At 37.8% G+C, this 144179-nt stretch overlaps 1 protein-coding gene and 2 long non-coding RNA genes across 3 annotated transcripts; all 3 read left to right on the forward strand.

The window, feature by feature from the left end:
- The first annotated feature begins 38414 nt into the window (after positions 1 to 38414).
- Positions 38415 to 99389, forward strand: LOC118492125. The gene is made up of 6 exons (XM_035989917.1): positions 38415 to 38760; positions 38874 to 39100; positions 41537 to 42001; positions 48193 to 48618; positions 60768 to 61157; positions 99288 to 99389. Exons 1-6 carry the CDS (start codon positions 38415 to 38417, stop codon positions 99387 to 99389), a joined length of 1956 nt encoding a protein of 651 aa, XP_035845810.1.
- An 18182-nt stretch (positions 99390 to 117571) lies between these two features.
- On the forward strand, positions 117572 to 120474 carry LOC110926712. The gene is made up of 2 exons (XR_002585361.2): positions 117572 to 117744; positions 118873 to 120474. It is a non-coding gene; the product is annotated as an uncharacterized LOC110926712 (long non-coding RNA).
- Positions 120475 to 129718: 9244 nt separating this feature from the next.
- On the forward strand, positions 129719 to 131016 carry LOC110926713. The gene is made up of 3 exons (XR_002585362.2): positions 129719 to 129762; positions 130313 to 130369; positions 130821 to 131016. It is a non-coding gene; the product is annotated as an uncharacterized LOC110926713 (long non-coding RNA).
- The last annotated feature ends 13163 nt before the right edge of the window (positions 131017 to 144179 follow it).

Genomic DNA, 144179 nt, shown 5'->3' on the forward strand with positions numbered 1-144179 from the left:
CGAGAAGCCAAAATAAAAGGATACTGGTAAGAAACAGAGTGTCAGTTATAACAAGTGTCCACCTCCGATCTGGGAAGGTTTTCTACCAGAAAACCAAATGAGGAACAAGTCAAAAAGGCAGTCAATATAAAACTAAAATCCAAAACGACTGATGATTTACCAGAAAACATTGACGTCACGTTCACATCGTCTGACACTGATCATGAGTCTGAGTTAATAAAGAAAGTGGTCGATCAGGTGTTGGATAAAGATGAGGAGTCAGAGTCAAAGTCCGAATCAGAGAGTTCGAGTTCGTCGGTCGACAGTTCAAAACCATCAGTCAAAAGGGTTTACAATAAAGAATTTCTGTTATCAAAATCTAATTTGAATGATGAACCAATCAAAGTGGCATATATGTTGTTTGATTCAGACAAATTATATTCTGATGAGGAATTTCCAATAAGTAGTGTTAAAACTGAAATGGTCAACAAGGTTTTCAAATTAACAGAAATTAATATTTCTGAAATAAAAGATATAAATCTTACCGAAAAACCTAAAAAAATACACTTCAAGAGTTCAACAAAGATTGAACAAGAAAAAGGGTTACAGTTCTGGTTCTGGTTTTCAAAAGAAATCAAACCATAACAGTAATTTCAAAAAGAAAGGTTTAGGCTTTATTCCACCAGAAAATCATAAAAAAGAGAAAATTTCTAAAACAAAAACAACATTTGTTTCAGGAATAAGTTCTGAGAAAGAAGCAAAGAGCTCATTCTGGAAGAAATCAAACAAAGACTTCCATGTGAAAAAGCAAGAAGGAATGAAGAATGAAGCTGCTAGGAAGAAAGAAACAAGAACCTGTTACAGATGTCAAGAAGTTGGTCACATCGCCTGGAATTGTCCAATGGCTACCAACACAAAACAGGAAGTTGTTTCTAAACTCAAAGAAAAGATTGTTGATAAAACCGAACCACCAACTGAAAAATTTAAATTGTTTAAAAACTCAACATATGAAGTTGGTGAATGTTCAAAAAGGTTTTACAAAAGAAGGGTAAATCTTATCAACCAAACACGGGTTGCTAAGAAATCAGATGTTAAATCTGGCAATGAATCTAACTCGTCAAAGTCAGATGAGCCACAAGTTGAGGTTAAAAATGATAATTCAGTACCACCAATGGATGATGTTAATTTTCCATCATTGAGAATGTTGTTGCATAAATTTCTGTTAACTTTGTCTTGTATCGAGTCATGTGTCTAGATAGGATAAACCAGGGCTCAGCAGGTCGGAAAACAGGTTATGGATGTTAATGGGTAATTTCGCACGAAATTACAGGTTGGTAATTTCAGACGAAATTACATGTTGATTTCGCATGAAATTGTAATTTCATGTGAATGTAATTTCGCTTGGGGAATTCCGTGCGAAATTAGCTGCCCTATAAATACCCAACCTGCTGATTCATTTGTAACGGTCTTGATTTCAGAGCCGAGGTGCTGCCAGTTTGTCAAACGACCAGGATTACTTTGAAATCATTAATAAAAGGATAATTAAGGAGAATCAAGCTGTTTCACGTCGATATCACTGATTCCGCCTTTGATATTGAGGCATGACTCTTCTGATTGACTCATTAGGGTCACACGACGATCCAACAAGTGGTATCAGAGCTCAGGAAGAAAAGTTTATACCAATTCAGCTTGTTTTCATCACTTCTACTCATTCTTTTCACAATTAAACAAGATTTAACGGACAAAATGGATTGAATTTCACATATATCACGTAAAACACTGTTTTAAAGAATCCTTGAAAGAATTGGGCCAAAATCGATAAAAAATCGGATCAATTTGACAAAATGGTGGCCGAAATGATGATGTCATCATAATTTCGCACGAAATAGTTAGCAGGAATTTCGCACGAAATTAACTTTGAGTGTTTTATTTCGTACGAAATCACGGTATTTCGCACGAAATCAACATCTTATTTGGTATTTCGTACGAAATTAAGTTGGTGAACATAATTTCGCACGAAATCATAATTTCGCACGAAATCAGACATAATTTCGCACGAAATCAGAACTAATTTCGTGTGAAGGATATTTCGTTTGAAGTGTATTTTGTATTAAAGTCATTTCGCGTGAAAGATAATTTCGCGTGAACTGAGTTCGTTTGAAACTGTTGTTAAAAATCAAAAATTTTCTAAGTATTTGTTGATTGTTTCAGATACTTAAAGATGGATGAGTTTATGAATCCGTTCAGTGACATGTTTGCTTTCACGGGAAACACCGAAGATGATACATCAAACAACACAAATGAAAACGTTTCAAATCCGAGTGCAAAGAAAACTCTTTCTGATGCTTTGAGTGTGGAAAGTGCTTATGGGACGTACAACAAACCTCCTAAACTGATGGCAATTGAAGAATATAATAGATGGGCTACAAGGTTTGAAGAGTGGCTAAAAGTGTTTGCGTATCCAAGCTGGAAGAGCATGAAGAATGGTTTCAATATAGGAAGATCGGATTATGAAAATATAGAAGGCACTGAAGATGTAGATAGTTTTGTTGCTGAACAAAAGTGCATTGCATTGCTTCATCAGTCTGTGAGAGATGACATAATATCGTTAATTGAGTACACAAATGCAAAAGATCTATGGGAGAAATTGAGAGTGAAATGTGTGGGTAGTGCTAAGATAGTCAAAAACAAAAAGATGTTGTTAAGAAAAGAGTTTGATTTGTTTTGATATTTGAAAAACGAATCTGTTTCTAAGACGATTGAAAGATTCAGGCATTTGAAGATGGAGCTGGCAAGACACGGAATCATATATACTCAAGAAGAATTAGTTGACAAACTGTTTGACTCGCTGTCGGATGAGAAACACTGGCAATACTTTGCTTTGATGCTGAAGAACACAATCAGGTCGGAGGATCTGACGGTTAATCTGTTAATTGAAAGACTGGAGAGTCATGAGCTGGTGATCAAGAAATCCTACAAAGTCAATCATTCCTCATATCAGCAGAATGTTGAGCCGTATTACCGAGGAAGTATGATCCCGAAGAATGTGTCACACCCCGACCACGTAGAACATACAAAACGTGGCGGAAACGCCGGGGAGTGTTGTAACAGAATCAATTGTTTCAAATCCATGGCAATTGAAGTTTCGTTTTATTAATCAAACATGAAAGTTTACATTGTTTTAAACAAGAACCAAAGAATACATAACATAATTTAACTAGTTCTCGTCTCGTTTTAAGTCACTAAGGCACAGGTCCGCCTAAGTATGTCTTGATAAGTCCTATGCATCATCTCCTGAAAACACATGTGAAAATAGGTACGTCAGCATAAAAATGCCTGTGAGATACATTGGTTTTGTGAAAACGGAATTCATGACTTATGTTTGAGAAAATGTTTAGTCATGAACCTTGTAATTTGCTTTGTCTTGTAAATCATTTGAAAAACGGTAAGATCAGATGATATGTATAAATAAGAGAACACTGTATGGTTAAATGGATAACCATATAAAATGAGTTTGTATAAGATAAGTCGTTTGTAAATCAATGTCTCGTGAAAAGTGTGTTATTTGTATAAAATGTTATATGTCTCAAATTGAAATGATTCAAATAACGCTACGATATGTAATACCATACAAACACTTATATATAGGAAGTACCAGCGGAGTACCCACCATGCTTGTATCATATTACACACGCCTCGTTACTTAGATCACTTGCTCAAACCAAACCATCAAGATGAAATTTTTAACAATGGTAGAAATGCTTATGTATAGTCAAATGTAAATCATGTCAACAGATACAACTGGTTCACACGGTTCAATGGTTACAAACGGTTCATATAATCAAAGGGTTAAGACGGTTCACATAGTCAAATGGTTACAACGGTTCGAAATGTAGTATAATGTGTTCATATGCTGGATGAGCATATGCAACAGAAATGCAATGTAAAACAATGTACTAAGTATGCACACAATGGGCGTACGTAGCATGAAATGTATTGTAAAGTGATGTACTAAGTATGCACACAATGGGCGTACTTAGCATGAGATGTATTGTAAAGTGATGTACTAAGTATGCGCACAATGGGCATACGTAGCATGAGATGTATTGTAAAGTGATGTACTAAGTATGCACACAATGGGCGTACGTAGCATGAGATGTATTGTAAAGTGATGTACTAAGTATGCACACAATGGGCGTACGTAGCATGAGATGTATTGTAAAGTGATGTACTAAGTATGCACACAACGGGCGTACGTAGCATGAGATGTATTGAAAAGTACTGTACTAAGTATGCACACAACGGGCGTATGTAGCATGAGATGTATTGTAAAGTAATGTACTAAGTATGCACACAACGAGCATACGTAGCATATAATGTTTTGAAATCATGTACTATAAATGTACTAATGAACATAGCAAGTGTATGATATGAAAACGGGAAAGCATGAAAGTACAAGTAGGCACATGTGTTTCACCCCAAAACAGTTTGGAAAACAGTAAAAGAGGGGTTCAATGTACTCACCTGATATTGCTTTGAAGTTCTTGTGTAATAATCACACAATGCTAGAGATCACGGAATATCAAACGGCACGAAGGGTCCCCGAAAGCTAATCTCGATCCAGGAGCTCAGGTATGAAGCAAAGGCCTCAACTTAGAGCTTTAGATCAGATTTTGTGGGTTTTTAACCAAAAGGGGGGGGGGGTATTTATAGGAAAAGCAAGACCGTTAGGATCGTTTCTTGAATATCGTGCCACGATCTCATGCGTACACTTGTCAAGATGTTGTGGTGGCTTATAATGACCTTAACTCTACAGATTGTGAAAGGGCATTGCCCTTTGGAGTGTTTGAAAGGCCAACTTCAGCCAAAAAAACAATTTTCTGCATCTGCAGGGGCCACGCGGCCCGCGTTAGGATGCAGATAAAACTCAGGCGGGCCGCCTGGGCATGTCTGATCTGCACAAACTTTCAGAAATGGCAGTTTTGGTCCCTGTTGCATATTTAAGCCATTTCCGACACTTCTAAGGCCCGTAAAGCCAACTTTAAGGCCCTAAAATGATGTCTAAACATTGTGGACATGAAACATGCTCAAAAATATGCCGGATGTTGGTTCGTTTGGTCGTACGATCGCGATGTTCGGTTAATTACGACGGAATGCGCATAAGCGCGAAAAACGATCCAAATGACGCGACGAGTGGATTTTTCTTATGCCAAACACTAAAATAAATTATTTTTCTGCTTACATAAATTTTTGGATGTCCGGATGTATTCAGAACGTAAGCTATGCGCGAAAGTGCAAACTTGTGCACTTTTTGACACTTTTAGCCCCTGAATGATCCAGAAGTTTGTTTTAGCATACCAAAACACCTCAAAGCCTATTTCTAAGCTATGGAGAGGATATTTATGGTATGTTTAACTTATGGACATGTTCCAGAATGTTCGTTACAGTTCAAATTGGCATACTTTCGCAGTTTGTCAAGTTTAGTCCCTGTAAGCGAATTAACTTGTTTTTGCCATACCAAAGTCTTCAAAACTTATTTCTAAGTTATGTAAAGGTTATTTAAGGTATGTTAAGTATATGTTGATGTTCCGGAGTATTTGTCGCATTAAACTGAGTACGTTTACGCACCAGTTTGCGTATAATTCTCAAGAAAGTGATGTAGAGTTTGAAATTGAACAAGAATTGATATGTGCAAAAGATACACATATTTATACAAGATCCCAAGTATGATGTAATGCCCATAAATTTAAAATCATTTTTATAGAAATAAAAAGAATAATAGTAATTATTTATTAAGGAAACCCTAAATGAGACACCCAAGTAAATTGGCATGAACCCTAAAAATTTTTAGAACAATCGGAATCAGGATCAGGGCCCCTAAAACTCAGGGGGGGCAAAACCCTAGTTACGATTATCTAAATAACTTGCTGGCCGTTTTGAATTTTACAATTTTATCAACTCAGCTAAGCTACTTAGACACGAAGCTACCTATAGAAAATAGGTGACCACTCGCGTAGCGCGACACGTATAGGGGTTATCCCTCGCGCTACGCGACAGGGACAAATTTCGCCTAACATAAATTACCAATAGCGTAGCGCGACGCCTACAAGTGATACCCCTCGCGCTACGCGACGGAGTCAAAATTCGGGTATAAATAGAGGAGTCTGGGACTTGATTTCTGGCACAAAATCGACGGGAAAACTCACAATATACACAGAGTTATAGTCGTTTTACTTCAATTAACACACACTATTATCGAGGTGCTGCCGCAATCAGGGTAATTACTCGATCGCTATTACGATTCATTGTCCGGAATCAATATATCCCAAAGAATATCTAAGTGCTACCCATATTTGGGTTATGTTTCATCTATCATCGGTAATCCGATGACTGAGCCGAAGCAGTGTACTTTATCGTTGTCGATGATTCGATATACGAGCCGAAGTACTGTACTTTATCGTTTGTCATTTTGATAAATGAGCCGAAGTATTGCACTTGGACATTCATTGTCCAAATTGATCTCGGGGAATTATCGTAATCGTTGTATTGATCACTAACTCTGTTTTGTGTGCTTTATGGTGAAATTAGGTTAAAAGATTAATCAATAGTCGAAACTCTATCCATATAAATCTAAAATATTAGCATAAGGTAGCTTCACTTTGGAATTATTAAGGTACGGATCCTTACCCCACTCTTTATTGCTTCATATTCAAATTGTTATAAAACTACTAAATTACTATATCTGTTAAAAACTCCTCATGTCTTTGATTATCGATTCATTTGACAGACCGTTCGATTCCTATCCTAATCATTTGATTTAGCTTTCATGTCATGCGATAGTATTATGTTATACTCATTATCGCATGTTCCAATATATGTTCCGTTTTGTTATGAAAATAAGTTTTATAAGTTATGTGAATAAGACCATTTGTACTCTGATACCCTGAGTATCGCTTCTCGTGGAGTGTCCCACGAGCATGTTGTTGTGGCATCAACATCATGTGCTCCATCCGTGACGGAGAGATCAGTTCACGGCGTCTCTTAAGTACAAGTGTGGTACATAAGGCTATTAGGAGGCGTATGGATCGATCCTAGGATTTAAGTATAAGGAGGTGGATAACGGGTATGCCAATTCGCCATCTCATGTGATAAATAGGCAGGAGTAGCTACCTGTGTATTGTCACGTTTTAAGTTTGCTCATGGGTACATCCGTAAGATGTGATTCTGAAATTTTGTTCTTGCATCGTATCATTTTCGCCTAAAGTTCCATCCTGATAAGATTTCATATGAAGCATTTATTTGTTATTTGAGCCTATAATTCCGTACTGAGCATTCGGCTCATTTCGTAAACTTTTTGTACATACAGGTCCACAAGTTACTTTGGGAGGGGAAAAGAGAGAAGAATAAAGCATAGGAATAAATCTGAAGATATTAGTTAATTAAGACAACTGTCTCCGCTTGTATAATAATCTTAATTTTTATGGTCGTGTGGTTGTATCCTTAACAAATAAATAAATGGAATTATGACTTTTGTTTATGTTACCGTTATTGTGACATGTCAGCCCTTCTGTGTTGGGGTGTTACAGCTATGGTATCAGAGCAAAGGCTCTTTCCTGTAGAGAACTTGAAGATAGTAATTAAGGCCTGTGAGGAATGGGTAGATATCTATAATAGGATTCAATTTGATCTCTTATTTGATTTAACTCCTATGTCTATTCTTATAGATGCCTCCTCGTCGTCCGCCACGTAGGAATACTCGTACTAACCATGAACGTAACAACACTTCTTCAAATGAGACTCCAGTTGATCCAAACATAATTAATGCTATCAACCAGGCTGTTGCTGGGTTGCTTCCAACCCTGGTTGCTCAAACAGCTGAGGCCGTTATTCAACAAACTCGTCATCCAGAACGCACTAACACTAATCCAATCTCTGGTGGTGAAACTCGTGAGAATACCACTAACAATATTACTTATAGTATAGACATATGGATTAGTAAATTCCAAAAACAAAAGCCGAAATCCTTTAGTCACGCTACTAATCCAGTCGAAGCAAGAAACTGGATAGCTCACATTGAAAAGATCTTCGGAGTTCTTGGAGTTCCGGAGCAATACAAAGTTAGACTGGCTACCTACAAATTTGAAGATGACGCACAAACTTGGTGGGAAGGATATAAGCAAGTCAAAGGAGGGGATGATTTTGACGCTAATCTTTCATGGGTCGACTTTCGTAATATCTTTTACGACAAGTATTTTTCGACCGCTGATAAAGAAGCTTATATCAGGGAGTATGCAGTAATTCGACAGGGGAGTGATGAACCAGCTTCTGAGTTCATTACTCGATTTTCAAGGTTGGCTAGTATTGTAGGAGATGTTGCAGGATCAGCAGAAGTCCAGGCAGAAAAATGCAAGTGGGCAGTTAATGATCGAATTCGGAAACCGATCATGTACATGAAATTTAAGGATGTCACCGAAGTTGCTGATGCAATCAAAACTTTTGAGTTCGAAAGGAAAGAATTTTTATCCCGAACTGGGGATAATAAGAAGAGAAATAGGGAAGGCCAATTTAAGCAAGAAATCGGCCAGTCATCCACTACGCCACAGCATCAAGATCGTAAAGTGCAAGGAAATCAAAACTTTGGAAATCAAGCACGTCAATGGCAACCTAGACTTCAAAACCCGAGGCCTGCTCAAAACCAGATTCAGTTGTATGCAGAACCTATTAGAACTCAACCACTGAATCAGATTACATATCCATTATGTAATACTTGTGGTAAGAGACATCAGGGCGTATGTCACCGAAGTACAGGAGCATGCTTTAGATGTGGCCAAACTGGACACATGATCAAGGAATGTCCTAAGAAGGATACTAAGAAGAATCATCAACCCAATGTTGGAGGAAGAGTTTTCGCACTTTCTGCTACTGACGCTGCTAATGTTCCAGGTACTGTATCTGGAACCCTTCAGATTGGTAAACGTAGTATCTATGTGTTATTCGATACAGGAGCGACTCATTCTTTAGTATCCCACTCGTTTACTAAGTATCTTCCGATAAGACCAACTCTCTTAGATCATACTTTAACCATTTCCACTCCCATAGGAACTTCATCCGTAATCACTTACGTATATAAAGATTGTCCGATCCGTATTGAATCTATTGTGTGTAAGGCAGACCTATTTCCAATACACATGTGTGACTTTGATGTTATTCTAGGAATAGATTGGTTGTCTAGACATCGTGTAACTATAGATTGTCATTCTCGCCGAGTTATTTTCGGTAATCTTCATCATCCTGATATTATATATCAGGGAACTCAAGCTCATAAATCTCTTAAAATTATCTCTGCGCTTAAGGCTCGAAAATCCATATCAAACGGCTGTGCTGGATTCCTAGCATCGATTAAGGATATTTCTGCTAGTATTAAGAGTATCGATAGCCACTCCGTTGTCCATGAATATCCTGATGTATTTCCGGATGAACTTCCGGGATTACCACCCGACCGTCAGTTAGAATTCACCATCGACTTGATCCCTGGTGCCGAACCTATTTCTAAAGCTCCATACCGTATGGCCCCGATGGAACTGAAGGAGTTGAAGGAACAATTGCAAGAATTGTTAGATTTAGGATTTATAAGACCCAGTGTTTCACCTTGGGGTGCTCCGGTCTTATTTGTAAAGAAGAAAGACGGTAGTATGCGTTTATGTATTGACTACCGAGAGCTGAACAAGATTACTATTCGTAATCAGTATCCTCTGCCTCGCATTGATGATCTCTTTGATCAACTTCAGGGGGCTCAGTTCTTCTCAAAAATCGACCTGAGGTCTGGGTACCATCAACTAAAGGTCAAGAATGATGATGTTCCCAAGACCGCTTTTCGTACTCGATATGGTCATTACGAATTTTTGGTTATGCCCTTTGGGCTAACTAATGCACCCGCAGTCTTTATGGATTTGATGAATCGCGTATTTCACCAATTCCTAGACAAATTCGTTATTGTCTTTATCGATGACATTCTGGTATATTCTAAGAGTCGCGAAGAGCATGAAGCACATCTACATATAGTACTTGGAATCTTGCGGCATGAGAAGTTGTACGCGAAGTTTTCCAAATGTGACTTTTGGCTTAGCCAAGTGTCATTTCTAGGTCATGTCATATCAGCGGAGGGAATTATGGTAGACCCAACAAAGGTTGAAGCTATTACAAAATGGCCAAGACCCACTTCTGTTACCGAAATACGAAGTTTCTTGGGTCTTGCTGGCTATTACCGAAGATTTGTTGAAAAATTTTCGGTAATTGCTTTACCACTCACAAAACTCCTAAGAAAAGGGGTGAAGTAATCCTGGAATGAGGAACAAGAGAAAAGCTTTGAAGAATTAAAGAAACGACTCGTATCTTCTCCGATACTCGCTCTCCCTTCTGGATCAGGAGGTTACCAAGTCTACAGTGATGCCTCAAAGAAAGGATTAGGTTGTGTGCTAATGCAACATGGGAAGGTTATCGCTTATGCCTCCCGTCAGTTGAAGCCTTATGAAGTTAACTATCCTACACATGATTTAGAACTGGCCGCAGTCGTCTTTGCACTTAAGATTTGGCGACACTATCTGTATGGTGAAAGATGTGATATCTTTACCGACCACAAGAGCCTCAAGTATATATTTACGCAGAAAGAGCTAAATATGAGGCAAAGAAGGTGGTTAGAACTTTTAAAAGATTATGACGCAAATATTCAATACCATCCAGGCAAAGCCAATGTTGTAGCTGACGCATTAAGCCGAAAGAATTTCGGGACTATATCTTGCCTACAAATTCAACCTCATATTAGGAGGGATCTTGAAAGGATGAACATTTGGCTCCAGTTTAGTAAATCTGATAGATATCTAGCTAGAATGCAGATTGAACCCGACCTCATATCGCGGATCAAAGATGCACAAAAGCAAGATGGAGAACTTTGGGCAATTGTGCAAAATCTCGAGGTGGGTAAGCAATCTGAATTTAGTATAGACCATCAGGGGGTGATTTGGTGTGGCAAAAGACTTTGTGTACCCGATGACTCCACCCTTCGTGAGTCATTGTTAGCCGAAGCTCACAGCTCACCATTTTCAATTCACCCAGGATCTACCAAGATGTATAGAGATTTAAGACAGAACTTCTGGTGGAATGGCATGAAGGAAGACGTTGCTCGATACGTAAGTAAATGCCTCACTTGCCAACAAGTGAAAATTGAACACAAACGAGCAAGCGGTCTGTTGCAGCCATTGGATATTCCCATCTGGAAGTGGGATGAAATCACAATGGATTTTGTTACTGGCTTACCTAAGACATTCAAGAAGAATGATGCTGTATGGGTTGTTGTCGATAGATTATCAAAGTCAGCACATTTTCTACCAATTCAGCAAGGATTTTCGGTTAATAAGTTATCCGAAATATTTCTTCAAGAAATTATTCGACTCCATGGCACACCATCTTCCATTGTTTCCGATAGAGACCCACGTTTTACCTCACGATTTTGGAAAGGCTTTCAGGCAGCTTGGGGGACACGACTAAAGTTTAGTACGGCTTTCCATCCACAAACAGATGGGCAGTCAGAACGTACGATTCAGACCTTGGAAGACATGCTCCGAGCATGTGCACTTGAATGGTCTGGAAACTGGGATGAATATCTATGTCTTGTTGAGTTCGCTTACAACAACAGTTGGCAAGCAAGTATTGGCATGGCACCCTTTGAGCTTTTGTACGGTCGGAAATGTCGTGCACCCATATGCTGGGATGAAGTCGGAGAAAAGATTATTGAAGGGCCAGAATTAGTTCAGATTACAAATGAAAAAGTCATTATAGCCCGAGAAAAATTGAAAGAAGCTCAGAGTAGACAAAAGAGCTATGCCGATCAAGATAGACGACCCCTCGAATTTAAAATTGGTGACCACGTATTCTTAAAGGTATCACCTTGGCGTAGCATTCGTAGATTTGGAATTAAAGGAAAACTTAGTCCCCGTTTCATCGGTCCGTTTGAAATCCTTGAAAGAATTGGAGAAGTATCATATCGACTGGCTTTACCGCCCCAACTCTCTCACGTTCATAACGTTTTTCATATATCCTCTTTAAGAGGATATAATTATCATCCACTCCATGTCATTAGTTATCCGTTACTTTCAATTCACGAAGATTTGTCCTACGAAGAGGAACCAGAAGCCATCTTAGATCGACAAGAAAGGGTTTTACGTAGGAAAGTAATCCCGTTCGTTAAAATCCTTTGGAAAAATCACTCTGAACGCGAAGCAACATGGGAATCCGAAGAATCAATTCGTTCTCTATACCCTAATCTATTCTCGCAATAGAATTTTAGTCGAGTAACGGTAAATCTTGCTATTTGATATATGTTCATTTGTTTCTGTTTACGGTCATTTATGCTTTACCTTATGAGAAGATATTTTAGCTATAACTAAGTATATCTATGTAGGAAATTTCAGTACTAATAGTCACTCTAAGTATCTGAAAATCTCTATTAAACTTTTCATACGGTAAGATATCTTAGTAAGAAGGACCATTAAGGCACATATATAAGGTAATTGACAAGTTTAGTCATAACCTTAGCTATGAATTTCAAATACCCATGTGTAGTTAGAAAATTCGGGTTATATAAGTTAGTAACTCTGCTAGGAAAGTTTTGTTTCTGTTACTTATACGATAGGTTATATTCTTATTTGCAAAATTTCGAGGACGAAATTTCTTTTAAGGGGGTAATAGTTGTAATGCCCATAAATTTAAAATCATTTTTATAGAAATAAAAAGAATAATAGTAATTATTTATTAAGGAAACCCTAAATGAGACACCCAAGTAAATTGGCATGAACCCTAAAAATTTTTAGAACAATCGGAATCAGGATCAGGGCCCCTAAAACTCAGGGGGGGCAAAACCCTAGTTACGATTATCTAAATAACTTGCTGGCCGTTTTGAATTTTACAATTTTATCAACTCAGCTAAGCTACTTAGACACGAAGCTACCTATAGAAAATAGGTGACCACTCGCGTAGCGCGACACGTATAGGGGTTATCCCTCGCGCTACGCGACAGGGACAAATTTCGCCTAACATAAATTACCAATAGCGTAGCGCGACGCCTACAAGTGATACCCCTCGCGCTACGCGACGGAGTCAAAATTCGGGTATAAATAGAGGAGTCTGGGACTTGATTTCTGGCACAAAATCGACGGGAAAACTCACAATATACACAGAGTTATAGTCGTTTTACTTCAATTAACACACACTATTATCGAGGTGCTGCCGCAATCAGGGTAATTACTCGATCGCTATTACGATTCATTGTCCGGAATCAATATATCCCAAAGAATATCTAAGTGCTACCCATATTTGGGTTATGTTTCATCTATCATCGGTAATCCGATGACTGAGCCGAAGCAGTGTACTTTATCGTTGTCGATGATTCGATATACGAGCCGAAGTACTGTACTTTATCGTTTGTCATTTTGATAAATGAGCCGAAGTATTGCACTTGGACATTCATTGTCCAAATTGATCTCGGGGAATTATCGTAATCGTTGTATTGATCACTAACTCTGTTTTGTGTGCTTTATGGTGAAATTAGGTTAAAAGATTAATCAATAGTCGAAACTCTATCCATATAAATCTAAAATATTAGCATAAGGTAGCTTCACTTTGGAATTATTAAGGTACGGATCCTTACCCCACTCTTTATTGCTTCATATTCAAATTGTTATAAAACTACTAAATTACTATATCTGTTAAAAACTCCTCATGTCTTTGATTATCGATTCATTTGACAGACCGTTCGATTCCTATCCTAATCATTTGATTTAGCTTTCATGTCATGCGATAGTATTATGTTATACTCATTATCGCATGTTCCAATATATGTTCCGTTTTGTTATGAAAATAAGTTTTATAAGTTATGTGAATAAGACCATTTGTACTCTGATACCCTGAGTATCGCTTCTCGTGGAGTGTCCCACGAGCATGTTGTTGTGGCATCAACATCATGTGCTCCATCCGTGACGGAGAGATCAGTTCACGGCGTCTCTTAAGTACAAGTGTGGTACATAAGGCTATTAGGAGGCGTATGGATCGATCCTAGGATTTAAGTATAAGGAGGTGGATAACGGGTATGCCAATTCGCCATCTCATGTGATAAATAGGCAGGAGTAGCTACCTGTGTATTGTCACGTTTTAAGTTTGCTCATGGGTACATCCGTAAGATGTGATTCTGAAATTTTGTTCTTGCATCGTATCATTTTCGCCTAAAGTTCCATCCTGATAAGATTTCATATGAAGCATTTATTTGTTATTTGAGCCTATAATTCCGTACTGAGCATTCGGCTCATTTCGTAAACTTTTTGTACATACAGGTCCACAAGTTACTTTGGGAGGGGAAAAGAGAGAAGAATAAAGCATAGGAATAAATCTGAAGATATTAGTTAATTAAGACAACTGTCTCCGCTTGTATAATAATCTTAATTTTTATGGTCGTGTGGTTGTATCCTTAACAAATAAATAAATGGAATTATGACTTTTGTTTATGTTACCGTTATTGTGACATGTCAGCCCTTCTGGGTTGGGGTGTTACATATGAAATACAATATTTCATCGGCTTGGTATTTGTTTGATGGTCGCGGTGACACAGGTGTCACAGTCTCCCCTACTTTAGGAAATTTTGTCCCGAAATTTATTCGTAGGAGTCTATTAGTGTGTAACACCCCCAAAATTCCACCTAATGGAAACCCCGCGAGGCGTGTTACGCATCAGAGTTCGAGCCACCAATCACATTGAACCAATAATAAATATTTAAATAAGTCTTGACATTAATTACTAAAATAAGATGTCAACATGTTATCAATTCTCAAAAGTTGTGTAGCGGAAGCATGTAATCGTTTCATAATAATAATCAAAATCAATGCATTGTTTATTAATGAATCCAAGAGTCTCGATCCATGACCACTCCAGCACTCCCAGATAGCAAGTCCATGTTCCAAACGCTAATGACCTACAAGCATGCAAACAAGTGTGTCAGACTACGCTGGTGAGTTCAAGGTTTCGTTAACGTGTTGTGTTACCAGATATATGTTAATGCGATTCCATGATGCGTTACGATGTTGCTCATGTTAGATACCCTAGGGAGTGTGCCCATGTGTATCCGGGGAGTGGGTACCCCTTGCTTGCTATGTTGCCATCGTTAGATACCCTAGGGAGTGTGCCCATATGTATCCGAGGAGTGTGCCTCTAACAACCATAGCCCTATCCAGATAATTACTTCACGCCCGTCCTTACGGCCCGGTGTGAGGTTTCCCACCTAATAGCGATATCAACTAATTACCCCCATTGCCCTCCAGACAATAACCAAAACCGATTAAGTTGTTTACCCAAAGTTTCCCCTTCCAAAAGTTTACCAGTTGTCCCAAACCACCGGGACGCATGCTTGAGAAAATGCAATGAACTCACCTGGGATTGCTCGGTATGAAACACGAAAAGATTCAATTAAGCTACAATGTGATCAACCACGTCCTAGCAGGTTTATCATACAGGTCAGGTTGGGTTCAAGTAAAGCACGTACGATTACACAGAGTTAACACGTTACGAACACGTATAGATCATGGCAACACTTAACAGTCAAACAATACATGTAACTTGTACGAAATATGATAAGCCCAATTATGTCCGGCCCAACATGTTGTGCGATCCAACATCCCGGCCCAATTATCATAACCAATCAATAATACAACTCGGCCCAAAAACAATTAAACCAACAGCTTGTGCGGTCCGGTTACCCTTGTGCGATCCAATAATGTGTAAGGCCCAGCAGTGCACAAGGCCCAAATGGCTTGTGCGACTGCCACCCAGTTGTGCGATCAGCTCCGGGTTGTGCAATCCGCACTGGGCTGTGCCCCGATACTTGTACAATTCAACCCAATACCCGGCCCAAGCAACTACTAGCCCAAAGACTTGTGCGCTCCAAACTAACTTGTGCGGCTAGGATTTGTGTGATCAGATTGGTTTGGATCGTGCGACTCACACCACACCCGGCCCAAATATCTTGTGTTACCCAGCCCAATTGTATACGACCCTATCATTTGTGCGATGCAACTAAATCAGCCCAGCATGTATACTCGGCCCAACATGACCTCTTGTGCGACTGAAGACATCTTGTGCGACCAAGATGTCTTGTGTGACTAGTTTTATTATCCGGTTATTATGGAAATCGGTTACACAACTATTATCTTGAAATCAATTACCAAGTTTCCTTTTATTTGACCAATCAACAAGATAACAATTTTATGCATACTTAATGTTCGATCAAATCAATTAATATGGACTCTAAATATCATAACAATCATCATCATGAGTTTATAGTTTTACATGCTCTTACCCATTAATTCATATAATCATTCATCCCTATATTCTCATAACAATATCCTAGTGAATAACATAACAGATTACCCTGTGAACATTATTAATACTTAGCACCATGTAAATTGAGAATATGGATTAATCGTTTGAATAATTTCTAAGTCACGTGAACCGGTTTAAGATCGCCAAAATCATCGAACCATCATAACCTAAAGACTCTATCGTCGCACAATTCACCAATAAGTTTACACATATGCCAGACAATCAAATAATCAACAAAATACAGCCGCATATGATCAAAACACTTGCATCAAAACATATATACATACCCTAAATCATCAATCAACGACATGATCAATCATAACAAAGAAAAACTCGATTAAGAGGGTGATTACTAACCAAAGAGCCGAGTAGATTAGCCTTGCACGAGGTGGGTGACTTCGGGTAAGGGCTGCCGTTCCGTTCCAAGGGAAACCGAGAGAGAGAGGTGATTAGGGTTGATATGTGTTTTGTGGTTTTACCAATTATGAGAGTCAAAACCCACCTAATGGGTATGTGTATTCACAAAAGGGGAAGTGGGCCGAACCCTCAATGGGCTGCCCCATGATCCGAGCATAAACAATACGGCCCAAACGGGCTTGTGTGGCTGAACGGGTATTGTGCGGTTCGGGTTGGGCTCGATTAACATACGCACACATATTACATTGCACATAGTCATAACAATCGTACATTCAATAATCATAAAGGTTCACATAAGCACGTAACGTTACAGAAAGTAGGTTCAAATTACGAGTTGTCACAGTATCCCCAACTAAAAAGAAATTTCGTCTCGAAATTTGGTACGCACTCACTGAGGAAGCTAGGTAAGTTAAAGCTGCTGGATAAGTTAAAGCTGGGTAAGTTATATCGTTTGCTGGTTTTCCTGGGGTGTCACATCCTCCCCAACTTGAAAGAAATTTCGTCCCGAAATTCACCAGTGAGATCAAGAGTTGGTTCAATACCTTGAACAATTGAGAACATTGGAGTTTTAACATATCCTTCCGTTCCTCTGTGAACTTCAGTCCACGTATTAGAGTTTAACAAGCCCTCATGACTGTCATATGACTTATGCTAGCGAACCTGGACTTCTTAGCCCATGTTTTCGATAGATTCCCCGATATATACAACTGATCCGATGACCTCAAATTCCGGTAAGGGTATCACCAGGGTTTCATCGTGCAACCACTGTCTTAAACCTAAGGCATACATACCATTACGATAGTTATCCCGTTTCATCAATTAGCCTGAGTTTGTGAGCCAAGTCACCGTTTGTTCCAGTGATCCGAATGTCTCACGCGTCGCAAAGTAAGTTGGCCATGTTTTCTATAGCATACCGCACCCCCCCCAGGGTGGTGCTTTCGATTATGACACGTTTGCCTACAATAAACTCCCAGTGTTTCCTAAGCTAATCGGCTTTCCTAGCGCTCATGCGCTGCCATCAAACAATTTCCGATCTAAGCAATGTTCGAGAGTTTTATGCTCAAGTCCTGGACCGGCGATTACGTTGTCCACTACAAGGAGATTAGAGTTACTGTCCAGGTTATGCCTCAGCATGGGCTGTATGCATACTATCATGGTGCAGCTGCATTGGAGCTTCTCCCCAAGATAAGTGTCCTTCCCAAACGTTTACTAAAGTCAGTTATGCACATACTTACAACATGCCTTCGTGTGCTCAGATGGTCCGTCACTTTGTTCGATTGTCCTACAGTAATAAGTAATGTTCATGTCAAGACGTGAGTCAAAGATGCGCGCCATGTCCGCCTTAAATTAGGTATAGTCCAATAGGTAATAGGAGTTGGCACCTCATGCCTATAATCCGTCTCTTCCAGAGAAATGTTCACAAGCTGAGAAGGCTCATCAGTTCCCTTGACTGCAAGGAGGTGTGCTTGTCACATCCAGTGATCAACGATTGTTTCTGTTTGTGTTTCCATTTCGAGTTGTAAATAGACTAGTAGCAGCATTCATAGCAGTCTGCTCCCTTCTTCCACATAGATGTTGCCAGTTTCTTATACTTCGCCTTGACTTCTTCCAAAGTCAAAAGTCGTACCTATACATTGTTGGACGGGTTTTCATGCCCAATCATCAGTACAAGATTTACATGTCCAAACGTCTTTCTTTAAAATCCAGTTGAATAGAATTTTCGAAGCCGGTGTGTTTTGCTAACCACAACTTCCCTACCGTTGCTGTGAAATGAGATTTATAGTCGTCCTATGAGCTAATGAATATCGTGCGTTTCACCAAGGTTGCTCTTCCATGCCCCGCATGGACTCAACTTGAAAATTCTCTCCCGTTAGTTCCCTAGTTTGTACAGAACGAGTTGGGTCAGGTGGGTTGGAGTCAATGGCGAGCTGCAAAGTCCATACACGTTCAGGTTCGACAGTCGTAATCCACCCAGAAGTTTCATCCAACGATGCCATTTACTGATTTAGCTCTTTCGAAACCAGAGTACACGGAAGGCCCTTGTGATCGGTTTAAGTAGCGCATTTGGTACCGTCCAAGTAATACCTCCGTGTAACTCCAAAGACCACGGTTTCCACCACTAGTTGTGTGTCATGCAGTTCTTCTTAAGTCATTACTCTCTCGTGTTGCGTCGACGTGTAACTGGGACTCTTACTAAATTAGGATTCGAAAGCTGAAGAGACGTCCTCACGCTCTGTCTTTCATGAACACGGCACCCCGCTGTGCTAAAGGGATCTAAGCTATGCGACTTTCGAAATTCCTGTGATAAATCAAGCGGAACCAAGAAATTGTTGTATCCTCGAAGGACCTTTAGTGTCGATCAGTTTCCAAAGAAAACGGGTCTTAGCGAGTTTCACATGCATTCCCACTATGTTGATTACATTACCCAAAGGTACATCAAGACGTCGCGTGATGTGGTTCCTCCATTAGGACCTCCCAAATAGGATAAAAAGTTGTCCATCTTGTTGCTTTCCCCCCCCCCCTGAAAAGGGTTCAAAATGTCACCCAATAGCACGGTCGGTTCACAGGATCTATGAGGCTGCTGGTGTGATGATCGCTCTAAAGGTCTTGGAGTGCAAGGTTGTATGGCCGAATTGCGTCTGGTAAGCTTCTTTAAGAACTTTCTCCCCTTGGGTTTCCATCTGATAATAATGCGCTCGTAAGTTAATCTTCGAATGAAAGCTCGTCTCTTGTAACTGTTTGATCAGTTTTCGATACATGGTTGCGGCAAACGATTCTCAACTGTCGTCTCGATGGGTGCTCGATAATTGGTACGTACACACAAAAAGGCTTATCTTCACGGATACAAATGGGGCTTTCCAAAGTGAGAATTAGGTCCAACAAACTCTTGTGCAACAATTCTCGTAGTAGATTATACCGTTCTTGCAACCCTCCTGGTGTAAGACGGTAAGAGTATGAGTATTCAGAGCTCTCTCTAATCATGAGATCACTGAGTTTCTGACTAATAGTTGTGGTAGTAGACCTGAAAGCTCCTCCAATTGCACTTTGAGATGAGTCACAACAATCGGTGGGTCCCCGATCCTATCTTACTTAGTCTGATCATCAGATATAGTTGCTAATACAATGAGGTCCTCCTTCCATAGGCGCTTTCGAGGCTGTCAGTACTGACATGATGCTAATCTTTTCACCGCTCTGGTACTTTAGAGCATGTAGTGACACTAAATTTCTTCTCACAGGGTACGTCCGGCCGATATGTCCTAATAACCCACCAACACTAACTATTGCGTCGTAACTACCAAGGATAGTAGCGGTAACACCGGTGTCGAATGTCTGTCTTCCGCAATATGGAGTTTGCATCCCAACTAACATATGCGGTTTCCGCTGACCTGCCATCAGCCGGTTTCCTAACAGGTTTGGTTTCAAAAAACGTCTGGGTTAAACGGAATCGAGCCGAAGCGATTTGCTATCCATCCAAACTACCATGTTGTTATTGTCCTGTCATCGCCCACGTCAATCCCGAATATCCTTTCGCGAGCACCACTGCTGGTGTTATTGTTACAATCACACGGATTTCTACCATATTGTCATCGCTCCCTTGGTTGTTGTCGTCTTGAATTATCATCTGCCATTACATGCCGCAGGCACCTTCATTTCCATACTGTAAGCTACTGTTACAAGTACCTTGATGTCACGATAGTTGTTGCTTCTAATGTTGTTGCTTGAAACAGGACTCTACGATCCTTCACCAACGGTGTCCATCTCCTCATATTTCGTGCTAAGTTCCAGGGTGCTACTCGTTGTGTTGGAAGTTACACAGTCCACATCCTGGTCGATTGTCATCGCTTACGTTTCGATTGTTTCATAAAAGTCGGCTCCCATAAGTTGCTGACTAGAATTAAGGATTCGTTTGGAGTCAAATCGTTGTTATTCATTGTCAATAATTGGATTCGTTCAAATGCTGAAGTCGGTTGGGTACTAAACTTACCTTTATACCCATCGTTCTTACAGGTTGACTGGGTAACACACGGTAGGTTTCCAGAGTGTTGCAGGTGTGACCGCCCTTCAGGGTCTGAGATGTGAGTATATTGAGTTCCAACAACAAAGAGGAGTGAGGGGGAAAGAAAAAGGGGTATAAACCAATCATGGACGCCGCAACATCCACTCAGGGACGTTCGTACAAGCACCTAGCATCCTACTTAGTTCGCTAGGCGTTCAAAGGGACGTTCAAGTAATACTCGATAACATTGCGATTCAAAAGGATTCAGAGGGAGGTGAGAAAGTCACATTGAGTAGGAGACGATCACTGTTATGACTCCTATTAGTTTGTTACGTTTCACACTGATCAATTAACAGAGCGGAACCCCTCCTTCACTTGTTAAGCCTCACTGGGACTCGCATGCACCCCACATTATTATTATGTGTGCAACCCACAATAATATTATGATTTGCATGCTCATCTCAGCTCCTCCTAACTCATGTCGAATGGTTCCCCCAACTCGAATAGTAAACAAAGAGCATCACATAACATAAGTCGCGTATGTTTAGGGAATTACCACCCTATCAGTCATATAACATGTGCTAGGGATACGTAAGTTCTTACTATCGTGTTTAACGTGCACCAGCATGCAATATCATATGTAAGTGTCCACTAGTTACGTAGTACAATGAGTATACGAAAGACGAACCTTGCAATCTGGAGCTGAGTGTCATGATCGATTTTCGAAGGTGTTCGGTTATAGTCTGGTTTTACAAAAACGTTTTAAAACCTAGTTCACTATAACCAGTGGCTCTGATACCAACTGTAACACCCCCAAAATTCCACCTAATGGAAACCCCGCGAGGCGTGTTACGCATCAGAGTTCGAGCCACCAATCACATTGAACCAATAATAAATATTTAAATAAGTCTTGACATTAATTACTAAAATAAGATGTCAACATGTTATCAATTCTCAAAAGTTGTGTAGCGGAAGCATGTAATCGTTTCATAATAATAATCAAAATCAATGCATTGTTTATTAATGAATCCAAGAGTCTCGATCCATGACCACTCCAGCACTCCCAGATAGCAAGTCCATGTTCCAAACGCTAATGACCTACAAGCATGCAAACAAGTGTGTCAGACTACGCTGGTGAGTTCAAGGTTTCGTTAACGTGTTGTGTTACCAGATATATGTTAATGCGATTCCATGATGCGTTACGATGTTGCTCATGTTAGATACCCTAGGGAGTGTGCTCGTGTGTATCCGGGGAGTGGGTACCCCTTGCTTGCTATGTTGCCATCGTTAGATACCCTAGGGAGTGTGCCCATATGTATCCGAGGAGTGTGCCTCTAACAACCATAGCCCTATCCAGATAATTAGTTCACGCCCATCCTTACGGCCCGGTGTGAGGTTTCCCACCTAATAGCGCTATCAACTAATTACCCCCATTGCCCTCCAGACAATAACCAAAACCGATTAAGTTGTTTACCCAAAGTTTCCCCTTCCAAAAGTTTACCAGTTGTCCCAAACCACCGGGACGCATGCTTGAGAAAATGCAATGAACTCACCTGGGGTTGCTCGGTATGATACACGAAAAGATTCAATTAAGCTACAATGTGATCAACCACGTCCTAGCAGGTTTATCATACAGGTCAGGTTGGGTTCAAGTAAAGCACGTACGATTACACAGAGTTAACACGTTACGAACACGTATAGATCATGGCAACACTTAACAATCAAACAATACATGTAACTTGTACGAAATATGATAAGCCCAATTATGTCCGGCCCAACATGTTGTGCGATCCAACATCCCGGCCCAATTATCATAACCAATCAATAATACAACTCGGCCCAAAAACAATTAAACCAACAGCTTGTGCGGTCCGGTTACCCTTGTGCGATCCAATAATGTGTAAGGCCCAGCAGTGCACAAGGCCCAAATGGCTTGTGCGACTGCCACCCAGTTGTGCGATCAGCTCCGGGTTGTGCAATCCGCACTGGGCTGTGCCCCGATACTTGTACAATTCAACCCAATACCCGGCCCAAGCAACTACTAGCCCAAAGACTTGTGCGCTCCAAACTAACTTGTGCGGCTAGGATTTGTGTGATCAGATTGGTTTGGATCGTGCGACTCACACCACACCCGGCCCAAATATCTTGTGTTACCCAGCCCAATTGTATACGACCCTATCATTTGTGCGATGCAACTAAATCAGCCCAGCATGTATACTCGGCCCAACATGACCTCTTGTGCGACTGAAGACATCTTGTGCGACCAAGATGTCTTGTGTGACTAGTTTTATTATCCGGTTATTATGGAAATCGGTTACACAACTATTATCTTGAAATCAATTACCAAGTTTCCTTTTATTTGACCAATCAACAAGATAACAGTTTTATGCATACTTAATGTTCGATCAAATCAATTAATATGGACTCTAAATATCATAACAATCATCATCATGAGTTTATAGTTTTACATGCTCTTACCCATTAATTCATATAATCATTCATCCCTATATTCTCATAACAATATCCTAGTGAATAACATAACAGATTACCCTGTGAACATTATTAATACTTAGCACCATGTAAATTGAGAATATGGATTAATCGTTTGAATAATTTCTAAGTCACGTGAACCGGTTTAAGATCGCCAAAATCATCGAACCATCATAACCTAAAGACTCTATCATCTCACAATTCACCAATAAGTTTACACATATGCCAGACAATCAAATAATCAACAAAATACAGCCGCATATGATCAAAACACTTGCATCAAAACATATATACATACCCTAAATCATCAATCAACGACATGATCAATCATAACAAAGAAAAACTCGATTAAGAGGGTGATTACTAACCAAAGAGCCGAGTATCATCGAACCATCATAACCTAAAGACTCTATCATCGCACAATTCACCAATAAGTTTACACATATGCCAGACAATCAAATAATCAACAAAATACAGCCGCATATGATCAAAACACTTGCATCAAAACATATATACATACCCTAAATCATCAATCAACGACATGATCAATCATAACAAAGAAAAACTCGATTAAGAGGGTGATTACTAACCAAAGAGCCGAGTAGATTAGCCTTGCACGAGGTGGGTGACTTCGGGTAAGGGCTGCCGTTCCGTTCCAAGGGAAACCGAGAGAGAGAGGTGATTAGGGTTGATATGTGTTTTGTGGTTTTACCAATTATGAGAGTCAAAACCCACCTAATGGGTATGTGTATTCACAAAAGGGGAAGTGGGCCGAACCCTCAATGGGCTGCCCCATGATCCGAGCATAAACAATACGGCCCAAACGGGCTTGTGCGGCTGAACGGGTATTGTGCGGTTCGGGTTGGGCTCGATTAACATACGCACACATATTACATTGCACATAGTCATAACAATCGTACATTCAATAATCATAAAGGTTCACATAAGCACGTAACGTTACAGAAAGTAGGTTCAAATTACGAGTTGTCACATAGTGACTTTGCCAAATACCCACCAGCGATATGCAAGGCAATATCCTGTCATTTCCTTGACGGTCATTCTTCAAAAACGAAAATGAACAGACGGAGTCATTTTCCTCAACGAGTATTCTTCAGAAATGGAAATGACGGAATAAGCAACAGATGTTCATTTCCTCAACGGACAAATCTTCAGAAGCAAAAAATGAACAGACGGAGTCATTTTCAATGGTTACTTCATCAGAAATGGAAATGAAGGATTACACAATGGATATTCATTTCCCCAACGGATAAATCGTCAGAAACGAAAATGAACTAACAGAGTCATTTTCAACGGTTGCTTCATCAGAGTTGGAAATGAAGGATTACACAAAGGATATTCATTTCCCCAACGGATAAATCGTCAGAAACGAAAATGAACTAACGGAGTCATTTTCAACGGTTGCTTCATCAGAGTTGGAAATGAAGGATTACACAACAGATATTCATTTCCCCAACGGATAAATTGTCAGAAATGAAAATGAACTAACGGAGTCATTTTCAACGGTTGCTTCATCAGAGCTAGAAATGAAGGATTACACAACGGATATTCATTTCCCCAACGGATAAATCGTCAGAAACGAAAATGAACTAACGGAGTCATTTTCAACGGTTGCTTCATCAGAGTTGGAAATGAAGGATTACACAACGGATATTCATTTCCCCAACGGATAAATCGTCAGAAACAAAAATGAACTAACGGAGTCATTTTCAACGGTTGCTTCATCAGAGTTGGAAATGAATAGGGTTAACTCTAGACACATTACAGAACTTGCTATGATTTCTGTGCACAAAATTACATAATTATGTATGCATCCATAATTACGTAATCCCTTGCACAGTCCGCACAGTTTGTTTTGTAATGTTTTGGGGAAGGATATCAAACTTGTGATGAGGGTGACTAGACTTCCATCGGGTCCTTTTAATTAGATTGACAGGGGATCTTCTTAGTTAGGCCACCAAGGAGTCCTTTCAGCTATATCGTCACATGATATACCTAACCAAATTTTTGTATGAATCTGTTTAACTAGACCACTCAAGGGGTCTAATTATGAAGTAGTACTTTATAATCCAAGGGACTTAACTGTAACGTAGAAGTCCATTAAGGATTTTAGGTAATACCTTTGGGTATCCTACGATGAATCTCTTGTACAAGGATGTAGGATTCTACGAGGATTTGGATAACATAATTTGGATCACACAACAACACATAAGGGAACACATAAGCACAAAGTCACATAATTGTTTAACTTGATTATAATTTATTATTAACTTGTTATCGATTAAATATGGATATGGAAACCAGTCGACGGGCTTCAATGTCCACTGGGATCTATCTGAGAAGATAGGAAGATCTCCCAAAATTCGATTTTTGATTACAAGGAATCACCACATTCGAATTAAGGTATACAACAATTAAGGACTTACGGGAAATCCTTAGGTACCCTATTAAGGATTTATAGTGGTACTTTGGGTATTCATCACGTGTTGTAACTTGCGCCTTGTACTTCGTTTTCCTTAGAAGAAACAGGTACTTAGGAATTTCGTGGAAGACGCAAGAGATCATAGAATGGGAGAATTTTGGGGGTAGTTTGTTCTTCAAGGAATACGGTTCCTTGATTGTCGGTATTGTAAGGGATAGGTTGTTTATACATGCAACCACAGAAATACATTGCAATGTAAATAAAAGATTTATTTATAAACAACGATAACAACTGTTTCTTGGACCTTGACAACAAAAGAAAATAATACATAAGACGTGATTATTCCTAAATGATGTTGTCTTCTAGTCAGTCAGATGCTCATCCCTGTGCTGGATTTGCATTACCAAGCTTTGGGCAATTTCTTCGGAAATGACCCATCTCGCCACAGTTGAAACAAGATCCTGGTAGAAAACGACCGTGAGCAGGATTGTTGCCAGCTTGGTTTGGCGCAGCTGCAGCTGGACAGACTCTTGCTGTATGGCCTATAAGCCCACAAGTTTGGCATTTGCGGCACTGTACATTGGCGTGATGATGGAGGCTACATTGGTTGCACAAGGGTGCAGTTCCATTGTATGGTTTTCTAGCAGGGGGTTGAGCTGGTTGGTTGGGGACGGCTTGACCATTGTGAGCGACCACGACGAAGTTCTGAGAAGCCTTTCGCTTCTTTGACTTCTTAGGGATTCAGTCTGTTCATCCATGGTCTTTGATTCCTCGATTGGGTTCGATTCCCCGACCGGTTTCTTGTCACCTTTTCGGAAAAGTTTACCTTTCCTGATCTTCGATTCAGTCAAGGTTGCAGATAGCTCAATGGCCTGTCTAACTGTAGTAGGGTTGCTACCAGTCACAATGTCTTGTACTGAGTCATGGAGGCCATCAATGTACTTTTCGATTGCCTTATCCAAAGGTGTAACCATATCCGGGCATAACAAACTTAACTCCTCATAACGATCCGTGTAGGCTCGATGCTCACCGCTAACTTGCTTAAGATCGTCGAACTCCGTTTCCAAGGCCCTGATCTCGTGACGAGGACAGAATTCCTTCATCATCAGAGCTCGAAGCTCTTGCCATGTTTGAGCCAGTGCCAAATTGGCACCCCTATCTCTCATCACACCATTCCACCATGTCAAAGCTCGTTTCTCAAAGACGCTAGATGCGAATTCTACCTTTCGCTCGTTTGGACATTGAACATGTCTGAAGGTGCTCTCTAAACTCTCGAACCATTGCAGAAGTGCAGTCGCTCCTTGAGACCCAGAAAACTTTGATGGCTTAGCCGAGTTGAACGTCTTGAAGTTGCAGGGGGCATTATTGTTGTTGTTGGCTTGGTTCCATTGAGCAAAGAGGTTTAGGAATTGAGCAGCCATTTGCTGCGCAATGATCTCTGCCAGTTCGGCAGTCGCTATCTGGTTTTCGCGTCGAGGAGGCATTCTAAAAGAGAAACAAGAAAGAAAACAAATAAAATGGCATTGGGTAAGAATAGGATGTTACAATTACCGACCATAATCATGGTTGATGGTCATTTGTTTGAACCACGAAGCAAACAAACAACACCAAGGCTGAATCAAAGCAAATAGATCCTCATAGTGTATCGCGAAGATATGCTCGCCTATAAGTGGACACTCACCCCAAGAGTTCCCAGGTAAGAATGACTGGTCCGATTATGTGGATTTGTACGAACACTCTAGCCTTAGACAGAAAACCCAGAGTACAGGCATTCACTCTTCCAGTTTGCACGTGTTCACACTAATTAGGACCCAAAACTTTGACGAGAGTTTTGAAAATTCAAAGGGGTTCAAAACCTTATAACAGAGGGTTCAAAACCTAGTAATCAATCATCCTAGAACAGATGATTAGTTTTCAAAGCGGTTTTGAAATTTATGTTCTTGTTGTGGTCGTCGCCTAAGGATAGGTGACGGTATTGTTTTATGACTAAACGCAAGTAAACTCGCGTTAGGTTCCTAGGATGGTTATAGACTAGGTCAAAGCATTACTAATAACCTAATTCCCTATAACCATTGGCTCTGATACCAACTTTTCTGTCACACCCCGACCACGTAGAACATACAAAACATGGCGGAAACGTCGGGGAGTGTTGTAACAAAATCAATTGTTTCAAATCCATGGCAATTGAAGTTTCGTTTTATTAATCAAACATGAAAGTTTACATTGTTTTAAACAAGAACCAAAGAGTACATAACATAATTTAACTAGTTCTTGTCTCATTTTAAGTCACTAAGGCACAGGTCCGCCTAAGTATGTCTTGATAAGTCCTATGCATCATCTCCTGAAAACACATGTGAAAATAGGTACGTCAGCATAAAAATGTCTGTGAGATACATTGGTTTTGTGAAAACGGAATTCATGACTTATGTTTGAGAAAATGTTTAGTCATGAACCTTGTAATTTGCTTTGTCTTGTAAATCATTTGAAAAACGGTAAGATCAGATGATATGTATAAATAAGAGAACATTGTATGGTTAAATGGATAACCATATAAATGTAGTATAATGTGTTCATATGCTGGATGAGCATATGCAACAGAAATGCAATGTAAAACAATGTACTAAGTATGCACACAATGGGCGTACGTAGCATGAAATGTATTGTAAAGTGATGTACTAAGTATGCACACAATGGGCGTACTTAGCATGAGATGTATTGTAAAGTGATGTACTAAGTATGCGCACAATGGGCATACGTAGCATGAGATGTATTGTAAAGTGATGTACTAAGTATGCACACAATGGGCGTACGTAGCATGAGATGTATTGTAAAGTGATGTACTAAGTATGCACACAACGGGCGTACGTAGCATGAGATGTATTGTAAAGTAATGTACTAAGTATGCACACAACGGGCGTACGTAGCATGAGATGTATTGTAAAGTAATGTACTAAGTATGCACACAACGGGCATACGTAGCATATAATGTTTTGAAATCATGTACTTTAAATGTACTAATGAACATAGCAAGTATATGATATGAAAACAGGAAAGCATGAAAGTACAAGTAGGCACATGTGTTTCACCCCAAAACAGTTTGGAAAACAGTAAAAGAGGGGTTCAATGTACTCACCTGAGATTGCTTTGAAGTTCTTGTGTAATAATCACACAATGCTAGAGATCACGGAATATCAAACGGCACGAAGGGTCCCCGAAAGCTAATCTCGATCCAGGAGCTCAGGTATGAAGCAAAGGCCTCAACTTAGAGCTTTAGATCAGATTTTGTGGGTTTTTAACCAAAAGGGGGGGTATTTATAGGAAAAGCAAGACCGTTAGGATCGTTTCTTGAATATCGTGCCACGATCTCATGCGTACACTTGTCAAGATGTTGTGGTGGCTTATAATGACCTTAACTCTACAGATTGTGAAAGGGCATTGCCCTTTGGAGTGTTTGAAAGGCCAACTTCAGCCAAAAAAACAAGTTTCTGCATCTGCAGGGGCCACGCGGCCCGCGTTAGGATGCAGACAAAACTCAGGCAGGCCGCCTGGGCATGTCTGATCTGCATAAACTTTCAGAAATGGCAGTTTTGGTCCCTGTTGCATATTTAAGCCATTTCCGACACTTCTAAGGCCCGTAAAGCCAACTTTAAGGCCCTAAAATGACGACTAAACATTGTGGACATGAAACATGCTCAAAAATATGCCGGATGTTGGTTCGTTTGGTCGTACGATCGCGATGTTCGGTTAATTACGACGGAATGCGCATAAGCGCGAAAAACGATCCAAATGACGCGACGAATGGATTTTTCTTATGCCAAACACTAAAATAAATTATTTTTGTGCTTACATAAATTTTTGGATGTCCGGATGTATTCAGAACGTAAGCTATGCGCGAAAGTGCAAACTTGTGCACTTTTTGACACTTTTAGCCCTGAATGATCCAGAAGTTTGTTTTAGCATACCAAAACACCTCAAAGCCTATTTCTAAGCTATGGAGAGGATCTTTATGGTATGTTTAACTTATGGACATGTTCCAGAATGTTCGTTACAGTTCAAATTGGCATACTTTCGCAGTTTGTCAAGTTTAGTCCCTGTAAGCGAATTAACTTGTTTTTGCCATACCAAAGTCTTCAAAACTTATTTCTAAGTTATGTAAAGGTTATTTAAGGTATGTTAAGTATATGTTGATGTTCCGGAGTATTTGTCGCATTAAACTGAGTACGTTTACGCACCAGTTTGCGTATAATTCTCCAGAAAGCGATGTAGAGTTTGAAATTGAACAAGAATTGATATGTGCAAAAGATACACATATTTATACAAGATCCCAAGTATGAAATACAATATTTCATCAGCTTGGTATTTGTTTGATGGTCGCGGTGACACAGGTGTCACAGAATGTGTCTCCTAAGACAGCTTTCTCAGCTGAAAATTCTAACACATCAAATCAAGAGAGTTCATGCAGTGGTTTTCATAGTGATTCATCGTCAACAACTCCAAGCCAGTCAGCTTCGAAGAATTTGTTCCAATGCAAAATCACTGTTGATCTTAAAAATGCTCAAAACTTTAGTGAAGAATCTGCCAAACAACAAATGGTGTTTTTAGCATCTGTTTTAGAATCTTACGAGAGTCTTGTTGGAGGTAAAATCGGAAACACTAACCTCACCAAGGAGGACTATGACCAGATCGACCCAGAAGAAATGGAGTTGATAGATATCAGGTGGTGTATGGCTAGTGCGGTCCGACGAGCACAAAGGTTCATGGAGATTACAGGCAGACATTCTATTGGTGGATCTTCCACAAAACTTGGTTTTGATAAATCAAAGGTCACGTGCTACAGATGTAGGAACGTTTTGCGACCCGAATGAGTCGATCAGAGGCGTTTTCGTCAATTACAGGTGCGGAAAACAAGTAATCAACGTAGGAATAGCTTGCAATTCACTTTAAACTCTTTCTGTATTAATTTGACAGCAATTACATTCAGTTCTCGATCCGGCAGCACTTCGGTACGAGATTCAACACACGTTACAAATGAGATTGCTCATAGGCTATATATAGTGTTCTGGGATCGCTTATTGGACATGCCCAATAAGCGGTCCAGACATGTGACACTCGAGCGGTCCATAAAGACTACATTCGAGCGGTCCAGTATAGTTGCTATTCGAGCGATCCAGCACACTAACCGTTCGAGCGGGCCAACCTTAATTGGACTCTATGAGCGATCCAACTATCTAAAACCTATACAATTTCACTATTTTTCATATTTCGTGCCCAAATCTAACAAACTAAATCTATGACTCGATACAAGACGGAATCAGCAGATGTAGTGCACCAACAGACTCCCCCTCAGATGTTGATGGAGTCGACTATCGAGTCACAACAATGCTGTGTCTTCACATCTTCAGTCTTGATCAGTATTTGGGCTTCTCTCTCTCTATCTTCTTCTCTTTCTCTTTTATCATCAAAAGACTCCCTCACTATGAAGTTTGACATCTTTTGAGTTTATCAAGTCCAACATGTGCTCCCCCTCAAATATTGACTTTTCCTGCATAAAACTCTACCACAAACATAAGATTTATGATAAACGTTTAAGCATAAGATCATAACTTTTTACAAACCAATCAATCAATCAGATACTGATGAACCACTTGGAATTTTGACATTTTTCTTTATCAAAACAAACACAAACACCCAAACCAATTGTTCATCATGTTTAGCACTTCGAATTTTGAAAATCAGCCATTCAACACCAGTTGTCGAAAATCTTTTTGACTTTTCAAAACTTTATGCTAAAACACATTAAAAATCTTTTTGAATTTTTCTGAAAGAAAATAAAAATGCAAAAATAAACTATTTACAGACAATATTTTTGTGAGTTTGTGCAAGAGGATCATATCAGTATATGAGACAAATCACCAACACCGTTAAGCTTTAAACATTTTTAGTTCTAAACAATTTACCTAGATTGTCGGTATGTTTGTCCACTTAAATTTTCACACAGACTTCAATTGATTCGAGATACGATATTAATGTTTTAGAGACTTAAACTTAATTGTGTATCACTCCACTTGAATAGACTCCTGTATCCAGATCCCAAATATTCAGTCTTACAGGTGAGTATACCACAGATGATATCTGTAAAGGGGTTATGTGCGAGGGCCGTGAGAACTCAGGTCGATACTTCCGTATACGCAGAGAGATGACGGCTTCGACTTTTGGTGGGTCCCCTTTAGAGGATCTTTTGATTACAATAGCAGCGACTATCAATTTTATTGTTTCATCAGCTTGCTGAGGGCGATGCTATATTTCAAGCATTTTGCGAAAAGTATTATCCGGGGACTAGGTCAGTACTTCCATATAGCAGAAGTCCCGGGATAATACCCCAGATATCACTGAGTATAAAGACCTAGTATCTCAGAATACGGGACCTTTCAAACAAGATTTCGGGGGTTACCCATATATCCAAGAATAGTTACCCACAAATCAAGCAAGTTTGATTTAGGTTTATATCTCGTTTCAATTTACTAAATGTGCGAAAATCTACTGACACATCCGCAGTAAGATTGTTTATCACATTTTGACTTTCCAATTCTTTAGCATGTTGTGATAGTCCACTGATGTACTATCATTTCTTCTTTTTCGCAACAAAAACTCATTTTTTTAGCTTTATCATGTTTTTGTCTTTTTCAAATTTTCTGATGTTTTTGGATTTTCTAAAAATTCTTACTCCCCCTAAAATTCAAATACATCTAATGAAAATTGAAAACAAACTGTACAGAACATGACAACTGATATCGAATCACCTCAATTCGCCATTCACTAGGCATAAACAATCAGAACTCCCCCTATCAACAAACTATTTTCCCATTTAGATTTCAAAACACTTAAGTTTGTTTTAATCAAAATGGTTTTTCCGGAAAATAAGTTTGATTGATTTTACCAATTGTAGGTTACCATTTGTAGGTTTAACAACAAGTATTCGAGGGTGTGGTTCATCATCTTGTCTATCGACCAATGTAGGAAAATACAAGTACAACTTAATGTCCTTGATTTACCATTTTCAGTTCAGAAACCTCTATACCAATTGTAAAAAAATACACAAACAAACCTCTTTACCGTTTGTATGATTGACGTTACCGAATAAAACTTTAAGAAAGATGCCGATTCATGCTCCACGCTTACCAACCTGGGAGCTCCGGCAAGTCCTGAGACTTACTGTTCATAATATGTACCATCCCAGTCACAAACCAGGGATGGTTCAATTTTTTCTTTCTCTGTTTTCTTCTCATAAAACTCCTTAACCCCTTTGACTTTTCGATCAATCATTTTGCCAAAGATGTGTTTTACCTTGGGGTTAAAGACCTTCTCAGCATCAAATTCCTGTTCATCATGATAAAATTGATTAGAAATCTCAACTTTACCAATCTTCTTCTTGTAATTTTCAGCCCGAAGTAATGGAAACTCTTCATCATTAACAATCGGAACTGAGTTATTAACTTTTTCATCAGCTTCACATTTTGAAACAATTTGTGGCTCAACTGACTTTATGGAATCAGTTTCATCGCCAGAAGATAGCTCCTCTGATTTCAACCTATCAGAATCATCGCTAGAGCTTTCACCACCCTTCTTCACAACCCATTTTTGTTTATCAGATTTTACATTCTTTTTGTAAAACTTGTTAGAACTCTCACCAATTTCAAAAATAGAATCTTTAAACAATTTAGTTCTATCCAGTGGTGGTGATTCGAACGTAAACACCTTTTCTGAGATTTTGCGAAAAAACTCCCTGTTTTGATTGTATCGCCTGAGAACAATCTTTGGCGATATGTCCAACGTTGTTGCACTTGAAACAGGTTCTCGAGTCCTTCTTTTGTTCAGCTACCTTCTTCAACTCAGCTTGTTTCTTTTTCAGAAATTCACTGTTTGTTTCCCCCCAGAAACTTGTCTTTTCTTCTTCATCGGTTGATGTACCTGAAACAAATGACATTTTTGATTTAAAATCACGAACATATTTTTCATTTTTCTGTTTTTCTGTAGGAGTAAAACCTAATCCTTTCTTTTTGAAATTACCGTTATGGTTTGATCTCTTTTGAAAATCTGAACCAGAACCGTAATTCTTTTTCTTGTTTAATCTCTGTTGAACTCTTGAGGTGTAAGGTTTAGGTTTATCAATAAGACATAAGCCTTTTATTTCAGAAATGTTAATTTCTGCGAGTATCAAAACCTTTTTAATCAGTTCAGTTTTGACACCTCTTATTGGAAATTCTTCATCAGAATATAATTTGTCAGAATCATTCAAAGTATAAGCAACTTTAAACAATCCATCATCCAAATTAGATTTTGACAATAGAAATTTTCTATCATAAACTAATTTGTCCTGTTTTTCTGTTTGACACTGTGTGCTTGACCCAGACTTTGACTCTTCAATATCATCACTCTCTAACACATGATCCACGACTTTCTTCATCAATTGAGACTGTTGATCAGTGTCAGATGATGTAAACACAACATCAATACTTTCTGGAAGATTGACCGACGACTCAGACTCCCACTGTAAATTTGTGGCCTTTTTGACTCTTTCATCGTTTGGATATCTTGGCAAATATCCATTTTCCAGCGGGGGTGGACATTTGTTATAACTGACACTTTTCTTCTTACTAGATGACGTTACAGTGTCTTTCATCTTGTCATTCTTCTTCTTATCATTCTTCTTCTTTTCAACAAGTTTTTCATCATCACTAGCTTCAACTGCTTTTTCTTCAGTTATCTCATCTTCTTCCCAGACCTTCATGCTTTCAACTGTAGGATAAATCCTGTCAATCACATAGGAAGTACATGAGTAACTTTTTAATAAACGATTAACTCTCTCCGTTTCGATTCGTTGCAGCTCAAGCTTTTGTTCTAAAGCAGCACACTTTTCAATGTAATTGTTTACAACTTTTTGTTTTGTCATAAACGCTCCCTGAAGTGTCTTCATAGCAACTGCTTGTTCTTCACTCGTTTGATTGTACTGATTCATTGTCTTGTTCAGCACATCATAAGACTCCTTCAGACTATTTAAGTTGTAAATCAACGTGCTGTTTTGCTTTTTCACAATCTCACAGTTTTCACACTTTACAGAAACCTCTTTTGCATCAACACCTTCTTCAACCTTGAACTTAGGCACTTCTTTCACAGTTTGCCTTTTCACCACCGGCACTTCTTCATCATCACTACTCACCGGCGTCTTGATCTTCTTCTTTTTCTTCTTGACTTTCTCGTCTTCGCTATCACTCTCAGCCACCAACTTCATATCTTCTCTGTATTTCCTAGCCTAATATTCCGTATCATCATCACTATCATCTACAATCTTTGCTGTAAATGCAGTGTAAGCTGTGGTTTGATCAGGAATATAATCATCCCAAGTGAAGTTTGCAAAGCTAAAACCCTCTGCTAGCTTTTCATCTTCTTGATCAATCAAACAAGCTTTTCCATTTTCTGGAATGTAATTATCCCAGTTAAACGACTGCTTTTGATTTGGATTAACCACACATGCTCTCTTTCCGGTATCTTCAATCACATCTCTTCCATGTGCAGTCTGAGCTTGATGTTTTTGTTGTTGGGATGATTAACCAACTTGGTGATAGATGGCTTTGCGATAGTAATCGTTGTTGTTGTTGAACGGATTTTGAGCTCCACTTGCTTCTCGGTTTGTGTACTCCCTCTTGAAATGTCCTTTTTCCCTGCATCGAAAACAAGTGACTTTAGATTTGTCAAAACCTAAAGTAGAAACATTTGCATCAGCTCTCCGTAAAACACTAGCCAGACACCACTTTATATCCATCAGCTCCATCTCTTCAGCATCTATCTGGTCGTAATCTTCTTTGGTTAACATTGGATTGCCGATACGACCTGCAACAAAACAAGTATAAGATTCCAAAACCATTCCTAATAAAGACATTTGGTTTTTGGCAATTTCTTCAGAATAATCTTGATCATTCTCAAGATTCAATACAATGTTGCACTGTAATCTTTTCCCATTTTTAGTTGTTGAGATGTTTGGATCAAATGATGGAAATGAAGTAAAGCTGGTTTTGCTGCTTGATCCAGATGATGGACTTTCAGATGAACTTCTGGCACTCATACCAGTCACAATCTTTGGAGATAGATTTGATGATTTCTCATTTACCCCAGCTTTATAATATAACCCGATGTCTTGTTCACCATCGAAATCTTTCATTCTAATCACTTTCTGTTGTTCCATTTCTTGAGCTTCGATCTTTTCGATGAACTTACTAAGCGTCAGATTGCTAAAACCTTTCTTGTTTCTGAGCATCATCAGGTATGTGCCCCAACTCTCATAAGGCAATGCATCAGCAAGTTTTTCAATCAACTCCTCATTACTCTTTTCAATACTCAATCTTTTCATATTAGCAAGCAGATTACAATATCGTTCAATAATCTCTCTCGTACTCTCATTTTTCAACCCTCGGAATAAATCGAACTCTTTCTTCAGAAGTGATTTCTTGCTTTTGACCATCTCCTCACTTCCTCTAAACTTTGAACGTAACGCTTTCCAAATCGAGTACGACGTTCCATTATGCTGTAGAAGAACCATGATATCTTCTTTGACTGCCTGTTGAAGAAGACTAAGCATCATTTTTCATCTTTGTACTTTTTCCGAGCATCAGCAGTAAGATCTTTGATCGGAACGGGTTCTTCATCATCATTCAATGGTCGAACATACTTTGTTTCTACACATTCCCAAGCGTCAAGATAATTTGCTTGCACCCAATTTTCAAACCGACCTTCCCAACCCTTATATTCTTCGATGTTCATTAGTTTGGGAGGTTTTTGCATCGTCCCTGTTTCGTTTTCTAACATTGTGGTTTGAATAGCGGTGATTGGAGTACTTGGAGTAGCGAATGCATTATAAAAATCCTCGTCCATTTTCAAATTTTTTACAAAAATTCAACAATCAGCTTTAAAAGCGAACTGGGGATGTTAGCTGGACACAAAAGCGGACTAAATGTTCAAACTGTCACAAGAGCGGCCCAAAAGAATCAGATGAGCGGACCGGATGGGTCCAAATAAGCGGTCCAAACTTGTATGTAAAAGCGATCCGAACGAGTGATTCACAATAATGGACACTAGAGCGGTCCAAGTAATTTCCGTTCGAGCGGTTCACAACAATGTCCGTTTGAGCGGTTCACCTAAGGTCACAAGAGCGGTTCAAACAGGTTTCCTTCGAGCGGACTGACACTGATTTTGAAGCGATCCAGGTAGAATGTCCGAATAAGCGGGCTCAATCAATGTCCGTATGAGCGGTCCAAACGCTGTTCGTTCGAGCGGACTGACTTCGATTCCATTTCTGACCCACTTAAACTTCGAATTTCGACACCAAACTTTCAAGGGTTTGTCTCTATGTAGTTGCGCACAATCCCTGAGATTTTGAGCTAATTCTGACCGTTGGAAGTGTTTGAATCTGAAAAAGAAGGCGTAGAAGATAGAAATAATGAAGAAACTCAGCTATTCTCTGTAGAACTCCTCCTCCTGAAGCTCTGATACCAATTGTAGGAACGTTTTGCGACCCGAATGAGTCGATCAGAGGCGTTTTCGTCAATTACAGGTGCGGAAAACAAGTAATCAACGTAGGAATAGCTTGCAATTCACTTTAAACTCTTTCTGTATTAATTTGACAGCAATTACATTCAGTTCTCGATCCGGCAGCACTTCGGTACGAGATTCAACACACGTTACAAATGAGATCACTCATAGGCTATATATAGTGTTCTGGATCGCTTATTGGACATGCCCAATAAGCGGTCCAGACATGTGACACTCGAGCGGTCCATAAAGACTACATTCGAGCGGTCCAGTATAGTTGCTATTCGAGCGATCCAGCCCACTAACCGTTCGAGCGGGCCAGCCTTAATTGGACTCTATGAGCGATCCAACTATCTAAAACCTATACAATTTCACTATTTTTCGTATTTCGTGCCCAGATCTAACAAACTAAATCTATGACTCGATACAAGACGGAATCAGCAGATGTAGTGCACCAACAACAGATGTAAACAAAAGGGACATTTCAAATTTGAATGTCGAAACGCTCCTGCTGATGATACTGCAAATCCATTTCGTGAAGATTACTACAAAAGAGCAATTTATCATCAGAACAAATCTGAACCTCCCAGAATGAATCAGCTTAAAGATGCTTACAAAGAAAAATCAAGAGCTCTTGTTGTTATTCATGATGACGAAGGTTTCGACTGGAGTGAAGTGCTACCAGAAGAGGATGCAGTGGGCTATGCGTTTGTGACAAAAATTGTTCCTTTCAAAGACAATAGAACAGAAGAAGAAAAATTCGTCAACAGAAGGATGAAAGCCCAAAACAGGATGAGCAGAATCGATCATACATTCAAAGAAGCTAAGAAGGCGAAGAGATGGGATGCTGATAGAGAATGTTACCTTGATCCCAAAGGAAACATTGTTGTTGATCCAGATTCAATTAGTGTTGAAGCTTTCATTCAGTAAATTGCTGAAGAAGAAGAAGAAGCCAGACAGAGAGAGTGGTGGGGAGGAGGATAAGCTGATGAAAAAGAAAAAGAAAGGGAGAAAGAGCCGCAATTAAAGAAAGTTGATGACGGGATTATTGACACGTCACAGGAGTTTACTGCTAAAAATTTGAAGAAGATGGCTAACAAAGTACTTGCTGCAAAAGAGCTAGAGGTAGTTTCTGGTTCTGGAACTGAGTCTAAAAGCAAGGTCAGTCAGAATGATCAAATCAATGAGTCAGGTAAGAAAGCTAAAACTGAGAGCAACTGCAAAAATTGCATGAAAGACTACAAGGTTTGTAGTACACTTGCTTACCTCAGCGGTAAAAAGACCAAAGAACTGACAAAAAGAGTCAGAGACGTTGAAGATCAGATTTTGAATCGTGATAAAATGTTAGAAGCTTCAAATGAAAGATCAAAAGAATTAACTGAGAAAATCGAAAAAGATAAAAATGACGTAGAAAAATTAGGAAAGAAAACGAAAAGTTAATTCATGAGAATCGTCAACTTTCAGAAAATTTTGAGAAGCTAAAACGAACGGTAAAAGATTCTGATGAGAGAAATGGTAAGACAAACAAAGAAAATGTGCAATTGTCAGAAGTTCTTAGAGTAAAAGAAGAGAAAATTAACCAACAATTGGATGAGATTGCTAAGTTGAAGCTTCAGTTTCAAGAAGCAAAAATTGAAAACGAATGCATTCAATTGAAATTGAACAGTTACAACTCCACAAGTTTTGTTCTTCAACATATCGTCCCTAAACCAATTGGGAAGAACAAAGCAGGCGAAGATGTATACTCAGATGGAATTGGGGTTGGGTATCATCAGGTTCCACCACCAGTTTTAAACAATTTTTCAAAGAAAAAATCAGGGTTGGTTAATGATGAAGAAGAAAATGAAGTGAAGCTTCCAGACACAATTGATGTCACATTCACTTCATCTTCCGTTGAAGATAGTGTCCAATCTGAAATTGTTAAAAGCATGGCTGAGAATGTTTTGAAAACTGAAAGTGACACTACTGAGGATGATGAATGTTTTTTGGACAAATACATTCCGAAATCAAAATCCAAAAACAACTTAAGTGAAGAACCTAATCTTGTAAAGTACAAGATGGCAGGATCTGACAAGTTGTATTCGGATCGTGATTTTCCTTTAGAGAATGTGAATGTCGGAAAATTGAGAAATGTGTTCAAACTGATTGAGATTGATGTGTCGGAAATCAAAGGTGTGAAACATTCAGAGAGACAATTGAACTTTGAAAAAGATAAATCTTACTATAAAAAACCTATTGTTCTACCGCGTTTTTCTAACAAGAACCAAAACAGATGGTCGGGTGGTTATCAGGGTGGTGAGAATTATCAAAGAAAGAACTTTCAAAACAAAAAGTTCAGTGAGAAAAAGGTTTTTTGAGAAGTTCAAGTTCAAGTTCACTTTCTGACGAAGAGTCTAATTTTTTTTTCAAAATCAAATGAAGAGTTCTTCTAGAAGAAGGTCTCACAACCTCAAACTGAAGGCACAAGTCGGGTAGTTGATACTCGAACATGTTTCAAATGCAATCTAGTTGGACACATTGCACGAAAGTGTACCAACTTAAAGCCTAAGTCTGAAGTTGTTGAGAGTCAGAAAAAGAAAGTTGATGCAAAAGGTAAAGCTTCAATGGTTGTTGAGAAGATAGTTTTGAAAAGTGAAAACATTAAAATCAAAACTGAACCTGTAAAGAATGTGGTAACTAAAAATGACAAGTTTTACACACGGGTTGCATCATCTCAACAAACATGGAAGCCAAAAGTTGTTGAAAAGAAAACAAGTTCTCCAAAACCAAAGGTTTCAGAGTCGGAAAAACAATCATCTTCTACTACACCGGTAAAGATGAATGTTCCTTTGGATTACTATGAGAAACTTGAAAAACAAATGCTCATTTCTAAAAAGAAAAATGTTCAAAAGAAAGACCAACCATCTGGTCAACCTCCTAAAGATGAGTTTTTCTTATACAAAGAGGTTGAGGTTGGATCTGAAGAAAGCTTAAAGATGAATGACAAGAATTTTCCACCATTGTTCTCCAAAAGAACTGTCCTCAATGTCCAGCTACCTGAGTCAAAAAAGGCTTGGGTGGCATCAAAATCTAACTAAGTGTTTTCGACATGTGCAGGAGCTTCCAAGATCCGTTTCGCGATGGATTATGGATAGTGGAGCTTCTCGGCACATGACAGGGAAGAAAACCCTGCTGTACGATGTTCGAGGGTTTAATGGAGGATATGTGGGTTTTGCAGGAAATCAAGGTGGTCGAATAGTTGGTGAAGGAACTCTATCTAATGGAATTGTCACATTTGAAAGAGTGAATTACATTGCCGAGCTTGAGAATAATCTTCTGAGTATTTCTCAGATCTGTGATAGAATGTATACAACACACTTCACAGACAAAGAATGTTTGATCTTGAAACCAGGATTTGTTGTTCCCGAAGAGTGGGTTATCATGAGAGCACCTCGAGTCAATGATCTGTACGTGTTGGATATGAGCGTAGCTACTACTATCACGGGTCAGGCTCATTGCTTCATGTCAAAAGCAACAGAAAAGGAGTCATGGTTATGGCATCAAAAGATGGGCCATATTCATCTACGAAAAATGAATCACCTGGTACACAATGACTTGGTAAACGGTGTTCATTTGAAAGGTTTTCATCTGGAAGGGGACTGCATTAGCTGCATCAAAGGCAAGCAGAAGAAGAAATCACATCCTCAAAAGAAAGTCAATTCAGTGTCAAGACCGTTAGAGAGACTTCATATGGATCTTTTTGGTCCAGTGAACGTCAAAAGCATAACTGGTGATCTCTACTGTCTTGTAGTAACTGATGATTACTCCAGATTTTCGTGGGTATCATTTCTGAAGACAAAAGATGAGACGTTTGAAAGCTTGATGGTGTTGTTCAGAAAATTGAAAACTTGTACCATGCTCGTATCAGTAGAATCAGAAGTGATAATGGTACAGAGTTCAAGAACAACTGAATGGAAGATTATTGTGATGAGAGAGGTATATTGCAAGAATTTAGTGCTCCTTACACTCCGCAGCAAAATGGAGTAGCCGAACGAAAGAACAGGATGCTAATTGAAACGGCCAGGACGATGCTTACTGATTCAAAGCTACCAATCAACTTTTGGGCAGAAGCAGTGTCAGCCGCTTGCTATACTCTCAACAGGGTTCTCACAGTGAAGAAATTCAACAAGACATGTTTCGAGCTGATTAACAACCGTAAACCGAACCTGAAGTATCTAGAACCGTTTGGGTCTCCCTGCACGGTTATAGAACCTCGTGGTAAATTTGGTCCAAAGAGCGTTGAAGGAATTTTCGTGGGATATGCAAGTCCAATGAAACGAGTCTTTGTTCCAAGCTATAAGAAGATCATCAAAGCATATAATGTTGATTGTCAAGGTTATAATATGCTACCTCATTATCTTGGTGATGGATGGCGTTATGATTATGATACCTTGTGGAAGTCATTTGATGAGGAAGAAGATTCAGATTTCTTTGACGAGTTGGATATTCTGAGAGAGTATGAGTCATCACAAGAAAGGTTTCCAGCTGAGTATTATAGAAGTCAACGGCAAACTTCAAATGATAATGAAGCCGGTCCTAGCAATGCTGGTGAACATGATGATACTCAACAATCTTCAGAACATGCTTCTGAAAATCAGACGGCAGTTAATGATAATCAAGAATATGATAATAGGCCAGTATTCGATCGTGGTGATTCAGATTCTGAGGGGGAGCAGATCCAGATTTCAAGTCAAAGAATTCCAGTCAGTGAACAAGGTGCAAATCAAAATGTAACAAATTTGGAAGGCGAGGTAGATGTTCCAGGCAAGGTGATGCCAAGAACTCTTTCATACCATCTAGAGGAGTTGATTATTGGAGAATTAAAATCAGGCATTCTCACTAGACGACAAATTGACCAAGGCCTTACTTGTTTTTATTCTACAGTAGCTCCTTTACAAACTGAGTTTTCACTTAGTTGTTTTATTTCGCTGATTGAACCGCGAACATACAAAGAGGCGCTAACTGAAGATTCTTGGGTCAATGCTATGCAAGAAGAGTTGAGTCAATTCAAGAAGTTGGGAGTGTGGAAGTTAGTAGACTTGCCTGATGGTCACAGGAAGATCAACACCAAGTGGGTGTTTAAGTGTAAAAGAGACAATCGAGGGGTTATTATTCGTAACAAAGCTCGACTCGTAGTCCAGGGCTTTAGTCAGCAGAAGGGTATATATTTCACCGAAGTATATGTGTTTGTTGCTAGACTTGAAGCGATTAGAATCTTCCTAGCATTTGCATCGTGGAAAGGATTTAAAGTTTTTCAATTAGATGTGAAATCGGCTTTTCTCTATGGGAAGGTAAAAGAGGAGGTATATGTCAGACAGCCACCGGGCTTCACCGACCCAATCCACAAAGACAAGGTCTATTTACTGGATAAGGCGCTGTATGGTTTACACCAGGCCCCAAGAGCTTGGTATGAGACATTGTATCAACACCTGCTTGCCAACAGCTTCATCCGTGGAAAAGTGGATGTCACTCTCTTCACCAAAGAGGTCGACGGACATCTTCTGATAGTTCAGATATACATAGATGATATCATATTTGGGTCAACAAATGAAGATTTGTGCAAAGAGTTTGAAAAAGTTATGAAGCAAAAGTTTGAAATGTCATCGATGGGTGAGATGAAATTCTTCTTGGGACTTCAAGTTGATCAACTGCCTAAGGGAATATTCATACATTAGACGAAGTACGTTCATGATATCATAGAGAAATTTGGGATGTCAGGATCTACTCCAGCTTCCACCCCGTTAGCGACAAATCATGGGATAAACCCTAATCTCACCGGAGAGAAGGTAGATGAAACGATGTATCGTTCCATGATCGGATCGTTGATGTATTTGACAGCTTCAAGACCCGATATCATGTATCCTACCTGCCTCGCAGTAAGATTTCAATCTAACCCGAGAGCGTTGCATATGGTGATTATGAAACGGATATTACGCTACCTGAAAGGAACTCCATCATTGGGGTTGTGGTATCCAAAAGAAGGCGACTTCACGCTCGAAGGGTATTCCGATCCTGATTTCGGATGATGCAAAGTTAATGCTAAATCAATAACAGCGGGATGTCAGTTTTTAGGACCACGATTGGTCACCTGGCAATGTAAGAAGCAAACCTTTTGCAGCTTTGTCCACATGTGAAGCGGAGTATGTATCTGCTAGCAGTTGCTGCTCTCAGATCTTGTGGATCCAGCAACAGATGCGCGACTACGGTTTGCAATTTCTTAACACCCCTATCTTTGTTGATAATGAGGCAGTGATAAATATCACAAAAAATCCTGTTCATCACGCAAAAACTAAACACATCGAGATTCGTCATCACTTCATTCGCGATTGTTTCGAGAAGAAGGTGATACGAATTGAGAAAATCCACTCTGACAATCAAAAAGCTGATTTACATACCAAAGCGTTTGATAAAAATCGGTTTAAATACCTGTTAAAACTAAACGGTATGAAGCTTTTATCGGTGTTGGGTGGGATTATTGGCGTTGATGAAGGTACCACTGTAGATGATGTTGAAAAGCAATCTGCAATGGTTTGTCGATTTTTTACTTGTTTTGGTATTTAGGGGGAGTAGGTAGGTTATAATTCTAGAAAATACAAAAACAATAAAAAATTCAAAAATCTAAAAACATGAAATATGTTAAAATCCAAAAACAATAGAAAACTGAAAAAAAGCTTGTGTAAAAAGGGAAAATGATAGTACATCAGTTAGACAGTTACAGTATGCTAAAGAAATGTAAAGTTTTAAAGCTTTAAGCAATCTCGCTGATGATGTGCCGATAGGTTGTTACACACTTAGTAGGTTTGTTCGGGATATAAACCTAAAATCATCACTTGCATATTTCGTGGGGAACATCTCTCGGATATAGGTAATCCCTGAAATCTTGTTTGAAAGACGCTATTTCTGACATACTAGGTCTTTGTACGTGATGATATCTGGGGTGTTATACCAGGATTTCTGATTTTGCGGGAGCAATAGCCTAGTCCTCGTATAATGCTTTGCATTAGCTTTAATTTTAAAGCTCACCCTCAGCATAAAAAATGATGAAACATTGCAAAATGCTAATCATGTGCTGTTGAAATAAAAGATTCCCAAAGGGAACCCACCTAAAGTCGAACCATCATCTCTCTGCACGAACGGAAGTTCTGACCTGAGCTCTCATGGTTTCACATTCACCCTATTACAGATATCATTAGTGTGCATTCACCTGTAAAACTGAATATAATGATCTGGATATGGGAGTATATTCTGAGATGGTACACACGGGTAAGCTAAGTCTCTAAAACACTTAATTCATATCCTGAACAGATTGAAATTTGTGTGAGAATTTAAATCGGATCAGTATATCGACAATCTAAGCGAATTGTTTAATTCTTAGTATGTTATCAAGCTTAACGGTGCTAGTAACTTGTCGATAACTGACATGATTCCCTAACACATTCACCAAAAGTATGTTTGTAAATAGTTTTCATTTACTGCATTTTATTTTTGTTAAAATACCAAAACTCAAAAAGATTTTATAGCTTTCTAGTTTAGAATCTTTATTGAAAATCCAAAAAGATTTTTCATTTCTACTTTATTTTTTCGACAAACCAAAGTGGAAAGCTGATCTTCAGATTCGCAGTTTGAGGCAGATGCAGGAAGATTCTAGCTGGAAGATGAGTTTGGAGCTAATCATGATAAAACCTGAAAGTTGAAAAGTCAAAACAAGTTCATTAATTTGAAACTTGTAATTTTTCAGAAAAATGTTGAACAAAAATCAGTTTTGTTTTTGTCTCAGGTCAACCATGGTCATTAATGTTGGTGCATACGTCTGTCGACTTCGTCTTGTATCGAGTCTTGCATTGCTCAGTGCACGAAGTTCAAGAAATCATACAAGAATGTAATTCCGCTTGTAGAGTACACATGTAATTCCGCATGGAATTACCAAGTAATTCCGTTTGAACCTATTCGAAAGGTCTTTCAGTGACCGAGTTCAGTGACCAAGGCTAGGCAACAACTCATTAGTCGAAAAAGACACAGCTAGTCTTGGGATCAAGGCTTCTGTTTGTAACTGTAATTCCGTGTGAAGTGGTAATTCTGCTTGAGTGATGTTCAAGCGGAATTAGTGAGTCTATAAATAGGAGTGATTTCGTGTCATTTGGAACGAAATTACTTTGAGGTTTTCTGACGGCGAAGCTCTGTCGAAGTGTCTTCAGATCTATATTTGCTCAAAAATCAATAGAAAGACAGTTATAAGTGAATATCGTGCTGAATTTCATGCATTATGTCTGTTTCTGCATTTCATAGTGTATAGAACACCTCTGATCGACTCATTTCGGGTCCGACAACAATCCTACAAGTGGTATCAGAGCACAGGAGGAGGAGTTCTGGCATTTTCAGCTTGATTTCACCTTGTTTTCTTACTTCTACACCTTCTTTTATAAATTGAACAAGTTTTAACGGTCAAAATGATCTGAATTTCACACATCATAATCGTAATCATGTTTTAACAAATCCTTGAGAAAATTGGACCTTAATTCAATCTAAAACTGCTAAAAATGGTAATTCTGTTTCAAAAATGCTGACATCATCTTAATTCCGTTTGGAATTATACCTTAATTCCGTTTGAAATTTCAGTCAGACACTAATTTCGTTTGAAAGTGCTACTTAATTCCGCACAGAATTAAAGTGTGAAATTAATTTCACTTAATAGATCAACTAATTCCGCACGGAATTAGTAATTCCGTTTGAAACTGCTTTCACTTCAAACGAAATTAGGTATTTTCATTTGAATAGTCTAATTTCGTTTGAAAATCTTAATCCCGTTTGAAGTTTGTTTGTGCAGGTAATCTCGTTTGAACAGGTTAATCTAGCTTGAAAGTTATTTCCGGTTGAAATAATTTCGTTTGAAGCATTAATTTCGTTTGAAAGTGTTTTGTCTTGATAAACGTGTTATCGAATCATGAGTGAAGAATTTTACAACGCATTTGCCACATCCCCGACTACTCCGGCTTCCATTGCTCAAAACATGAACTTGGAAATGAGACTGGAACTATGCAAAAACCCCCAAAGTTAATGAGCATTGAGGAGTATTACGGATGGAAAGATCGATTTGAAAACTGGGTTCAAGCCAACCATTTGAGATCTTGGGAATGTATTTTGAAGAAGTATGTACTACCACGTACTGAACTGCAAGTTGAAAAAACGATCTCTGAATTCAATGACAATGAACGAGACATGTACAAAGCTGAAAAAATGATGATTAGTCTACTTCAGCAAGCCGTTAAAGAAGACATCTTTGTATTGCTTCAACATGACAAAACTTCAAAATCAATTTGGGATGCTCTTAAAATCAAATTTGAGTGAAGTGAGAAGATGATTAAGAGTAAAAAGGCACTGCTTAAGAAAGAATTTGATCTTTTCACAAGTTTACCAGGGGAAGATACAAAGAAATTAATTGAAAGATATTGCCACTTAGTGTGATCTATGTCAATGTTAAGCATAACCAAAGATCGAGAGGAATGGGTCGATAAACTAGCTGATGCTTTACCTCAGAAAGAGTGGGGTACATTTTTGATGATCTTAAAGAACACCGGAGAATATGTTGGTTTGACAATTTCCCAGTTCATCGAGAAGATTGAGGGTCAAGATCTTGAACTGCAAAAGATTGCGAGGATGAATAATCCGAGTGGTCAACAAGATGTGAAAATGTATTATAAAGGCAGTGTTCAAGAGGTTGAAATGAGCCCAAAAATCCAAATGTTGTTCAAAGTCCAAACAACAACAGTGGATTTTCTTCATATCCGAGTGTTAATCCAAAGAGTTCAACTTCAAGTTTTCATTCTCAAAGCTCAAAAAGTGGAAATGGTTGTGTGATACAGTGCAACATTGCTTTGAATCTTCCAGATGGTCAAAGTTTTTCTGAAGAAATTGCAAAAGATCACATGGCATTACTTGCTACTGTGCTACAATCCTATGAAGGTTTGGTTGCAGGGAGGATCGGAAATCCTATGCTGACGAAAGAGGATTACGATCAGATAGATGCTGAAGAAATGGAGCTCATGGACATCAAATGGTGTCTAGCTAGTGTCCTGAGAAGAGCTGAAAAATTCAAAATGATTACAGGAAGAAATGATTTTTTGGATGCACATGTTTCAACTTTGGGTTTTGACAAATCTAAAGTTACTTGTTTTCGATGCAGGGAGAAAGGTCATTTCAAGAGGGAATGCAAAAATCAAGAAGCAAGTGAAGCAAAGAATCCATTCGGAAAAGATGATTACTATCGGAAAGCCATATATCAACAAGTTGGTCAACAACAACAACAAGAACCACAAGTGGCTCATGGTAGAAAAGTAATAGAGCATTCTTCAAAGAGAGCATTTTAGTGAATCAAGAAAATTTCAGCTGGGATAAATACATTTCATCCGACAACAAAGCATGCCTAATCAATCAAGATGACGAAAGGTTACCAGAAGGTTTTAGCTGGGATATGTTTGTGGATGAGAATGGGGAGTTTAAAGCTTTCATTGCTAAAATTGTAAAAGAACCAGATTTGTTTACAGAGTGGATGAAAGTGGTTGGTGTCAATGTGAAGAATCAAGAAGAAGAGTCTGTTTCATCAGATGACAGTTCACAAAGTTCAGATGAAAGTTCAGAAAGTGCAACTGTTTTTGATCAAACGCCATCTGATTCTGGTTCTTCAGATGATAGTTCTGAAAAGACAATAGGTTTTGATTAATCACCAACTGATGACAGTGGTGATGATGAGGAAGAAAGACATATTAATGTTGCAAAAACTCATCTATCTTCTAAAAGTTTTCAATTTTATTTTGTAGATCGCTTGGAGAAGCTGAAGGAGAGACGAGCAGCTAAAGAACAAAAGCAAAAGAAGTGTGAAAACGTTGACCAAAAAGAAGAAACTGTTCAGAATGAAGAGGTTAAAATTGTTGAAACTAAGAAGGTGATTGAAGCTAAGAAGATCATTGAAGAAGAAAAAATTGTGAAAGACATCAAGCCTTGCTTAAAGTGTCTAGAATCTTGTAAGGAATGTGCAGCAAAAGATGAAAAGTTGGCTGAGTTTGAGAAGATAAAAGAGCAATTACTATTCAATCTCAATTATGTGAAAGAATCATATGATGTGCTAAATAGAACAGTAACTAGTCTTCAAAAGACAAATTCTGAAAGAGAAGATGCATTGACCATGATGAATGTTGCGATGATGTCGAAGCAAAAGGCCATAAATCATTACATTGAGGAATGTGCTAAGCTAAAGCATGTCACACCCCGACCACGTAGAACATACAAAACGTGGCGGAAATGTCGGGGAGTGTTGTAACAGAATCAGTTGTTTCAAATCCATGGTAAACGAAGTTTCGTTTTTATTAATCAAACATGAAAGTTTACATTGTCTTAAACAAGAACCAAAGAATACATAACATAAATTAACTAGTTCTTGTCTCGTTTTAAGTCACTAAGGCACAGGTCCGCCTAAGTATGTCTTGATAAGTCCTATGCATCATCTCCTGAAAACACATGTGAAAATAGGTACGTCAGCATAAAAATGCCTGTGAGATACATTGGTTTTGTGAAAACGAAATTCATGACTTATGTTTGAGAAAATGTTTAGTCATGAACCTTGTAATTTGCTTTGTCTTGTAAATCATTTGAAAAACGGTAAGATCAGATGATATGTATAAATAAGAGAACAATGCATGGTTCACTGAATAACCATGTAAAAATGAGTTTGTATAAGATATGTTGTTTTGTAATTCAGTGTCTTGTGAAAAGCGTGTTATTTGTATAAAATGTTCTATGTATCAAATTGAAATGATTTAAATAACGCTACGATATGTAATACCATACAAACACTTATATATAGGAAGTACCAGCGGCGTATCCACCATGCTTGTATCATATTGCACACGCCTCGTTACTTAAATCACTTACTCAAACCAAACCATCAAGATGAAATGTTTAACAACGATAGAAATGTTTATGTATAGTCAAATGTCTATTGTCAACTGTAAGTCATGTCAACGGATACAACTGGTTTACACGGTTCAATGGTTACAAACGGTTCATATAATCGAAGGGTTAAGACGGTTCACATAGTCAAATGGTTACAACGGTTCAAAATGTAGTATAATGTGTTCATATGCTGGATGAGCATATGCAACAGAAATGCAATGTGAAACAACGTACTACGTATGCACACAATGGGCGTACGTAGCATGAAATGTATTGTAGAGTACAACGGTTCAAAATGTAGTATAATGTGTTCATATGCTGGATGAGCATATGCAACAAAAATGCAATGTGTAACAATGTACTACGTATGCACACAATGGGCGTACGTAGCATGAAATGTATTGTAGAGTATAACGGTTCAAAATGTAGTATAATGTGTTCATATGTTGGATGAGCATATGCAACAGAAATGCAATGTGAAACAATGTACTCCGTATGCACACAATGGGCGTACGTAGCATGAAATGTATTGTAAAGCAATGTACTAAGTACGCACACAATGGGCATACATAGCATGAAATGTAGTGAAATCATGTACTAATATGTACTAACGAACGTAGCAGGTATATGATGTGAAAACATGGAAAACATGAAAGTAACAGGTAGGCACATGTGTTTCACCCCAAAACAGTTTGGAAAACAGTAAAAGAGGGGTTCAATGTACTCACCTGAGATTGCTTTGAATTCCTTGTATAATAACCAGATAATGCTAGAGATCACGGAATATCAAACGGCACCTAATAGGTAGCTATATTAATATACCGGACCAAAATCGGAAGGATCGGATAGTATGCGGGTTTGTAAACCAAACGAGTGTGGAGACTCGTGTAATATGGTTTTAACAAGCCTACATACTAAAATGAAACCTAACCTAAGTGCTTGCGACCCATTACGACCCATTTAGGTAGCTTATGCTACCTTACGCGTCGTTCGCGTAGAACGCGTCTGGAACGCCTAACATCGTGACCATAAGGTATAACCTCGTAAGGTTATAGCTATGGTCACCTAATGTGTTTGGTCGGATCCTAATGATCGACCAAATGGGTCGGGTTCGAAAGTATAGGCGATGGTTTAGATCGCTTACCTTACGACCCTATATAAGCACTAAACTAAAAGTGACGAGCTAAGCATGTTAGAACATGCGTAACTAAGTTTAGAAAACAGGTTTGGCATCAAAACAAACGGCTTTGATGCTCACGAGTAGTTTGGTTACAAAATATGCAAGAATGCACATTTTGGCCGAAACTACGACTCGTCACTGAGCCTAGATAACGTGGTAATCAGTAGGTATAGTCACTATGGACTATAACCATCGTGATCACGCTCACGTTATGAAGTTCCATGAACTTCGTGTTGACCATAGGCTGGTCAATGCAGAAAGTCAACAAAACGTTGACTTTCGGACTCGAAAAGCGAATAAAAGAACGAAAGAATACTTACGGAGGGTCCCCGAATGCTAATCTAGATCAAAATGGCTCAGGTATGAAACAAAGGTTCCAACTTAGAGCTCTTGATCAGATTGTGTGGGTTTTTGCAACAATGGGGGGTGGGTATTTATAGTATTTCCCGAACCGTTAGGATCGTTTCTTGAAAAACGTGATTGTATCTTGCGCGTACACTTGTCGAAAGGTTGTGGTTGCTGAAAATACCCCTTAGTGAACTGAAAGGGCAAGCCAAAATCATGTGGTTGTGGGTAAACCAGCTGAAATTTGCTGACTAGATGTTCTTATCTGTTCTGCATGTCCCACGCGGCCCGCGTGAAGGTGCAGGCCAGACTTACGCGGGCCGCCTGACCCCGTCTGATCTGCACCACTTGCAGAATTTACAGATTTGGTCCCTGTTGCGTGTTTAAGCTATTTCCGACACTTCTAAGGCCCGTAAAGCCAACTTTAAGGCCCTAAAATGATGCCTAAACATTTTGGACATGAAACATGCTCAAAAATGTTCCGAATGTTGGTTCGTTTGGCCGTACGATCGCGATGTTCGCTTAATTACGACGGAATGCGCATAAGCGCGAAAAACGATCCAAATTGCGCGACGAATGGATTTTTCTCATGCCATACACTAAGGCATAATATAAGGATGTTTACATAAATTTTTGGATGTCCGGATGTATTCAGAACGTAAGTTATGCATGAAAGTGCGAACTTATGCACTTTTTGACACTTTTAGTCCCTGAATGATCCAAAAGTTTGTTTTAACACACCAAGCACCTCAAAGCCTATTTCTAAGCTATGTAAAGGATATTTATGGTATGTTTAACTTATGGACATGTTCTGGAATGTCTGTTACAGTTCAAATTGGCATACTTTCGCAGTTTGTCAAGTTTAGTCCCTGTAAGCGAATTAACTTGTTTTTGCCATACCAAAGCCTTCAAAACTTATTTCTAAGTTATGTAAAGGTTATTTAAGGTAAGTTGAGTATATGTTGATGTTCCGGAGTATTTGTCGCATTAAACTGAGTACGTTTACACACCAGTTTGCGTGTAATTCTCTAGAAAGCGATGTAAAGTTTGAAATTGAACAAGAATTGATATGTACAAAAGATACACATATTTATACAAGATCCCAAGTATGAAATAAAATATTTCATCGGCTTGGTATTTGTTTGAGGGTCGCGGTGACACAGGTGTCGCAGTCTCCCCTACTTTAGGAAATTTCGTCCCGAAATTTATTCGTAGGAGTCTATTTGTGACTTTGCCAAATAACCACCAGCGATATGCAAGGCAATATCCTGTCATTTCCTTGACGGTTCATTCTTCAGAAACGAAAATGAACAGACGGAGTCATTTTCAATGGTTGCTTCATCAAAAATGGAAATGAAGGATTACACAACGGATATTGATTTCCTCAACGGATAAATCTTCAGAAACGAAAATGAACTAACGGAATCATTTTCAACGGTTGCTTCATCAGAGTTGGGAATGAAGGATTACACAACGGATATTCATTTCCCTAACGGATAAATCATCAGAAACGAAAATGAACTAACGGAGTCATTTTCAACGGTTGCTTCATCAGAGTTGGAAATGAAGGATTACACAACGGATATTCATTTCCCCAACGGATAAATCATCAGAAACGAAAATGAACTAACGGAGTCATTTTCAACGGTTGCATCATCAGAGTTGGAAATGAAGGATTACACAACGGATATTCATTTCCTCAACGGGTAAATCTTCAGAAACGAAAATGAACTAACGGAGTCATTTTCAACGGTTGCTTCCTCAGAGTTGGAAATGAATAGGGTTAACTCTAGACACATGACAGAACTTGCTGTGATTTCTGTGCACTAAATTCCGTAATTATGTATGCATCCATAATTACGTAATCCCTTGCACAGTCCGCACAGTTTGTTTTGTAATGTTTTGGGGAAGGATATCAAACTTGTGATGAGGGTGACTAGACTTCCATCGGTTCCTTTTAATTAGATCGACATGGGATCTTCTTAGTCAGGCTACCAAGGAGTCCTTTCAGCTATATCATCACATGATATCCCTAGCCAGTTTTTTTTTTTTTTTTGGATCAATCTGTTTATCTAGACCACTCAAGGGGTCTAATTATGAAGTAGTACTTTTTAATCCAAGAGACTTAACTATAACATAGAAGTCCATTGAGGATTTTAAGTAATACCTTTGGGTATCCTACTATGAATCTCTTGTACAAGGATATGTAAGATTCTTATGAAGATTTGGATAACATAATTTGGATCACACAACAACACATAAGGGAACGCATAAGCACATAATTGTTTAATCTTGATTATAATTTTTTATTAACTTGTTATTGATTGAACACGGATATGGAAACCAGTCGACGGGTCTCAATGTTCACTGGAATCTATCTGAGAAGATAGGAAGATCTCCCAAAATTTGATTTTTGATTACAAGGAATCATCACATTCGAATTAAGGTATACAACAATTAAGGACTTACGGGAAATCCTTAGGTACCCTATTAAGGATTTATAGTGGTACCTTGGGTATTCGTCTCATGTTGTAACTTGCGCTTTGTACTTCGTTTCCTTAGAATAAACGGGTTCTTAGGAATTTTGTGGAAGACGCATGAGGTCATAGAATGGAAAAATTTTGGGGGTAGTTTGTTCTTCAAGGAATACGGTTACTTGATTGTCGGTATTGTAAGGGATATGTCGTTTATACATGCAACCACAGAAATACATTGCGATGTAAATAAAAGATTTATTTATAAACAACGATAACAACTGTTTCTTGGACCTTGACAACAAAAGAAAATAATACATAAGACGTGATTATTTCTAAACGATGTTGTCTTCTAGTCAGTCAGATGCTTTTCCCTGTGCTGGATTTGCATTAGCAAGCCTTGGGCAATTTCTTCGGAAATGACCCATCTCGCCACAGTTGAAACAAGAGCCTGGTAGAAAACGACCGTGAGAAGGATTGTTGCCAGCTTGGTTTGGCGCAGCTGTAGCTGGACAGACTCTTGCTGTGTGGCCTATAAGTCCACAAGTTTGGCATTTGCGACACTGTACATTGGCGTGATGATGGAGGCTACATTGGTTGCACAAGGGTGCAGTTCCATTGTATGGTTTTCTAGCAGGGGGTTGAGCTGGTTGGTTGGGGACGGCTTGACCATTGTGAGCGACCACGGCGAAGTTCTGAGAAGCCTTTCGCTTCTTTGACTTTTTAGAGGATTCAGTCTGTTCATCCATGGTCTTTGATTCCCCGATTGGGTTCGATTCCCCGACCGGTTTCTTGTCACCATTTCGGAAAAGTATACCTTTCCTGATCTTTGATTCAGTCAAGGTTACAGATAGCTCAATGGCCTGACTGACTGTAGTAGGGTTGCTACCAGTCACAATGTCTTGTATTGAGTCAGGGAGGCCATCAATGTACTTTTCGATTGCCTTATCAAAGGTGTAACCATATCCGGGCATAACAAACTTAACTCCTCATAACGGTCCATGTAGGCTCGATGCTCACCGCTAACCTGCTTAAGATCGTCGAACTCCGTTTCCAAGGCCCTGATCTCGTGACGAGGACAGAATACCTTCATCATCAGAGCTCGAAGCTCTTGCCATGTTTGAGCCAGTGCCACATCGGCACCCCTATCTCTCATCACACCATTCCACCATGTCAAAGCTCGTTTCTCAAAGACGCTAGATGCGAATTCTACCTTTCGCTCGTTTGGACATTGGACATGTCTGAAGGTGTTCTCTAAACTCTCGAACCATTGCAGAAGTGCAGTCGCTCCTTGAGACCCAGAAAACTTTGATGGCTTAGCCGAGTTGAATGTCTTGAAGTTGCAGGGGGCATTATGGTTGTTGTTGGCTTGGTTCCATTGAGCAAAGAGGTTTGGGAATTGAGCAGCCATTTGCTGCGCAATGATCTCTGCCAGTTCTGCAGTCGCTATCTGGTTTTCGCGTCGAGGAGGCATTCTAAATGAGAGACAATAAAGAAAACAAATGAAACGGCATTGGGTAAGAATAGGATGTTAAAATTACCGGCCATAATCATGGTTGATGGTCATTTGTTTGAATCCACGAAGCAAACAAACAACACCAATGCTGAGTCAAAGCAAATAGATCCTCATAGTGTATCGCGAAGACATGCTCGCCTATAAGTGGACACTCACCCCAAGAGTTCCCCGGTAAGAGTGACTGGTCCGATTATGTGGATTTGTACGAACACTCTAACCTTAGACAGAAATCCCAGGGTACAGGCATTCACTCTTCCAATTCGCACGTGTTCACACTATTTAGGACCCAAAACCTTGACGAGATTTTGAAAACCCAAAGGGGTTCAAAACCTTATAACAGAGGGTTCAAAACATAGTAATCAATCATCCTAGAACAGATGATTAGTTTTCAAAGTGGTTTTGAAATTTATGTTCTTGTTGTGGTCGTCGCCTAAGGATAGGTGATGGTATTGTTTTATGACTAAACGCAAGTAAACTCGCGTTAGGGTCCTAGGAAGGTTATAGACTAGGTCAAAGCATTACTAATAACCTAATTCCCTATAACCATTGGCTCTAATACCATCTTTTCTGTCACACCGCGACCACGTAGAACATACAAAACGTGGCGGAAATGTCGGGGAGTGTTGTAACAGAATCAATTGTTTCAAATCCATGGTAAACGAAGTTTCGTTTTATTAATCAAACATGAAAGTTTACATTGTCTTAAACAAGAACCAAAGAATACATAACATAAATTAACTAGTTCTTGTCTCGTTTTAAGTCACTAAGGCACAGGTCCGCCTAAGTATGTCTTGATAAGTCCTATGCATCATCTCCTGAAAACACATGTGAAAATAGGTACGTCAGCATAAAAAAATGCCTGTGAGATACATTGGTTTTGTGAAAACGGAATTCATGACTTATGTTTGAGAAAATGTTTAGTCATGAACCTTGTAATTTGCTTTGTCTTGTAAATCATTTGAAAAACGGTAAGATCAGATGATATGTATAAATAAGAGAACAATGCATGGTTAACTAAATAACCATGTAAAAATGAGTTTGTATAAGATATGTTGTTTTGTAATTCAGTGTCTTGTGAAAAGCGTGTTATTTGTATAAAATGTTCTATGTATCAAATTGAAATGATTTAAATAACGCTACGATATGTAATACCATAAAAACACTTATATATAGGAAGTACCAGCGGCGTATCCACCATGCTTGTATCATATTACACACGCCTCGTTACTTAAATCACTTACTCAAACCAAACCATCAAGATGAAATGTTTAACAATGGTAGAAATGTTTATGTATAGTCAAATGTCTATTGTCAACTGTAAGTCATGTCAACGGATACAACTGGTTTACACGGTTCAATGGTTACAAACGGTTCATATAATCGAAGGGTTAAGACGGTTCACATAGTCAAATGGTTACAACGGTTCAAAATGTAGTATAATGTGTTCATATGCTGGATGAGCATATGCAACAGAAATGCAATGTGAAACAATGTACTACGTATGCACACAATGGGCGTACGTAGCATGAAATGTATTGTAGAGTACAACGGTTCAAAATGTAGTATAATGTGTTCATATGCTGGATGAGCATATGCAACAGAAATGCAATGTGTAACAATGTACTACGTATGCACACAATGGGCATACGTAGCATGAAATGTATTGTAGAGTACAACGGTTCAAAATGTAGTATAATGTGTTCATATGTTGGATGAGCATATGCAACAGAAATGCAATGTGAAACAATGTACTACGTATGCACACAATGGGCGTACGTAGCATGAAATGTATTGTAAAACAATGTACTAAGTACGCACACAATGGGCATACATAGCATGAAATGTAGTGAAATCATGTACTAATATGTACTAACGAACGTAGCAGGTATATGATGTGAAAACATGGAAAACATGAAAGTAACAGGTAGGCACATGTGTTTCACCCCAAAACAGTTTGGAAAACAGTAAAAGAGGGGTTCAATGTACTCACCTGAGATTGCTTTGAATTCCTTGTATAATAACCAGATAATGCTAGAGATCACGGAATATCAAACGGCACCTAATAGGTAGCTATATTAATATACCGGACCAAAATCGGAAGGATCGGATAGTATGCGGGTTTGTAAACCAAACGAGTGTGGAGACTCGTGTAATATGGTTTTAACAAGCCTACATACTAAAATGAAACCTAACCTAAGTGCTTGCGACCCATTACGACCCGTTTAGGTAGCTTATGCTACCTTACGCGTCGTTCGCGTAGAACGCGTCTGGAACGCCTAACATCGTAACCATAAGGTATAACCTCGGAAGGTTATAGCTATGGTCACCTAATGTGTTTGGTCGGATCCTAATGATCGACCAAATGGGTCGGGTTCGAAAGTATAAGCGATGGTTTAGATCGCTTACCTTACGACCCTATATAAGCACTAAACTAAAAGTGACGAGCTAAGCATGTTAGAACATGCTTAACTAAGTTTAGAAAACAGGTTTGGCATCAAAACAAACTGCTTTGATGCTCACGAGTAGTTTGGTTACAAAATATGCAAGAATGCACATTTTGGCCTAAACTACCATCGTGATCACGCTCACGTTATGAAGTTCCATGAACTTCGTGTAGCGGCTGACCATCTCTCCTGATTGGAGCATGGAGACATCAAGGACATGTGTTTGGATTCCATAAATGACAACTTCCCACACGAGTCGTTGATGAGCGTTAAGGTATGCGATGAGTCGCCATGGTTCGCCGACTTTGCGAACTATCTTGCTTGCGGGATTCTAATTAAAGGATTGACTCACCAACAAAAGAGAAAAATCTTTGCGGACAACAAGCACTACATTTGGGACGACCCTTTCTTGTTTAGGGTTGGTGCTGATCAGGTGATTAGGAGATGCATTTCGGGAAAGGAGGCGACTGACATTCTGCACCACTGTCATGAGGGACCTACCAGAGGTCACCATGGAGCCAATTTCACCACTAAGAAGGTGCTTGATTCAGAGTTTTATTGGCTGACAATATTTCGTGATGCACAGAAGAGGGTCAGAGCATGCGATGCCTGCCAGAGGGCATCAAACATATCGGCACACGATGAAATGCCTCAAAATTGGATACAAGTTTGTGAAGTCTTTATATCTGGGGGATAGACTTCATGGGACCATTTCCCCCCTCATCAGGAAACAAATATATCCTTGTCACTGTTGATTATATATCAAAGTGGGCCGAAGCACATGCTTTGCCCACCAATGATGCCAGGGTAGTCGTGAGCTTTTTGAAGAGTTTGTTTGCCCGGTTTGGTGCACCGAAGGCGCTTATCAGTGACAGAGGGACCCACTTTTGCAACACTCAGCTTGAGAGAGCTTTGTCTCGTTATGGTGTGCATCACCGTTTATCCACGCCCTATCATCCCCAAACAAGCGGGCAAGTGGAGGTCACGAACCGAGGGTTGAAAAAAACCTTGAGCGGTCAGTAGGTGCAAACCGCAAGGATTGGTCAGACAAACTAGATGAAGCACTGTGGGCTTTCCGTACGGCATACAAGACGCCTATTGGGACTATTCTCTTTAGGCTTGTTTACGAAAAGGCATACCATTTACCTGTGGAGTTGGAGCACAAGGCGATGTGGGCTCTAAAAACTGCAAATCTGGACCTAAAAACCGGAGGCGAAGCCAGGTTCCTTCAGATTCATGAATTAGAAGAGCTACGACAACACGCCTATGAAAACTCCGCGTTGTACAAAGAGCACACCAAGAGATTGCATGATAAACGCTTGAAGGACCATAAACAATTCCAAGCGTGAGATCTTGTTTTACTCTACAACTCGAGGTTGCATCTATTTCCAGGAAAGTTGCATTCGCGTTGGACGGGTCCGTACACGGTAAAAGGAGGTATTTCCATATGGGACCGTCGCGATTGAGAACGCGGACGACGTAATTTTCAAGGTAAATGGTCATCGCTTAAAGCTTTACGTTGCTGGGTCGATCGAGTCGGCGGTGGAGGTTATCGAACTCCACGCCCCGCATACACCATAAGTGTGGGGAGGAGAGTCTACGTTACTAACTCGATGATCAAAAATGTAGCAAGAGAGTCTTTGGCGCCTTAGGGGTAAAATAGTCCGTATTTGTATCTTTGCCGTTTTTTCGTATTTTTGGTGTGTTTGGTAGATTTCGTAGTCGTGTACAGTTTTTAATCATGCCGAACGAAGGATCTATGTTAGAAAAATGTTAAAACAGTTTGCGGAGTGCATAAATGGCGGAAAACGGTCGAAAAAATTGTTGAAAATGGTTTCTTCAGCAAAAGACTAATCTGCAGAAGTGGCACGGTCGTGCCACGGGTCGCACGCCCGTGCCACTACAAGCCGGCACCTCGAGTCGCACCCCCAATGCATTGCCGAGATCAGCATGCCAGGGTCGGTCAACATTGGTGACGCACGACCGTGCGTCTGGCCACACGACCGTGCGACTGGTCACACGACCGTGCGACTAGCCAAGGGTAGTTTTGTCATTTGCACTATATATAGCCCTTGTCTGCACCCATTCTCACATTCACGAACCCTAATCGCACCAGCAGTTCCTAACCGACTTCTCCCCCAAAATCACACTACTTTTTGCACGGTTTCTCAGATCCTTCGTGCACGGTATGTTTTTCTCTTTGATTTTCAGTTTCATCCTTGTTCTAGGGTTAGATTTGTCTAATTTCTTCAAGGCTTTTTAGGGTTCCCTTCATAAACACAATTGAAACGCTTACCCTTGTAAGATTCATGTGTTCCGTGAACAACAAGTCGATTTTCTAACTCCCGTTTGCCAGAAATTCGTTGATTTTCAGAATATTTTTGCTGATCTGAATCGGGGGTAGAAATTCTGCAGAAAACCGCGTCGCACGATCGTTCCAAGGTCGCACGGTCTGTGCAGTTGCGGCCGTTCACGAATTTTGCTGTGATCTCGGTCTCGCACGGTCATTCTAGGTTGACACGGTCCGTGCATTTCTGGCATGTTCCCATCACAGACACTGGTCTCGGAGACGCACGACCGTGCGTCTGGTCGCACGCTCGTGCAATTTGCCCAGATCAGTTGGACAGAAGCTTCATAACTGTGTGATTAGGCTGTTTTTTTTTTGGAATTTTTCCTGCTCCTCTTGTTCTAACAATAATCCTCATACAGATGGACCATCCTTTTCTCCAATTCAACGAAAACAACACACAGGAAAATCTTTGCATTCCAAAACTCAATGCGCTATGGCAAAGACGGAACCAATTTGGCATCCCTAGAAGATTGGATTGGGATGTGATGACGGAGTTGAACCAACGCGACCGGCTTGAGAATATGTTAACAATTCCCTTTTCGCATTTAGTCATCATTGACCGGCCGATTTATCTGGAGCTCACGCTAGAGTTCTTCGCTACCTACTCATATGACAAGCCCAAAGCGAGTAGGAATCCAGACTTCCGCCACAAGAAAAGAATCAATTTCAGGTTGGGAGGTAGGTGGCACACCTGGACCGTAGGGAGGTTGGGTTGAAGACTCGGTATTTACACTGACGAAGACATGAACTCCGAGTTCCTCACTAATCAATCCACCTTCCCTAGCGAAGATGAACGAGGTGAGTTTTGGGCGCGGGTTGTAGTTGGCCCAGTTCATGATACACGGGTAGCCAAAGCTTCGAGATTGCGAGACCCTTTATTAGAGTTATGCACCACATCTTTAGCCACACTATTGCTGGGCGCATGGACAGTTTGGGAAACTGTCCCACACCGGATGTTATATTTCTATATACGCTCGCGGAGGGGGTTCACATCAACCTCGCCGCGCGGATGGCTGAATACTTTGTGTATAGTTCGGGCAGAACAGCTAGCAGTCAGATCCATGGTGGTCAATACGTGACCCAAATCGCCTACAACATGGGTATTATGACTGACGAAGTAGTTGAGGGTCTTACTTTGGTTGCTGAAGGCACTTTATGTGGATATCCGTTCTTTAAAGGCCATGGGGATTATCGCGGAAACCGACAATGGAGATAGGTTGAAAGGGTTGGATAACGAGGTCTGGGACCCGTTACCACTCGAGCCAGCGGATGACGATGAGGTTATGCATGATGAGGACAAGGAGGAGCATCAGCAGCCACCACACACACCACCACATCAGGAGCCAGAGCCCCAGCAGTTCCAGCATTGGCCTCCTGGCATCCCGTCATATCCTGAGTTCTATGGCCAGTTCCAGCAGATGCAGATTAGCCAAGAGCAGCAGTGTGTCAATATAGAGCAGTTAAGGGCTAATCAAGAGCAGCAGCTGAGGGCCAACCAGGAGGCGATGCGGGCAAATCAGGATTTCATGCGCCAAGAGGTGCATGCTGGGTTTTCTTACATATTTGGGGGTCTTCAGAACGCATACCCCAACTACTTTGGCGAGCCCCCACAGTTCCCATTCAGGAACCCTAGTTGTAGCAAGTACCAGAGGGGAAACGAGCTTGAGTAGGGTTGACTTGGAGTTGGGTAGCAGCAAGGTTTGCAACGGCTTTGTTTTGGATAGCAAAGCGACATATGTTAATCAAATGTCCCAACCGTCCACAGTAGGTACATTTGGAGCAGGGTATGAAGTTTAAATGATGACAGTTGCATCGCTTGCACCATGGGGCAGCTCCCAAGTACGGCTTCCTAGCTGGTGGCGCCGCTACCTGGCTAGGTCCCGCTTGATCGGGTGTAACTGCTGCGGGTTTCTTTGAAGCCTTATGCTTTCTTGATTTTGGTGCAGGCCTGACTTTTGCTTCCTTTGGTGACTCTTGAGTGGCTCCATTTTTGAGACGAGACATGGCAATGCCTAGATCCACAGACTTCAGAATTACTTCGCCTATTTGCTGGGCAAATTTGGCTGTTTGCTTGGACATTTGACCATTGTTGAGATGAAGAGACATTCTAGAAGGAAATGAAAGATATAGGAAGAAACAAATGAAATGTTATCAGATAAACAAAACAGAAAGGCAATGCATACGAATTGCGATCATTTGTTTGTTAGCTAAGGAAAACAAATGAGATGGTGACAAATCAAAGCAAACGGGTCATAATAATGTATCGCTGAAGACATGCTTGCCTATAAGTGAACACTCCCCCCAAGAGTTCCCAGGTAAGAGTGACTGGTCCGATATTGCGGATTTGTACGAACACTCTAGCCTTAGACAGTATTGTTTTATAACTAAACGCAAGTAAACTCGCGTTAGGGTCCTAGGAAGGTTATAGACTAGGTCAAAGAATTACTAATAACCTAATTCCCTATAACCATGAGCTTTGATACCAACTTTTCTGTCACACCTCGACCACGTAAAACAACAAAACGTGGCGGAATCGTCGGGGAGTGTTGTAACAGAATCATTGTTTCATAACACATGGAAAATTGAAATTTTGTTTTATTGATTAACTGAGTTACAATGTCTTAACAAATAAAGAAGTATAACAAAATTAACTAGTCTTGCATCTTTTATTGTCACTAAGGCCCAAGTTCGCCTATGTGTATCTTGATCAATCCTATGCATCATTTCCTGAAACACATGTGAAAATAGGTACGTCAGCATAAAAATGCCGGCAAGTACATAGGTTTTATTGATTTAGGATTCATGACTTATAAGTTTAGAAAAAGTTGTATAACCAAAATCAGTCATGATCCTTGTAAAATGTTTTATTTTATAAATCGTTTGAAAAGCGATGATAGATATGTATAGTTAAAAGAATGATTGTAAGGTTAAATGAATGACCAAGTAAAATGATTTTTTATAAAACAAACTGTTTTGTAAAACAATGTCTTGTGAAAAATATGTTATTTGCGTAAAATGTATAAGTCCAAATTGAATGATTTAAATAACGCTACGACATGTAATGTAATACAAGCACTTATATATAGGAAGTACCAGCGGCGTATCCACCATGCTTGTACCACATTACACACGCCTCGTTACTTAAATCACTTACCCAAACCAAACCCCAATGTAAATTGCCCATGTCTAAACCATTTGTCAAATGTCTTTGTGAAAACCATGTCAAAATGTTCATGAATGTATATGTCAATATCAAAAATGCCCATGTCAAATGTCAATAATGTAATGTGTAAACAAAATGTCATGTATAGCAAGTGAAATATGTATCAACTAAACCATAGGTAAAAATGCACAAAACAATGTATTGAAGTAAAACGTGGTTTAAATCAATGTTATGTTTTGTGGAAACGCATGCTATACTGAATACAAACATTTATGCGGTATTGTGAAAATTCCATACATTCAAGCCTTGAGACAGACGGATAACCCTAAGTAAAGGTTACCAAAAGAAATGTTTTCGGATTCAGTCATTCCTTTCATCCAAACAAACCTAGGATGTCAGGAACGGGATTTGTCAAGTCCTATGGTACCATTACTTACTACCGAGCGGCATGATCAATGTTAATGAATGTATATTGTCCCATTTAAACAAACCAAATGTCATACCAAAATGTAAGCATGTGATGTGATGTGAATGTACTAAGTATGAACTAAATGAACATACATAGCATGTGATGTAAAACAAATGTACTAAGTATGATGAACATACATAGCATGAAAAGGTAATGTAAAACAATGTACTAAGTATGCGCTAAACGAACATACGTAGCATAAAATGTCATGTAAAATGATGTACTAAGTATGCACATAATGGACATACATAGCAAAAACATAATGAAATCATGTACTAATAGTGTACTAATGAACATAGCAAGTATATGATATGAAAACATGGAAAGCATGAAAGTAACAAGTAGGCACATGTGTTTCACCCAAAAATGTTTGAAAAACAGTAAAAGACGGTCTATGTACTCACTTGAGGGTGCTTAGAATGTCACACCCCAACCACGTAGAACATAAAAAATGTGGCGGAAACGTCGGGGAGTGTTGTAACAGAATCAATTGTTTCAAATCCATGGTAATTGAAGTTTCGTTTTATTAATCAAACATGAATGTTTACATTATTTAAACAAGAACCAAAGAATACATAACATAAATTAACTAGTTCTTGTCTCGTTTTAAGTCACTAAGGCACAGGTCCGCCTAAGTATGTCTTGATAAGTCCTATGCATCATCTCCTGAAAACACATGTGAAAATAGGTACGTCAGCATAAAAATGCCTGTGAGATACATTGGTTTTGTGAAAACGGAATTCATGACTTATGTTTGAGAAACTGTTTAGTCATGAACCTTGTAATTTGCTTTGTCTTGTAAATCATTTGAAAAACGATAAGATCAGATGATATGTATAAATAAGAGAACACTGTATGGTTAAACGGATAACCATGTAAAATGAGTTTGTATAAGATAAGTCGTTTGTAAAAAAATGTCTCGTGAAAAGTGTGTTATTTGTATAAAATGTCATATGTCTCAAATTGAAATGATTCAAATAACACTACGATATGTAATACCATACAAACACTTATATATAGGAAGTACCAGCGGCGTATCCACCATGCTTGTATCATATTACACACGCCTCGTTACTTAGATCACTTACTCAAACCAAACCATCAAGGTGTAATGTTTAACAATTGTAGAAAATATTTATGCATAGTCAAATGTCTATTGTCAACTGTAAATCATGTCAACAAATACAACTGGTTTACACGGTTCAATGGTTAAAAACGGTTCATATAATCGAAGGGTTAAGACGGTTCACATAGTCAAATGGTTACAACGGTTCAAAATGTAGTATAATGTGTTCATATGCTGGATGAGCATATGCAACAGAAATGCAATGTAAAGCAATGTACTAAGTACGCACACAATGGGTATACATAGCATGTAACGTAATGTAAAAACATGTACTAAGTACGCACACAATGGGTATACATAGCATGAAATGTAATGTAAAACAATGTACTAAGTACGCACACAATGGGCATACATAGCCTGAAACACCATGAAATCATGTACTATATATGTACTATCGAACATAGCAAGTATATGATATGAAAACCGGAAAGCATGAAAGTAACAAGTAGGCACATGCGTTTCACCCCAAAACAGTTTGGATAACAGTAAAAGAGGGGTTCAATGTACTCACCTGAGATTGCTTTGAAATCCTTGTATAACAACCAAAAATGCTAGAGATCACGGAATATCAAACGGCACCTAATAGGTAGCTATATTAATATACCGGACCTAAATCGGAAGGATCAGATAGTATGCGGGTTCGTAAACCAAACGAGTATGGAGACTCGTGTAATATGGTTTAACCAAGCCTACATACTAAAATGAAACATAACCTAAGTGCTTTACGGCCCATTACGACCCGTTTAGGTAGCTTATGCTACCTTAACGCGTAGAACGCGTTTGGAACGCCTAACATCGTGACCACAAGGTGTAACCTCGGAAGGTTACAGCTATGGTCACCTAATGTGTTTGGTCGGACCCTAATGATCAACCAAATGGGTCGGGTTCGAAAGTATAAGCGATGGTTTAGATCGCTTACCTTACGACCCTATATAAGCACTATACTAAAAGTGACGAGCTAAGCATGTTAGAACATGCTTAACTAAGTTTAGAAAACAGGTTTGGCATCAAAACAAACGGCTTTGATGCTCACGAGTAGTTTGGTTACAAATACGCAAGAATGCGCATTTTGGCCGAAACTACGACTCGTCATTGAGCCTAGATAACGTGGTAATCAGTAGGTATAGTCGCCATGGACTATAACCATCGTGATCACGCTCACGTTATGAAGTTCCAATGAACTTCGTGTTGACCATAGGCTGGTCAATGCAGAAAGTCAACAAAACGTTGACTTTCGGACTCGAAAAGCGAACACTTACGAAGGGTCCCGGAATGCTAATCTAGATCAAAATGGCTCAGGTATGAAACAAAGGTTCCAACATAGAGCGTTTGATCAGATTTTTGTGGGTTTTCACCAAGGGGGGGTATTTATAGGAAAAGTAAAGCCGTTAGGATCGTTTCTTGAATATCGTGCCACGATCTTATGCGTACACTTGTCACAAAGTTGTGGTGCCTTATCTTGACCCTTAGCTCCTGAGATTGTGAAAGGGCATTGCCCTTTGGTGTGTTTGAAAGGCCAAGTTTGCAAGAAAGACAAACTCAGGCAGGCCGCCTGGGCATGCCTGATCTGCACATACTTTCAGAAATGGCAGTTTTGTTCCCTGTTGCATGTTTAAGCCATTTCCGACACTTCTAAGGCCCATAAAGCCAACTTTAAGGCCCTAAAATGATGCCTAAACATTGTGGACATGAAACATGCTCAAAAATATGTCGGATGTTGGTTCGTTTGGCCGTACGATCGCGATGTTCGGTTAATTACGACGGAATGCGCATAAGGGCGAAAAATGATCCAAATTGCGCGACGAAGGGATTTTTCTTATGCCAAACACTAAGGCATAATATAAGGATGCTTACATAAATTTTTGGATGTCCGGATGTATCCAGAACGTAAGTTATGCGCGAAAGTGCAAACTTGTGCACTTTTTGATACTTTTAGCCCCTGAATGATCCAAAAGTTTGTTTTAGCATACCAAACCCCTCAAAGACTATTTCTAAGCTATGTAAAGGATATTTATGGTATGTTTAACTTATGGACATGTTCCGGAATGTCCGTTACATTTCAAATTGGCATACTTTCGCAGTTTGTCAAGTTTAGTCCCTGTAAGCGAATTAACTTGTTTTTGCCATACCAAGGCCTTCAAAACTTATTTCTAAGTTATGTAAAGGTTATTTAAGGTATGTTAAGTATATGTTGATGTTCCGGAGTATTTGTCGCATTTAAACTGAGTACGTTTACGCACCAGTTTGCGTCTAATTCTCCAGAAAGCGATATAAAGTTTGAAATTGAACAAGAATTGATATGTGCAAAAGATACACATATTTATACAAGATACCAAGTATGAAATACAATATTTCATCGGCTTGGTATTTGTTTGATGGTCGTGGTGACACAGGTGTCACAGTCTCCCCTACTTTAGGAAATTTCGTCCCGAAATTTATTCGTAGGAGTCTATTTGTGACTCTGCCAAATAACCATCAGCGATATGCAAGGCAATACCCTGTCATTTTCTTAACGGTCAAATCTTCAGAAACGAAAAATGAACAGACGGAGTCATTTTCAATGGTTGCTTCATCAGAAATGGAAATGAAGGATTACACAACGGATATTCATTTCCTCAACAGATAAATCTTCAGAAACGAGAATGAACAGACGGAGTCATTTTCAACGGTTGCTTCCTCAGAGTTGGAAATGAAGGATTACACAACGGATGTTCATTTCCTCAACGGATAAATCTTCAGAAAACGAAAATGAACAGACGGAGTCATTTTCAACTGTTGCTTCCTCAGAGTTGGAAATGAAGGATTACACAACGGATATTCATTTCCTCAAGGGATAAATATTCAGAAACGAAAATGAACTAACGGAGTCATCTTTAACGGTTGCTTCCTCAGAGTTGGAAATGAAGGATTACACAACGGATGTGCATTTCCTCAACGGATAAATCTTCAGAAACGAAAATGAACTAACACAGTCATCTTCAACGGTTGCTTCCTCAGAGTTGGAAATGAAGGATTACACAACGGATATTCATTTCCTCAACGGATAAATCTTCAGAAACGAAAATGAACTAACGGAGTCATCTTCAACGGTTGCTTCCTCAGAGTTGGAAATGAAGGATTACACAACGGATATTCATTTCCTCAACGGATAACTCTTCAGAAACGAAAATGAACTAACTGAGTCATTTTCAACGGTTGCTTCTTTAGAGTTGGAAATGAATAGGGTTAACTCTAGACACATGACAGAACTTGCTGTGATTTCTGCGCACTAAATTCCATAATTATGTATGCATCCATAATTACGTAATCCCTTGCATAGTCCGCACAGTTTGTTTTGTAATGTTTTGGGGAAAGATATCAAACTTGTGATGAGGGTGACTAGACTTCCATCGGGTCCTTTTAATTAGATCGACAAGGGATCTTCTTAGTTAGGCCACCAAGGAGTCCTTTCAGCTATATCATCACATGATATCCCTAGCCAGATTTTTGGATTAATCTGTTTAACTAGACCACTCATGGGTCTAATTATGAAGTAGTACTTTCTAATCCAAGGAACTTAACTGTAACTTAGAAGTCCATTGAGGATTTTAAGTAATACCTTTGGGTATCCTACTATGAATCTCTTGTACAAGGATATGTAAGATTCTACGAAGATTTGGATAACATAATTTGGATCACACAAAAACATAAAAGGGAACACATAAGCACATAGTCACATAATTGATCAACTTGACCTTTAATTTGTAATTAACTTGTCATCGATTGAATACGGATATGGAAACCAGTCGACGGGCTTCAATGTCCACTGGGATCTATCCGAGAAGATAGGAAGATCTCCCAAAATTTGATTTTTTTATTACAAGGAATCACCACATTCGAATTAAGGCATACAACATGTCACGGCCGCCGACCCGGTTTGACCCGTTTCAGGAGCCGCGGGACAGAAATCCCGTGATATTTATTTAATTGAGTTTAACAGCGGAAGTTTATCATCAGGATCGTTGTAAAGCTAAAAACTTTTCCCGATTATTTTATTTCACAATTCGGGATAAAATCCCGGTAATTTACAATAACATGATTTTACTGATAAATCTTTATTTTTAGAAAACATATTTCTCTATTTTATAATGAGCCACTTTCTTAAGCTTGAAATGCTCCCCAGCACTTTTCCTGAATTACAATAGATCACCTGAAATAGGTTTGAAAAAGGTTTTGTCAGCGGGAAATACTGAGTGAATCATTCAGTTTACTAAAACGACTCGTTTGTTATAATTTACAGTATTAAGAGTTTTTACATATGTTTCTGATATCTACCAACTACCCACAGTATTTGTCACTCGACCGGATCTGTGACTGTGGTCATATCACCATTGGCTGCCCCAATGAATGACGTATATCACTTAATTTTAGGTTCGCCCACCTAATGTGATTAAAACAGTAGTAATGTGCACAATACCCCACATACTGGCTGTAATTTGGTGATTACATAAACTTAATCACTGTAATTATAATTCTGAAAATAATTTGGAGTATTGTAAAACATTTGATAAAAAGAGAATGACTCACATTGCAGATTTAACACGGACAGAATATGGTTTAGCCTTGTTAACCTAATTTAAATAATAATGCACACAAAACCGGGTTAGTGATCAATACAGCATTTAGGATAACTCACGAGATCAAATTCTCACAACGAACGACAAAGTGCAATACTTAAACATCCATCGATTTAACGACGAACAACAAAGTATAACCCTATGTGGGCGGCACTTAAACATCCATTGGATATATTGATCAGTCGGAAAATGAATCGTAATAGCGATCGAGTTATTACCCTGTTTTGCGGCAGCAATTCGATATTAGTGTGTGTTTTGGGACTGTTTCTGCTTATAACTCGACGTCTACAAAGAATTCTTACGTCGTTTTCAACACAGAAAGCAATTGCCAACGTCTGCTATTTATAGTGATTTTTGGACAGGCTTACGGACCGTATGGCTTTTCCCCTTACGGTTCGTAAGGGGTGCAGTCTAATTACATAGGCTAGCTGGGTACGGGACTAGCTTGCATGACTCATTTTTAAAATCAATTTCAATCTGTACAACGCAAATTTGGTGATAATCATCACTAGGGTTTACCCCCCCTTGTATTTTAGGGGCCCTGATCCTAATTCCAATTGTTCTGAAAATTTTAGGGTTAGTGCAGAATTACTTGGGAGTCTCAAATAGGGTTTTCTTATCGCCTAATTATCATCCTAATTATGGATTTTAATGAGAGTTATTACATCCTCCCCACCTTAAGAAAATCTCGTCCTCGAGATTCACTGAAATAGATGAGGGTATTTCCGCTTCATTTCTGACTCCAGTTCCCAAGTATATTCTGGTCCCCTCTTTGAATTCCATTTGACTTTTACCAGTACTAGTCGCTTGTGTTTGAGAAACTTGACCTTCCGGTCTTCTATTTGTAAGGGTTTCTCTATGAATTTCAGCTTTTCATTTACCTCCACATCTTGAAGAGGTACTACCAGGGATTCGTCTGATAGACATTTCTTGAGATTGGATACATGAAATACATCATGTACTCCAGCTAGTTCTTCTAGTAGTTGTAAGCGATAAGCTACTGGTCCTATTCGTTGGATCACTGGGAATGGTCCAACATATCTTGGATCAGTTTTCTTTTCTTGCCGAATCGTACTACTCCTTTCCAAGGAGATACTTTCAAAAGTACATTATCTCATATCTGGAATTCTAGTGGCTTGCGGCGATTATCTGCATAGCTTTTCTGACGATCTCTGGCTGTTTTCAATCTTTCCTTGATTTGAGTTATCTTGTCTGTGGTTTCTTGTACGATTTCTGGACCTGATAATTGGCTTTCTCCTATTTCTGCCCAACATACGGGAGTTCTACACTTGCGTCCATACAGTGCTTCGAATGGAGCGGCTTCGATGCTTGAGTGATAACTATTGTTATAGGAGAATTCGATTAATGGTAAATGGTTATCCCAATTACCACCAAAGTCAATTACACATGCTCGGAGCATGTCTTCTAGAGTTTGGATCGTCCTTTCACTTTGCCCGTCTGTTTGTGGATGATATGCAGTGCTTAGATTAAGTCGGGTTCCCATTGCTTCTTGGAAGCTTGTCCAGAAACGGGAAGTGAAACGACTATCTCTATCTGATACAATGGAGAGTGGGACTCCATGTAAGGATACTACTTCATCCACATACAACTTGGCTAACCTTTCCATGCTAAAGGTTTCTTTCATAGGTAGAAAATGAGCAGATTTGGTTAATCGATCCACAATTACCCAAATAGCATCATTACCTTTTCTGGTCTTGGGTAACTTAGTAACATAGTCCATTGTTAGGAGTTCCCATTTCCATACAGGCATTTTCAACTGTTGTAGTAATCCTGAAGGTTTCTGATGTTCGGCTTTAACTTGTGAACAAGTTAGACATTTAGATACGTATTCGGCTATATCCTTTTTCATTCCTATCCACCAGAAATTCTTTCTTAAATCTTAGTACATCTTATTATTTCCTGGGTGTACGGTATACCTAGATTTATGAGCTTCCTCTAAAATCTTTGATCTTAAATTTCCTTGTTTAGGTACCCAAATTCTGCTTTTGTGGAATTTCCAAATTCCATCATTTCCTTGTTCTAATTCTTTTAGGTAACCTTTCATTCTTTCGGCATCGTCCTTGATTGCCGTTTCCTGAATTTCCTTTAATTGTTCCATTAAATCTACTTGTAGATTTATTCTAAGAGCACGGACTCGCCTTTGCTTCTCATGATCCTTACGACTTAAGGCATCTGCGACTACGTTTGCCTTTCCTTCGTGATATTGAATATCACAGTCGTAATCACTCAGGATTTCCATCCATCTTCTTTGCCTCATATTTAACTCTTTTTGCCCAAATATATACCTTAAACTTTTATGATCTGTATAAACAGTAAACTTACTTCCATACAGATAATGTCTCCATATCTTAAGGGCAAAAACTATAGCTCCTAATTCTAAATCATGAGTCGTATAGTTTTCCTCGTGCTTCTTCAGTTGTCTGGAAGCATACCCAATTACCTTCTTGCGTTGCATTAACACACATCCGAATCCTAATTTTGAAGCATCACAATATACTTCAAAATCTTCTGTTCCTTCTGGTAAGGCTAAAATTGGAGCATTGGTTAATTTTTGCTTCAAGATTCTAAAGGTTTCTTCTTGTTTAGGTCCCCATTCAAACTTAATGGCTTTACAGGTTAGCTTAGTTAATGGTACAGCTATCTTGGAAAAATCCTTAATAAACCGTCTATAATATCCGGCTAAACCTATAAAACTTCTAATTTCCATTGCGGTTTGCGGAACCTTCCAATTGGTAATTGCTTCTATCTTAGCAGGATCTACGTGAATACCTTCATGATTCACCATGTGTCCTAAGAATTGCACTTCTTGTAGCCAAAATTCACACTTCAAAAATTTGGCATACAATTTTTCTTTTCTTAACAAAGTTAAGAGTGCATGCAAGTACTGACAATGTTCGTCCTGACTTTTTGAATAAATAAGTATATCGTCTATGAAAACAATTACAAATTTATCCAAATATGGTTTACAGATTCTGTTCATCATGTCCATGAATGTTGCGGGTGCATTAGTTAACCCAAAGGGCATGACTGTAAACTCATAGTGTCCATACCTAGTTCTAAAAGCAGTTTTAGGTATGTCTTCTTCTTGAACCTTTAATTGATGATATCCGGAGCGCAAGTCTATCTTAGAAAAGTACCTAGCGCCTTGTAATTGATCGAAAAGATCATCAATCCTAGGTAATGGGTATCGATTCTTAATTGTAACCTTATTTAGCTCTCTATAATCGATACACATTCTCATTGATCCATCTTTCTTTTTCACAAATAACACTGGTGCACCCCAAGGGGATGAACTAGGTTGTATAAATCCTTTGCTTAGTAATTCATCTAATTGCTTCTTCAATTCTAGCATTTCAGTAGGAGCTAATCGATAGGGTGCCTTGGCTATCGGTGTAGTTCCTGGAATTAGATGAATCCTAAATTCTACCTCCCTATCTGGTGGTAACCCAGGTAAATCTTCTGGAAATATATCTGGGTATTCTGAGACTACAAGAATTTCCTTAAGTTCTTTACCTTTAGTACTAATGATTACTGAAATCATATATACTATTCCTTGTTTTCGTTCATAATTAGCAACTTTCATTACTGATATGAACATCAGTGGCTTTCGAGGTTTATCTCCTGTAATCATGATTACTTCTCCAGTAGGTGCTTGAATTTCTATAGAGTTTTTAGCACAAATGATTTGAGCATGGTTGGCTATTAACCAATCCATTTCTAACACAACATCAAATTCAGCTAATTTCATAGGTAATAGGTTTGCATCAAATTTATGACCTGAAAGTTCTATTTCTACTTTTTGCAAAACCTGATTGATTTTTACTGAATTCCCATCTGCGGTTTCGACTGTAAAAATCTGCCTAACGGTAGTTAAGGGTAACTTAAGAGCTTGGCAGAATGAAGTATTTATAAAACTTTGGTTTGCACCAGAGTCAAACAATACTTTTGCATAAACGTCGTGAACTAAAAACGTACCGGCTTTCACATCCGGGATGAGCTTTGCTTCTTGAGTGGTTAGCTGGAATGCTCTGGCATTCTTCTTAGTAGCTCCTTCGGTCGCCTTGGTTTTGTTGTCCACTGGTTTGACTAACTTAGGACATTCTGTTTTAAAATGTCCGGCTTCTCCACAATTGTAACAAATTATGGATTTCTTTCTGCAGTTTTCTTCACGATGTCCTATCGTTTTGCAAAAATTGCAAATTTTATTACATTTTCCAAAATGTTTCTTTTTGCAAATTTTGCAGAATGGCAAAGTTGAAGATTGCCCTGCTCCTCTTTTCTTGAAACTACTATTACCCACCCTAAATCCTTGGGTAATTTTCTGAGCTAGTTCCTTCTTCCTGTCTTCATCTCTTGTGCGTATCAATTCATCAGTCAGAGTATTAGCTAATTCTACAGCATCGTCAATAGTGCGAGGTGTCGCAGCCTTAACGATATTGCGAATTTCGCTAATTAATCTCCAAATATAGCGAGAAATGAGTACCGGTTCTGGCGAAGCCAGTGTTGGTACCACTCTTGCATATTCAAAGAATGTCGAAGTATAACTACGACAATCTACTCCTATCATCTGATGATTTAGGAACTTATTTGCCATTTGTTCCTTTTCATACTCAGGACAGAATTTTCTTTCTACAAGATTCTTAAATTCTTCCCAAGTCATAGCATAAGCCCTATTTCTTCCTTTAGCTTGTAACACAGTGTTCCACCATTCGAGTGCTCCTTCTTTAAATAGATTTGATGCGTACATGGCCTGATCATCTTTGGCACACTTACTGATTGCAATTACTGCTTCGGTTTTCTCTAACCAACGCAGTGATGCAGTTGCCCCTTCATTGCCTGCAAATTCAGTGGGTTTACAAGCAAGGAATTCTTTGAAAGTGCAACCAGGTGTTGCAGCCTTCAGTTTCTTAGGGAGCGGCGTGTGCTGGGATTCGTTATCATGATTAACATGATTATTGCCCCCATTTATACCATTACTGAAGTTATCTTCAGAAGTACGTTTACTAGGAACGATATGTTGTGGTTCGATTGGACTTTTTACAGCAGCAACGAATGCTGGAATAGCATTGGCTATCCCTTGAGCAACAATATTTTCAATATCTTGTCTAGTCATATATTGATCCCCTGGATGTTGCTCCGACTGATTAACCTCATTTACCGGTTCATTACCAATATTTGCCATCTGATAATATATATATAATTTTTATTAGTATTTGATAAATAGCAATTATACACAAACAATCAGACAATTTACAATACACGTATAGTCAAAACTATCGATTTCTCGATTTCATTTTATATCGGTTATAGTATGCATCAATACACACCAATATTTTACAAAGTTTTATTTGTAGTTATGTTACGGACTGATTTCACTATTTCTTTTACTATTACACAACTATGGTTTTACCACCCTCCCATCTCTCGCCCCTTGTCGTCCTAAAAACGAAATTCCCTTTCATCATAATTCCAGGCAATTTGTCCCCCTATCTCCCTGATTCTATTTCCTGCATCCATCAATTCTTCACCGTAATGGCGAAGTTCAGCCATATTTTCGTTACTCATTGGTGGATTAGGTAGGGGTTCTGGATCGAATTGTGGAAGAAAGGAATAAGGGTCGTTGACAATATTTTGAAATTGCCAATCATTTGTCCACCATTCGTCCATTTCTACAGGTTGGGAGTGGACTATTGGTTCTGGGATTGCTGGTTCAAAATTCATAGGGAGTGGATTTTCACTAGGATAGGTAAAAACATTAGTATTGACAGGCTGAATAGTCTCACAGCTTGCCAATAGGAAATCTATTTCCTCCTGAAAAGTTATTCCCTGGTTTTGGTTGGAGCTCTCTCCAATTTCTATCTGAGTTGGTCTAGAACCTTGTCCTACTTCCATTTCTATATCTTTAGAATATTCCTCAAACTGTTTTTCCATTTGCCTAGAATCTTTCTTGACTTCAGTTTCCATCTCTTGCTGTTTAGTACTTTCTTTGATTACAATTTCTTTTCCTTTTTCTAAAGGGTTGTTTATTTTAGGAAGTTTCGTGGCTGGCTTTTTCCTACGGATACGACTACCCCATACATAATTCTTTCTTTTCTTTCGTTTTGTCTTTGTCAAAGGTGGAGCATTGAATTCTACAGGTTGTTCCACATCAGCAAAGTATCCAGTGAAATCTTTGGAAACTTCTACATTCACCGGGTAAAGATCGAGGTTCTGAAAGGCTTCAGATATCTCATTCATGCTAGATCGAGGTTCTGAAAGGCTTCAGATATCTCATTCATGTTGTGTAGCATATATGCAAAATGCACAAAAATATTAAGTTAAAACTTTGGAACAAAGTTTAACAAATAAACATTGAAGTTTTATTGCGCACTATTTGTACAAAATAGCAGGAAAAAACACACTTGGATTTATTTATTTATTTACTGGGAAGTACTATTACTAGACTTAGGGTTTTTAAAGATCTGCATGTTCTGCTACTGTGGCTAACATATATAAATTTGCCCATTTCTCATCTAGCTTGTCTTCCCAAGGTGATTTATTGATTAATTCCTGGGTTTCCCTTTTAATCCTCTTTTCTCGGATTTGCTCTTTACTTTTCTTAATAATCATACTCCTTTTTCTAGGAGAAAGCGGTTTTTCATATTGTGCTTTTCGCACAAATATTCCTTCTTCAGGAATTGTAGGGAGTTTTGAAGATGAACTTCCCTCTTCATAGACTGACCTATCTAATTTAAGATAGATATCTTGCAGCTTTTGCTTATCCATACTGTAACTAACACATAGTCAGTTTAATATAACACATAATCACATAAATAGTAATCAGGAAAAATTAAGTATCTCTAAATACTTAATTAGCTTAACTCAGTGGCTCTGATACCACCGCATTTCTGTCACGGCCCCCGACCCGGTTTGACCCGTTTTAGGAGCCGCGGGACAGAAATCCCGTGATATTTATTTAATTGAGTTTAACAGCGGAAGTTTATCATCAGGATCGTTGTAAAGCTAAAAACTTTTCCCGATTATTTTATTTCTCAATTCGGGATAAAATCCCGGTAATTTACAATAACATGATTTTGCTGATAAATCTTTATTTTTAGAAAACATATTTCTCTATTTTATAATGAGCCACTTTCTTAAGCTTGAAATGCTCCCCAGCACTTTTCCTGAATTACAATAGATCACCTGAAACATGTTTGAAAAAGGTTTTGTCAGCGGGAAATACTGAGTGAATCATTCAGTTTACTAAAACGACTCGTTTGTTATAATTTACAGTATTAAGAGTTTTTACATATGTTTCTGATATCTACCAACTACCCACAGTATTTGTCACTCGACCGGATCTGTGACTGTGGTCATATCACCATTGGCTGCCCCAATGAATGACGTATATCACTTAATTTTAGGTTCGCCCACCTAATGTGATTAAAACAGTAGTAATGTGCACAATACCCCACATACTGGCTGTAATTTGGTGATTACATAAACTTAATCACTGTAATTATAATTCTGAAAATAATTTGGAGTATTGTAAAACATTTGATAAAAAGAGAATGACTCACATTGCAGATTTAACACGGACAGAATATGGTTTAGCCTTGTTAACCTAATTTAAATAATAATGCACACAAAACCGGGTTAGTGATCAATACAGCATTTAGGATAACTCACGAGATCAAATTCTCACAACGAACGACAAAGTGCAATACTTAAACATCCATCGATTTAACGACGAACGACAAAGTATAACCCTATGTGGGCGGCACTTAAACATCCATTGGATATATTGATCAGTCGGAAAATGAATCGTAATAGCGATCGAGTTATTACCCTGTTTTGCGGCAGCAATTCGATATTAGTGTGTGTTTTGGGACTGTTTCTGCTTATAACTCGACGTCTACAAAGAATTCTTACGTCGTTTTCAACACAGAAAGCAGTTGCCAATGTCTGCTATTTATAGTGATTTTTGGACAGGCTTACGGACCGTATGGCTTTTCCCCTTACGGTTCGTAAGGGGTGCAGTCTAATTACATAGGCTAGCTGGGTACGGGACTAGCTTGCATGACTCATTTTTAAAATCAATTTCAATCTGTACAATGCAAATTTGGTGATAATCATCACTAGGGTTTACCCCCCTTGCATTTTAGGGGCCCTGATCCTAATTCCAATTGTTCTGAAAATTTTAGGGTTAGTGCAGAATTACTTGGGAGTCTCAATTAGGGTTTTCTTATCGCCTAATTATCATCCTAATTATGGATTTTAATGAGAGTTATTACATCCTCCCCACCTTAAGAAAATCTCGTCCTCGAGATTCACTGAAATAGATGAGGGTATTTCCGCTTCATTTCTGACTCCAGTTCCCAAGTATATTCTGGTCCCCTCTTTGAATTCCATTTGACTTTTACCAGTACTAGTCGCTTGTGTTTGAGAAACTTGACCTTCCGGTCTTCTATTTGTAAGGGTTTCTCTATGAATTTCAGCTTTTCATTTACCTCCACATCTTGAAGAGGTACTACCAGGGATTCGTCTGATAGACATTTCTTGAGATTGGATACATGAAATACATCATGTACTCCAGCTAGTTCTTCTGGTAGTTGTAAGCGATAAGCTACTGGTCCTATTCGTTGGATCACTGGGAATGGTCCAACATATCTTGGATCAGTTTTCTTTTCTTGCCGAATCGTACTACTCCTTTCCAAGGAGATACTTTCAAAAGTACTTTATCTCCTATCTGGAATTCTAGTGGCTTGCGGCGATTATCTGCATAGCTTTTCTGACGATCTCTGGCTGTTTTCAATCTTTCCTTGATTTGAGTTATCTTGTCTGTGGTTTCTTGTACGATTTCTGGACCTGATAATTGACTTTCTCCTATTTCTGCCCAACATACGGGAGTTCTGCACTTGCGTCCATACAGTGCTTCGAATGGAGCGGCTTCGATGCTTGAGTGATAACTATTGTTATAGGAGAATTCGATTAATGGTAAATGGTTATCCCAATTACCACCAAAGTCAATTACACATGCTCGGAGCATGTCTTCTAGAGTTTGGATCGTCCTTTCACTTTGCCCGTCTGTTTGTGGATGATATGCAGTGCTTAGATTAAGTCGGGTTCCCATTGCTTCTTGGAAGCTTGTCCAGAAACGGGAAGTGAAACGACTATCTCTATCTGATACAATGGAGAGTGGGACTCCATGTAAGGATACTACTTCATCCACATACAACTTGGCTAACCTTTCCATGCTAAAGGTTTCTTTCATAGGTAGAAAATGAGCAGATTTGGTTAATCGATCCACAATTACCCAAATAGCATCATTACCTTTTCTGGTCTTGGGTAACTTAGTAACATAGTCCATTGTTAGGAGTTCCCATTTCCATACAGGCATTTCCAACTGTTGTAGTAATCCTGAAGGTTTCTGATGTTCGGCTTTAACTTGTGAACAAGTTAGACATTTAGATACGTATTCGGCTATATCCTTTTTCATTCCTATCCACCAGAAATTCTTTCTTAAATCTTGGTACATCTTATTATTTCCTGGGTGTACGGTATACCTAGATTTATGAGCTTCCTCTAAAATCTTTGATCTTAAATTTCCTTGTTTAGGTACCCAAATTCTGCTTTTGTGGAATTTCCAAATTCCATCATTTCCTTGTTCCAATTCTTTTAGGTAACCTTTCATTCTTTCGGCATCGTCCTTGATTGCCGTTTCCTGAATTTCCTTTAATTGTTCCATTAAATCTACTTGTAGATTTATTCTAAGAGCACGGACTCGCCTTTGCTTCTCATGATCCTTACGACTTAAGGCATCTGCGACTACGTTTGCCTTTCCTTCGTGATATTGAATATCACAGTCGTAATCACTCAGGATTTCCATCCATCTTCTTTGCCTCATATTTAACTCTTTTTGCCCAAATATATACCTTAAACTTTTATGATCTGTATAAACAGTAAACTTACTTCCATACAGATAATGTCTCCATATCTTAAGGGCAAAAACTATAGCTCCTAATTCTAAATCATGAGTCGTATAGTTTTCCTCGTGCTTCTTCAATTGTCTGGAAGCATACCCAATTACCTTCTTGCGTTGCATTAACACACATCCGAATCCTAATTTTGAAGCATCACAATATACTTCAAAATCTTCTGTTCCTTCTGGTAAGGCTAAAATTGGAGCATTGGTTAATTTTTGCTTCAAGATTCTAAAGGTTTCTTCTTGTTTAGGTCCCCATTCAAACTTAATGGCTTTACAGGTTAGCTTAGTTAATGGTACAGCTATCTTGGAAAAATCCTTAATAAACCGTCTATAATATCCGGCTAAACCTATAAAAATTCTAATTTCCATTGCGGTTTGCGGAACCTTCCAATTGGTAATTGCTTCTATCTTAGCAGGATCTACGTGAATACCTTCATGATTCACCATGTGTCCTAAGAATTGCACTTCTTGTAGCCAAAATTCACACTTCAAAAATTTGGCATACAATTTTTCTTTTCTTAACAAAGTTAAGAGTGCATGCAAGTACTGACAATGTTCGTCCTGACTTTTTGAATAAATAAGTATATCGTCTATGAAAACAATTACAAATTTATCCAAATATGGTTTACAGATTCTGTTCATCATGTCCATGAATGTTGCGGGTGCATTAGTTAACCCAAAGGGCATGACTGTAAACTCATAGTGTCCATACCTAGTTCTAAAAGCAGTTTTAGGTATGTCTTCTTCTTGAACCTTTAATTGATGATATCCGGAGCGCAAGTCTATCTTAGAAAAGTACCTAGCGCCTTGTAATTGATCGAAAAGATCATCAATCCTAGGTAATGGGTATCGATTCTTAATTGTAACCTTATTTAGCTCTCTATAATCGATACACATTCTCATTGATCCATCTTTCTTTTTCACAAATAACACTGGTGCACCCCAAGGGGATGAACTAGGTTGTATAAATCCTTTGCTTAGTAATTCATCTAATTGCTTCTTCAATTCTAGCATTTCAGTAGGAGCTAATCGATAGGGTGCCTTGGCTATCGGTGTAGTTCCTGGAATTAGATGAATCCTAAATTCTACCTCCCTATCTGGTGGTAACCCAGGTAAATCTTCTGGAAATATATCTGGGTATTCTGAGACTACAAGAATTTCCTTAAGTTCTTTACCTTTAGTACTAATGATTACTGAAATCATATATACTATTCCTTGTTTTCGTTCATAATTAGCAACTTTCATTACTGATATGAACTTCAGTGGCTTTCGAGGTTTATCTCCTGTAATCATGATTACTTCTCCAGTAGGTGCTTGAATTTCTATAGAGTTTTTAGCACAAATGATTTGAGCATGGTTGGCTATTAACCAATCCATTCCTAACACAACATCAAATTCAGCTAATTTCATAGGTAATAGGTTTGCATCAAATTTATGACCTGAAAGTTCTATTTCTACTTTTTGCAAAACCTGATTGATTTTTACTGAATTCCCATCTGCGGTTTCGACTGTAAAAATCTGCCTAACGGTAGTTAAGGGTAACTTAAGAGCTTGGCAGAATGAAGTATTTATAAAACTTTGGTTTGCACCAGAGTCAAACAATACTTTTGCATAAACGTCGTGAACTAAAAACGTACGGGCTATCACATCCGGGATGAGCTTTGCTTCTTGAGTGGTTAGCTGGAATGCTCTGGCATTCTTCTTAGTAGCTCCTTCGGTCGCCTTGGTTTTGTTGTCCACTGGTTTGACTAACTTAGGAGATTCTGTTTTAAAATGTCCGGCTTCTCCACAATTGTAACAAATTATGGATTTCTTTCTGCAGTTTTCTTCACGATGTCCTATCGTTTTGCAAAAATTGCAAATTTTATTACATTTTCCAAAATGTTTCTTTTTGCAAATTTTGCAGAATGGCAAAGTTGAAGATTGCCCTGCTCCTCTTTTCTTGAAACTACTATTACCCACCCTAAATCCTTGGGTAATTTTCTGAGCTAGTTCCTTCTTCCTGTCTTCATCTCTTGTGCGTATCAATTCATCAGTCAGAGTGTTAGCTAATTCTACAGCATCGTCAATAGTGCGAGGTGTCGTGGCCTTAACGATATTGCGAATTTCGCTAATTAATCCCCAAATATAGCGAGAAATGAGTACCGGTTCTGGCGAAGCCAGTGTTGGTACCACTCTTGCATATTCAAAGAATGTCGAAGTATAACTACGACAATCTACTCCTATCATCTGATGATTTAGGAACTTATTTGCCATTTGTTCCTTTTCATACTCAGGACAGAATTTTCTTTCTACAAGATTCTTAAATTCTTCCCAAGTCATAGCATAAGCCCTATTTCTTCCTTTAGCTTGTAACACAGTGTTCCACCATTCGAGTGCTCCTTCTTTAAATAGATTTGATGCGTACATGGCCTGATCATCTTTGGCACACTTACTGATTGCAATTACTGCTTCGGTTTTCTCTAACCAACGCAGTGATGCAGTTGCCCCTTCATTGCCTGCAAATTCAGTGGGTTTACAAGCAAGGAATTCTTTGAAAGTGCAACCAGGTGTTGCAGCCTTCAGTTTCTTAGGGAGCGGCGTGTGCTGGGATTCGTTATCATGATTAACATGATTATTGCCCCCATTTATACCATTACTGAAGTTATCTTCAGAAGTACGTTTACTAGGAACGATATGTTGTGGTTCGATTGGACTTTTTACAGCAGCAACGAATGCTGGAATAGCATTGGCTATCCCTTGAGCAACAATATTTTCAATATCTTGTCTAGTCATATATTGATCCCCTGGATGTTGCTCCGACTGATTAACCTCATTTACCGGTTCATTACCAATATTTGCCATCTGATAATATATATATAATTTTTATTAGTATTTGATAAATAGCAATTATACACAAACAATCAGACAATTTACAATACACGTATAGTCAAAACTATCGATTTCTCGATTTCATTTTATATCGGTTATAGTATGCATCAATACACACCAATATTTTACAAAGTTTTATTTGTAGTTATGTTACGGACTGATTTCACTATTTCTTTTACTATTACACAACTATGGTTTTACCACCCTCCCATCTCTCGCCCCTTGTCGTCCTAAAAACGAAATTCCCTTTCATCATAATTCCAGGCAATTTGTCCCCCTATCTCCCTGATTCTATTTCCTGCATCCATCAATTCTTCACCGTAATGGCGAAGTTCAGCCATATTTTCGTTACTCATTGGTGGATTAGGTAGGGGTTCTGGATCGAATTGTGGAAGAAAGGAATAAGGGTCGTTGACAATATTTTGAAATTGCCAATCATTTGTCCACCATTCATCCATTTCTACAGGTTGGGAGTGGACTATTGGTTCTGGGATTGCTGGTTCAAAATTCATAGGGAGTGGATTTTCACTAGGATAGGTAAAAACATTAGTATTGACAGGCTGAATAGTCTCACAGCTTGCCAATAGGAAATCTATTTCCTCCTGAAAAGTTATTCCCTGGTTTTGGTTGGAGCTCTCTCCAATTTCTATCTGAGTTGGTCTAGAACCTTGTCCTACTTCCATTTCTATATCTTTAGAATATTCCTCAAACTGTTTTTCCATTTGCCTAGAATCTTTCTTGACTTCAGTTTCCATCTCTTGCTGTTTAGTACTTTCTTTGATTACAATTTCTTTTCCTTTTTCTAAAAGGTTGTTTATTTTAGGAAGTTTCGTGGCTGGCTTTTTCCTACGGATACGACTACCCCATACATAATTCTTTCTTTTCTTTCGTTTTGGCTTTGTCAAAGGTGGAGCATTGAATTCTACAGGTTGTTCCACATCAGCAAAGTATCCAGTGAAATCTTTGGAAACTTCTACATTCACCGGGTAAAGATCGAGGTTCTGAAAGGCTTCAGATATCTCATTCATGCTAGATCGAGGTTCTGAAAGGCTTCAGATATCTCATTCATGCTGTGTAGCATATATGCAAAATGCACAAAAATACTAAGTTAAAACTTTGGAACAAAGTTTAACAAATAAATATTGAAGTTTTATTGCGCACTATTTGTACAAAATAGCAGGAAAGAACACACTTGGATTTATTTATTTATTTACTGGGAAGTACTATTACTAGACTTAGGGTTTTTAAAGATCTGAATGTTCTGCTACTGTGGCTAACATATATAAATTTGCCCATTTCTCATCTAGCTTGTCTTCCCAAGGTGATTTATTGATTAATTCCTGGGTTTCCCTTTTAATCCTCTTTTCTCGGATTTGCTCTTTACTTTTCTTAATAATCATACTCCTTTTTCTAGGAGAAAGCGGTTTTTCATATTGTGCTTTTCGCACAAATATTCCTTCTTCAGGAATTGTAGGGAGTTTTGAAGATGAACTTCCCTCTTCATAGACTGACCTATCTAATTTAAGATAGATATCTTGCAGCTTTTGCTTACCCATACTGTAACTAACACATAGTCAGTTTAATATAACACATAATCACATAAATAGTAATCAGGAAAAATTAAGTATCTCTAAATACTTAATTAGCTTAACTCAGTGGCTCTGATACCACCTCATTTCTGTCACGGCCCCCGACCCGGTTTGACCCGTTTCAGGAGCCGCGGGACAGAAATCCCGTGATATTTAATTAATTGAGTTTAACAGCGGAAGTTTATCATCAGGATCGTTGTAAAGCTAAAAACTTTTCCCGATTATTTTATTTCTCAATTCGGGATAAAATCCCGGTAATTTACAATAACATGATTTTGCTGATAAATCTTTACTTTTAGAAAACATATTTCTCTATTTTATAATGAGCCACTTTCTTAAGCTTGAAATGCTCCCCAGCACTTTTCCTGAATTACAATAGATCACCTGAAACATGTTTGAAAAAGGTTTTGTCAGCGGGAAATACTGAGTGAATCATTCAGTTTACTAAAACGACTCGTTTGTTATAATTTACAGTATTAAGAGTTTTTACATATGTTTCTGATATCTACCAACTACCCACAGTATTTGTCACTCGACCGGATCTGTGACTGTGGTCATATCACCATTGGCTGCCCCAATGAATGACGTATATCACTTAATTTTAGGTTCTCCCACCTAATGTGATTAAAACAGTAGTAATGTGCACAATACCCCACATACTGGCTGTAATTTGGTGATTACATAAACTTAATCACTGTAATTATAATTCTGAAAATAATTTGGAGTATTGTAAAACATTTGATAAAAAGAGAATGACTCACATTGCAGATTTAACACAGACAGAATATGGTTTAGCCTTGTTAACCTAATTTAAATAATAATGCACACAAAACCGGGTTAGTGATCAATACAGCATTTACGATAACTCACGAGATCAAATTCTCACAACGAACGACAAAGTGCAATACTTAAACATCCATCGATTTAACGACGAACGACAAAGTATAACCCTATGTGGGAGGCACTTAAACATCCATTAGATATATTGATCAGTCGGAAAATGAATCGTAATAGCGATCGAGTTATTACCCTGTTTTGCGGCAGCAATTCGATATTAGTGTGTGTTTTGGGACTGTTTCTGCTTATAACTCGACGTCTACAAAGAATTCTTACGTCGTTTTCAACACAGAAAGCGATTGCCAATGTCTGCTATTTATAGTGACTTTTGGACAGGCTTACGGACCGTATGGCTTTTCCCCTTACGGTCCGTAAGGGGTGCAGTCTAATTACATAGGCTAGTTGGGTACGAGACTAGCTTACATGACTCATTTTTAAAATCAAATTCAATCTGTACAACGCAAATTTGGTGATAATCATCACTAGGGTTTACCCCCCCCCCCTGCATTTTAGGGGCCCTGATCCTAATTCCAATTGTTCTGAAAATTTTAGGGTTAGTGCAGAATTACTTGGGTGTCTCAATTAGGGTTTTCTTATCGCCTAATTATCATCCTAATTATGGATTTTAATGAGAGTTATTACACAACAATTAAGGACTTACGGGAAATCCTTAGGTACCCTATTAAGGATTTATAGTGGTACTTTGGGTATTCATCACGTGTTGCAACTTGCGCCTTGTACTTCGTTTTTCTTAGAAGAAACTGGTACTTTGGAATTTTGTGGAAGACGCAAGAGGTCATAGAATGGGAGAATTTTGGGGGTAGTTTGTTCTTCAAGGAATACGGTTCTTTGATTGTCGGTATTGTAAGGGATATGTCGTTTATACATGCAACCACAGAAATACATTGCAATGTAAATAAAAGATTTATTTATAAACAACGATAACAACTGTTTCTTGGATCTTGACAACAAAAGAAAATAATACATAAGACGTGATTATTTCTAAACGATGTTGTCTTCTAGTCAGTCAGATGCTCATCCCTGTGTTGGATTTGCATTAGCAAGCTTTGGGCAATTTCTTCGGAAATGACCCATCTCGCCACAGTTGAAACAAGAGCCTGGTAGAAAACGACCTTGAGCAGGATTGTTGCCAGCTTGGTTTGGCGCAGCTGCAGTTGGGCAGACTCTTGCTGTGTGGCCTATAAGTCCACAAGTTTGGCATTTGCGGCACTTCACATTGGCGTGATGATGGAGGCCACATTGGTTGCACAAAGGTGCAGTTCCATTGTATGGTTTTCTAGCAGGGGGTTGAGCTGGTTGGTTGGGGACGGCTTGACCATTGTGAGCGACCACGGCGAAGTTCTGAGAAGCCTTTCGCTTCTTTGACTTCTTAGGAGCTTTAGTCTGTTCATCCATGGTCTTTGATTCCTCGATTGGGTTCGATTCCCCGACCGGTTTCTTGTCACCTTTTCGGAAAAGTTTACCTTTCCTGATCTTTGATTCAGTCAAGGTTGCAGATAGCTCAATGGCCTGTCTAACTGTAGTAGGGTTGCTACCAGTCACAATGTCTTGTATTGAGGCAGGGAGGCCATCAATGTACTTTTCGATTGCCTTATCCAAAGGTGTAACCATATCCGGGCATAACAAACTTAACTCCTCATAACGGTCCGTGTATGCTCGATGCTCACTGCTAACTTGCATAAGATCGTCGAACTCCGTTTCCAAAGCCCTGATCGCGTGACGAGGACAGAATTCCTTCATCATCAGAGCTCGAAGCTCTTGCCATGTTTGAGCCAGTGCCACATCGGCACCCCTATCTCTCATCACACCATTCCACCATGTCAAAGCTCGTTTTTCAAAGACGCTAGATGCGAATTCTACCTTTCGCTCGTTTGTACATCGAACATGTCTGAAGGTGTTCTCTAAACTCTCGAACCATTGCATAAGTGCAGTCGCTCCTTGAGACCCAGAAAACTTTGATGGCTTAGCTGAGTTGAACGTCTTGAAGTTGCAGGGGGGCATGATTGTTGTTGTTAGCTTGGTTCCATTGAGCAAAGAGGTTTGGGAATTGAGCAGCCATTTGCTGCGCAATGATCTCTGCCAGTTCGGCAGTTGCTATCTGGTTTTCGCGTCGAGGAGGCATTCTAAAAGAGAAACAAGAAAGAAAGCAAATGAAATGGCATTGGGTAAGAATAGGATGTTACAATTACCGACCATAGTCATGGTTGATGGTCATTTGTTTGAACCACGAAGCAAACAAACAACACCAAGGCTGAATCAAAGCAAATAGATCCTCATAGTGTATCGCGAAGACATGCTCGCCTATAAGTGGACACTCACCCCAAGAGTTCCCAGGTAAGAGTGACTGGTCCGATTATGTGGATTTGTACGAACACTCTAGCCTTTGACAGAAAACCCAGGGTACAGGCGTTCACTCTTCCAGCTTGCACGTGTTCACACTATTTCGGACCCAAAACTTTGACGAGAGTTTTGAAAGTTCAAAGGGGTTCAAAACCTTATAACAGATGGATCAAAACCTAGTAATCAATCATCCTAGAACGGATGATTAGTTTTCAAAGCGGTTTTGAAATTTATGTTCTTGTTGTGGTCGTCGCCTAAGGATAGGTGACGGCATTGTTTTATGACTAAACGCAAGTAAACTCGCGTTAGGGTCCTAGGAAGGTTATAGACTAGGTCAAAGCATTACTAATAACCTAATTCCCTATAACCATTGGCTCTGATACCAACTTTTCTGTCACACCCCGACCACGTAGAACATACAAAACGTGGCGGAAACGTCGGGGAGTGTTGTAACAGAATCAATTGTTTCAAATCCATGGTAATTGAAGTTTCGTTTTATTAATCAAACATGAATGTTTACATTGTTTAAACAAGAACCAAAGAATACATAACATAAATTAACTAGTTCTTGTCTCGTTTTAAGTCACTAAGGCACGGGTCCGCCTAAGTATGTCTTGATAAGTCCTATGCATCATCTCCTGAAAACACATGTGAAAATAGGTACGTCAGCATAAAAATGCCTGTGAGATACATTGGTTTTGTGAAAACGGAATTCATGACTTATGTTTGAGAAAATGTTTAGTCATGAACCTTGTAATTTGCTTTGTCTTGTAAATCATTTGAAAAACGATAAGATCAGATGATATGTATAAATAAGAGAACACTGTATGGTTAAACGGATAACCATGTAAAATGAGTTTGTATAAGATAAGTCGTTTGTAAAACAATGTCTCGTGAAAAGTGTGTTATTTGTATAAAATGTCATATGTCTCAAATTGAAATGATTCAAATAACGCTACGATATGTAATACCATACAAACACTTATATATAGGAAGTACCAGCGGCGTATCCACCATGCTTGTATCATATTACACACGCCTCGTTACTTAGATCACTTACTCAAACCAAACCATCAAGGTGTAATGTTTAACAATTGTAGAAAATGTTTATGTATAGTCAAATGTCTATTGTCAACTGTAAATCATGTCAAGGGATACAACTGGTTTAAACGGTTCAATGGTTACAAACGGTTCATATAATCGAAGGGTTAAGACGGTTCACATAGTCAAATGGTTACAACGGTTCAAAATGTAGTATAATGTGTTCATATGCTGGATGAGCATATGCAACAGAAATGCAATGTAAAGCAATGTAGTAAGTACGCACATAATGGGTATACATAGCATGTAACGTAATGTAAAAACATGTACTAAGTACGCACACAATGGGCATACATAGCATGAAATGTAATGTAAAACAATGTACTAAGTACGCACACAATGGGCATACATAGCATGAAACACCATGAAATCATGTACTATATATGTACTATCGAACATAGCAAGTATATGATGTGAAAACCGGAAAGCATGAAAGTAACAAGTAGGCACATGCGTTTCACCCCAAAACAGTTTGGATAACAGTAAAAGAGGGGTTCAATGTACTCACCTGAGATTGCTTTGAAATCCTTGTATAACAACAAAAAATGCTAGAGATCACGGAATATCAAACGGCACCTAATAGGTAGCTATATTAATATACCGAACCTAAATCGGATGGATCAGATAGTATGCGGGTTCGTAAACCAAACGAGTATGGAGACTCGTGTAATATGGTTTAACCAAGCCTACATACTAAAATGAAACCTAACCTAAGTGCTTTACGGCCCATTACGACCCGTTTAGGTAGCTTATGCTACCTTAACGCGTCGTTCGCGTAGAACGCGTTTGGAACGCCTAACATCGTGACCACAAGGTATAACCTCGGAAGGTTACAGCTACGGTCACCTAATGTGTTTGGTCGGACCCTAATGATCGACCAAATGGGTCGGGTTCGAAAGTATAAGCGATGGTTTAGATCGCTTACCTTACGACCCTATATAAGCACTATACTAAAAGTGACGAGCTAAGCATGTTAGAACATGCTTAACTAAGTTTAGAAAACAGGTTTGGCATCAAAACAAACGGCTTTGATGCTCCAGAGTAGTTTGGTTACAAAATACGCAAGAATGCGCATTTTGGCCGAAACTACGACTCGTCACTGAGCCTAGATAACGTGGTAATCAGTAGGTATAGTCGCCATGGACTATAACCATCGTGATCACGCTCACGTTATGAAGTTCCAATGAACTTCGTGTTGACCATAGGCTGGTCAATGCAGAAAGTCAACAAAACGTTGACTTTCGGACTCGAAAAGCGAATAAAAGAACGAAAGAACACTTACGAAGGGTCCCCGAATGCTAATCTAGATCAAAATGGCTCAGGTATGAAACAAAGGTTCCAACTTAGAGCTTTTGATCAGATTTTTGTGGGTTTTCACCAAAAGGGGGGGGGTATTTATAGGAAAAGTAAAGCCGTTAGGATCGTTTCTTGAATATCGTGCCACGATCTTATACGTACACTTGTCACAAAGTTGTGGTGCCTTATCTTGACCCTTAGCTCCTGAGATTGTGAAAGGGCATTGCCCTTTGGTGTGTTTGAAAGGCCAAGTTTGCAAGAAAGACAAACTTTCTGTTACTGAAGGGGCCATGCGGCCCGCATCAGGATATGCACAAACTCAGGCGGGCCGCCTGGGCATGCCTGATCTGCACATACTTTCAGAAATAGCAGTTTTGGTCCCTGTTGCATGTTTAAGCCATTTCCGACACTTCTAAGGCCCATAAAGCCAACTTTAAGGCCTTAAAATGATGCCTAAACATTGTGGACATGAAACATGCTCAAAAATATGTCGGATGTTGGTTTGTTTGGCCGTACGATCGCGATGTTCGGTTAATTACGACGAAATGCGCATAAGCGCGAAAAATGATCCAAATTGCGCGACGAAGGGATTTTTCTTATGCCAAACACTAAGGCATAATATAAGGATGCTTACATAAATTTTTGGATGTCCGGATGTATGCAGAACGTAAGTTATACGCGAAAGTGGAAACTTGTGCACTTTTTGATACTTTTAGCCCCTGAATGATCCAAAAGTTTGTTTTAGCATACCAAACCCCTCAAAGCCTATTTCTAAGTATGTAAAGGATATTTATGGTATGTTTAACTTATGGACATGTTCCGGAATGTTCGTTACAGTTCAAATTGGTATACTTTCGCAGTTTGTCAAGTTTAGTCCGTGTAAGCGAATTAACTTGTTTTTGCCATACCAAGGCCTTCAAAACTTATTTCTAAGTTATGTAAAGGTTATTTAAGGTATGTTAAGTATATGTTGATGTTCCGGAGTATTTGTCGCATTTAAACTGAGTACGTTTACGCACCAGTTTCCGTATAATTCTCCAGAAAGCGATATAAAGTTTGAAATTGAACAAGAATTGATATGTGCAAAAGATACACATATTTATACAAGATCCCAAGTATGAAATACAATATTTCATCGGCTTGGTATTAGTCTGATGGTCTTGGTGACACAGGTGTCACATAGAAGTCTTGAATAACAACCAAGCAAAGCTAGAGGGATCACGGAATCAAACGGCACCCTATATAGATAACTACATAAATAACCAGACTAAATCGGGAGATCGGATAGTATGAGGTTTCGTAAACCAAATGAGTATTGGAACTCATATGTTATGGTTTAACAAAGCCTACATACTAAAATGAAACCTAACCTAAGTGCTTACAACCCATTACGACCCGTTTAGGTAGCTTATGCTACTTTAACGCGTCGTTCGCGTAAAGCGCGTTCGGACCGCTTAACTAGTCCTATGACAAGTATTATATGCCTTAACATGTCTAATATTGTTGCTAATCAGTTTAGATGTCAAAAATTAAGTTACATATGCTTAAAATGAATTTATGCGTAAAAAGGGTATTTTGGTAATTTTCCTAAGGCATATAACCTACCTATCATATAACTACTTAAACGACGTGACCATAAGGTATAACCTCGGAAGGTTATTCCCTATACAACTATGGTCACCTAATGTGTTCGGTCGGATCCCAATGATCGACCAAATGGGTCGGGTTCGTAAGCATTAAGCGATTGTTTAGATCGCTTATCTTTACGACCCTAGATAAGCACAATTCTAAGTGTGACGAGCTAAACATGCTAGAACATGTTTAGTTAACTTAGAAAACAGGTTTGGTATCAAAACAAACGGTTTTGATACCCTAGAGTAGTTTGGTTACAAATACGCGAGAAAACACATTGGCCGACACTATGACTCGTCACTGAGCCTAGATAACGTGGAAATCAGTAGGTATAGTCACTAGGGACTATAACCATCGTGATTACGCTCACGTTATGAAGTTCAAACGAACTTCGCGTTGACCATAAACTAGTCAATGCAGAAAGTCAAACGCAGTTTGACTTTAACGCTAAAACGCATAAAAAGAACGAAGGAATACTTACAAAGGGTCCCCGCAAGATTGATTTTCCAAGTGTTCTCCGGTATAAGGTGATGAAACACCCCAACTTAGAGAAATCTCAGAAATCAGGTGGGTTTTGCAAGTGAATGGGATGGGGTATTTATAGTTTTCGGAGAGCCGTTATGATCGTCTGTCGATATCCGAGCTTTGATCTCAACCTTACACTTGTGCCCCCTGTTTTGTGATACCTTGGGCACTCAAAACTAGGCCATAGGAACTTCAAAAACCACTTGGGACCATGGGGAACAGCTGGAAATGGCTGGAAAACACTTCTGCTGATTTGGGAGGTCCTTACGAACCGTATGGATAAGTGCTTACGGTCCGTAAGCCTTGTGCAGACCAGCAAAGTTTGATTTTTGGCAGAACAGACCCCTGCAGCCCCAAACTTGATTTTTAATGCATTTTTGACACGTTTAAGCCCCGTTAACCCCATTTCAAAGCTCTAAAATGTAGTTAAAGTATAGGGAACTTAAAATATGCTCAAAAATATGCAGAATGTCGGTTCCTTTGGTCGTACGGTTGCGTTGTTCGGTTAATTACGACGGAAGTCGTAACGGACACAAAAACGATCCAAATTACGCGACGAATGGATTTTTATCAAGCCAATCACTAAATCATAATATTTTAATGATTTCAGAAATTTTTAGATGTCCGGATGTATTCAGAATGTAAGTTACGCGCGAAAATGCAAACTTATGCACTTTTTGACGCTTTTAGTCCCTGAATGACCAAAAAGTTTATTTTAGCACACTGAGCACCTCAAAGCCTATTTCTAAGCTATGTAAAGGATATTTAGGGTATGTTTAACTTATGGTCAAGTTCTGGAATGTCCGTTACAGTACAAATTGACTTAATTTCGCAGTTTGTCAGATTTAGTCCCTGTAAGCGAATAAAGTTGATTTCGGCACACCAAACCTTCCAAAACTTATTTCTAAGTTATGTAAAGGTTATTTAAGGTATGTTAAGCCTATGTCGCTATTCCGGAGTGTTTTTTGCATTAAAGTTGATATATTTACGCATCAGTGCGCGTATAACCTTCTAGAAAGCGATTTAAAGCACGAAATCGAACAAGAGTTGATATGTGCAAACGATACACATATTTTTACAAATCCCAAGTATGAAATACAATATTTCATTGGTTTGGTATTTGTTTTGATGGTTGAGGTGACACATGTGTCACAGTCTCCCCTACTTCAGGAAATTTCGTCCCGAAATTTATTTAGAGGAAACTTGTGAGAGCTTGAAATATGAAGTTGAAAAGATCGAACAACACTGGTTAGAGTCCTGAACTTCTAGTAACTTTAAATAACATCATGCTTGAAATGTGAGAGGGACACTTATATACAAGTATATAAAGTGTTATTGGTGCGTCCACCGTACCTCTATTACATTGTTCATTGTTACGGTTGCCACTATTGGTTCTTACACATAATAAGTCTTACCGTGGTTTCCGTGCACTGAACTTTGTAATTATGTATGCATCCATAATTACGTAATTCCTTGCATAGTCACGTAGTGCATCTTGTAATGTGTAGGGGAAGAAAATAATGAACGAACTTGTGATGATTGTGACTAGAGCACCATAGGGTCCTTTTAGTTGAGTCAATAAATGATCTCTAGACCGTCAAGGAGTCTTTTCAGCTTTTATCATCACATGTCATTCTTAACCAGATTCTGAGTCAATCTTTTGACTGGACCACTCAAAGGGTCTCTTTGAATCATGGAATGGTACTATATAATCCAAGGGTCTTGACTATCACGTAGAAGCCCAATAAGGATTTAAGGTAGTACCTTTTTGAATATCCTACTATGAATCACTCATATGAAGATATGAAAGATTCTACGAGGATTTGGATAACGAATATCCAGAGTATACAAAAACACAAAAATGCATAAAAGAAAACACAAAATGCATAAACACATAATCACATAATTGTTTAACTTGATTTTAGATTTGTTATCATTTTGTTAATTTGTTCTGCTAACTGCACACATTTAAAGCACACTAGGAATCCATTCCGTGGATTTCATTTGGTACTTTAAACATTATCAAGAATCTAACTATGAAGATAGAAAGATTTTAAAGAGAAAGTTCGATTTCGATTATAAAGAATCGAAATGTTCGAATTATGGTACAAGGAATCCAATTAAGAACTCTGATTTGAATGATAATCATCCACTAGGGTCTAATTGTGAAGATAAAAAGATTCCATATGGATTTTAGAAGTTGAAGGTGTTTTGAAACCTTGCACTGGATGTGCTTAAGTCAAAACATGAAGTAAAATTGCTTATGAAGTTGAGATGCTAGATATGCCAAGGCGACATGTGAAGCGGAATTTGAAGGTTAAGTCAATGTATGAAGAAAATATTTTGAAAACTATGCATGGGGTTCTAAAATGTGTTCAATGTTTTTTTTAAACCTTATATATAATACTTTTGAAATCATAAAGTAGGTGTATTAGCTAGGTATATTTATAAAAATGTTTTTAAAATCATGTGGGATGAGTTTTGAAATTATGTATAAGGTTTTTGAAAACATGTATGATGCTTTTGAAATCATGCACTTGATATAAGTAATTATACTGTATTAATAACATTTTGAAATCATGAAGGTTGTTTTTGAAAACATAGACAATGTTTTTGAAATCATGGAGGTTGTTTTTGAAAATATAGACAATGCTTTTGAAATCATGCATTTGATATGTTAAGTAAATATACTATATTAAAATTGTTTTCGAACTATATATAAAATGTTTTTGAAATCATGAAGATTGTTTTTGAAAACTTATGTTATGCATGTTGAAAAATCAGAACGTAATGGGTATGAGATTTGAAAATATCATCAGTTATCTAATTAAGGATTCAAAGGCACAGATGCGCAAAAAGCACGATTACTCATAATTTCGTTTTATTTCTTGTACTTCGTCTCCTAGAATGGAACGAGTACTTAAAATTTTCGAGAAAATAATGAGCGATCACTTGAAAGGGAGAATCACAAGAGTAGTTTGTAAAGAGCATAGCTCCTTGATGTAGGTATCATATGGAAATGCCATACACGCATATAACTACATTTGTATATCAGAATTGCGAACAACGAATTTTATGAACAAAACAGATTGTTTCACAATATAAGAAAACAAAAGAAATAAAGGCATAAGACAGCAACATCCTTTGCTCGGCCAAATGCTCATCCAAGGGTTGGATTTGCATTGACAATCTTTGGGCATTTGTTCCTGAAATGGCTCATTTCACCACAGTTGTAGCAAGTACCAGAGGGGAAAAGAGCTTGAGTAGGGTTGACTTGGAGTTGGGTAGCAGCAAGGTTTGCAACGGCTTTGTTTTGGATAGCAAAGCGGCATATGTTAATCAAATGTCCCAACCGTCCACAGTAAGTACATTTGGAGCAGGGTATGAAGTTTAAATGATGACGGTTGCATCGCTTGCACCATGGGGCAGCTCCCAAGTACGGCTTCCTAGCTGGTGGCGCCGCTACCTGGCTAGGTCCCGCTTGATCGGGTGTAACTGCTGCGGGTTTCTTTGAAGCCTTACGCTTTCTTGATTTTGGTGCAGGCCTGACTTTTGCTTCCTTCAGTGACTCTTGAGTGCCTCCATTTTTGAGACGAGACATGGCAATGCCTAGATCCATAGACTTCAGAATCACTTCGCCTATTTGCTGGGCAAATTTGGCTGTTTGCTCGGACATTTGACCGTTGTTGAGATGAAGAGACATTCTAGAAGGAAATGAAAGATATAGGAAGAAACAAATGAAATGTTATCGGATAAACAAAACAGAAAGGCAATGCATACGAATTGCGATCATTTGTTTGTTACCTAAGGCAAACAAATGAGATGGTGACAAATCAAAGCAAACGGGTCATAATAATGTATCGCTGAAGACATGTTTCCCTATAAGTGAACACTCCCCCCAAGAGTTCCCAGGTAAGAGTGACTGGTCCGATACTGCGGATTTGTACGAACACACTAGCCTTAGATAGAAAACTCAGAGTACAGGCATTCACCCTTCCAGTTTGCATGTGTTCACATTATAAGACCCAAACTTTGACGAGATTTGAAAACTTAGAGGGTTCAAAACCTAGTAATCAATCATCCTAGAACAGATGATTAGTTTTCAAATCGGTTTTGAAATTTATGTTCTTGTTGTGGTTGTCGCCTAAGGATAGGTGACGGTATTGTTTTATAACTAAACGCAAGTAAACTCGCGTTAGGGTCCTAGGAAGGTTATAGACTAGGTCAAAGCATTACTAATAACCTAATTCCCTATAACCATGAGCTCTGATACCAACTTTTCTGTCACACCCCGACCACGTAAAACAACAAAACGTGGCGGAATCGTCGGGGAGTGTTGTAACAGAATCATTGTTTCATAACACATGGAAAATTGAAATTTTGTTTTATTGATTAACTGAGTTACAATGTCTTAACAAACAAAGAAGTATAACAAAATTAACTAGTCTTGCATCTTTTATTGTCACTAAGGCCCAAGTTCGCTTATGTGTATCTTGATCAATCCTATGCATCATTTCCTGAAACACATGTGAAAATAGGTACGTCAGCATAAAAATGCCGGCGAGTACATAGGTTTTATTGATTTAGGATTCATGACTTATAAGTTTAGAAAAAGTTGTTTAACAAAAATCAGTCATGATCCTTGTAAAATGTTTTATTTTATAAATCGTTTGAAAAGCGATGATAGATATGTATAGTTAAAAGAATGATTGTAAGGTTAAATGAATAACCAAGTAAAATGAATTTGTATAAAACAAACTGTTTTGTAAAACAATGTCTTGTGAAAAATATGTTATTTGCGTAAAATGTATAAGTCCAAATTGAATGATTTAAATAACGCTACGACATGTAATGTAATACAAGCACTTATATATAGGAAGTACCAGCGGCGTATCCACCATGTTTGTACCACATTACACACGCCTCGTTACTTAAATCACTTACCCAAACCAAACCCCAATGTAAATTGCCCATGTCTAAACCATTTGTCAAATGTCTTTGTGAAAACTATGTCAAAATGTTCATGAATGTATATGTCAATATCAAAAATGCCCATGTCAAATGTCAATAATGTAATGTGTAAACAAAATGTCATGTATGGCAAGTGAAATATGTATCAACTAAACCATAGGTAAAAATGCACAAAACAATGTATTGAAGTAAACGTGGTTTAAATCAATGTTATGTTTTGTGGAAACGCATGCTATACTGAATACAAACATTTATGCGGTATTGTGAAAATTCCATACATTCAAGCCTTGAGACAGACGGATAACCCTAAGTAAAGGTTATCAAAAGAAATGTTTTCGGATTCAGTCATTCCTTTCATCCAAACAAACCTAGGATGTCAGGAACGGGATTTGTCAAGTCCTATGGTACCATTACTTACTACCGAGCGGCGTGATCAATGTTAATGAATGTACATTGTCCCATTTAAACAAACCAAATGTCATACCAAAATGTAAGCATGTGATGTGATGTGAATGTACTAAGTATGAACTAAATGAACATACATAGCATGTGATGTAAAACAAATGTACTAAGTATGATGAACATACATAGCATGAAAAGGTAATGTAAAACAATGTACTAAGTATGCGCTAAACGAACATACGTAGCATAAAATGTCATGTAAAATGATGTACTAAGAATGCACATAATGGACATACATAGCAAAAACATAATGAATCATGTACTAATAGTGTACTAATGAACATAGCAAGTATATGATATGAAAACATGGAAAGCACGAAAGTAACAAGTAGGCACATGTGTTTCACCCCAAAATGTTTGAAAAACAGTAAAAGAGGGGACTATGTACTCACTTGAGGGTGCTTAGAAGTCTTGAATAACAACCAAGCAAAGCTAGAGGGATCACGGAATCAAACGGCACCCTATATAGATAACTACATAAATAACCGGACCTAAATCGGGAGATCGGATAGTATGAGGTTTCGTAAACCAAATGAGTATTGGAACTCATATGATATGGTTTAACAAAGCCTACATACTAAAATGAAACCTAACCTAAGTGCTTACGACCCATTACGACCCGTTTAGGTAGCTTATGCTACTTTAACGCGTCGTTCGCGTAAAGCGCGTTCGGACCACTTAACTAGTCCTATGACAAGTATTATATGCCTTAACATGTCTAATATTGTTGCTAAATCAGTTTAGATGTCAAAAATTAAGTTACATATGCTTAAAATGAATTTATGCGTAAAAAGGGTATTTTGGTAATTTTCCTAAGGCATATAACCTACCTATCATACAACTACTTAAACGACGTGACCATAAGGTATAACCTCGGAAGGTTATTCCCTATACAACTATGGTCACCTAATGTGTTCGGTCGGATCCCAATGATCGACCAAATGGGTCGGGTTCGTAAGCATTAAGCGATTGTTTAGATCGCTTATCTTTACGACCCTAGACAAGCACAATTCTAAGAGTGACGAGCTAAACATGCTAGAACATGTTTAGTTAAGTTAGAAAACAGGTTTGGTATCAAAACAAACGGTTTTGATACCCTAGAGTAGTTTGGTTACAAAATACGTGAGAAAACGCATTTTGGCCGAAACTACGACTCGTCACTAGGGACTATAACCATCGTGATTACGCTCACGTAATGAAGTTCAAACGAACTTCGCGTTGACCATAAACTGGTCAATGCAGAAAGTCAAACGCAGTTTGACTTTAACGCTAAAACGCATAAAAAGAATGAAGGAATACTTACAAAGGGTCCCCGCAAGATTGATTTTCCAAGTATTCTCAGGTATGAGGTGATGAAACACCCCAACTTAGAGAAATCTCAGAAATCAAGTGGGTTTTGCAAGTGAATGGGATGGGGTATTTATAGTTTTCGGAGAGCCATTAAGATCGTTTGTCGATATCCGAGCTTTGATCTCAACCTTACACTTGTGCCCCCTGTTTAGTAATACCTTGGGCACTCAAAACCAGGCCATAGGAACTTCAAAAACCACTTGGGACCATGGGGAACAGCTGGAAATGGCTGGAAAACACTTCTGCTGAACTGGGAGGTCCTTACGGACCGTATGGATAAGTGCTTACGGTTTGTAAGCCTTGTGCAGACCAGCAAAGTTTGATTTTTGGCAGAACAGGCCCCTGTAGCTCCAAACTTGATTTTTAATGCATTTTTGACATGTTGAAGCCCCGTTAACCCCATTTCAAAGCTCTAAAATGAAGTTAAAGTATAGGGAACTTAAAATATGCTCAAAATATGCCGAACGTCGGTTCGTTTGGTCGTACGGTTGCGTTGTTCGGTTAATTACGACGAAAGTCGTAACGGACGCAAAAACGATCCAAATTACGCGACGAATGGATTTTTATCAAGCCAATCACTAAAACATAATATTTTAATGATTACATAAATTTTTGGATGTCCGGATGTATTCAGAACGTAAGTTATGCGCGAAAATGCAAACTTATGCACTTTTTGACGCTTTTAGTCCCTGAATGACCAAAAAGTTTATTTTAGCACAGCGAACACCTCAAAGCCTATTTCTAAGCTATGTAAAGGATATTTAGGGTATGTTTAACTTATGGTCAAGTTCCGGAATGTCCGTTACATTACAAATTGACATACTTTTGTAGTTTGTCAGATTTAGTCCCTGTAAGCGAATAAACTTGATTTCGACACACCAAACCTTCCAAAACTTATTTCTAAGTTGTGTAAAGGTTATTTAAGGTATGTTAAGCCTATGTCACTGTTCTGGAGTGTTTGTTGCATTAAAGTGGTTATATTTACGCATCAGTGCGCGTATAACCTTCTAGAAAGCGATTTAAAGCCCGAAATCGAACAAGAGTTGATATGTGCAAACGATACACATATTTTTACAAATCCCAAGTATGAAATACAATATTTCATTGGTTTGGTATTTGTTTGATGGTTGAGGTGACACAGGTGTCACAGTTTGATTGTTGTTTTGTAGGATTTCTGGAAAGATTCAGTTGATTCTGGAAAAGTTTTCGGCTGATAGACTTGAAGATTCGAAGACTGTTCTTCGTGTTTATTCGATCAGTTCTTGATAATTTTTGAAATTACTTTGCTGATTTCTTGTTTTGATTTTGTAGGAAGTTGTTAGGAGAATCAGGAAAATAATCAGAATTTTCGAAAAGATTAAGTTTCCAAAGTTACTGGCTGGCGAAATTGACTGTACTGGCGAAATTGACTGATCTGCGAATTTAACCAGCATACTTACCGGCGAAATTAAATCCAAAGGCGACTTTGGTAACCGTAAAATTTTCCACAGCGAAATTATTACGGTTTTCGGCAAATTTACTGGTCGTCGTAATCGCGAAATAGACCAGCGAAATTGGCAGCGAAATTGACTTGTTCAGCGAACTAAACCAGCGAAATTGACCTACAACACCAGCGAAATTAACCTAGTATAATTAACCTAGCGAAACTAATAGCAGAGGTGGAATTTCAGTTGGCAAGCGTCGATAAAATTTCAGTGTTTTGCAAATAGAAATTGATCCGTAGCTCGTTTGACAAAACCGTTTGCGCCGTTAGATTCCTTGCATTTTTAGGACAAAAAAAACATGTCTACTTTGAATGAGACATTATATATTATTAGATTCGTCTTTTCGAGACGACTCTAACGGTTTTCGACATTATATATTATTGGATTCGTCTTTTCGAGACGATTCTAACGATATAATTGTGTAACCACTGTTTTCGGAAAAATTTTGTACGGTCTTATCAGTCTGTTACGTTAAAATGTCAAACATGTCTACTTTGAATGAGCTGTTGAAGATGGAGCATTAGGTTGGCACTACCAACAAACCACCTAAGATGATGAAGGTGGAAAATTACTTGACCTGGAAGGATCGGTTTCAATCATTCGTTGAATATCAGGACACGCGTATGTGGATATGCATTGAAGATGGATACATAAACCCAGTACATGACTTTGAGGGCAGACCACGTAGAACAGCCTATGTAAACATGCAAGGGGCTGACACAAATATGTATGAGGCTGAAAAGAGAGCCTTGGCTGCAATCAAAATGTCCTTACCGGATAGCATCATGCATACTTTCAAGAAGTACACAAATTCAAAAGATATGTAGGATGCGTTAGAGAAAAGATACGTGGGAAATGCAGATGTCAAGAAAAACAAATTTGATCTACTGAAGAAGCAGTTTGCTGTTTTCAAGTACATGAAACATGAGTCACTTGAGGACATCATCACTCATTACTACCATCTGATGTCAGAAATGGAAAATTACAAGATCGATTGCTATACTGACGTAGAGAAGAATGACAAGCTGCTCGATGCTTTGCCTACCAAGTGGGATATCTACACTCTCATGATCAAGGGTGAAGCAGATTATGAAACAAAAGAGCATGAAGAAGTAGTTGGAAAGCTGAGAGCTTATGAGCTCAGTATGAAGAAGAAAGACACTGGATATGATCAGGTTCAAGATCCATCGGTTTACAATGGGCTTACATCTTCTTCATCTCACAACGGTTCTAGCGACTCTGCTACTGCGTCTCTATCATGTGAGAATGAGCAGGTTACAGTAAATGAGGATGAACGAGGAATAGTCACGCGAAACAAGGCTCGATTGGTTGTCAAAGGTTTCAATCAGCAAGAAGGGATAGATTACAATGAAGTGTTTGCACCAGTGGCAAGGTTGGAGGCAATTCGTTTGTTTCTAGCTTTCGCAACATTCAAGGGCTTCAAAGTTTAGCAACTTGACGTGAAGAGTGCATTTCTTTACGGGAAAGTCCAAGAAGTGGTCTATGTCTCACAACCAGATGGGTTCGTTGATCCAGATTATCCAGATCGAGTGTACAAACTTGATAAGGCTTTGTATGGGTTACATCAAGCTCCCAGGGCGTGGTACGAGACACTGTCTACACATCTGATCAAGAATGGTTTTGAAAGAGGTCAGATTGACAGTACACTTCTCATCAAGAGGAAGAAGGAAGATTTTCTGCTGGTACAGGTGTACGTGGATGACATCATCTTTGGGTCATCTGATGAAAACATGTGTAAAGAGTTCGAGCAGGTGATGAAGAGCAAGTTCGAAATGAGCGCTATGGGTGAGCTGTCTTACTTTCTGGGATTACAAGTTGAACAGAAGGAGGATGGGATGTTTATTTTGAGTCGGTTCAAAATGAATGATTGCTCTACTTTCAACACACCCATATGTGAAAATCACAATCTTGGCCCAGATCATGAAAGTATTGAAGATGTTGATCCTACTCAATACAGGGCAATGATTGGTTCTCTAATGTACTTGACTGCTTCAAGACCCGACATCAAGTTTGTCGTATGCTTGTGTGCTAGATATCAGGCTAATCCAAAAGAGTCACATATGAAAGCAGTGAAGCGGATTCTTCGTTACTTGAAGGGGAAACCTAAACTAGGGTTGTGGTATCCAGCTGATAGTGATTTGACGTTTGTTGCTTACACCGATTCAGACTTTGGAGGATGCAAGTATAACAGAAAGTCTACAACAGGTGGTTGTCAGTTCTTAGGAGGCAGGATTGTGTCTTGGCAATGCAAGAAGCAATCTTGTGTGTCTACCTCTACGTGTGAAGCTGAATATATTGTTGCGGGTAACTGCTGCTCTCAGGTTCTCTGGATACAATGGCAGATGCGAGATTACGGTTTGGATTTCACTCGTACTCCTATTATGATAGACAATAATGCCACAATTTCTATAACTAATAATCCCGTGAAACACAGTCGCACAAAACATATTGACATTCGTCGTCATTTTATACAGGATTGTGCTGAAAAGAGACTAATTGAATTACATTGAGTCGACACAGAAGATAACCTGGCAGATCTTTATACTAAAGCATTTGACAGGGCTCGCTTTGAACATTTAGTCGAACTCAACGGGATGAGGAATCCTGAATAACTGGTTTTTCATAAGAATTTTTGTAAATAGTTTACTGTTTTTCTCAAAAATCAAAAATAAAAAAAAAATATAGAAAACCACAAAAATACAAAAACATTAAAAAAAATCAAAAACATAAAAAAAGGTAGAAAATAAAAATTGAGTTATCCCTGTGTGAAAAAGAAGAGATGATAGTACATCCGCAAGTCAGACTGTCACACTAAAATTGAACCAAAATTGCTTAAGTGTGATAGCAGCTTCATCATATGATGTACCGGTAGGCAAAAGCATGAAATAATCAACTTACCAATGTGATATAAACATAAATGAACTGAATATGAGTGGGGAACACATCAGTGGTGTATGGTTTAATGACTTAATTCTTGCGTTGATAGATTGCCAAAATCTGAGGTTTTGGGTCTTTATACTGTTATTTCATCTGGGGATATCAGGGGTGTCCTTCTGTTGCATCCAGATACATGCTGACCTAGACACACCCAGGATATCTTAAAAGAGCTAAAAATGCCAAAACCTTGAAAATGAAGAAGCTCTCATAGAGAGTCATTCAAAAAGTGCAAAATGCATAAATTGTACCAAAAATGGTATTTGTCTTAGCCCTCGATAAGATATTTTGGTCTCTCTGTTGTACGGAAGTACTGACCTGTTCACCAATTATCTATCGTTGAAAAATAAAACGGATGAATTCAGTATACTCACCTACTACGATGAATCTTTGTGCATACCTTGATCGCGGGGATACATCCTGTTGTGGGACACGCTAATATTTCAGAAATAAAATTACCTTAACGTATCATACGGTAATGGTACTTGAAATGTTCATGCATTTTGTTTAAGTGGACAAACATACTGGTAATCGTCTTGAACTGTTTTTCACTAAAACATTACATAAAGAATTATCTAATTGTGTGAAACAGTTTGATTGTGCTGATATGATCTTCTTACCAGAGATTCTCACAAAAATAGAGTGTTTATTGTTTTTGTTATTTACTTGCTTTCAGAAAAATATAAAAATCCAAAAATAATGTATTTTTCTGTTTAAAATTCTTAATGTACGGAAAACTGTTATTCTTGGAGGAATTGTTACTGATAGGGGAGACGGTGTTAGAAAGTGAGTTCAAAATTTTTAAATCATGCAGGTTCTTGTGTGTTGAACAAAATGATGAAATTGAAAAATGCTTAATCTGTGATACAGTTTAACTATCTCTTGAAAAATAATAATTTATTTAACTTTGTTGAAAAATTCTTATGGTTTCTCGAGATGTTTGTTTTATAGTATACAGATTGAAGCGGTATGTTGCTGAGAAGTTGCTGTAAAGATGAGAGTTTGATTGGATGCATGGTAGAACCTCCTTTCTACATTGCAGACAAGATTGAAGAGTCTGGAGATTGCTTTACAAATGCTGAACTGGAGTTTACTCAAGTGCTAACGTGTTGAAGATTTGGTGATTGGATGCATCAGCTTAGGGGGAGTCTGTTGCTGACAGAAGCTAATGAAGCTGAAGCTATCCAAAGACCAAAGACAGTGCAGATTACATGAAGATTGCAAGAAGACTGAAGACAAAGTTTTTATGAAGCTATTGTCAAGGGGGAGTTTGTTGGTGCATATTCTGTGACAACAACTTAAATTTGGTCTTTAGATATCTTGTAATTAGTTATACGATACACAGTTAGCGGATTTAGCTTTGTATAAGTGAGATTATAGAGTTTGGGCTAAACTAAACCCACATTGGGTGATGGGGGACGAATTGGGCCTAGCCCATGTAGTAAACCCTAACCTAAGTTGTAAACCTTGTGTTATATAAACAAGGTTAGGCTTTAGCGTTTAGGTTAATCAGCTAAAAACAGTTGCTAGAGAGAATTCGTGAGAGCTTATACTGCTTGGACGAATTTGAGAGTGGTTAGGGTTTTGATTGATTGTAATTCTTGTGAGATTGATAATCAATAGAAAACCCGGATTGAAAGTGATTTCTGTTTCTACTCATTCTGCTATATTCTGATCAAGAGGATTTTGCACTCTTGACCGGATTGACAATTCTGTGAAAGATCCATAAGACTCATGGGGACCTACAAGATCCTTTCCAGGATCTTAAAAGGTCCAACATATCGAGGCGCTAGTTTCCCTTTCTTGCCGAATCTGACCACACCCTTCCAAGGTTATACTGTTAGGAGTACGTAGTCGCCGACGTCAAATTCAAGGGGCTTGCGTCTTCTATCGGCGTAACTTTTCTGTCTATTTCGAGCTTTCAACAAGTTGTCTCAGATTTGGAGAATTTTGTCAGTCGTTTCTTGCAGTAACTCGGGACCGGTTAGTTGCGAGTGACCGATCTCGTGCCATACAATCGGCGATCGACATCTTCTTCCATATAAAGCCTCGAATGGTGCCATTTGAATGCTGGCATGATAACTGTTGTTGTACGAGAATTCGACTAACGGCAGGTATTTGTTCCAACTACCACCGAAGTCTATGACACACGTACGGAGCATGTCTTCAAGAGTACGGGTCGTTCTTTCAGTCTGTCCGTCGGTTTGAGGATGGAATGCGGTACTTAAGTTAAGCGTCGTACCAAGAGCTGCTTGAAACGTTTCCCACAATCGCGAAGTAAACCGAGCATTACAGTCAGAGATGATGTCGCGAGGCGTACCATGATTACAAATGATGTTGTCGGTGTAGATTCGGGCTAATCGTTCTACCTTGTAGTCTTCCCGTATCGGCAAAAAGTGGGCTGATTTGGTCAGACGATCAACTATAACCCAAATGCTGTCATGACCTGATGGCGTGGGCGGAAGTTTGGTTATGAAGTCCATAGCTATACTCTCCCACTTCCATATAGCGATTGGCGGTTGTTCGAGTAAGCCAGAAGGTCTTTGGTGTTCAGCCTTAACTCTTGCACAAGTCAGGCAACTTCCAACATAGAGAGTGATATCCCGTTTCATGCCCGGCCACCAGTACTTATAGCGAAGGTCCTGGTACATTTTATCGGCACCGGGATGAATATAATATCGGGATTTGTGGGTTTCATCCATTAGAATCTTTCGCAAATCGGTCCGCTTAGGGATCCAAATTCGGTCTAGATAATAGAAGATCCCATTTGATTTGCTTACAAGCTGAGCTCCATCGTGATAGATTCTCTCCTTCTTCAAAGTGCGTTCATTAAAGCAAGCATGTTGGGCTTCGCGGATGAGGGTTTCGAGGTCGCGCTGGGCTTGGGTATTGCGACTACTAAGCAGATAACTCCGTCTGCTGAGCGCGTCGGCAACAACATTTGCTTTGCCTGGGTGATAACGAATCTCACAGTTGTAATCGTTAAGAAGTTCTACCCATCGACGTTGACGCACGTTAAGTTCCCTCTGATTAAAGATATGTTGTAAACTCCTGTGATCGGTGAAGATCATACACTTGGTACCATACAGGTAGTGTCGCCAAATCTTCAATGCAAAGACAACCGCGCCTAGCTCGAGATCATGGGTTGTATAGTTCTTCTCATGGATTTTGAGCTGACGAGATGCGTAAGCTATAACCTTGTCTCGTTGCATAAGGACACAACCAAGGCCAAGGTTGGAAGCATCAAAATAGACAATGAAGTCGTTGTTTCCGTCGGGTAACGTGAGAACAGGAGCATTGCAAAGCATATGCTTGAGGGTTTGAAAGGCAGACTCTTGTTCGGTTCCCCAAACAAAAGGCTTGTCTTTATGAGTAAGAGTGGTAAGCGGCACAGCGATTTTAGAGAATCCTTCGATAAATCGTCGATAATATCCCGCTAGTCCGAGAAAAGAACGAACTTCAGACGGGTTCTTAGGCGTAATCCAACTCTTAACTGCTTCAATCTTCGCGGGATCGACATGAATACCTTGATCATAAATAATGTGACCCAGAAACTGAACCTCCTCCAGCCAGAATTCGCACTTGGAGAACTTGGCATAGAGTTGATTCCCCTGGAGTAACTCGAGAACCAAACGTAGATGTTGTGCGTGTTCAGCTTTCGACTTGGAATAGATCAAGACGTCGTCGATGAACACGATGACGAAATGGTCTAGAAATGGCTTACACACGCGATACATCAGATCCATGAAAACCGCGGGTGCGTTAGTTAAACCAAAAGGCATAACAATGAACTCATAGTGGTCGTATCGAGTGTGAAAAGCAGTTTTGGGTATGTCTTCTTCCTGAATGCGTAATTGATGATAACCTGAGCGTAGATCAATCTTCGAGAAACACGTAGCACCTTGTAGCTGATCAAACAAATCATCGATACGAGGCAGGGGATAACGGTTCTTGATGGTTAGCTTATTCAACTCCCGATAGTCGATGCACATCCTGAACGACCTATCCTTCTTTTTAACGAAAAGGACTGGCGCGCCCCAAGGAGAGGTGCTCGGGCGAATAAAGCCTTTTTCAAGTAAGTCCTGGAGTTGGTTCAAGAGTTCCCTCATTTTGGATGGCGCGAGTCGATAAGGGGCTTTGGCAACAGCGTTAGCTCCATGAATGAGGTCAATACGAAAGTCGATATCACGACTTGGCGGTAGTCCAGGAAGATCATGTAACACCCCGAAAATGGCTTTGAGTCGATTTAGCTGGGATACCTGGGAAAAGTATCTTCCGAAAGAAAGCAAAGTGTGTTTAGCTGAACAAAATGACGAGAAGTTGGCTGAAGGATTTACTTGGGATGATTTCTGTACAGATCAAGACTTTACGGCCAAAAATACTTCTCATGCTTTCTTTGCTAATGCTTATGATTTGAAATGTGCAGAAAGATGCAGAAAAGTCATGGAAGCTGCTGAAGAGAGACAAAGAAAGAACAGAGAGGAGGCAGAAGAGGAAGAGAGATTGAAAGAAGAAGCAAAAGCTGAAAAATTGAGAAGAGCTCAATTTTTAAATTCAAGCAGGACAGTGAAAGAAGTTCCTGAATTCGAGATTAAAGTGGATGCTGAACCGGTCATGGTCAAAGAAAAATGCATGAACTGTGATTCGCTGATTAAGAAGAACAATGAACTTTTGCACAATATTCACAAGTTGAAAGAATCGTATGATACAATGAACAGAGAAATCAACAAGTACACAGATTCTGATGGTGAACAAGCTGAAGCTATGAATACTTTGAAGATAGCTTACCTAAGACAGCTTGATACGGCGAACTATAACATAAAGAAATGTGCAGATCTCGAGCTTGAGTTGGCAACACAAAAGATAGAAACTGAGAAAGTTAAGAAATTATTAGACAGTTACTCATGTTCTACTTTTGTTGTTGACAGGATTTATCCAGTGGTGAAAGATTTGAAGACATTTGAAGAAGTGAAGATATTTGAAGAAGAAAAATCCGTGACAAAAGATGAAGAAAAGTTGAAGAATTCTGGTAAGAAACCGAGTGTATCCTACAATAGATGTCCGCCCCCGGTCGAAAATGGATATTCACCTCGAAATCCAAATTCAGAAAGAGTCAATAAAGCAATCAATTTGAAATGGGAGTCTGGGCCATCGGATAACTTGCCAGAAAATATCGATGTCACATATACGTCATCCGACACTGATCATGAGTCAAAGTTGATAAAAAGTATGGTCGATCAGGTGTTAGACACAAATGACAATGAGGAATCAAAACCGAAGTCAAAACCCGAGTCAAAGTCTGGGTCCAGTGCGTCAAAGCCAACAGTTAAAAAGGACAAACGGGTTTATGATAAAGAGTTTTTACTTTCGAAATCTAATTTGAATGATGAATCAGTCAAAGTGGCCTATACTTTGAAAGGTTCTGACAAATTATATTCAGATGAAAGTTTTCCAATAAGAAGTGTCAGACTTGAAATGATTCAAAAGGTTTTCAAAATAATAGAAATTAATATTTCTGAAGTAAAAGATTTTAATCTTAATGGAAAACCTAAACAATACACTTCAAGAGATCAACAAAGAATCAACAAGAAAATGGGTTACAATTGTGGTTATAGTTTCCAAAAGAAACCAAACCATAATCGTAATTACAAAAAGAAAGGTCTTGGTTTTATTCCATAGAAAAACTATAAAAATGAAAAAGTTTATAAACCAAAAACAATGTTTGTTGCAGGAAAAACAACTGAAGCTGAAAAAGAAAATTCATTCAGAAATCAAACGAATCAAGAATTCCTTGCTAAGAAGCAAGAAGACATGAAGAAGAAGGAAGATCCAAAGAAGGTTGAAAAGAGATCTTGTTTTCAGTGTAAAGCTGTGGGTCATGTTGCGAAAGATTGTCCAAAGACATTTCGACCAAAACAAGAAGTCTCAAGAAAAATGAAAGAAAAAGTGGTTAAAAAGACTGAACTGTCAACCCGGAAGTTCACAGGCTTTGAGAATTCGACTTATGAAAAAGGAGAATGTTCAAAGAGTGCTTCCAAAAGAATAGACAATGCCACAAATCAGAAATGGGTTGTAAAAAGTTCAGGTAAAAAGTCTGGTGATGAATCTGATTCCATAAAATCAGAGGAGCCACATGTTGAGAAAGAGATTGTAAGAAAAGTTTCGAAAGTGGACGATGTGAATTTTCCGCCACTAAGTGCTAAAAATTACAAATCTAAAATTGGAAAAGTTGAAATTTCAAATCAGTTTTATTCTGACAAGAAGAAAATTGATGTTGAAAAAACTTTCAACGGAAATGTAAAACGCATCTTTTGAAAAATGGTCAGTGGTAAGGCCCAAAGCATTCAGGATTTTTATGCTTCCAAAGGATGGGTTTACAAGTCGGTTGAAAGGAAAGATGAAAACAATGAGGTTACACCCAAGGAAGGTCAGGCTTGGGTGGATATATTTTTTCAAGAATGAACACCTGACTTGCCGGAGATCCCAAGATGGTATTGTGGATCAGGAATCGGCATCCTTCTTAATCTGTGTTTGAAAAGTTGCAGGACTTCCCGGAACTCCCAGGTTTGTAAGCGAGGAGTAGGAATCGGCACTTTGAAAATTCAACCAAACGATGGTAATTGGTTGAAAAACATGTTTGAAAGTTTTTAGTTGTGGAATGGAGTTGATCTTACAAGTAGTTAAATCAAGGTCATTAAATTGAACTTGATTTAATTATCATTCAGGAAATTGGTAAACAATGTGATGATTTTGTCCCTTTTTACAAAAGGTAAAAACAACTAAACTTATTTTCCGGAAAAACCATTCTGATTAAAACAAACTTAAGTGTTTTGAAATCATTATGGGAAAATAGTTTGTTGTGAGGGGGAGTTCTGATTGCTTAAGCCAAACGGATGGAGATTTGAGGTGTTTCGATATCAGTTGTCATGTTCTGTATAGTTTGTTTTCAATTTTCTTTAGATGTATTTGAATTTTAGGGGGAGTAAGAATTTTTAGAAAATCCAAAAACATCAGAAAATTGGAAAAAAAACATGATAAATTTGAAAAATGAGTTTTTGTTGCATAAAAGAGGAAATGATAATACATCAGTGGACTATCACGGCACGCTAAAGAAATGTATTGTCAAAAATGTGATAAACAATCTTACTGCGGATGTGTCAGTAGATTTTTACACATTTAGTAGATTGAAACGAGATATAAACCTAAATCAAACTTACTTAATTTGTGGGTAACTATTCTTGGATATATGGGTAACCCCCGAAATCTTGTTTGAAAGGTCCCGTATTCTGAGATACTAGGTCTTTATGCTCAGTGATATCTGGGGTATTATTCCGGGACTTCTGCTGTATGGAAATACTGACCTAGTCCTCGAATAATACTTTCTGCAAAAAGCTTTGAAACATAAGCGCCGCCCTCAGCAAACTGATTAAACAATAAAATTGGTAATCTTTGCTGTTGTAAAAAAGATCCTCTAAAGGGGACCCACCAAAAGTCGAGCCGTCATCTCTCTGCTGAACGGAAGTTCTGACCTGAGCTCTCACGGTTTCGCATTTACCCCTTTACAGATATCATCTGTGGTATACTCACCTGTAAGACTGAATATTTGGGATCTAGATACGGGAGTATATTCAAGTGGAGTGATACACAATTAAGTTTAAGTCTTTAAAACATTAATATCGTATCTCGAATCAGTTGAAATTTGTGTGAAAATTTAAGTGGACAAACATACTGACAATCTAGGTAAATTGTTTAGAACTTAACATGTAATCAAGCTTAACGGTGTTTGTGATATGTTTCATAACTGATATGATCCTCTTGCACAAACTCACAAAAAAAAATATTGTCTGTAAATATTTCAATTTTTGCATTTACTTTTATTAAAAATTCAAAAAGATTTTTGGTGTGTTTTAGCATAAATTTTGAAAGATCAAAAAGATTTTCGACAACTAGTGTTGAGATGCTGATTTTCGAAATTCAAAGTGCTAAACTTGAAGAACTGGTTTGGGGAATATTTGTGTGTAGATGGTAAAGTTATTTTGATAAAAACCAGTTATAAATTCTTGAATGCAAAATCATTATTGTTTTGATTCAATATAGTTTCTAAATTGTTGAAAAGTTTAATCTTTGTAGAAACTTATGGTTGGGTAGAGATTGTGCAGGACTTGAGCCATCTGGAACCTCTCAAGAGCTAGGTTATGATCTCAGAAACAGTGAAAGATTGAATTCCAGACTACGATCCCAGCTATGTGAGAGGGGGAGTCTGAAGACACCGTGTCAACATTCAAGAGAGAAGAGTTTGATGATGATGAAGATAGAGAACGAGGATTCTTGGAACGACAGATATTTCAGAGGCAAATTGTCGACTGATGAAGATTGTAGATAGACATGTGCGAAGTCAGTTTGGAAAGATCTATGAAGACTCCGTCAACATCCGAGGGGGAGTCTGTTAGTGCACCTACGTCTGCTGACTACGTCTTCCATCAAGTCTTGAAGATTAAGGAGATCAGACATGGCACGGAATCCTAGAATAGCTTGGTTGTATATGGATCGCTTATTTGTACATAACCTAGGATCGCCCATGTGATAGGATCGCTTATGTGTTCATGTCCTGGATCGCTTATACGGCATTGGTCTAGGATCGCTTATATGGCAGTCCATATAAGCGACCCAAGCATGTCTATATATAGTAGGAGTGATCTAGCACATACGGAACGGTGTAATCTTCCGGTTGAGCCACGAAGTGCTGCCGAAGTGCTGCCGAAGTGCTGTCAAACCTTGTAATTGAGTTGAAAATCAATACAACAGCAATATTAGAGTGAATACAGCTTCAATAGCACCGAATTATTAGTTTCCGCCTCTTAATTCGGATACGAACTTCTCTGAACGACTCAAACAGGTCAACGAACGATCCTACATGGTGATCAAACCACATTAGCACTAAAAGACGGGTAAAATACCGTTAGTGGTAAAACTTACCCGGTAAATATTAGGATTTAAATAATTAATCCTAATATTAAATAAAAAGTGAATAAAAGCTTTTAAGGAATAAAATGGATAAAAGGCCCGAGTTAACGGGACCTAAAATAAACTTAGTCATAAATATTCCCGAATCCGCTAAGTTAACTAGGAATATTAAACCTAGTTAATAAGTGGGAATATTATTGAAAATAATTAGGTTGTGACCTAATTAATAACTAACCAAACACGAGGGACCAAAGCCGGGTAACTTGAAAATGGAATTATAAACTTAAAAATAAAACACAACACACACACAAGAGTGTGTGTGTGCGTGCGTGAGATGGAGCAGGAGACAAGCTCCATGGGAGCTAACCCTAGAATCAACAAATTCACCAAATTGAAGCTCGAATCAAGATCCAAATCAATGCATGAACGCGTAGAAACGATCACCAAGTCAAGGGGATCGTGAGGTATGTCAAATTTCACTATTTTGTTCCATCTCAAATTCTTGATGAACTCTAGGAATTTGAAATTTGATCTTGAATGATGGATATTTGGGTGGAAATAGGATGTATGCATGATTAGAATCAAACCCTAGTTAATAAACTAAGGAATTTGAGTGCATGTTAGTAAAACTCATGATCTCTAACTAGGTGTTTAATGGGTTTTGTAGAAACATGATAAACCCTAGAATCATAATGGTTAAATTGTGTTAATGGAACTCCCTACAGTTAGATTTGAAGTTTGATGTTAGTACTTGCTAATTATGCTAGAATTTAACGATTTAGAACACTTAAATGGGCTGGAGAAATTAGATGTTTCGTGTTGCACACAAGGTGCTTGATGAAATGCTTGAACAAGAAAATATAACAAAGCTGATTGGGATTAAAAATTATTGGGCTGCAGTTTTAAAAAAATCATATAAAATCACTGGAACGACCTGTGAGGTTGAGCCTTATATGCTCAGAAAGCTATTGAAACATACTACGTTTTATGTTTGAACATGTTTGTTAAATTCTGATGTTAAATAGGTCAAAACAGTGTCCGAAGTCGGCTGAACTGTTTTGACAGCAAGCTGATTGGAAGCATTTTGACTTCGGAGCTGATTTTGCAAAAATCATAACTAATTCTAGGATGCTCGGATTGAGCTGATTCTTTTTGGGATGGAAAGATATTTTAGTATTCTTCATTTCATCTTTGATCACGAAGGGCTAAATAAGACCGCAAAGTGGTCAAAAGAGTCGATTCAGCAGCTACATTGTAAAGTTGCTGCACATTTTATTGATAAACTTAATCCAAGGAAAGTTGTATTTTGTTCATACTTTGCCTTGTTTATAAAACAATGGTTTCATGAATATTAAGCATGTTATTTTGGTTATTGCAAGTATTTAAAATACCTACAAATAAGCTTGTCAACGAAGTTGTGAAAATGAGAAAAAGAATGATCAAAGCATATAATACATATGGGTAGTTTGACTACTAAGAAAGTAAAACTGACATGTGATTTAGTTAAGTAAATTATATGCAAGAAACCCCATAGGAAATGGTAGCCATAATATGAAATGACTAAACTAACCATTTTATGGGTAATATGATAGTTTGACTCTTGACGAGCTAGGTGAAGCTTGGAGGAGATGATCAAACGGGATAAAGGCAAGAGTAAGACTTGCTTGGATGAAAGGTAAGTTAAGCTTACACCCCCTCTTTAATTACAATACACTTACTTGTGAATTTTGGTTGTGAATAATATTAAGTAATTGAATTATGATGTTCCAGCATGATACAATGCAAGTCGGAATAAGTAAAAAGGTAAGAAACCATAAATTATGGTAAAAAGGGGTAAAATAGTAGATTAGTCGGGTAAGGACTAATAAATAACGAATTTTGAAATAATTCGTTATGCTGTAAACCGGAATGGGTAAAAGAGCAAGATGGTAACTAGATATCATTCATAATGGAAAATGGTCGTTCGGGCTAAACGGGTCAAATGACATTGGTAAAATCATTTGACAATAATAACTGACGACTACTTGTTGAGTTTTTATGATCACAGGAAATAACATGTGCGCGCAATGCTTTAACTAGAAAAATTTAAGCAAAAAGTATGTATACGGGTCAATCCTATGACCCGAGCCAGGTACGCATATTTAGAATTATACTTAAAAGCGATATTTTGGTCAAATATTAGCGAAAGTCCTTCGTCGTAAATGAAGGACTAAAATTGACCAAGAAGCCCTTGACGGGTGAATTGGGCAAAAGACCCATATGGGTTGTTTAGGAACTTGTATAGTATGGTGGAATATAAGTAGTAAACTAATACGGGAATGCGAAGGGTGGAAGAAAGGAGCTAGTTTAGACTAAATAGCTTCAATACCCTTAATGGGTCAAAATAAACATACGAGCGAAACATGTTAAAATATATAAGAAACCCACAATTAGAACCTAACATGGTAGATAATATTGAATTGAAGAGGTTCATGTGAAATAATGATCAAACAAATATGTTTGTTTGATAAATGCATAAACGGGTCAAAATTTTGTAAAAAGGTAATAAGCCGAAGGCATAAAAGTCTCAAAATTTGTTAATCCGGATGTTGGATTTTAACTCCGGATGACGAAGGATCAAATTACAATCATGTAGGAAGAAACGGTAGGTCAAACGGACAAGCGGATTAAAAGTTATGAAGGTTTTCGTTTTAGAAAACGGCAAACTTGGAAAATCCTGCAGAGGCCACCGTAAGTTACGGTAGCTACCGTAACTTACGGTAGCCTTAAAGTCATTACGCCACACACACACTGTTTTACGGTGGAAAAATCAACATTCAGGGGCTACCGTAAATTACGGTAGCCACCGTAATTTACGGTAGACCCTGTAACAAAATGTATTTTAATCAGTTTCGCTTTCCGGACTTGTTTAGACATGTTTTAAACTCCGTATGACTAAAGCATTTCATGTTTATGAAATGTAGGTACATTTTGGATGCCGAAAGACGATCAAGCTCAACGAAGAACCGAACACGATAAAGATTCATGCTTCCGCACATTGCCTCGTCGTAAATTTAAACGACAAATCCGATCACGTTATGTTGAATAACTCATGATTTGAAAAAGTTTTAATAAACCCGTATTTTAAATGTACGTGTATTTCGTAAGAACACAATTGCTTGTCGTTTTTTTAGTACTAAAACCCTTATATAATAGTGAGAGTGTTACAAGTTGGTATCAGAGCCCCGGTTTAAGAGATTCAAGTATGGTGGGGAAAACCATGCTTGGACTTAAACCTTATGCTCTTGACAAAGATTGGTGTTCGGTTCGAGGCTTGATCGCAAATCCGGTAAGTACACGTATGTTAATGGTTTAACATGATTAAATTGTTGTGAACAACACATAGGGTTATCGTGTAATACGCGATACCTCAATTAAATGAGAAATATAGTTGTCAAAGTTACGCGTGTTGACATATATAGTACAAAAGTCTTGTATTATGATACGGGCATTTAGTAAAGTTGACATTCTAACTTTTGTGAATGTCTTGATTGAAGGACAATTGCGTTTAAAGATGACAAAGGTTAAACAAATTAAGGATGTGATAGAGGAACAGTCCGAGGCATGACGAGAGGGACATGCTCACTAAGGACTAAATCGCGTAAAGACCGCGAACAAGGTTAATGGCAAGAAACGCCCGTCGGGGCAAGCATTATCAGGTGCGTGCGTTTAAATATAATCGCGCAATTAGCAATGTGCAACAAACATGTAAGGAATGATTGTCGCATATGTAAATTAGAAACTTGGGAAACCTGAATAGAATACCTATCCAGGATATTATCTCCAAGAAAACTAAATAGAGGTGTTACTTACATGGGGTGTGATGTGAAAACTATAAAAAGGTCGTGTATGTCATGTGTTAATCGCTTACTCTGGCCAAGTAAATAGTGGCATATGATACCATGAGTTTCTTATAGCGGACACATTTACATCTGATGTAGTAAGGACGGGGTAAATGGGACAAATTAAAAAGTACCCAAAAGAATCAAGTGAGCAAAATATTTGATAATAATGTAAACGCACAGCCGAGTGACGAAAGCGTATTACATTAAGATAATGAGCCTGAGTGAAGGGACAAAGAAACACGTAAGATGATCAGAATACGTATCGGGAGGGAGTGTACTTACACTCGAACCCGGAAAATGCAAACATGTAAAATGATGTAGACATATATTGGGAGGGGGTGTACTTACACTCGAACCCGGAAAATGCAAACATGTAAAATGATGTAGACATATATTGGGAGGGGGTGTACTTACACTCGAACCCGGAAAATGCAAACATGTAAAATGATGTAGACATATATTGGGAGGGGGTGTACTTACACTCGAACCCGGAAAATGCAAACATGTAAAGTGATGTAGACATGTATTGGGAGAGGGTGTACTTACACTCGAACCCGAAGAATATAAACATGTAAAATGATCAAGATATGCATTGGGAGGTAGTGTACTTACACTCGAACCCGAAGGATGCAAATAAGACTCTTAACGGGCCAATTTTGTAAAACACCAAATTTGAGAACGAAGTAGGAATATAAAAGCGAAACGAAGTCATAATGCATACCGTAAGGGTTGCAATAATAACGACTTCGGTAAAACACCCAGGTGGTGGGTAAGGATTTAAACACATGCGTAGACTGAGAAACGAGAACGCGAAATAGAAAGTCAAAAGACTCAGAATATGAGTCATGACTAAAAGATGACAAGAATTTTCGCAAACATAAATTTTGGTAATTACGTTCAACCATTTCAAAGTTGGACGGGTCAAATAAAGAATGAAGTTTGACATTCATAGGTGATGAAAATTCACCCAAAATGAGTCAAACGAGTCAATTAAGGAAAATGGAGGGGCCAAAATGACCCACGGGTCATGAACTGAAGCAAAGGGATCATAAGGGCCTCGTCTTAAAGAGATGAAAGCTTAAGAAAATAGCCTACGAGGTTAGGTGACAGAACCTACGGGGCAATAGTGTAAGGTAAGGGAACTTGTTACGATTCCTCGCGTAAAACGAGAACGGAAAACAATAGATTAGGGGTTGTCAATTCCCTTGATATGAGTAATTGACATAGTTAAAGAGAAAAACGTTAGACTAAAATTCAGTTTTAGTAAGAAATAACATTTTTATAAATATAAATTCTGATAGGAAATCGAATAGTAAGCATAAAGGATTCAAGTCTTGACGCTGATAGGCGCAAGACGAGATATTCGAAAAGTGATCTTTTTGAAAATGAAAGGTTGATATAAATTAAACATGCGTGACACGATCACGGTCAAGAAATGCAATGTGAAGTGGAATCACATTATAACCAAGCGAGCGGTAAAAAGTAACTGGACTAATAAGTCTAGTTAGTGAGACCGGTTAAGGTCATTTAAGTAATTTGGTTGCTTGTAAGTGGTAGATTCGGTATAACTGAACCGAATAAATGAATTTTGAAAACAGAAGAAATTGTTGCTAAAAGTGAAAGATTTCACTAAAGACCTTTAGACGGGTCAAGGTAACGGATTCACCAAGAGTTCGATAATATATAAAAGCGATGGAAATCGCTAAGTTAACTAAACTAGTGAAAATAACGGAATTACGTTATTTCAAGTTACATTATGTCGTATGAGGTACGTAGAGGTTCTATAACCAAAAAGACATTACCATAATTTTTCTTGTAATACTAACAATTGGTTAAAGTATGAGTAATACTTAAGAGAGTACTCAAGTCAAACGCATTGAGTTTAGAACTCAATGAACTATGTAAGCAAGGTTTCGAGGACGAAACCTTTTTAAGGGGGGTAGACTTGTAACACCCCGAAAATGGGTTTGGTGATCAAACCACATTAGCACTAAAAGACGGGTAAAATACCGTTAGTGGTAAAACTTACCCGGTAAATATTAGGATTTAAATAATTAATCCTAATATTAAATAAAAAGTGAATAAAAGCTTTTAAGGAATAAAATGGATAAAAGGCCCGAGTTAACGGGACCTAAAATAAACTTAGTCATAAATATTCCCGAACCCGCTAAGTTAACTAGGAATATTAAACCTAGTTAATAAGTGGGAATATTATTGAAAATAATTAGGTTGTGACCTAATTAATAACTAACCAAACACGAGGGACCAAAGCCGGGTAACATGAAAATGGAATTATAAACTTAAAAATAAAACACAACACACACACAAGAGTGTGTGTGTGCGTGCGTGAGATGGAGCAGGAGACAAGCTCCATGGGAGCTAACCCTAGAATCAACAAATTCACCAAATTGAAGCTCGAATCAAGATCCAAATCAATGCATGAACGCGTAGAAACGATCACCAAGTCAAGGGGATCGTGAGGTATGTCAAATTTCACTATTTTGTTCCATCTCAAATTCTTGATGAACTCTAGGAATTCGAAATTTGATCTTGAATGATGGATATTTGGGTGGAAATAGGATGTATGCATGATTAGAATCAAACCCTAGTTAATAAACTAAGGAATTTGAGTGCATGTTAGTAAAACTCATGATCTCTAACTAGGTGTTTAATGGGTTTTGTAGAAACATGATAAACCCTAGAATCATAATGGTTAAATTGTGTTAATGGAACTCCCTGAAGTTAGATTTGAAGTTTGATGTTAGTACTTGCTAATTATGCTAGAATTTAAGGATTTAGAACACTTAAATGGGCTGGAGAAATTAGATGTTTCGTGTTGCACACAAGGTGCTTGATGAAATGCTTGAACAAGAAAATATAACAAAGCTGATTGGGATTAAAAATTATTGGGCTGCAGTTTTAAAAAAATCATATAAAATCACTGGAACGACCTGTGAGGTTGAGCCTTATATGCTCAGAAAGCTATTGAAACATACTACGTTTTATGTTTGAACATGTTTGTTAAATTCTGATGTTAAATGGGTCAAAACAGTGTCCGAAGTCGGCTGAACTGTTTTGACAGCAAGCTGATTGGAAGCATTTTGACTTCGGAGCTGATTTTGCAAAAATCATAACTAATTCTAGGATGCTCGGATTGAGCTGATTCTTTTTGGGATGGAAAGATATTTTAGTATTCTTCATTTCATCTTTGATCACGAAGGGCTAAATAAGACCGCAAAGCGGTCAAAAGAGTCGATTCAGCAGCTACATTGTAAAGTTGCTGCACATTTTATTGATAAACTTAATCCAAGGAAAGTTGTATTTTGTTCATACTTTGCCTTGTTTATAAAACAATGGTATCATGAATATTAAGCATGTTATTTTGCTTATTGCAAGTATTTAAAATACCTACAAATAAGCTTGTCAACGAAGTTGTGAAAATGAGAAAAAGAATGATCAAAGCATATAATACATATGGGTAGTTTGACTACTAAGAAAGTAAAACTGACATATGATTTAGTTAAGTAAATTATATGCAAGAAACCCCATAGGAAATGGTAGCCATAATATGAAATGACTAAACTAACCATTTTATGGGTAATATGATAGTTTGACTCTTGACGAGCTAGGTGAAGCATGGAGGAGATGATCAAACGGGATAAAGGCACGAGTAAGACTTGCTTGGATGAAAGGTAAGTTAAGCTTACACCCCCTCTTTAATTATAATACACTTACTTGTGAATTTTGGTTGTGAATAATATTAAGTAATTGAATTATGATGTTCCGGCATGATACAATGCAAGTCGGAATAAGTAAAAAGGTAAGAAACCATAAATTATGGTAAAAAGGGGTAAAATAGTAGATTAGTCGGGTAAGGACTAATAAATAACGAATTTTGAAATAATTCGTTATGCTGTAAACCGGAATGGGTAAAAGAGCAAGATGGTAACTAGATATCATTTCATAATGGAAAATGGTCGTTCGGGCTAAACGGGTCAAATGACATTGGTAAAATCATTTGACAATAATAACTGACGACTACTTGTTGAGTTTTTATGATCACAGGAAATAACATGTGCGCGCAATGCTTTAACTAGAAAAATTTAAGCAAAAAGTATGTATACGGGTCAATCCTATGACCCGAGCCAGGTACGCATATTTAGAATTATACTTAAAAGCGATATTTTGGTCAAATATTAGCGAAAGTCCTTCGTCGTAAATGAAGGACTAAAATTGACCAAGAAGCCCTTGACGGGTGAATTGGGCAAACGACCCATATGGGTTGTTTAGGAACTTGTATAGTATGGTGGAATATAAGTAGTAAACTAATACGGGAATGCGAAGGGTGGAAGAAAGGAGCTAGTTTAGACTAAATAGCTTAAATACCCTTAACGGGTCAAAATAAGCATACGAGCGAAAACATGTTAAAATATATAAGAAACCCACAATTAGAACCTAACATGGTAGATAATATTGAATTGAAGAGGTTCATGTGAAATAATGATCAAACAAATATGTTTGTTTGATAAATGCATAAACGGGTCAAAATTTTGTAAAAAGGTAATAAGCCAAAGGCATAAAAGTCTCAAAATTTGTTAATCCGGATGTTGGATTTTAACTCCGGATGACGAAGGATCAAATTACAATCATGTAGGAAGAAACGGTAGGTCAAACGGACAAGCGGATTAAAAGTTATGAAGGTTTTCGTTTTAGAAAACGGCAAACTTGGAAAATCCTGCAGAGGCCACCGTAAGTTACGGTAGCTACCGTAACTTACGGTAGCCTTAAAGTCATTACGCCACACACACACTGTTTTACGGTGGAAAAATCAACATTCAGGGGCTACTGTAAATTACGGTAGCCACCGTAATTTACGGTAGACCCTGTAACAAAATGTATTTTAATCAGTTTCGCTTTCCGGACTTGTTTAGACATGTTTTAAACTCCGTATGACTAAAGCATTTCATGTTTATCAAATGTAGGTACATTTTGGATGCCGAAAGACGATCAAGCTCAACGAAGAACCGAACACGATAAAGATTCATGCTTCCGCACATTGCCTCGTCGTAAATTTAAACGACGAATCCGATCACGTTATGTTGAATAACTTATGATTTCAAAAAGTTTTAATAAACCCGTATTTTAAATGTACGTGTATTTCATAAGAACACAATTGCTTGTCGTTTTTTTAGTACTAAAACCCTTATATAATAGTGAGAGTGTTATAGATCATCAGGGAATACCTGAGGAAATTCACGGACCACTGGAACGTCTTTGACTTCGGCCTTCTTTTTCTTTTCCTTCTCGGCTACTACAATGTTGGCCAAGAAAGCTCTGTATTGCTTGCGGAGATACTTGCTAGCTTGGAAACATGACATGAGCTTGAGACCTTTCGAAGCAATTTCACCGTACACACATAGTAGATCACCATTCGCGAGCGAAAATCGAATCATTTTATCAAAGCACACAATTTCAGCATGGTTTTCGCGAAGAAAGTCCATGCCTACTATGACGTCGAAGCTTCCGAGTTGCATCTCAATAAGGTCGATTGGGAAGATGTGATTATTGAGCTCAAGAGTACAATCACGGAGAACAGTGTTAACAGGGACAGTTCTTCCAGTAGCGACTTCGACTTCGAATGACGAGGGGAGATAAGAGCGCTTACGACTAAGGAGCTTCTCGAATTTAAAGGACACAAAGCAGTTATCGGCTCCAGTATCAAACAAACATGATGCATAAATACCATTGTAACATTCCTATTTTTATATAAGAATTATAGGTTTGGTTAAATTTATTTACCACTAGTAACTAGTAACTAGTTTATTTTTAATATAAATACTCAACCCAAATAGTTTTAAAAACTATTTTATATAGTTGGTTGAAATATTATATTAATTAATTTGCCTGTATATAAGTGATCTTTCTAAATAAAATAAAAGTATATAAAAAACTTATATTATTAAAAGTAGATTACGGGTAAGCTAACCGTTAGAAATATAAAGTAACTAGACGGGCCCCAGGAACCGTTTAATAATTAAATTATAAAAAATACATTGTATTTGGATTTACTCCGTTTTTAATAAAATTTGGTTCAAAATATAGATAAAAAAATATTCTTGTTTTAAAGACATATTCGTTATTTTATAAAACATCATATTTTAGAAGTTATACACGCCAAATGAATAAAGTAGTTAAATTAATAATATAATAATAATAATAATAATAATAATAATAAACAAATGAAATCCTAAAGGAACTTGTCATGTTTCCCTTTTCAATTCGTGTACCATTTCTTTTATATATATATATATATATATAATAATAATCAAATTTTACATTAAATAGGTAGTGATACGTGTCGTTCAATTGATAGTGTATGTATATATATAGTTGAAGTTGATACGTGTAAGATAGAAGGGATCTTTTCCTTTATTCATATCCAACTAACTATTTTAGTATAAATAGAAACAATCAGTCGACCATTTTCATTGTTTCTTCGAAGTTCTTTCTATCGCCCATTTTTTTTCTAAAATTCTCTAGTGTTTATTTATTTTATTTTTAATAGTAATGAAGCCCTGTCCTGTTTTAAGTATTGTAACTCCTGATCACCGCTACCCTTTCCGATTGATCTGAGCCTCATAACATATGTCAGGGCTCTGCCCGACTAAGTTGTTGGGATTCGATCTCGGGACTTCGGGAAAAGCTTGAATTAGGGGTACTATACTTAACACGAGTGCATTATATATATATATATATATATATATATATATATATATATATATTTCAAAAGTTATACCCAAAATTTATACCAGGAGGTTTTCTAGTTGAACCCTAAAGTTACAAAGTGGTTCCATTCTCTTTTCTCACTATTTTATTCCCTTTTTCTTTATGACATAATTATATAAAAAAATGTCCCAAATCGATCCATAAGTAAAAACCTGGACCCTGAAACCCCAATCCATATCAAAAATGAAGAAATCAAGAATTCTGGTCTTCAGGCGGGCCGCGTAAAGATAAGCCGAGGCTTACGCGGGCCGCGACAGCAAGGCAAATCTCCGGATAAGCTTAAGGGACACGCGGCATTCACCTGGCACACCTACTGATGACCCAGCAAACCTACGCGTAGACTAGGCGGCCACACGGGCCGCGTAAGGGTCGAGCAAAGGGTTACGCGGGCCGCGTGAAACCCAATTTTCACCTATAAATAGGACAGGCTACGAGCGTTCCCCTGGTGTCGAAATCATTTCATAAAAACGAAGTTTGGCTGCTCAAAAGTCGAACTTTACTTTTAATATAATGAGATGCTGCTACGATACAGGGTATTAACTCGATCGCTATTACGATTCAATGTCCGATCGATTGGAACTATCCAATGGATGTTTAAGTGCTGCTCAAATTGGGTTTATACTTTGTCATTCGTCGTGATTCCGACAGGATGTTTGAGTGTCGCCCGAACTCGGGCTATACTCTGTCATTCGTTGCGAATCCGCTGGATGTTTAAGTATCGCACTTTGTCATTCATTGTGAGGGTTTAATCTCGTGAGTTTTATCGTAAATGCTGTATTAGTTATTTACCTAGTTTCGTGTGCATTATCGCTTAAATTAGGTTATCAGGATTATCCATAGGTTAAACTCTACCCCATACACTTACAACCAAAGTAGATACTAATTCTCAGAAGAATCTGAATCAGGAAGCTTGTTAAATCAATACTGCATGCTTATAATGTGAGTCATTCTCTTTTTATCAACTGTTTTACAAAACTCCAAATTATTTTCAAAGTTATAATTACAGGGATTAAGTCTTTGTAATCACCAAGTTACAGCCGGTATGTGGGGTTTTGTATATATTACTTGATAATCTTCACCATTGGGGCAGCCAAGGGGTGATATGACCATAGTCACAGACACCATTGGACAAGAGGAGGGCCAATGGGTCGAGTGACAAATACTGTGGGTAGTTGGTTGATATCAGAAACATTGTAATCGCTCTTAATATTGTAAATTATAACAAATGTGTCGTTTTCAGTAAACTGAATGATTCGCTCAGTATTTCCCGCTGACAAAACCTTTTTAAAATGCGTTTCAGGTAATTACAGTAGATTGGAGTAAGAGTTGGATACGGCACTGAAGGGCTTACAGACGTGGCTTATTTTATTAATTAAATCAACTTAAGAAATATTGTTTTTGGGTTTATCCCGTATTAAAAGCTACCTTTGTAAAACATGGAATTTATTCCATCTATTTAAATAAAATCCGGTGTTTCTAAACTCTGATATCTTTCCTAACTCACAGTCCTGATGAAATTTCCGCTGCAATGTTTTTAAAAGTAATCACCGGTACCACTGGGCTGCTCGCGGCTCCCGATTCCGTCCAGGATGGGGTCGAGGGTCGTGACAGTAAAGGTGGTATCAGAGCCACTGCTTTAAGCCTATAAGTGTTGTGATAATAATACTTAAGCTTAAATAAAAGAGTTAGGAGATTGCTATTAACTAGTAGCACATCTGATAGCATTTAGACTTGAACATAAGAAAAGATGCCTTAATATAAGCTAAGCCACTTGTTTATGCAATTAGGTGTTATAATAATACCTAAGTTTAAACAGAGAGTTAGGAACTTAATACTATCTGATAGCACTCTGGATGATATTTAGACTTGAACTTAAGAATTTTGCCTTAATATAAGCTTCAAGATAAATTACTTATATAAGTATAATGTGATGAATAAGCAATAACACTTAATTACTATTAATCCTCGCTTATTGATATTACTTGGTGATTAAAATATTGCAAGATATGATAAATAAGCAATAACACTTAATTACTATTAATCCTCGCTTATTGATATTACTTGGTCTATAATAAAGATATGTTATGGAAATACAAATTTCCTTGATTCTGGATCAAAGCCCTAATAAAAGAGGCACTTTAAAAAAAAAAAAAAAAAAAACCTTGAAAAGATACTATTTATGGGAAATAGAAAATTTTCTCCGACAAGACTGGGTATGGTGTAGCAGACTCTCTATGGAGTCCGGATATACTGAGGTTACCTCTCCGGCGCGAACCGGATAAGACGAGGTAAATAATATGTCAAACGGGTGACAAGATTTCCCTAAATAATATCATGACCTGATATCTGACTTATTTTTGGAAATATGAATCTGTTAAATACCTTGAGCTTATAGAGGGTATGTATATTACAGCATATGAAATATATGATTATATAGATATGTATATCTATAAGGAATTCCAAAAGCCAAATAGGAATAAAGCACAAGCATATGTGTCTAGATTTCTTTATCAGGAATCTCTTTTCCGATATCAAACATTATTTCGTTTGATCATTTGTCTCGTAGCTCATGTGACAAAATAAACAATGGAAACCCTTTAAGTTGAAACACCATCCAAAAATATAAGAATTACCAATGCGTTATCATAAATTATTAACGCAAGTAAGAAACATATAAAAGTTGTGCTAGTACACAAGAAAATACATAAAGCTTAAATTATACAACTTTCAAGGCAAGACCTTTTGAAAATATGATTGGGCACAACAACAATGCATCCCAACAGTGGGAAAACTACTGATCAAAAAGCGGCACTTTGCCACATGATCCTACAAACAACATGAATCTCGCTGAGGTATGTTGGAACAATATTTCACAATCATCGGTGCACAGTCTAATCTGAGTCATAAGGAGTCACATACCTTTGCAATCCCCCTATTTCATTCTATTCGACATTCCCTGATAATGTCACTTAACAACAGTTATCACACGAAATTCCAGATAAAGTTCTTATATTTCTTTCGTTAAAATTCTGACCTCTGTGAATAGACTTTGGCATTGCTACTTCCCCTAATGGTCATCATACCATGAGGATTTCTTTCATAGTAGCAAATATTGATCTATTTCATTTCTTGGTAAATCCACACGTTACACATGCACTGTTTGTTGTGCATGTGGTTCATTTGCGTTATGAAGACCATAAGAGGGCATCATTCCAATTTGTTGTTTTATCAAAAGTTCAAACCTCGTTTCGTGATACTTGATCTTTGCATTGCAAACCGCGTTTTTACAAAGCAATGACTCTTTAATATTGAATCAATGAATTTCTTGAAAAACTCGATTTTCTTTTGAAAGGTATACATGGTTTCTGTTGTGATCATGTCCGAACTTCCTTATAAAACTCGTTTTATTCAAACCCAGTTAACTTGCTCGCAATACGTATTCAATTCAAATCCCATATGATATTTTTAGGCCATCATATTTGAAATAATCCCAACAAGCACTTTGATTCTCTTGAACTATAACATGCTTGTTTGGTCTTCGACTTCATTGAATCGTTTCTTTGATCACGATCACCTTGTGGTGACGTTTTCACAAAATCTAAAGCTTACGCTAATTTCGGATTTAATTATTTATTTATTTATATTGAATCCGTTTGAATTTATTCTATAAAAGAAATCTTAACACAATCGTGTGCTAAAGATAATGATACACAAATTTATTTCAGTATATCTCTTAATAGTTCTTACAACATCAATCGAGCCTTTCATGATATTTATTGCTTTATCATCATTGATCGAAAAACATTATATAAATTTAAAAATATAAATTTTATTGATTATATATGGAAACTTACATAAGTAATTACCTTATTTACAAATATAGTATTCCTATATTTAAAATTCTTACGTATAAAATTTTGTTTGAAATATACTCTCATTTAAGTTTATGTTTAGTTATTTATTATTGGTAATTAATATTAGTTTTATTATTAGTAATAATATATTAATAATAATAGTGTTAGTATTATTTTAAAATACTAGGGTTATTGTCAGGGACAGATATTGGATAGCCTAGCCTTAGTTAGGCATGGACTGATCAACCATGCTTAAACAAGGCAGCACTAACCAATATCCAACCATGATAATGACTAGTTAACGTATATAAAGATATATATACTTTGTACTGTAAGGCGAAGACATATTTTCATAAAACAATACAAGAATTAGATGGACAAATAAAATTATCTAAATAACTGTCTAAGTAATCATGGACAAGACATTTTAAGTAATTGTTCATCTTGATTAATATTCCATAACTATTAAATAATATATGTATTTTAATATATTAAAATATCAAATGTTATTTACTCAAGCCAATATTTAAGTATGTTTGATATTAAAATAAACATTTATTATTTTACTATTATGATTTAAAATAGCTTATTGTAAAATCTTATAGTTAAACATACTTGATTTTAAAAATGATAATCGTAAGTTCTAGGATATTTGAATAAACATATTTATATAACATATATCATTATTTTGTCAAAATTACCACGGGTTTTGATATTTAAAAAAAACTATCTATATTAATTATTTTTTTACTTTATGATAACATAAAAGGAAAAGGTATTTAATAAATTAAAATACCACTCTTTGATCGAACGTTCTGATTAAAATATTTAATATACTGACGTGACAAAAATTTAAAATATAATCTTAGTATATTAAAAACAGAATATATTACTTTTATTATAATATATATTTATTAAATAAACATTATTTTATAATGTTAATAGTAAAAGTAATCTACTATAGTAATTTATACAAAACAGTTGTTATATACTGTATTCCAACACAGTAATAATTTCACATTATATAAATACTACATATTATATATATGAGTACACATTTGGATCTAATACTATATATTATATATACGAGTACACATTTGGATCTAAGTTTCCTTTTATATAGATCACTATAATTGAATTGAATAAAGTGAACTGGGCTCCAAATATAAGTATTTCCTTTTTACAATACCTCTAATATAATAATAAATGTTATATAATTTCGACTAAGCACTGGGCATAGGTGTATATAAATATATATTATTCAAGGAAAATAAAATTTTTGCAATTATGTATTAAAACAATAATACACTAACTCTATTGTTTATCTTTTCGTGTATCCTTGCAATTCACTCGTCTCAGCACATTGATTTTCTTATATCATAATTCAATATTTGACAAATCATTTTCATGCTTTTATTTCATTTGAACCTGTCGATTCTAAATCTTCCTCAGTTGCCAATCAAAGTAAGCTTTTTTTTGATAAAGAATTTTATTGATTCTAAAAATCCTTCACATTCATTTTAAAATATCTATTGACCATATATCTTTTGGCTTGAACCTAGTCACTTTGGAAATTATACCATTTCATCTCATTCGTTTGTCACCGATTTCTTGAACTAATTCAGGTGAACCATTAAATCCTACTTATGGTACAACTCGCATTCACAAACTTAGATACTTTATATTCTGTGTCATCTACCTTAATATTGTTTTTATTGACTAAAGTATGATATAAAGTCTAAAAGAAATATCGTAACCCAAATCTCGAGGACGAGTAACAAGGTGGGGAGGATGTAACATTCCTATTTTTATATAAGAATTATAGGTTTGGTTAAATTTATTTACCACTAGTAACTAGTTTATTTTTAATATAAATATTCAACCCAAATAGTTTTAAAAACTATTTTATATAGTTGGTTGAAATATTATATTAATTAATTTGCCTGTATATAGGTGACCTTTCTAAATAAAATAAAATTATATAAAAAACTTATATTATTAAAAGTAGATTACGGGTAAGCTAACCGTTAGAAATATAAAGTAACTAGACGGGTCCTAGGAACCGTTTAATAATTAAATTATAAAAAATACATTGTATGTTGATTTACTCCGTTTTTAATAAAATTTGGTTCAAAATATAGATAAAAATATTCTTGTTTTAAAGACATATTCGTTATTTTATAAAACATCATATTTTAGAAGTTATACACGCCAAATGAATAAAGTAGTTAAATTAATAATAATATAATAATAATAATAAACAAATGAAATCCTAAAGGAACCTGTCATGTTTCCCTTTTCAATTCCTGTACCATTTCTTTTATATATATATATATATATATATATATATATATATATATATATATATATATATATATATATATATATATATATATATATATATATAATAATAATAATCAAATTTTACATTAAATATGTAGTGATACATATCGTTCAATTGATAGTGTATGTATATATATAGTTGAAGTTGATACGTGTAAGATAGAAGGGATCTTTTCCTTTATTCATATCCAACTAACTATTTTAGTATAAATAGAAACAATCAGTCGACCATTTTCATTGTTTCTTCGAAGTTCTTTCTATCGCCCATTTTTTTTTCTAAAATTGTCTAGTGTTTATTTATTTTATTTTTAATAGTAATAAAGTCCTGCCCTGTTTTAAGTATTGTAACTCCTGATCACCGCTACCCTTTCCGATTGATCTGAGCCTCATAACATATGTCAGGGCTCTGCCCGACTAAGTTGTTGGGATTCGATCTCGGGACTTCGGGACAAGCTTGAATTAGGTGTACTATACTTAACACGAGTGCATTATATATATATATAGTTCAAAAGTTATACCCAAAATTTATACCAGGAGGTTTTCTAGTTGAACCCTAAAGTTACAAAGTGAGTCTATTCTCTTCTCTCACTATTTTATTCCCTTTTTCTTTATGATATAATTATATTCAAAAATGTCCCAAATCGATCCATAAGTAAAAACCTGGACCCTGAAACCCCAATCCATATCAAAAACGAAGAAATCAAGAATTCTGGTCTTCAGGCGGGCCGCGTAAAGATAAGCCGAGGCTTACGCGGGCCGCGACAGCAAGGCAAATCTCCGGATAAGCTTAAGGGACACGCGGCACACCTGGCACACCTACTGATGACCCAGCAAACCGGGCCGCGTGAAACCCAATTTTCACCTATAAATAGGACAGGCTACGAGCATTCCCCTGGTGTCGAAATCATTTCATAAAAACGAAGTTTGGCTGCTCGAAAGTCGAACTTTACTTTTAATATAATGAGATGCTGCTACGATACAGGGTATTAACTCGATCGCTATAACGATTCAATGTCCGATCGATTGGAACTATCCAATGGATGTTTAAGTGCTGCTCAAATTGGGTTTATACTTTGTCATTCGTCGTGATTCCGACAGGATGTTTGAGTGTCGCCCGAACTCGGGCTATACTGTAACACCCCAAATTCTCATATGACCTAAAAGTATAATGTGTAGTGATGTTTAATAAAAATATATATATATATATATAATATTATGTCAAAAATTAAAAGTTAGTAAAAGAAAGATGGTTAAGTTAGAAGGTAAAGTACTAAAGTGAATAGGGATTTAATGATGAGGGACCAGATGTGTAAATGTTGTTATAATACATGATAAAAAAAACAAAAAAAAAACAAAGAAAGAAACCTAGGACCTAGGTGCGATCGTGAGAAGCCAGGGGGAACCCCTTCCCTCACAAAACCCTAAATCACTAGATTCCATCAATTGAAAGCCAGATTATTGAAGAATCAAATGCATGACCTAAGAATCCTGATTATCTAAGTGTTCTTGATCTCAAGTAAGTTAAATTTTGTGATTTGATAATGTTGATTATGTGGGTTTTGTATGATTCGTGAATGTAATTCAAAATTCAGTATGATTATTGGTTGCTATGAAGTTCTAGACATCATTAGATGCTAAAATTCGAATATGAACATGATTAGGGCAAAACCCACTTGCATGTCAAGTAATGTTTAGCAATTGTGAAGTTTTGTATGTTAATTTCATTATTGATTCATGAAATTGTTATGAATAATTGATTTAGAACTATGTGCTCATGATTTGAATGGTAGATTTCAAAATAGTGGGATGTTTATGTTAATCAATGAGAAGAACTATGGAAATTGTGCTTAGGATGCTTGTACATTGTGCTAAACTAGTGATACGCACACAATGTGTTCGACGAAATGCCTAAGTGAGTTTAATTATGGTTCTTACATGAATGCTTGTTAAGATTGATGCAACTTCTTTATGATAATGATGTATGTGAATAGTAGACGCCATAGCGTATTAAAAGGGTTGTGAAAGTATTGTTTATGAAAGCTAAAGCATGGGATTATGACATATAGGCACGAAGAAGGAAGAAGGCGCAAGTCACTCGAAGGCACAAGTATCTCAAGATCGCGGTAAGTTCTTTTGAACTTTATTTACTCTACTAGTAGATTTACGAATGATATTGAATGATATTATTTGATAATACGATTCGTGCAAATTCCTTTATGGATAAAGATTGGTTAGATGTAAGAGTTTATGTCGAAAAAGGTGTTAGAAGTTATGTTGTAGTGAATGCGAAACGACCCGTCTAAATGGGTTGAAAGGATAAGTGAAATGGTTCTTGAAATGTTTATATATTGACTTGTTCATAACGGGTTAATTGACGTATGTGTGTTGAAGTGCATGGTATGTAGTGACTTATTACTAACGAGTCGGAAAGTAGTAGGTTGGACGTTTGCGAATGGAAGTAAACATGTTGAAAGGAAATATGTCATGTTAATGGGTCGAATAAAGAAAGGTAATTAAAGAATTTGAGTTGTTATGTATTACGACTAATAAATGTTTTGTTGTTATGAATGATAGGTAAATCTCAAGTTTAAATGTGGCGCACTCGGACCGATCACACGCACACGCAACGCCGACCTTATGCACTTCCGGTCCAAGTTGTTTATTTTGAATGGGTCAATTTAACATTTTGTGTAGTTAATGTCAATTAGTAAGTGTCTAGTTTGTTAGCATGAAATTTGGTTCCTAAACTTTTGGTTTTGATTGTACAAAATGTTATCGGTGGACCTTATATGACCACCACTTTGTTATTTGAAAAGTGTCGTAGGGTTTGGTTAAATGAATATTGTAAAAACAGGAGGAAAAGTTCTAAGTTCAAACGGGTCATGTCAAATTTTCGTAAAATTGCAAGAATTTTATGTTGTTAGACGAATGAGTAAAAGTTGGGCGTTTCAAGTTGGTATCAGAGCCGAGGTTTGAGGGATTCGAGCACGGGATAGGGTGCTCGGACTCAAACCAAAACCTCAAGAAGGGGTGTGTGTTCGCTCCGAGGTCGCCAATGAGGTAAGACTTTAAGTTTTTGTTTAATATAAGTATGTATAGTGTGTTATGATAAATATTTAAGTAAGCATGTGAAATAGTAATAATGGGAGTTAAACATTGAGTTATATCAGATCTGGCGTTGCACACAGTTGTGTCGTTAAGTGACACAGCTGTGTGGACCATTGATGCTTGTTGCTGAGATCAGGGTGTGTAGCGAGGCTGACACAGTTGTGTGACATTGTACTCAGATAATCAACACAGCTGTGTCTGGGCAAAAAATTTTCAGCAATTCAGCAAAGGAACGGCCGTCGCCGACGGGTTATGATGCCGTCACCGACGCCCTTATGTATGCCAACGGCTTAAGTGGCTGTCTACGGGCTTTTGTGGGCGACGCAAGTTTTCAGAGCCCGTCGCCGACGGGGCGTGAAGTCGTCGCCGACGGCTAGCGGAAATCAAATCTGCTGAAAAGTTTTTGATTTGTTTTGTTTTTGTATTTCGAGCTTCTAAGTTGCTCAAAAGCCTAATGAATGCTCGTATAGGGTCTATATAAGGCCTAGTAAGATTTACATGACCACGATTAGTGGGTAAGATAGACGGGCTCATAAAAAAATCGAAAGTAATGAGTCGAATGATACGAATGAATGATGAAAGCTGAAAAAGCAAGTAAAGTTTAAAATATAAGAATGCGAACGAAGTGATTACGGACTAATGAACTATGATGTATTGAAGCTTGTAAATTATGATTTAAGTTCCCATACTTCTCAGAAATGCCCGTTTTATGTTCCTGTCAAGTTATAAGAAGGTATAATGAGTTATGTAAAGTTATGTAGATCGTTGGTGATAAAGTAAGAATTTATAAAAGTCGAATGTAACATATGGAATGGCAATGAAGGACGAATGTATAAAGTGGGGTTGGAAACGTATGATAATGAATAATGAAGAAAGTAAATATAGACTAAACTTATATGAAAGAACCAGAATTGTTGATAAATGAATATAAAAAAATGATGAGATTAGTGGTGAAAATAATTTGTAGAATGTGAGTTAGATGGAATTTGTAGAATGTGAGTTAGATGGAATTCGTATAAAAATTCGGATGAATGCATGCTTTGATAGAATTATGCATTAGGGGCTTGTACCTCATGTGTATTTATGATTTGCTTTAGTATGATTAAGAGGCAAATATGTGCTAAATGTGAATCATCCGAACTAATTAGTAAATGATATGTTGAAATTATGTTATATAGTTGCTCCGAATGAAATTTGTTAATTGTAGAATCATGGAGCATTAGCATGTGAAAGTACATGTATGTGAATGTATATGTGTTGGATCGTCGTTGACCCTGAATGAGTCGATCAGAAGAGTCGTTTTCCAATTCAAAGGCGGAATCAGTGAACTAGATGCTCAAACTAAATATAATGCTTCACTTTATTGATTCTGATAATGTTTACAACCTGGAAGCAATTCGGCAGCACTTCGTTACAAGTTCCGAGCCGTTTCAAATGAAACAACCAGTCACCTATTTATAGAGATCTGGAACCGCTAATACGTACATGTCACAAAAGCGGTCCAGGTGAAGATAGTATGGATCGCTTTTATGGACAATGTCCATATAAGCGGTCCAACATGCTATTTAACCACTTCTCGTTTCTCAAACCTCGTGCACTGGTTATTCTAACCTATCCTATCCTATTACATGATACAAGACGAAGTCAATAGACGTAGTACACCAACAGACTCCCCCTCGGATATTGACGAAGTCTTCAGTGAACATTCTCTGTTATGCCACCTCTTCAGTCTTTATCATCTTTGCCAACTTGTTCAGATTGCAACCATATAAGAATCCTTTAATCTTTCACTTTGATCATCTTTACAACTTCATCATCAGTAGGCTCCCCCTCTCGTCAAGCTCCCGTGCTTTTAGAGATCATCACCTTGCTTTTCAGCTACAAGCTCTTCCTCACTTACAACTTATCTTCAGACTCCCCCTTAAACTCAGCTCTTCGGGATCGTAATCTGAATCTTTCCTGTAATTCTCAAACATTCATAAGTAACAATATTTTCAAAATCATTAAACATGTTTTCTAATACACTCCCCCTGTCAACAAACTTAACAGATATGGCAATATAAAGAATCCAATTCTCTCACAAATTATCATTCAAGTTCAAATTAATGACCTTGAAGATATCATACATGTTTTTGAATATATCAAGTTTCAAATTAATGAACTCGTTTTGTTTTTCAGAAACACAATCAGCATACTTAGATTTTGAAACTCAGCAACTCAGACATCGGTTTATCGAAAATAACGCAGAAATCAAAATCTTTTTGTGTTTTCTGAAAATATAAAGCTGTAAAGAAATATATACAAACATATTTACAAACAATATTTTTGTTTGAGTATGCATCAGAGAATCATATCAGTTTATGACAAGTCACAAGTACCGTTAAGCTTTAAATCATACTTAGAATTAAACAATTCACTTAGATTGTCGATATACTGATCCATTTAAATTTTCATACAAATTTCAACTGATTCAGGATACGATTTAGATGTTTTAAGACTTAAACTCATTCATGTGTCCCACCTCTTGAATATACTCCCGTATCCAGAATTCCAATATTCGGTCTTACAGGTAAGAATACTACAATGATGTCTGTTCATAAATTAGGGTATGCGAGAACTGAGGGATCTCAGGTCAGAACTTCCATTCAGCAGAGAGATATCAGCTTCGACTTTGCAGTGTGTTCCCTTTAGAGAATCTTTTCAGCTACAACAACTGATTATCAATTTTATTGTCTAATCAGCTGAGGGCTTTATGCTATATTTCAAGCATTTTGGTGAAAGTATTAGCCAGGGACTAGGTCAGAACCACCGTTCAGCAGAAGTCCCGGAATAATACCCCAGACATCATAGAGTATAACCACCTAGTATATCAGAATACGAGACCTTTCAAACGAAATTTCAGGGGTTACCTATATATCCAAGTAGTGTTCCCCACAAAATAAGCAAGTTTGAATTTAGGTTTATATCCCGAAAAAGCTTACTAAATGTATAAAAACCTATCGACATATCATCAGTGATACTGTTTAACGCTATTTAATCATTACAAATCTTTAGCATACTGTAACTGTCTACTGATGTACTATCATTTCCTCTTTTTACGCAAAACTCAAATTTTTGATTTTATCATGTTTTTGTATTTTTCAAATTTTCTAATGTTTTTGTATTTTCTAACAATATATCTCCCCCTAAAATGCAAAACCATTAAAGAAATTTGACAAACCGATACTGATAGCTTTGTCTCGCCATCCATTTTCTGCATCTCATGCTCTGTTTAGCAGAAAATATAACGTACCCCCATGATTTACAACCCATTGATTTTGACTGTTAGAAAACCGTTCTTCAACTTGTGAGTAATCATGTTTGTTCCGCCGTGAGGGTTTCGGCATAGTCCATCACTACTTATTCTAAGTAAACAAACATCAATCATCTCAAACATCAAGCAAACAAACACACAACCAACAAACATACAACAATCATCAAACATAACACAAATTCATACAAAACAACCAACAAACTCCCTGTCTGACCAAAACCAGGGATCTTCAATCTCTTCCTGTGCAATACTCTCACAATCTTCATCTGCATCTAGTACCTGCACATTCAAACTTTATCAAATACACAAACAATTTGTCATAAAATTTCAAACAATAAAGATAGATGCCGATTCATGCTTCGCGATCCAGGAAGCTCCGGCAATTCCAACCACTTAATCAAACATGGTGTCCACCCAGGCCTCAGGAGCCTTAGGTGTAACCTTGATTCTAGCAACCTGAATTTTAAAGTTTTCAGCCTTAAGCGGTGGAACGTTTGCATCATAAGCAACCACATCTGAATCCTCAGAAGTTGTTTTTGGTTTCCAAATTTGTTTCTGTTTCACATCTTTTATCAACTCAACATTTTTCTTAACAGACCACACTTGACCTTTCGGAGTACCTCTTTTGTAAAAATTTGTTTCTTTCTGAACCTTTTGAGTTTGAACAACATTTTTAGGTTTCCAAATCTTTTGAGGTTTTGTCACACCAACCGATGTTTTCCGACTCCATGATGTTCTCATTCTGGATGTATGAGAATTCCAGGTCTGTCTAGAATTAAACCTGTTCAGGTTTGATTTCCAATTTTGATTTGAGGCAAACTTGTTTGTTGTAAAACTCCAAGTTTGTCTTGAATCAAATCTGGTTGACCCCGGTTTCACACTTTCAGATTTATGTGGTTCACCATCAACAGACTTTGGATTTCCACACTTTCGTGCAACATGACCAATCTGATCACATTTAAAACACACTTTCTTTGACATATCTTTTGGCTGTTGTTGTTTCTTTTTCATATCCTCAAACTATGCATTAGATTGTGTTCCTATTTTGAATTTTTCTTCTTCGGTAAAACTTTTTCCTTGAACAAAATTCATTTTTGTCTGAAAATTGGACCTTTCAGTTCTGTTTTGATGATGTTTCTTCTTATACCCCAAACCAGACTTCATGTTTTTCTTCTTAGAACCAGGTTTGTTATACGACCCTTTGAAACCTTTACCAGCAAACTTCGACATTTCAGACTTCTCAATTTCAACCATCTTGAAAACTTTGTCAATTTTCTCTGAAATCACATTTTGAATCGGGAAAACCACATCCAAGAATAATTTGTCCGATCCAATCATGGTATAAACCAATCCTTTTGAATCATCATTCAAACTCTTCTCGGATTTTGTATCTTTCAGATATCCATCATAAAAATTTCCTTCATCTTCATCCTGTGATTCAGACTTACCTTTTGTAGACTCATCTTTCAAAACACTATCAACCACCTTACTCACCACCTCTGAATCATCAGCATCATCAGATTTGGTGTAAGTAACATCAATACTGTCAGGTAATTGGTCAGCTATGTTCAAACCCTTTGCCACCTTTTCCTCATCATAAAAAGTATAATTGTCTCTCAATGGTGGTGGTACCTGATGATATTCTGAACCAATACCCTTTTTACAATGATTAGTATCTTTGTTATCAGGTGTGATATTGAAAATACGTTCGAGAATGTACGAAGAGTCATGATAACTTTGAAGTTTTGTAACGATCTTTTCTTTTTCAGCCAAGACTTGTTTAAGATTAGCAATTTCATCAATACGCTTGTTCAATTCAATTTGCTTTTCTTTAAACTGGCGTTCATACAAATCTTTAGTAACTAAAGTTTCAGACAAACGTTGATCAAAACTCTTGACTTGGCTCTTCAAAGTATCATAAGCTTCTTGTACTCTCTGACTTGATCGTTTTAAAGAATCATATTGCTTTTGTAATTCTAAAAATCTAGATTCTTTTTCAATGCAATCAACACATTTTGTAGAACATTTTTCTTTCAAAACCATATTTTCTTTTTCAAGATTTTCACATTTTTGTGTTAATTTCTCGACTCTTGATTTCAAATTTTGTTCCGATTCAATTCTTTCTTTACATTTTTCTTTTAAAGCATTTTCAAGTTTATGCATTTCAGCATCTTTTGTTTTTATTCTATCTTCTTTTTCAGTACAGTTTTTGCATTGTTCAATGCAATTCCTGCACTTGTTTTCTTTATCCACAATCACTTCATCATTTAATGAGTCAGAAAATTTTCTTACCTCAATGATCGACGACACATCGGCTGCCTCTGTCTTCTGTATCTTTTCAATCTTCTCTTCAGCATCAATCTTTACCACAGCCTTGACTTCTTCAATCATTTTCTTCAAATCTTCTTCTTTTCTCCTCTTCATCTCTACCACCTTCGGTAGGCTTGCCTCAAAAATCTCTTTCAATTCTTTCATGAATTCCACCAAATAGTTTTTGTCAGAAAGCCTTTTTGTGTTGTAAACACCTTCACTTGGAAACGCATTAGTTACCGCATCAAAATCAACTTTCGCTGGATCAACCACCGGATTACCATACGGATCCAAATAACATTCCAACTCTTCACTCCACCTCTCAGCTCTCTGTGCTTCTTGAAACGGAACATACAACTTGCCAATCTCCCATCTTGCTCTGTCTCTTCTCCACCATCTATCATGCTCTTCTTTTGCCATGTTCTTATATTCGTGAATTACCTGAAATTCAATGACTTGTAGCAACCAAACAAACTGAATCAGTTAAAACAATATCAAGTAATTTTTGAAATACACTAATACTCGATTGTCGTGAAATAATCTTGACACTTGAACGAGATCAGATTGATCGTATGAGCGAACTCAGAATGTTCAAATAAGCGAACCAAGAACTTTTACAAATGAGCGAATCTGAATCAGACCAAATAAGCGATCCAAATAAGTTCAAACGAGCGGACCAGAATTTGTCATATGAGCGATCCAGAAATTGTCATATGAGCGGTTCATAAACGCGGAACAGGTGTTGTTCGTTCGAGCGGTTCAAGTATTGTTCGTTCGAGCGGTTCAAGTATTGTTCGTTCGAGCGATCCAAGAATGTACACTCGAGCGATTCAAGACAGTTTTTGGAGCGGTCCAGATGCAAAATTGTACAAATAAGCGGTCCTAAATTGTTTAGATGAGCGGTTCAAACACGTTTTTGGAGCGGTCCAGACTTCAAATGTACCTAAAAGCGGTTCAAACTATGTCCGAAAACGCGAACCTACATTTGAAGGCTGTTATGTCCATTTTTAGTTCGAGTTTTAGTCTGAAAGTTTCAAGGGTTTGTTATTGTCCAATAATACACGTCCTGTGAAAAATTCGTCCGATTTTAACCGTGGAAACTTGTCTAAATCGGAAAAGAAGATGTAGAAGACAGAAAACGGATCAAATTTGAGCTGAACTCTTCTTCCTAAGCTCTGATACCACTTGTTGGATCGTCGTTGACCCTGAATGAGTCGATCAGAAGAGTCGTTTTCCAATTCAAAGGAGGAATCAGTGAACTAGATGCTCAAACTAAATATAATGCTTCACTTTATTGATTCTGATAATGTTTACAACCTGGAAGCAATTCGGCAGCACTTCGTTACAAGTTCCGAGCCGTTTCAAATGAAACAACCAGTCACCTATTTATAGAGATCTGGAACCGCTAATACGTACATGTCACAAAAGCGGTCCAGGTGAAGATAGTGTGGATCGCTTTTATGGACAATGTCCATATAAGCGGTCCAACATGCTATTTAACCACTTCTCGTTTCTCAAACCTCATGCACTGGTTATTCTAACCTATCCTATCCTATTACATGATACAAGACGAAGTCAATAGACGTAGTACACCAACAATATGTGTATTGTTTAGAGGATCACGTAAATTGTACATGTCGTACAATACGAATATGAAATACGTAGGGTATTATTATTATGAGCCACTATATTTAGATGAATACATGTTCAAAAGTTTAAAGTGTGTAAACGAGATAGTTGACTTTCTAAAAGTCAACAGTATAGGGATATCATGGGATGGTCATTAGACACAATTGTTTAAGTAAAGAGTTAATGTGTTACGTCCTAGATGAATTACGTGTTATGATTGATGATAGTTTAGTTGTATGAATTCGAAATGAGATAACTATTAATGAACGTCTCATTTATACGAAATTCTACTAACGAAAGTCGATTGACATATGAATAAAGAGAAAGAGAACAGTCGTATGTATGCTCGCATAAGCTAATGATATTACGAACATAATGATATGTAAGGATGGGAATACTGTCAATTTTACTTGAGCATGGATGGCAAAAAGGGTTAAGAGGAAGTAATAAAGTAAGCGTGAACATGGACGCTAACGGAAGGTGAATTCATAATCACTTCGAATTTATTCACATGAAGATGTATGCGTGTTTGAATATTTGAAATTAAGTGGAACGTATAAATAAATGAGAACTTGGTAATGTTAATGAAAGGTATGGAAAGGATAATAGTTCTGATGTTAGCTAAAGGCGTTTGTAAGTATGTTCGAATTGAAAGTAAGAACAACCCTTACTACAATACTTATATACAAAAAGTATTGGGTGGTGGTTGACTTTAAAAAGGTTATATTGTAGAAGTCAATGAATAATAATTACTTACAAATGCTGGAAGTATTACGTAAGAAATACAACGTGTAAGGTAGAATACTCATTAGTAAAAGACATGTTAGAGAACGCAGGTGAATTAACACCTAATACGGTGAAAAAAAATGGAAATGGTATATTAAGGGATGGTCATGTATTGACCGAAGCTCGAGAAAAACATGAGAATCATCTCACTTATGTCCAGTCAAGCTAGCAAAAAGGGGTCTAACGATTCTTAAAGGAACGGATCAATATAAGAAAGAAAGAAAGAAAGAAAGAAAGATAAGAATGAAAAGTATAAGCCTACGATTGAATGTAAGACAAACTTAAGAAAGAAGGGTGGGAACACCACTAGAAATAGGACGTAAAGTGTCACGTCGAGACGCGCTACATGAAATAGGACATGGAATTAAGTGTTAGGACCCAACACTCGGAGTTGAATGTAGAAGATTAATATGAAAAAGTTTCGTAAGAAATGACATGGTGAATGATACGGCAGAAGAAAGGAAGGTACGTAGGAAAATGTTTGAATCTGAGAAATGGATTCGACCATGTAAGGAATGAAAGGTTGAATCCGTAAGCAAGCACGGATCAAACCAGTAAGAACGAAAGGTAATGAATTAAAAGTTCGAATCCGTAAATGAATTAAACAAGTAAGAATAAAAACTAAGAACAAAACTCAAATGGGTCATACGGGTCAAATGGCGATCGCCATTTGAACTCGGTATTTAATGTTCGATTTGTCAAGTTTGTTACTTATAGGTGAGCATAATGTATGGGCATGCATTGTCACAGTTTGGAAAGTATTAACCGTCGCAAAGTATGAATAACGAGTCAAGGGATTTGACCCGCGACAGGTATGTATAAAAGATCATATTTTTTTAATACGAGCTTAGGGCTCAACTAGAGAATGACGTGTCGGAATAGGATAACTGATTCACATAAGTAAGAATGTATTTACAGTTAGACTTCCTAAAAGTCAAACGAAGTGAATGAAGTCCTTGCAAGTATGCAAGTATAAAGTACGAACGTGTACCTCGATACAACCACAATAAGTAAGGGGTGTTAGGCTGACCTTGAAAGGTCAAATTGCGAAAGTTGGCAAAGTGACCAATAAAATGAAGGGATAGTATATAAGAAATGGAATGTATGATATATTTTAGCATGTACGTGAGAGAATTGTGAAAGAGACAATAGGCGAACAAACACCATGTAGGACGCAATTATGAAGGGTTATGGGCTAACTATTTGTTTATAGATAAATATGAAGGAATTCTTAGTGAGGTGATAGTAATAAAGCTAGTGGAATGATGCTTACGAGTGAGAGCATATTTCATGAATGGATGGACCAACTCTGGTACGGAAGGTACATATAAAGAAGTGGATCGATTCGGCTCACGGATAACTGATTTATGCAATAAAGTCGAGGTTAGTATAATAAGTAGTTCATGCAAAGAGCTAATAATAAAGTGTTGCGAAGGATTAAATTTGAGGCTAAACTCAAAAGTTTTAATTACTTCAAGTAACAGTAGTAACTGTAGAACGATACTTTATGCTCATAGTAAGCATGAAAATGTAATTAGGAAGAGCGTAGTTTTGTTTTAATACTACTAAGTCATTAAATATTTATAGTATGCATATAATGATATGCTAAGCCCTCATATGAATAAGAAAGTAATTAGAAGAATGTTAGTAATGGGATGATAGGGTTTTCTCATGGTTACAATAATGAATTATATCGTGTATGATACTTAAGTGGAATGAAATAAATCAAATTATTTTGTTAGTAAATGTATGAATATGTTATGCTGAGTTAGAAAGATAGAAACAAGCCGTAAACATAGGCTTGTACGACCAATAGTATACACTTGAAATAAATTTCAATGAACAAACCGCTAGTAATAATGTATGCTAGGAATTAGCATTATAAGGTGAAAACGACACTAATAAGAGCTCTAGATCAGATTCTGACTTATATGCGATTATGAAAGTAATTTACTTAATTTAAGAACGGAGGGAAAATGTGTACAAATATGTGTGCATAAAAGAAACTTTTTGCCAAGGTCCCGAATGCATCTAGGTCGTAGTAAGCATCGTGAATGAATAGATGAAAAAGTAATGGTAGAATTTGTTAGGGCTGGATTTTTATGATATATGATCCATACATGTGATCCTAACCAGTGATCCTTGTTTCTTTAGCAAATAGTGATCCTCAGCAGGACTTCAGGATCAGGATCATGGACCATTATAGGATCCTCATGCTAACAGTTACCTTCATTGAATTAAGTGATATTTTGCAGGAACATTTAGCAGGATCCGCTCTTAGCATCATGATCAAAGGACGTGTCTTTACAATTATAGCATGTGTTTAATCGGAGATGGACGTTGCAAAGGATATGGAAACTTGGCATGATTCAAGGGCGACAATTTAGGCTAGATTTACTTTTATTTCTAAAGGGGTAATGAGCTGATTATTAGTCTTTTTACCTAAAATAGGTCACCTACACTTGTATATATAACACTCTTCCCCATTCGGAAGAACACACAACACAATTCTCACACGCTTAGACACATATTACGATAGTGATCCTTGTACTCAGCTCATTATCATCCGAAGTTGTAACCATATTTTGATATATTGAAGTTGGTGATCGGTAGTTGCCATCACCCGAGGTTTTTTATGCCGGAGATCATACATTGATCAAGGGCTTTTTCCTCGTATAAATCATTGTGTCTTTGCATATTTCATACTGAAGTGATCCTTTACTTTTTCAATTAACCACGCATCATTCCCCATTTACTTAGAGTTTGGTTGCATTATCCTTGTGTGATTTTTGACCAAAACAGTTTGGCGCCCACCGTGGGGCAATTGGTGCTTCATTCATAAGAAAACCTTTTGTTCGAAATCATTTCAAAGAATTACATGGCTTCATCATTGAAGAATACGTCCACGGCGATGTCTGCAGTCACCTCATCCCAGAACACTCTGCCTCCACCACCGGCAGGATCCCAGAAAAATGCTGAGAAGAGACCAAATCCCACCTTCTCTAAACCCACATCTTCTTCTGCTATGAATTCTTCTGTTCCTAGTACTAGTGATGTGTTTGCTTTAATTTTGCAGATGAAGGATCGTATGCAGCGGCAGGATGAAACCAATGACAGGATCCTCAGGGAAATTGGAGACCTCAAAAGGCAAAAGATAGCGGCAGAGGATCATTCCCCACTGATGCCCAAATCCCTGAGCTTTGATACTCCAATGATCACTTCTCAGCCATCGGGAGTCCCAGACGTGCAAATTATGGGAGAATCAAGAGGATTGCACCTCGGATCGGCAGCAATAACTCAGGCATCAGGCTCACACTTTCAATCGGCAGGATCCTATCCCCAGCATATGGGATCCTTCATGAATTCAGGAGCCTATCCAGGAGCACAGCAGTTTCAAGGATCCTACTTTGTTCCGGGATCATCCCAGGGTCAAGGATCCTCCTTTGTTCCAGGATCATCCCAGGTCCAAGGATCCTTCGTTCCAGGATCATCCCAGATACCAGGATCCTTCCAGATGCCAGGATCCCTAAAAAGTTTGCAAACAGGAAGTCTAGATGTCCATCAAGGGGACTTCATTCCAATGCAGACCATTGCTTCCACTGGTCCCTCCATTATCCCAGAATCCCAGCAATATGGATTCACTAACTTGAACTCAATGGGAGGTAACACTTTAAATAATTATCTTACCACTAACCATGGATTCATGCAGGATACAGGTATCAATCATGCTATGGCCAGGGAGTTGCAGAAGCTAAAAGATATGATCTCAAGTGTTCCAGGGGTAGTCAAGCCTATCCCAGAGATTGCAGATGGTAGCCATAAGGTATCTCGCTTTGCACCACCAATTTGCGATGCAGAGGTACCCAAAAGGTTCCATATCCCTACTATGAAGCTGTATGATGGTACAACGGATCCTGAGGAGCACATAGCACAATACAGGGAGAGGATGGAGATCAATCCAATCCCGGAAAAGCTAAAGGAAGCATGCCTATGTAAAGGATTTGGATCCACTCTTACTGGATCAGCTCTTAAATGGCTGCTAAGTCTTCCCCCTTACTCTATTACTTCATTTGCTAATTTAGTTAATTTATTCAATAACCAATTCTCTTGTAGTAGAAAATTTGAAAGATTAACTAGTGATTTATATAGGGTAACTCAAAGTCATAATGAATCATTAAGGGATTATATAACTAAATTTAGTAAAGAATCCTTGGACATTCCCAACTTGGATATGGCTACGGCTGTTGAAGCCTTCAAAATGGGACTGCTTAAGGATTCATTATTCTATGATGATCTTGTTATGACACCATGCAGGAATCTAGATGAAGTAAGAACTCGGGCACTCAGGTTCATCCGGCTAGAGGATGACAAGAGGATCCAGGAGAGACAAGTAGGATCCTCAAAACAGGAGAAGCAAGGATCCTCCTTCAAGAACAATAAATTCAAATCCTACCATAAAAATGACAACCAGAATGTGCATGCTGTTGACCAAGAAGAGGATGATGAAGATTATCCTCCAATCTCCGAATATTGTTTTTCCGTTGATAATCATGAACTAATCCTTGCAATGCAGAATCTAGGAGAAAAAGCTAGGTGGCCCAGGAAGAATGATAAACCATCCGGGACTAAAGACAAGTCCAAATGGTGTGCATACCATGAGGATTTCGGGCATCTAACTGAAGAATGCATAGCTTTAAGAAAAGAAATTGGATATCTGTTAAGCAAGGGGCATCTAAAAGAATTGCTGGGAAGAAAAAAGCAAAAGACTCAGGATCCTGAAAGGATCC

This window comes from Helianthus annuus, chromosome 5 (genome assembly GCF_002127325.2).
Source record: "Helianthus annuus cultivar XRQ/B chromosome 5, HanXRQr2.0-SUNRISE, whole genome shotgun sequence".
Lineage (NCBI taxonomy): Eukaryota > Viridiplantae > Streptophyta > Magnoliopsida > Asterales > Asteraceae > Helianthus > Helianthus annuus.

Coding starts and splice junctions, on each gene's coding strand:
- LOC118492125 (XM_035989917.1), top strand. CDS start 38,415: ATGGCTAACAAAGTACTTGCTGCAAAAGAGCTAGAGGTAGTTTCTGGT. Junction 39,101..41,536: donor TTGGGGTTGGGTATCATCAG/GTTCCACCACCA, acceptor CCGAACCTGAAG/TATCTAGAACCGTTTGGGTC. Junction 61,158..99,287: donor AGGATTTCATGCGCCAAGAG/GTGCATGCTGGG, acceptor TTGATTTTGTAG/GAAGTTGTTAGGAGAATCAG.